Source organism: Hippocampus bargibanti, linkage group LG05 (assembly GCF_051943395.1).
Source record: "Hippocampus bargibanti isolate YZ-2025 linkage group LG05, ASM5194339v1, whole genome shotgun sequence".
Lineage (NCBI taxonomy): Eukaryota > Metazoa > Chordata > Actinopteri > Syngnathiformes > Syngnathidae > Hippocampus > Hippocampus bargibanti.
Window position 1 is genome coordinate 4,609,028 of NC_142738.1, and position 144,179 is coordinate 4,753,206.

The window sequence follows — 144,179 nt, forward strand, 5'->3', positions numbered from 1 at the left end:
AGCTACCTATTAGTTATCTATTAGCTAGCTATCTCTTTGAGTTATTCCGGGTTGAGTGAACGTTGGCGCGCGTGGCTGCCACTGCTCAAAGAGATAGCTAGCTATTAGCTAGCTAATAGATAGCTAGCGATCGATCTAGCTTGCTACCTATTAGTTATCTATTAGCTAGCTATCTCTTTGAGTTATTCCGGGTTGAGTGAACGTTGGCGCGCGTGGCTGAAAGGGACCTTGAACGTTTTGAACGGTGCTTAGAAATGAAATGTATTATTATTATTATTATTACACCAGAAACCCAGTAAGAAATCACTCGTATTTTTTTTTCATGTATTTTTTTCTTTGTAATCCATTAGTTTGATATCATGACACAAAATCAATAGAATCCATGAAACATGCGCACGTTTTCATATCATTCAAGTGTTTGTGGCTAATAAGTCAAAACCTTTGCCTTGATGTGATGATGTGTTTACTGCTTTTAACCTTGAGCTAAGGCAAGAAAATATACTTATGAAGCCTCTCCGGCTTCTTGCAAGCATCATGTTTTATTATGTATGCACGTCTATGAGGGTCTGACAGCGACTCGTCGGGCTGCGGGGCTTCTTTTTTTTTTTTTTTTTTTTGACACATCAGCCCAGTCTGTTCAACTAAACTACGCGAGCCCACCAGCGCTGTGCTCCCCCTGACCTGTTATATTGCTCGTTCAGCCAAACGCTAAGCGGTACATGCTGTTGTGCCCGTGGCGTACAGCTGCCCGTTTGCGCTGACCCGCATTTTGTTGATGTTTACTGACATGCAAAGAAAGACTTATCAGGATACCCCCCCCCCTCATCCTCATATCCCCAGGCTTTTTCCTGCAATCACCTCGAGATGTTTTGTTGCCTCTCGCTTGAACATGAAGGTGGTTGTCTTCCAGTTTGTCACTCCTCCGACTCGTTTCGACTTTGCAGTGAAAGCAGAAATGAGTGGAACAAAACAACCACGGCATCAAAGCAACTACATGAGCTTATGTAACAAAAAACATAAAAATAATAATAATAATAATAATACTATCAATATACTAATACTACTACTACTAGTACTACTACTACTACTACTACTACTACTACTACTACTACTAATAATAATAATAATAATAATAATAATAACAAAATATATATATATATATATATATATATATATAATAAAACAATACAAGTAGCTAACCAATTTCACACAACAAACTAACAAATTAAACAAACTAACCAAGTGACTGAACAACTTAAGTACCTAACCAACTAAAGCAAGCAAGAATTAAACATGACTTCCAAAAACAAAAGAACCAAAAATATTGGATTGGATTAGCCTTTATTAGTCTCGCAATGGAGAAATGTACATTTCACAGCAGCAAAGTGATGAAAGGAAGAAGAAAGGAAAGGAAGAAGTAGAAACACAAAATACAGGCGCTACTGTAAAGGCAGCCACTCTCACGGCGCCATCTTGAAGTCAAAACAACTAAAAAACTACATAACAAATAATATGACAAACACAAAAGACACAGAGAGTCATTCAATCTTAAGCACTTTCTGCACCCTCTTTGTTGTATGAAGCAGTTCTCGATAAAAGGGACATGATCAAAACATCCTTTTCACCAGTGTATCAGGGAATTCATGGTGAAATGTGCACGTCTGCTTCAAGCTAAATGTCGAACGCAAACATGAAGCTGAAGCATCCATTGACGAAAAGATACTGTCTCACATCACCTATCCACTTCAATTCCAAGCCGCGACAGTTCCACATAAGCATCAGCTCTCGGTTGCTGACGGCTGCCTACTTTGCCGCCATCTTGGACTTCTTTGTTTATAAAGATTTAATCAACCACCCATCCATTTTCTAATTATGAGAGTCACGGGCAATCTGGATCCTATTCCAGTCATATACGGGCAGTCGTTGGGGGACACCCAGAACTGCTTTCCAGCCAATCGTAGGGCACGATGTGCATTTTAATAACATCAGATTGATGAACCCCACCTAAGCAATCTACCTTACAGTCCTTCAGAGTATACAGGAATGCAAAGACTCTCCTGATTCACTCCTCTTTGCCCAAGCTAGCGAAATGCTAACACAAGCACATTAACACAGTCTCGTGTGAGACCATCCTAAGTCTCAAGGAGCCTCTCATTAAGTCCACAGCTTGTTCTCGGGGCCTATGCATCTGCGTGAGCATCAGCCTGTCAGGAACGTCAGCATTTATCTTGTCACTCACGGAAAAAAAACGGCAACAACAACACGCAGCTTAATATAAATGGACTTGGACACAAGTTTACATGCTAGTGCTTTCCCCTTGACGCGAGTCCCTTCATCAGTCTGTCTAGCGAGTCAGTCATTCGAGAATTTTGAGACTGGGGTCAGAGAGCACGGGGGTGGGGAGGGTGTTGAAGTGGTTGAATTGCTCACTTGACCTTTTATGTACATTCAGCATAGCTATATGGCACAGTTTAGCTAGTTAGCTAGATAGTTAGTTAGCAGTGACGTGCGGTGTGGTTCATGCCTGGTGAGGCACTGACGTCATCACAGTCAGATTTACAAACCTGAACTCTACAGAGTAGCTTATTCACCATTTTGATTGTTAACGTGTTTTGTTTAAAATGTCATCTCAGCATTCTTTATATAAACTGTAGCATAGAAAAAAGAATTAAAAAAAAACATTATTATAGTTTTACCTTTACTTATAAATGAAGTCCATGCGCAGCTCCTTCTGAAGGCTTCTTTGTAGAAGCCTTCCTTTTCTTTCTTCAGTTTTAAAAGTCTCTCTATTTCTTTCAATGTAGATATGTAATCCTCCATTCTAACAATAAGGCCAAGCAATATGAAAAAATGACTGGATGGTTGCACTTAACTTGCTAATTGTTTACTGTAGCTTGCTCTCACTAATTCTATCATTCTGCAGCCGAGGAGGCGCAAGAAGAATCTCTCATCACCAGCGACCCCTGTCATGAGGCAGGAGAACTGTGTGCCTCACCTATGCACACAGTTTTGATAAAAATAAAATAAAATAAACACTATAGTAGTGTTTATAATGTAAAGTGACTCTACATTATATACACCAGCTAAACTGTAGAAATTTAGTTCATATACTAAAAATTTTTGAACACTTTAATAGCAATATGCAGAGGGACAGCAATGCTGTCTCACTGCAGAGCATGCCAGCACAGTTTGCATAGTCATTGCGCAATCCATGGTGAGGCTCAGCCGGCTGCTGCCTCACCGCTCGTCTCTACTTAGTATTTGAACGGTAATTGTGAAAATTCTGTAAAAAGTATTCAGAGTAAAAAAGTAGAACCATACAGTCAGAAGAAAACCTTCTAGGGCACAGCTTGCAAACGTTCAAACAAAAATTTTAAATTGTCATATGTAAACCACAATAACAGCAGTGCTGGGTCGTCAGGGTCTGCAAGGCTGCTGACTGTCAAGGAATTTGAAAACAAAACAGTATGCAATCTTCTGAAGACAGTGTGAGGAGAAATATATTGCGGTCTCAACACGGATTCATTTACCTGCGTCAGTAAATGACTCCCACGCGACGCGTATCCCAGTTTTTACATACGTACGGGGTCATCGGCTGCAATCAAAACACAACAGCGTAGCGTTGCGAGTTGATTCCCAACTGACTATCAAAACAGGTCAGTTTGCATTTGTTTCATCACAACAGAAATGTACAAGCATAAAACAACCCTATTGGTTGGCACATTTTTTATTGTATACTTAATGTGTCACCCTGATTTTGGCTAAGTAAAAAAGGCACTCGTCCAAGTTCGAATTTGGAATTTGAGAGAAATTTTATATGACGTTAGCATACCAGATTAGAAGGACAACATGATGTAACTTAGTTTATTTCGTTTTGCTTAAATAAAATCCCTGTTCACGGTATTGTACATGCATGTTATCATATCAGAGCAGTTCAACATATAACATTATTTAGCTCATTTTTGGGGGGGGAGGTCCAATAATTTTGAATTAGTACAATTCATTCTGCGATTGTTAAAAATTAGCGGAAAAACTGCTGTCATTCGTATGCCAACAGCATTTCACATTGCTGCTGTGAACGACACAATCATTCACCGTATAAATAAAGCCCCCCCCCCTCTCACACATCCCCCCCCTCCAATCCTTAATATACAAACAGAGAAGAAGACATCTTTCCACTCAGCTAATGGTCGTCATCATTCCGCCATTACTCCCCTCGCGCCAGACGCTAGCAAAGCTCATGAATATGTATGGTAGGACTCAGCACATCGTTAGTCATAAGAAAATGATGTTGTCAGACACGGCGGCGACAACAACAATGTTGATGATGATGATGATGATGGCGGTGATGATAACGAGGGTGTCGTAATTAAGACGACAATAGCCCGAGGCCGTGTTGTCGACCCTCGCAGATGTCTATTGAATGCAGTTCGCCACTTTCAAGCACGCGGACGTCTCCCATCCAGATGCTGTTGCGCAAGATTAATAATAATAATAATAATAATAATAATAATAATAATAATAATAATAATAATAATAATAATAATAATAATAAAGTTGCTTTCTGCAACAAATAAACAAAAAAAAAACGTGGCTTTAACTGACGACTGGGGGTGGGGAATCGAGGAACAAAACAAGACGGCTGCCATTTTCTTTAGGAGAACGGGCTCGTTCGCGAACGACACATCACATATTGTGGCAGCTCCGTGTGTACCCCGAAAAATAGTGCCAAGGTAAAATTTTCATAAACCGAAACGTTTGTAAGTCAAGGGGTTCGTAAACCGAGATATCACTGTAAAGAGAGCAACCTAACTTTATTCAGAATGCATATTCTTGTGGTGCCAAGATAATGAAGTGATTACAAAGCAAAGTAACTTTTCTGTTTATTTTGAGCCCACACGTCTACTAAAGTAGCTGCTGTCCTATGTCAGTTTACTTAACAACAACACAAGGCACAAATGTCAACAATGATTTTCATTGTGACACATCTTGCCTCCTCGGCAACTTTTTAATGACTTCCTCTGAGGTTAATTATCCGTTTTGCACTTTTTTTTGCAGCGGAAGAAAACGGAGATAAGACATGTTTTTTTTTCTCCTTGCAATCTTTTGTTTGCCTGTACATTTTTTTTTGGTGGGAGAGGACATATTTACATGGAGGTGATGGTCGTCACAAAAATGGCTTTTCGGTCATCCGTCATCACTCCGTTATGCCCAACTATCACTGCTGAAATCTGCTTTGTTGTGGCACAATGATATGTTTGTGTTTTATTGGAAGATTGTTAAGCTTACTGTCTACACAACATGCTCTCATAACCAACATATGGTTATAGGGCAGAAGACGTAGAACACACAACAAATGAATGAATAACTAGTTTTCAAATTTGATGTCAAAAATAATGACTGTTATTGTGGTTACCATGACATAATTTGATTTCCTGGTTGTTTTCCATAACTTGCTGTCGCAATGCACCTGAGCCAACAAAGGTTTCTTAGCCAGCTGTTGGAGACCTCATTTGAATCAGGTGTGTTGTGTATATTTCAATATACACAAAGGCACTAACTAACTAGCTAGCTAGCTAGCCAATTAGCTCGCCAACTAGCTAGCCACCTAGCCAACTAACTCGCTAAATACATAAATAAAACATGAATAAATACATTAATAATAATAATAATAATAATAATAATAATAATAATAATAATAATAATAATAATAATAATAATATAAATTCAGTGTATTATTATTATTATTATTATTTCTGTTATTATTATTATTATTATTATTATTAAATGATTCTTGGAACACCAACAAGGGTTTCCATGTGCGTCCAGGCATGAGTATTAAATTTAATTTTTTGTCGAATACGGTCTTAATTCAACATTCCAAAAGGCGCTAATAAATACATTTTATTAAATTCTAAAATCTATAATAATAATAATAATAATAATAATAATAATAATAATAATAATAATAATAATAAAAAAGTTATTATTATTATTATTATTATCTATAATAATAATAATAATAATAATAATAAAAGTTATTATTATTATTATTATTATTATTATTATTATTATTATTATTATTATTATTATTATTATATAATAATAATAATAATTATTATTATTATTATTTTATTTTATTTTATTTTATTTTATTTTATTTTATTATTTATTTATTTATTTATTTAGTAATTATTATTATAATATATTTATTAATTATTATTATATATTATTATATAATGATATTATATAATAATAATAATAATACTTAATTATTATTATTATTATTATTATTATTATTATTATTATTATTATTATTATTCCCATCCGTGGATGATGCGACCAATCACGAGCGTTGAACTTTAACACGGATCCCAAAACGCACGCCTATTCTGGTGCTCAAAAAGTCAAAACGATCAATGTGGTGATGACACAGCATCGAATCTGCTTTCGTCTCGTTGAGTGGCATTCAATAAACGTTTGGCCTCGCTGGCGAAAGCGGAAAATCCGATGGGACTCCCAGAAATGGGTAAGAGGCTCAGCATGGCGTCAAATGACATTTGACGATTGATTTATTTCACGTTTAGAGGCCACTTTTTCCCGTTGATTCATTGTTTCTGACAGCGCTCTTGTATTGCTTTTCTTTTTCTGTGCATATGTCTTAGGTCGCTTTTTTTTAAACGGACCTAAAGTGTAAGTAACCAAGGCCAATGTAAATGCAAATGAAGCATAACACCAGAGTTAACGGCAGGACAATTGCTATGTTGTTAGCATTGTGAAAACAATCTCATTTTTAATCATATACAGCAGTGGTCTCAAAGTCAAGGCCCGGGGGCCATATCTGGCCCGCCACATCCGCCGAAAACAAATCAAATCAAATTCATAATCCAGTGTGCTTTATATAAAAAGGAAATAGTTATAGAAAAATAAAATATGTCATTCATTCCAGTTATAATGATAATAATACATTTCATTTATAAGCGCCTTTCAAAACTTTCAAGGTCACTATACAGTTTTCTGTGAGTGATCAGCGGCAGCCAGCGTTCACTTAACCCGAATCCAGAATAACTCAAATAGATACAAAGCTATCTATCTATCTATTTAGCTAGCTATCTATTAGCTATTACCTATCTATTAGCTAGCTAATAGATAAACAATATTATTAGCTAACTATGTATTAGCTAGCTAATAGATAGATAATGGATAGCTAACTAGCTAGTTAGATAACAAGCAAGCTAGCTAGCTTTCTATCTGAGTTAGTCCAGGTTGAGTGAACACTGGCGCGTGAGGCTATTATTTAGCTATCTAGCTAGCTAATAGATAGATAATAGCTAGATAGCTAGATTAGATAGATAGATAGATAGATAGATAGATAGATAGATAGATAGATAGATAGATAGATAGATAGATAGATAGATAGATAGATAGATAGATAGATAGATAGATAGATAGATAGATAGATAGATAGATAGATTTCTATCTGTGTGATTCCAGGTTGAGTGAACGCTGGCGCGTGTGGCTATCTATTAGCTATCTAATAGCTAGTTAATAGATAGCTAGCTAGATAGCTAGCTTTTCCATCTATTTGAGTTATTCCGGGTTGAGTGAACGCTGGCGCGCGTCGCTGAGTGTATCACAACAGATCGAATGATGACCCAACTACAATCTTGCACGTTGTTACTTCATGACAAGAGCTTTACTGAAAAAAGGGACATTGTCAGACTTCTTGCCATCATTCCCTGAGTCGCACTGTGGAAGGATTGGCGCGAAGGAGCCATCGCAGCAGCAGCAACAACAACAACAGCAGCAGCGTTGTCGTCATAGTTGTCGTGCGAAATGCATAAAATACGAGCCACGTCCCCTGAGCCGCATTGTTTACGACACGGAGCAAACAAAAACACATGCGGGGGATGGGGGGGATTATTTTGGGATAACAAGCACACTTTTCATTTTTATTTCAATAAGAAATGAAAGCAAACGGAATTTTTCCCAAGGCAAAAACATTTGAAGTTTGAAAAGGGATGAATTACACAGACCAAAAGGTTGTTTTAATAATGTATTATTGTGCTTTTATGTGCTTTTAGAGACAACTTTCATTTGACCGTCAGGCTACATTTACAAAAAAAAAAAAGGCTTACAGAAAATGAGGTAAAAAAAATAAATAATGCCTGAATATTTAAAACAAATAAAAATGAGTGAGTGTCGATTCAAATTAAAATGGAATGAAGGACCCTATTTTCGAGCCCTACTTACTAAATATACACAATGCTGACTGTTTTGGGGGTATTTGCCTCAATGGTCATAAGTTAACTCATTTACTGCCATTCATGAATTTATTCGGGAATCGAAAATATGACGTGGAGCGCTATTCCCGAATGTGTTCGGGTTTTGTTTTTTTCCTGCTTGGCTGGCGATAAAGCGCTGGCCATGACCTCTGGCAATGTTTTTTCCCTTTCACAAGGGGGCAGCATTTCCCCTTGCTCCATGTTAGCGCTTTGTTCCAGCTTCATCTGTATTTATAAACCAATATGTATATATTGTATTTTGTACAGTTGCCCCCATTTCAAGATTATATAACTCCAGATCCACATAATTTGGTAGTTAACTGATTTCTTTTCTGATGAAAGAAGACAGTCTCAGGTTTCTTACACAGTATTCAATGCTTATGTCATCCTAAGACTCAATCATCTGTGGGTCTTGGAATTCAAGTGACAATGACAAAAACCCTGGCACTCTAGTGGACACATTTTTGCACGTCTGGCAGTGAATACGTTAAAAAAGGTTGTGTGCTCCGTTGTGGGGGTGAACACAGCCTATTTAGGCAATTAAAGGACAACCGACGTCTCCGGACAAGTTGTGTCCAAACCGGCCTCTCCATTCCATCAGGCCATCAACGACCATCACAAAGGTAAATACAACCACTTTATTATACTGTACTTTAATTATAATACCATATCGCATTCATTATACATAAAATAAGGTATATTTGTGTAGTTTTAAGGCTTAGAAAATGAGAAAGTATAAAATTATGTTTTATGGGGACCTGGGAACGGATTATTCTCATTTTAATGGTTTCCTATGGGAAATTAATTTTTGGGATACACACTTTTTGCCTTACACGCTGTCTGGGAACCAATTGAATTCATAAGCCGAGGTATCACTGTACTTTATAATTCAACCGAAAGATGTACAAGACTTCCCACTGCTCCCACATCATATAACAAGACCAATAGCATACAACCATGTTCATATTGAAAAATGAATATAATTCTTTATTATACAGCTTTATCGGCCATCCAAACACGTCAAACACCGAACACATTATTGCCAATGCTTTCCATCCAACCCATTAAGCCCTTTTGTGCAAAAAATATGCCAGCGTTTGAGATCTGACATCATTTTTCAGCGCAAGGGGCAATAAAGTGGCTACACCCGCTTGTTACATAGGGCACTCAATTGATTTCCTGGACGATCTCATTATTGGACTACACGAGAAGGAATGGGCTTGAGCTGTAATTAAAAAGTGATTTTTTTTTTTTTCTTTCTTCTGCGGAGGGGGTCGGGGGGGTGTTATTGAGTCTCATTAAAACCTCAACGTTATCTTGTGAAAGGACAGCCAGGTAGTTGACAATGCAGTTGAAATGAAACCTCAACAATGGAAGGGCAGTAACGTTCGCTTCATCATTTCTGCTGCTAAACGATAGCGGGCTAATTGGCGGCGGCATCCCGAACGTCACTCCGTACGTCCCGATGGAAGGCTTGGCGTGCATGAAAAGGTTAAGCCATTGTTAATTCCGACCCAGCTTCATCATTCTTCTTTGAAAATAGCCAGTGAGCCACCAGTGAGAGTTTTAGCAAGCAGGATTAGCAGCGAAGGATGGTCTGTCGAGTCATGAGCAACCGAATCCATTGTCCACGGAATGAGGATGTGAAAAGTTAATATTAATTCCGCGGATATTTTACATTAGCCACAATTTGACCATTTTACTTTGCGAAATCATAAAACGGAATTATTACATACATTTGTTTTTATGTATTTTTTTGGTGACAGGTTGCTCAAAGGAAAGGCTTGATGCTGCTCAGTGTACTCATTTTAGCTATCACTTAAAGGACAACCGACATCTCCGGACAAGTTGTGTCCATAATTTGTAAAATGACTTCAAATGACTTCTACAGAGCGTATTTTAATAAGATTCCACCGCATATAGCTATATTTTACGTTTTAAGACTCGCGCTGAATATTCAGGAAGTCTTGTTTTTGAGTTGGTGACGAGTCCGTACGTGACGTCACTAAAGGAACGCCCCGGACCGAAAAAAAAGACACATGGTCGCAGTCCTTCCATCACGTCAATGTATTTTGCTGTCGTTGTTTGGTCTGAAAACGTCGTGTTGCACCCAAAAGCCACCAGAAGAGGGCATCCAAGCTCCATATAAGGAATTTATCAGCCTGTGGAAACGGAGGTGGCCACAAGAGGTCGCCATTTTGTGCCTCTTTTTCATTGAGACATCTCCCCTCAATGTTGCCTCAAAGTGGCATGGAATAAATTCTTTAATCGATTGCAAACATGTATGCTTTCCTCTTCAGAACTATTTGAATCATATTCATAACTGGATGTGTAACAAGAAAGCATATTCTCCCAATCTGAAGTCATTGTTTTGATTCTCCAGAAATGCAAGACGTCTTGGCGTGACGTTTTTTGTTACAGGTTGCTCAAAGGAAATGCTTGCTGTTGCTCAATGTACTCATTTTAGCCATCACTTAATGCTAATTCATAGAAATGCTAACAATATGCTTCAAATTTGAGGGCTGGTTATTGCCTAAGACTTGTTAGCCATTTCGAGCTAGCATCTAGGCTGCTAGGCTAGCTCGAAGCTGGTGAACAAGGCTTCGTTGTCAACTTTGAAAGTTAATATTTATTCCATGGATATTTTACATTAGCCAACATTTGACCATTTCACTTTGCAAAATCATAAAACGGAAATATTACATACAGCTTTCTTTTGAGTCCAGATTTTGATATAAAACTATCAAACACAAACTCTATGGCAGGGTTTTTCTTCTTCTTTTGAGATCAATCCAGAGCTTTGAAAATAACTAGCGGTGGTCCACCAGAGAGAAGATTTAGCGGGATTAGCGGCGCAGGAGGGCCCCGTCAAGATGCGAGTGATCTTTGGCCCAACGTCATTAAAAATGCTAATCTCTCCTGTTGAACAGTGTCACTCTCCGTAAGGCGTGTTTGCAAAATGTTAATTACGAGAGGTGGTGGATTTAAGTTCTGTGGCATTAGCATAGCTAACATGAGTACAGATACTGAGTGTAAAGTAGCTTAAAGGACAACCGACGTCTCCGGACAAGTTGTGTCCATAATTTGGAAAATGGCTTCAAATGACTTCTACTGAGCATATTTTACAACGTTTCCACCGCATATAGCTATATTTTAGGTTTTAAGACTCACACTGAATATTCCGGAAGTCTTTTTTTTGAGTTGGTGACGAGTCCTTACCCTACGTCACTGAAGGAACGCCCCTGACCGAAAACAGGACACATTGTAGCAGTCCGTCCATCACGTCAATGCATTTAGCTGTACTTGTTTGGTCTGAAAACTTCGTGTTGCACCAAAAAGAGGCAGAAGAGGGTGACAAAGCTCAGTGTAAGGAATTAATCAGCCTGTGGAAACGGGCTGATTAATTCCCTCCACGGAACTTTGTCGCCATTTTCTGCCTCTTTTTTAGTGCTACATTCCCCCACCTGTTGCCTCAAAATGGCACGGAATAAATTATTTAATCGATTGCAAAAATGCATGCTTTCCTCTTCAGAACTATTTGAATCATATTTATAACTGGATGAGTAACAAGAAAGCATATTCTCTGAATCTGAAGAGATTGTTTTGATTCTAGAGCAAGGCAAGACGTCCTGGGGTGACGCCACGAACAAGGGGGCGGGACCTTCCGGGTTCATTTTTTTGAAGATTTTGGACACTTTAAGCCATTTTTATTGTTTTTTTTTGCATTTGACTAATAATATCATACTGCGTGTTTTGGGTATTTTAGATGCTATAAAACGTTTTTCTGATGTCAGTTAGTAAACAAAAAAGTGACGCCGGTTGTCCTTTAAACGTTAACGTTTGTATGACGTGATATGTAAAAGTAAAATGGCAACAAGTGAATTTTCTTGTTTTTCTCCCATTTACGTCAAAAATGAAATTTTAAGGCATTTTTTAACTCGCTTTGTGCCTTCTTCTCACTAGCCTGTCATCTGTGCTCGCACAGAATTCACGGCAAGTGGCGGACCCGCCTTTGCCACCAACCATGAAAACAACAAGACATCCCAATCTGTTACTTCACAATGCAGTCTGTGTCCTACAGGAGGCCATGTTGTCATTTCAAGCAGCCATCCACAAGATGGATGTCCTCTAATTCTTTCCGCCCAAGTGCCGCAAAACAAATTTACGACAGCAGCCCACCACGGATGAACGATGACATGGCCCCGAGAAGGAGAGGTAATTTGCTCTTAATGTAGTGCCGTAAACATTTATCAACGGAAAAGGGATGGAGGCGATTCTGATGAGTGTAGTGCTACCTGAACACATTTAAGTCGCTTTAGTGACTTTAAATGCCTCCGGTGTAGTTTGGGTTTTATATTTATTTATTAGATTCATGTATTTTTTGGTGACAGGAAGTGATTGCTCTAAAGAAATGCCTGATGTTGCTCAATAATACTCATTTTAGCCATCACTTAATGCTATTTAACAGAAATGTTAACAATATGCTTCAAGGTTGTGGGCTAGTTATTGCCCAAGCCTTGTTAGCCAGCTTCGAACTAGCCGTTAGCTTAGCTGTCAAACTGGCAGTAACTTGGCAGGACCAAGTACAAACCAAAAAAAAAGTGTTAAAGTTGAAGCTTCGAGCTAGCCGTCTAACAGCTCGCTGCCTAACAGCTGGCTGTCTAACCGCTAGCAGCCTTGCAGCTATCTCGAAGCTGGCTAACAACGCTTAGCTGCCAAAGGGGCAGTAAATTGGCAGAACCAAGTACAAACCAATGCAAGTGGTAAATGTTCAAGCTTCGAACTAGCCTAACAGCTAGCCGGTTAACCGCGAGCAGGCTAGCAGCTAGCTGCCTAACACCTAGCTGCCTAACAACTAGCAGCCAAGCAGCTAGCAGCCTAACAGCTAGCAGTCTGACAGCTAGCAGCCTAACAGCTAGCAGCCTATCAGCTAGCTGCCTAACTGCTAGCAGCCTAGCATCTAGCAGCTATCTCAAAGCTGGCTAAAAAAGCTTAGCTGTCAAACATGCAGTAAATTGGCAGAACCAAGTACAAACCAATACAAATGTTAAAGGTTGAGGCTTCGAGCTAGCCTAACAGCTAGCTGTCTAACAGCTAGCTTGAAGCTTCAACTTTGAACACGTGAATTGGTTAAACATAAAGAAATAATGTGACATCACACAAAATTCACAGACAGTCATTCAATCTTAAGGACTTTCTCCACCATCTTTGTTGTATGCATCCTAGTTTATCTCTGTTAGCGAAAACAAAAACAACCTGTCTGTTAGCGAGCACAGCTAAAGAAGCTGGTTTCTGTTTGCTAAGTTTGTGTAGATCGACTCAGTGTCTGCTAATGCTTTACGCTACTAATTTAAAGTCTTATTACTCTTTTTTAATATCTTTTGTCTGTTGGTAGCTCCTTAAAATGTTGATTTTATGCTACATATTTAAATCTTATTATCTTTTAGAGCTTTGTAAAATGCACATCTATGTCTGCTCCAAGTTAACTTGTTTGAGCAGTAAACTCGGGGTAGCTTTTGTTTCGCGCGGAAATACCAATGTTGAGTTACTAATGTGAGCGGGCATCGTTCAGTACAGAGAATAAATATTATTTGCTTCATTTGGAGAACCCTTGCGATGTTAATTAGCATCTACAATTAGAAGCGTGGCTGTTTGCTCGCTCATCAGTGTACATTTGTTTCTAATGAATGAGTGTAATCCATCCAGTACCCGGTGAAGGCCGCAATTAGTAAAATGTCAACGCTGTTGTTCAAATCGCTCTGCACTGATATGTCGACTACATGTGGTTCTTTTCCTTCCATCCATTATCCAAAATGTTATTTTTTGATCACAAGTGCATGCTGGAGCGTAACGAAGATGAGCAGCTGGAGTACACCCTGAACTGTTTCAAAACCAGTCGCACAGCACAAATTATGCATACTCACAAACATACCAAGGGACAAAATACTACTACTACTACTACTACTACTACTAATAATAATAATAATACATTTAATTTCTAAGCGCCTTTCAAAACTCTCAAGGTCACTTTACAGTCATAGGATCAGTTTTTCTGTGGGTGAGCAGTGGCAGCCACACGCGCCACAGCGTTCACTCAACCCGGAAGTAACTCAAATAGATAGAAAGCTAGCTCACTAGCTAAGAGTTAGCTAATAATCACTCAACCTGGAAGTAACTCAAATAGATAGAAAGCTAGCTAGCTAGCTAAGAGTTAGCTAATAATCACTCAACCCGGAAGTAACTCAAATAGATAGAAAGCTAGCTAGCTAGCTAAGAGTTGGCAATGTAGATCAGTTCATCTCCTGTGTGTATTTTCAGAATGTAGGAGAAAACCATTCAGCCTGAAGAAAACCCACACTGGTAAGTGAAGAACATCTATTAACTCATTCACTGCCAGATGATGAGCAAAAATGTGTTCCTCCAGTGCCAGGGTTTTTGTCATTGTCACTTGAATTCGGAGACCCACAGAATATTGAGTTTTAGGACTACATAAACATTTAGTGCAGTGTTAGAAACCTTAGACTCTCCCTTATATCAGAAAAAAAGTGTTAATTCCTAAATTATATGGGTCTGTAGTTATATGAGCTTGAAATGAGGGTGGCTGTCCAAAATACAATGCAATAACGAGTGCTAACATTGAAAAAAGGGAAATGTTGCCCCCTCGTGGAAGAAAAAAAGCATTGCCAGAGGTCTGACCAGCGCTACGAACTTAATTGGTTCCCAGACAAAGTGTGTAAGGCAAAAAGTGTGTGTCTCAAAAATTTATTGACCGTAGGAAACCATTAAAATGAGAATAATCCGTTCCCAGGTCCCCATAAAACATAATTTTCTACTTTATTATTTTCCAAGCCTTAAAACTACACAAAATATACATTATTTTATGTATGATAGATGTGCTATGGTATTATAATTAAAGAAATAAATTGTACTGTATAATAAAGTTGTTTTATTTACCTTTGTAATGGTCGTTGATGGCTTGATGGAATGGAGTGGCCGGTTTCATCAGCATTAAACACTAGATGAGGAACGTAGCCTTCTTCTTTCACCGTAGAAGAACGAGCTAATTTGCGAACGACACATCACTCATTGAGGCAGCTCCATGTACGAAAAAAGTTCGTATGCCAAGGTAAAATGTGTATGCCAAGTTAAAATTATCATAAATGTAACGTTCGTAAACCGAAAAATTCATAAGCCAAGGGGTTCGTAAACCGAGATATCACTGCATACCAATATAAAATTGAGAGAGACATATATTCTTTATCCTTTGCAGCTAATCTTTTGCATTACTGATAAATGGGTATTAAATTACACTCCGATAAGTGGCCCGAAAAACCCGTCTGACAAAATGGTCGTCAGTCAAACGGTCGTAAATTGAAATCCATTCAAAATGGCCGACGTGACGTTTACACGACAGGATAGTATACGATGTCAATCTGTTGTTTTTGAGCAACGTTTTCTATTGAATACTATTATATACCAAACTGTTTACATTTCATTTATACATTTTATAACTTTTAATGTCATTTTTATCATTTTATATTTTGTATTATCCGTTTTTATTACTGTATAACTGTATCAATTTGAAATAAATCTGAGATTATGCTCAAACAAACAATTCACTGTCGTTGTGATTCATGCAGCATGACAGTGATAACTGTGTAAAAGAATGTTGAAATGCTGTGTTTTGGTAAGTACATGTCGTGCATTATGTTGAGTTTTGACTCTTGTGTTGTCGCTAAAGCGGTCTGAGCTATTTTTGGCTGTGAAACGGCACAGTGGTGATTCGACCGTAAGGTGTGACTCATCCAGATGCGTCACTCCACTAATTGTCACTCCGGCTTTTCCCGAGCCATCCTCAAAACCCGACAAGCTATCCTGTGACCGTTGCTTTGCTACAACAATGTTACCTCGGGGAGACATTTTTACACCAATCACCAACACAAACTTGGTTTTTGCCATTTCCCTTGTTTATATACAGTTTAGGATCAACATATGGGTGGATGGACGGAAGGACGGACAGACAGATAGATGATAGCTAGCTAGAAAGCTAGCAAGCTAGCTGGACGGATGGATGGATAGTGGATTTGGGTGGGTGGATGGGTTGGGTAGATCGGTCGGTAGGTAGGTCGGTAGGTAGGTCGGTAGGTAGATAGATAGATAGATAGATAGATAGATAGATAGATAGATAGATAGATAGATAGATAGATAGATAGATAGATAGATAGATAGATAGATAGATAGATAGATAGATAGATAGATGGGCGGACGGACGGACGCACGGACAGATTGATAGATAGATGAGATTTAGCAGCTAAGCTAGCATCCCGTCCGACGTCAAGTTCCTGCGCTAGCTTATCGCACAACCTTCCACATTGGCCTTCACTAGCTTGATAGCTTCCACTGGCGCACACTTTACATAACATTGACATTTTCTTGTGTACCTGACTGTTTTTATGGAATTGCTGGTCAACTGGTTCACTTTTTTACACCTATATGACTGTTAACCTTACCTCAAACAGTGCCAATACAACATAAATGGGTAGCTTTAACTTAAAAAGACAAGAATATTTCACCTAAGAATAGAAAGACTGATCTAGCTTTGTGCTTTGATGTTCGATACATGACTTTTTATGCGTTTAATAAGCTTTCTCATTTTCTTTCCATTTATTTAGTTTCTTTCTCAAGTTCTGCACAAGCCATAACATTTTACAGTCATTTTTATTTATTTTTTTAACCGCTACTGGGACAGAGTCAACGATGCGGCATCTTGAAATATTTCACTTTGTGTACTTTTCATTGTCAGAGGCAGTTTCGGGCTGTCGACCATACCAGATGATGCCAAGTCATGTTGACAGGCATCCGGAATACAAAGCACCCTGCTTCCCGCTGTTAACTATCGTCTTCTTCTCAACACAGCTTGTGAGGCTGCTCCTTCTTGCGTTTGCAGGAAAGACAACGAAAAAGGAAGGTAAATCCTATGGGAACTCAATCACGATGAAGAATGACAATGGTTTCCTTATTCATGTTTTTATTTCATTTCTTGGATTGGGATTTCTGGTGTTGGGATGTTGAGTCCTTCATTTTTGACAAGAAAAAAAATGGTATCGTAAAGTTGGCTTTGACATGAGTGTATCTTAGCGTGCTAGCTGCTAGCAAGACTGTTGGATTAAATTTTGTTCTTGCTGGTTCAGTTCTTCATTTGTGTAGTGTAAATATTAAATCAGCAGGAAGCAAGGTGATATACAAAAAAGAATATTTATTTATCAGGCAGCTAGAGGAAGTTATTCAGGGAAGAGCTAAGCCAAAAAAGAGAGAGAGAGACAAGAAGCCGTTGCCAGAGCGCGTCCCGAGCAGATATAGACCACAGGAGTGATGTCACTTTGGAATGGACCTATCATCTGCGAGATACAATCATGAATATTTATTATTAAACTGAAACATGATAGCTTAAGGTTTGTATACTAAGTACATAAGCTGAGTACATTATACTAACTAACATATACAAATAACTAAACTACATACATATATGGACTTTCTAACTGATAAGAATAAGTAGAAATGAACCACTCTCTACAACACAAACTAGGAGTTATCAGAACCCTCCAGCATAGGGCTAAACTAATACCAACAAGTGTCGAAGGCAGAGAAAAGGAGTCAAAACATATCAGGAGAGCACTCACAAACTGTAGGTACCCCCAGTGGTCGTTTAACAAATGTCTGAAAGAAAGAATAGAGAATGAAACCAAAAATTCTGAAGATACAAAAAGGAGAGGAGTAGCAGTACCTTACATTGCAGGAGTTTCTGAAAAACTACAGTCAGTTGTCAACACAAAATTCCTACTTATTTCAAACCGATAAACACTTTAAGGCAAAAATGAGTGCATCCAAAAGATAGGCTGCCAAATGAAAAACAAAATAATGTTGTTTATTCAATACATTGTAAGAATGAAAATTGTAAAGAGCAGTACATTGGGGAGACTAAACAAATTCTCAAAAAAGACTTTATCAACATCGCAAGGATAATACTAGTGGGCCTCAATCAGCAGTACATATGCACCTAAAAGCTAGCAACCACTCATTTGACGACAATGAGGTTAAAATCTTAGCGAAAGAACATAGATGGTTTGAAAGGGGAGTAAAAGAAGTGATTTTCATAAAACAGCTAAATCCTTCACTAAACCGATATGGTGGTGTGAGGTTCAATTTGGATCGTTCGTACAACAGCCTTCTTAGGCAAAATAGAATTAGTTATACTGATGAGGTGATACCGGAGGAAGTGGGGCAATCAGGCCAGTCATTAGTCAGGACAATAGGAACAATCAGTGAAGCCGCAGGGAGTAGTCCTCTGCTCCCCCTACCTGAGAGCAGGGACCTATCATAGCAGTGTCCGGCACCGCCATGTCTGGACAGTTGGGATATATTTATAGGGCCGATACTACCAGTAAGAGTATTATCCCTTATAGGGCTGAAACTACCAGCAAAAGATTTTAGTTCGCTGAAGAAGCATCTTGGATAAGAAGCGAAACGTCCAACACCTTCAAAGAAGTACAGATGACTGCTAAAGAAACCTTTTCATCGATGGACCACTACTGTACGACTGAGAGCTTACACAGACGAATTTTAGGATGTTTATATAACTAGTTCTTACAAAGACCGCTAGCGGTTGCCTTCACGTTTGGTCATTTTGGACCGAATAGACTTTCCGTTATTTTTCTGATTTGATGAGAAGTTGTTGTACACACATCAACATAACAATTTCCCATTTGTACCTGTAATTGCCCGTCAGCGCTAAAATAGAAATTATTTGAAAGCAAAACAAAATGGGAATAATTACCGGCTGGCTTTTTAAATAATGCAATCAGCATTTTAATGCTCAAGACAACGACATAATTTACATGCGCTGATACCGAATGGAACGTGCCACTGTTAGTCAGTTTTTCTTGATGCAAATGTTATGGAAAATAATGCAGGTTAAAAAAATGTGCCGCATTAATAGTTATTTGCTAATTGTTATGTACAAAGTAGATGAACACAATCATGTGTTGTGGTTGTGAGCAGACAAATATGAATGAGAGGAAATAAGAAGAGACATTTTCTCACATCTTGCTGATCTGACTGAGCTATGAGGTGATAAATGATTTTATTTCACCATTTTTTACTGTTTTAATTGTTACTGTGAAATCTATTCGAATGGGTTGTGGTGAACAAATATTGCACCTCATGAATTTTGCCAATTACCAAGTGACCTTATCAGTGTGTAACTTGATCAAATCAAATGATTTAGATCAGACATGGGCAAACTACGCTTTTTAATGATGGTGAACTCAGAAATGGACCGGATCAACAAACGGATTAAATTGTTGACATAATTATAGAGCAACCAGAAAAAAAATTAAATATTTGAGTTTGTTTTGTGTGAATCCTCATTAATTTTGCCAAGCAGCAAGTCACCTCACTGTAAGGTCAATTTGAACCAATTAAAAATTCAGCTCCACGAATTCTGCCTAGCAGCAAATGACTTCACAATTGTGACGAAATTAATCAGGCAAAAAAAATGCATCATCATACATTTCATTTTCAAGCGCCTTTCAAAACTCTCAAGGTCACTTTACAGTCACTGGATAAGTTTGTCTGTGGTTGAGCAGTAGCAGCCACACGTGCCAGCGTTCACTCAACCCGGAATAACTTAAATTGATAGAAAGCTAGCTAGCTAATATCAGCTAATAGATAGCCAGATAGATTGCTAGCTAGATAGCCAGCTAATAGCTAGTTAGATAGCCAGCCAATAGGAAAACAGCCAGCCAGTTAGTTAAATAGCTAATAGACAGCAAATAGATAGCTAGCCAACATGTGATAAGCAAGCAAAAATAGCAAATAATATTACAATTTTATGAGTTTATCATGAATCCATACTTTCATATTAACATACATGTAAGGTTTCAGAAATCACAAATGGGGAGATTTTTGTGCTCGCGACTGTGGTGCGTGTTAAAAAATGTGAGTGTTACAAAAGTGTCAATTAGAAGTAAGTAAAACACAAAAACGCTTTGACCAAATCGATAGACTTAACATTTATGTAGTAAACATTTGAACAGTTTAATGACATTTTTTTCAGTTTCTGCAAGTCACAAGTTATTTCCTGGCCAACGGCGCCCTCTGGTGGACGTGTAATATCACACCACACTTTCAGCTGATTGATTAAGACATAGCCCTACTGAAGGCCCAAGGAGCGACATGGACGTCCCACCACTGTTTAAACCAACAGAACATTTTTATTCCGCCATGGTCTCTTTTCCATTTCCAAAACCAATTGCTGAAAGGAAGTCTCGTCAACATTGACGTTAATTTGGGAAGTGCTTCTTGACAGGTGTGTCCGGGGCCATCCTCGACTCGATGAACAAGCGTTCACACAGCTGGGGCCGACCGAGCTCTCTCCACTTCTCCCACCAATCTGCTTCACTCTCGCACCGCCCCTCCCGAGCTCTCAGCTCCGCGCCGCCGCGGCCATCCGCTCCGGCAGACTCGCTCACAATCCCCAACCGATGGCACCTCTGGGATACGGCGGCACTTCGGACGGCAAAGCGAACAAATAATTGTAAAAAAAGAAGACAAAAAAAGTGGAGCGAGGTTGTCACCGGCCAAGACGACAAGGGGTGGAAGAGGAGCCACGAAGCCGACGCCTGTGAGGACGTTCACGGACGTTCGCGGCAGCAGCCTACCCGGCTGCAGTGCCGGTCGACCGGCGCTTTGTGGTGGGGTCGCCCGGTGCGGTGCTGCCCGAGCTCCGGCATTCCCGTGGCGGACATCGGCGTCGTGGTGACGTGGAAGGTGAGTGACGCGGTCGCTTAACGTTCGAGTCAATCGGTTTGACTTAGTTTTATTCGGTCACTTTTGTTTGCTATCATTGTTTTTTTCATTTTTAATTGTTTTTGTTGTTGTTGAGGGGGTGACTTTATTTAGTTTTGGGGTGGATCTAAATACGTATTACTATTAGCTTTTGACAGTGTTACTTATTTCCATTGACTTGGGATTTACTCAATACTGTGGATAAGTTGAGTTCATGAGTTTGCCTTTTATTTATTTATTTGCATTATTTGCTGTAATTATTACTTTGGGTGGCTTGGCGATTTCTGCATGACTTTAGGTCTAGAACAAAGATGTCAAACTCATATTTTGCTGCGTCCACATTGTAGTTATGGTTTCCTCTCAAGGGAATGTTATAAATTTGGAGAAGCCATTCAAATGTTTCATCCCTTCCACATATTACATATAGAGCACACAGCACATTAATGAATAACTAGTTTCTAAATTGGAAGTAAAAAATAATGGCTGTTATTGTGGTTTACAGAGGACAATTTGAAATGTTGTTTCGGAATTTAGCAATCATCATTGCATTTGACATGCTTGATTTGCTTTCGCGGGCCGAGTAAAATGACATGGCGGGCCAGATTTGGCCCCAGGGCCTTGACTTTGACGCGTGTGCCTTAGAAGGTCTTTCTTCTGACTGTTTGCTTTTACTTTTTACTCGGGATGTTTGCAATCACTTTTTCTGACCGTTATCGGCACAAGTATTCATTCCTTGAGCACACACTGATACCGAGTACCGATACCTCAAGTCCAGGGGGTCTTCAATCCTGTTTCTCGCGCGCCGTTTTCCTGGTTGTTTTACATAACTTGCTGTCACAATACACCCGAGCCAATGAAGGGATGTTAGCCATCTGTTGCAGACCTCGTTTAATCAGGTGTGTTGTGTATATTTCAATGTATACAATGGCACAAACTAGCTAGCTAGCTAGCTAGCTAATTAGCTAGACAACAAACTCACCAACTGGCGAGCCAACTAGCCAATTAACTAACTAAATACATAAATAAAACATAAATAAAACATAAATAAATAAATAAATAAAGACAGAAAACTTTATTTGAAATGATGATTGTCAGATGTGTCACATTTTCACAGTATGGCGCCAACTACTAATGTCGAAGATTTAATTGATGTCCGTTTTTGTTGTTGTTTTTGCCTAAAGTATTGGTAGCTTATATCGCAGACTACACAAGTATGCAATACTTAAAAATAAAACGAGAACTGACCCGGTACTGGTACTTTTGGTCTCCGTACTTATAACTGTTGATTGCTTACGTACTGCCATTTAGGAATTATGACCGTCATGGTGTTTTATTTCTCACGATTCATGAACTTCATGACTTACTTACAGCTTGAGTTATTGCTATGAAGCTTTCATTTTAAACATCGATGGCTAAAGTGATGAAAGTTTTTCGGTCAGGTATCTCGGGGGGAAAAAAAAGAACATTAAATCATCATATGAACCCTTTTATGCACCCTGAATCAATGTTTTTTTTTCTGCTGTATACGGCATCATCTTCAGAATATTGGATAAAAAGTGCCATGTCCATCAAAATTCGTAAAATCCTAGTGTGTGTGTGTGTGTGTGTGTGTGTGTATGTGAGTGTGTGTGTGTGTGTGTATGTGTGTGTGTGTGTTTCTGCCATACTCATCGTCTTTCTGGTATTTGTGTGGCGGCATCTCATGAGATATGGGTCAAAATATTAAGAGACAGAGCCCTGTAAATTAAAAGTCAGCATTTTTATTTGTTATTATTATTATTATTATTATTATTATTATTATTATTATTATTATTATTAGGAGTAGTAGTCGTAGTATTATTATTAGTATTATCATTGGTACATTTATTTTTCTCTTGTGTGTGTGCGACTTTCTGCTGCTGCCGGCGCTCTCTGTCCTTCATCTGCTCAATCCGGAGACTGTTGTGGATTTTAATCACATGAAACACCAAAAGGAGTCACACTTCCACAAGGTCAGGCTTCCTACTTCATAAAGCGACGGATGAATTACATCACATTTTAGGTTTCGGACGATGGCGTCTCCCCCCCATCCCCTCCTTAAACTCCATACATTACTCCACAGTCAAACAGTGGCTCATTACTTCCTGCTGCCGGCCCACGAGGGGTCAGCAGAGGTGGACAGAGCTTCCCGTAGCCACGTGTTGTTACCAGAAAGAGCTAGTTTTTTTCTTTCTATCTTTTTAGTTTTCTAAAGGGTAAGAAATGCCAGATGTCTGCTAGTCAGCAGTAATCTGAATATAGTGATACCTCGGTTTATGAACCCCTTGGCTTATGAACTTTTTCGGTTTACAAACGTTAAATTTATGAAAAATTTACCTTGGCATACAAACTATTTTTCAGGATGCACACGGAGCGCTACAATGAGTGATGTCTCGTTCGCGAACAAGCCCGTTCTCCTAACAAGAAAATGGCAGCCGACTTGTTTATGTCCCTTATTCCCCGCCCCCAGTCTTCGGTTAAGGCCACGTGATTGGTCAAGAATTCATAGTGTGGGGGGGGGGGGGGGTTACAGACAGAGAGAGAGTGAGGCCGTTCTCCAAAAAGAAAATGGCAGCCGACTTTTTTTTTGGCCTCTATTCCCCGCCCCCAGTCTTCTGTTAAAGCCACGTGATTGGTCAAGAATGCAGCAGTGAGGGGAGGTGGTTTAAACATTAAAGAGACAGGCAGACGACAGAGAGAGTAAGAAAATGGATAGAAAACAGTGAAATTTGGACTTGTTCCAACCTTGAAAGGCAGTGTAGACTGCAAAGTTAAAATATCCCATCAACCAGGCTCCACAAATAACAAATAACCTGCACAAGCCTGTATCTGTACACTTGATGCAAAAAGCTATCAACCCAACTAAACAGAACACAGTTGATGAGGAACTAATAATAATAATAATCCATTTCACTAAGTAAAATTGTTGCAGATAAAGCACCTACAGAGGGATAATTCCTCAAGTTGGTGAAAGAAGAAGGCTACATTCCTCATCAAGTGTTTAATGCTGATGAAAGCGGCCACTCCATTCCATCAAGCCATCAACAACCATCACAAAGGTAAATAAAATGACTTTATTAGACATTACAGTTTATTTCTTTAATTATAATACTATAGCACTTTTATTATACATAAAATGAGGTATATTTTGTGTAGTTTTAAGTCTTAGAAAATTAGAAAGTAGAAAATTATGTTTTATGGGGACCTGGGAACGGATTATTCTCATTTTAATGGTTTCCAATGGGAAATTAAGTTTTGGGATACACACTTTTCACCTTACACACTCTGTCTGGGAACCAATTAAGTTTGTAAGCCAAGGTATCACTGTATATATACAACCTACAAACTCTCTTAGATCGTGAAACCAAAATTCCATGAAGCATCGTGACGCACGGTTGGACTTTTTGTGCTCATTCAACATGAACACTGGATTTTTAATTTTAATAAGAGGGCACGGTGGGCTGCATATAGCTCCGAATGAACAGGGTTGCCTGTAAATGTGATAAAAACACTCCTTGGTGCATGTCCCGGGGTTAATTAAAATGTGCTGCGCAGTATCAAAACTTATGAACATAAATATGGAGTAAGTGAGACGACACTCGGAGGAATATTCAAATTCTTCGCTGGTCATAAAAGTTGATACATTTTAGTAAGCCCTCCCCCACCTCTCCCCCGCACTCGGATTACACTTGCGCTCCCCAGATTCTGTACTTAAAGGGCAACCGACGTCACTTTTTTGTTTTTTAACTGACATCAGAAAAAAAGTTTTATAGCATCTAAAATACCCAAAACACGCAGTATGATATTTTTATTCAATTGCAAAACACCAATAAAAAGGACTTAAAGTGTCCAAAATCTGCAAAAAAATTGAGCTGCGAATTGGGCATTTTCAGAAAGTCCCGCCCCCAGTTCGTGACGTCACGCCAAGACGTCTTGCATTGCTCGAGAATAAAAACACTGGCTTCAGATTCGGATAATATGCTTTCTTGTTACACATCCAGTTATGAATATGATTCAAATAGTTCTGAAGAGGAAAGCATACATGTTACACAAGGCACTACAATGCATCTTTTTTACGGTCAGGAGGCGGTCCTTTTCTGACGTCACGTGAGGACTCGTCGCCAACTCAAAAACAAGACTTCCTGAATGTTCAGCGCAAGTCTTAAAACGTAAAATATAGCTATCTGCGGTGGAATCTTATTAAAATACGCCAAGTAGAAGTCATTTGAAGCCATTTTACAAATTATGGACACGACTTGTCCGGTGACGTCGGTTGTCCTTTAAGTACATTTGCTATCCACACTTGGTGCAACAAGACAATATCTGGTCTCTTAATTAGCTAACGTTATTGAATTTATGTACACGTTGTGCATTTTGTTGTATGTAACTTTAATGAAATATTCTTCACTTTATTCGCTTTATTCACTTTAATGCATTCATTTTGTTTTAAGATCATTTTTTTGGGAATATTTTAATTTGAATTCCCAAACAGCAACGAACTGAGCTAACCTTGCGGCTGTATCGACTAGCTTTTCTGTTGATATGGTGACTGTATCCCATTTTTTGCCCTTTTCCAAGAATCTTGCGTGAAAGGTTAGACAAATGTGAGCAATAATGGTTGTAGTGTCTCTTGGAACCCTCCCCTCCAACACAACCTTGTTTAACTTTCCCAGTATTGGTTATTCACGATAGTGGAGGTCACAAAGATCTACTTGGCTCGTACTACTCACACAATGAAATAAACACTGTTTTTATATTTGGGAAAAAACTGATACTTGCTATGTCGCTACCTAGCTACCTGGCTACCTAATAATAATAATGATAATAGTAATGATAATAATAATGATAATATGTTTCATTTATAAGCGCCTTTCAAAACTCTCAAGGTCACTTTACAGTCACAGGAGATGTTTTTCTTTGGGTGAGCAGCGGCAGCCACATGCGCCAGCGTTCACTCAACCCGGAAGTAACTCAAATAGCTAGAAAGTGAGCTAGCTGGTAGAGAGATAGCTAATAGATAGCTGGCTAGATAGCTTTTAAGCTAATTTCACCCATTCGAATACACCCAACAGAAGAACTCATTCCACCTAGCTACCTATCGCGGTAGCTACATAGCTATATTTGTTCTCCGTACTTATAACTGATAGCTAGATACATAGCTCGATGGTACTTCTGCTCTCTGTTCTTATAACTGATAGCTACCTAGATAGCTAGATGGTACTTTTGGTCTGTGTACTTATAACTGATAGCTAGCTAGATAGCTAGATAGTACTTTTGGTCTCCGTACTTATAACTGATAGCTAGCTAGATAGTGAGCTGAGATGGTACCTTTGTTCTCCGTACTAAATACCTAACTAGATAGAGAGATAGGTAGATAGCGAGATAGCTAGATAGCTGGATAGCTACCTGGATAGCTGGATAGCTAGCAATCTAGATTTTTTTGCAAATGTCAAAGACAGGTTAGGGTCTTTAACGTGAACATTTAGTAAAAAACACAAAGAGCACTGTACTCAACAAAGCTAACATTTGTTTGAAAGCATTGTGCACAATTGAGGAAATGTTCTACGGGCTTAGCCTACATATTATTTGTACATGAAAATAAAATGCTAGCAATCTTCGAAGCGAAACGTTGAGGCTCATTAGAAGCTTCAATGCAGCTAGCATAACGTGTTTGAAAATATCCAACAATATTTATGATTTATTACGTGTGTTTGTGCAAAGCAGAAGGTTGTTTGGGGTCTTCAAAAGCAGTTCAGTCGACGCAGTGAACGTTTTGAAGACGTTTTGTCATTAAGAAAAGGATTATCGTTTATCTGTAAACATCAAAGGCAATGTACAGTAGTCAACAGAGCTTAATGTCATTTTTAAAACATCAGACATTCCGTAATCTTTAATGCTACTTTTTGAAAACGAGGCCAATCTCGTTTGCTGTTAAGCTAATGCACATTTTTTCTGTAAACGCACATGACTCAAGGGTTTTGATTCAATCTGTGTTAGACTTGGTGTGCCTGGTTTTTGTCATTCAGGTTCGCTAACTCGCTAACATCGTCCACGAGAGCCTTCCAAAGCACATTTATTAGCATTGAAACAAACATTTATTTTTCAGTCCACTAACTGACGAAGAAACATTTCAGACGCCGCTTCCGTTTAAGCATCTTTCCTCGCAAGCCTGCTTTCTACCTGTCGTACGTTTTGAAGCCGCCGCCGCGTCGCCTCCATCAATAAACGGCACAGATGAGGAGATAACATCCCATGTCCCATCTCTCTAAACTGTAAACTCCTCCGCTTTCCTCAGGTGGGCATCTGCATGCTGTCGCCACCACATCAATGGCGCTCATGAATTATGGAGCCGTGTCCCGCTTCTGTCGCTCGTACGTCTAATTAGCTTGGCGTGACACTTCTCGTCATCGTGTGCCAAGTAGAAGCTTGAGGAAGGGGCTGTGTTATTTGTTATTATTATTATTATTATTATTATTATTTTTCATATGCTTCTCTGTGACTATAAAGTGTCCTTGAGCGCTTTGAAAGGCACTTGAAAATAAAATGTATTATTATTATTATTTAAAGGACAACCGACGCCTCCATAAAAGTTATGTTCATAATTTGAAAAATCACTTCAAATGACTTCTACTGAGCATATTTTACAAAGATTCCATGGCATATCGCTATATTTTGCGTTTTAAGACTCGCGCTGAATATTCAGGAAGTCTTGTCTACGAGTTGATGACGATTCCTGACGTGATGTCACGTCTGGAACGGCCCTGACCGAGAAAGCGACATACAATGCATTTTGGGTACTTTGTTTGGTCTGAAAACTTCGTGTTGATCTGTGTTTATGGCGAAATTAGAAGGAAAACATATAAATAACGCGATGGTGAATCGTGTGTTGCACCAAGACTACTAGTTGATACTAGTTGACACAAATTCCTAGCAGACAAATCAGCCCATTTCCAATGGAGTTTGGGCGCCATCTTGTGCATTTTCTGGGACGCTACATTGGAGCCCTGACGGCTCGAATTGATATATGAGGACTTCTTTAATCGATTGCAAACATTCATTTATTGGTCGACTCCCGTTCAGGATGGTTTGTTTGTGGCGACGGTGATGATATCATCACATGGTGACAAAGATTGACTCAAGCTAACTTAGCATTTGTATTTATAATCACATACAATTGAGCGCTTGTTTCAATCTTTAACTCATTCACTGCTCGAAAATGTGTCCACTCCAGTGCCAGGGTTTTTGTCATTGTCATTCAATTTGGATCGTTCCTACAACCGACTTCTTAGGAAACATAGGCTTAGTGATGCTGATAAGGTGATACCAGATCAAATGGGGAAATCAGGCCAGTCGTAGACCGCATACTCAGGCAGGACAATAAGTAATCAGTCAGGACAATACAAGTAATCAGTGTAGCCGCAGGGAGTAGTCCTCTACTCCCCCCAACCTGAGGGCAGCGACCAATCATTGCAGAGTCCGGCACCGCCACGTTTGGACAGTAGGGATATATATAGGGCCAAAACTACCAGCAAAAAGATTTTAGTTCGCTGACGAAGCCTCTTGGATAAGAAGCGACACGTCCAACACCTTCAAAGAAGTACAGATGACGGCTAAAGAAACCTCCTCATCAATTTCAAAAATGTATTTATGGTGTCGGACATAAATTCGTGAATGGCAGTGAATCAGTTAAGAACATTGTTTACACGTGTTTTGAACATTCCAAGACAGTTTCGTTCCCCGCTGATGCTAATACATTTTTTATTTGAAATAGGATTCTATGACTATCTTCACAGTTTGTTTTATGAAGAAAGTGAGTACATATCTTCCCGCTACGAGTGTTGACAAACTCCCGAGTGCGAACAATATTGGCCGAGTTTTGCCGCCATTGTCTGCTCAGGCTTATGAAATACCCGCCATGTAGCTCGGGTGATCCCTGAAAGGAAGCGAAGGTCTGTCTGGTCACTTGATAGGCACTGAGTAGCCTGAGATTTATGACCCCCGGCAGAGTAAAGTTGTCTCTGCTGAAGGCTCGTGAAGCATAAATCAGCCACAAATGGGTCAGGTTGGGTCAGCAACTCGCCGCAGATCTGCTTTCCCCCCTTAGCTATTTTTTTCTGACAAAAGAAGAGAATAAGGTTTCTCACGCTGGATTGAATTGTTATGTACACTGATACATTGGCTTAGGAACTTAATTGGTTCCCAGACAGAGTGTGTAAGGTGAAAAGTGTGTATCCCAAAAATTAATTTCCCATCGGAAACCATTAAAATGAAAATAATGCGTTCCCAGGTCCCCATAAAACATAATTTTCTACTATCTAATTTTGTAAGCCTTAAAACTACGCAAACTATACCTTATTTTATGTATAATAAATATCCTACGGTATTATAATTAAAGAAATAAACTGTACTGTATAATAGGAAACCATTAAAATGAGAATAATCAGTTCCCAGCTCCCCATAAAACATAATTTTCTACTTTCTAATTTTTTAAGCCTTAGAACTACACAAAATATACCTTATTTTATGTATAATAAATGTGCTATGGTATTATAATTAAAGTACTACGCTGTACTGTACAATAAAATCGTTTTATTTACCTTTGTGATGGTCGTTGATGGCTTGATGGAATGGAGTGGCCGGTTTCATCAGCATTAAACACTTGACGAGGAATGTAGCCTTCTTCTTTCACCATCTTGAGGAATGATCCCTTGTAGGCGCTTTCTCTGCGATAATTTTACCTAGTTCCTCATCAATTGTGTTCTGTTTAGCTGGGTTCATAGGTTTTTGCATCAAATGTACAGATGGCTTGTGCGGGTTATTTGTGGAGCCTGATTGATGGGAATTTTAACCTTGCAGTCTGCACTCTGCCTTTTATCAAAGTAGAAACAAGTCCAAATTTCACTGTTTTTTCTCCATTTTCTCTTTCTTCTGCCTGCCTCTTTAATGTTTAGACCACCTCCCCTCACTGCTGCGTTCTTGACCAATCGTGTGGCTTTAACCAAAGACTGGGGGCGGGGAATAGAGGACAAAAAAAAAGTCGACTCCCATTTTCTATTTGGAGAACGGCCTCACTCTCTCTCTGTCTGTAACCCCCCGCCCCCCTCACTGCTGCGTTCTTGACCAATCAGGTGCCTTTAGCCGAATACTGAATACAAAATGAGTCGGCTGCCATTTTCTTGTTAGGAGAACACGCTCGTTCCCGTGTGTATCGCGAAAAATAGTTCGTATGCCAAGGTAAAATGTTAATAAATTTAACGTTCGTAACAAAAAAGTTGTAAGCCAAGGGGTTCGTAAACCGAGGTATCACTGTAGTTCTAAAACTCAATATTCTGTGGGTTCTGCAATTTGAGTGAAAATGACAAACCCTGGCACTGGAGTGGACACATATTTGCACATCGTCCAGCAGTGAATGAGTTAAGGTCTGTCCCAGTGGATTCTGGGCTTGTGATGGCATCCACCAATGAATCGCACATATAAACAAAGGAACATCGCTAACTTTATGACCGTTTTTTGTCCGTCATATAACAGTTGCTGGCCACGGAAAAGTCGCTAATATCGCGAAAATATCGCTAAATAAACCGCAATATAAACTGCAGAATAACCCGCAAAATAAACCGCTAAGTTCACTGTGAAATGGCAAAACGGTTTACATTAGCTTTATGGTCACTCTGAAGGCCAGTCAGATTGCTAGCTATATCGGTCGTAGCCCCTGTTGCGGTATTTTATCAAGGACGGTTGGGGGATTTATTTTTTCTCTCCCAAAGCTAAAAGTGTTTTTATGGATACTAAAATCCAAAAACTGATGGAGGATCTGCACAGATTTTTAACCACCTGCATATGATCTTGCTAGTTAGCGCCATTTTGTAAGTCAAGCATATGGCGTGCCTCAGTCATTTCCTTCTTATGCTACCAGACTCATGTTTTCATCGCTATTGTCAACAAAATGGCCGGCCAGGACACACTTTTGGCTTAAAAATCATTTTGTTTTGTCCTTTAAATCGGTGTGTTCTGTCTCACTCTGGCTCACTCGCTTCCTTTGTCCGTTCGCGTTTGTGGTGTCTGGCAAGACGTGTTCCTCGGTCTTCCTTTTCACATCTTTGTTCCCTATTATCGAACCGGTGGATGGCTGTTGTGTTCAAGTAACTTTTGAGAAATGCACAATTTCTTTAGCTTGACTGGTCACCAATCGATATCAGGGCACATAATAATAATAATACCTTTCATAAATGAAAATTATTATTATTATTATTATTATTTTTCTAAGCGCATTTCAAAACTCTCAAGGTCACTTTACAGTCACAGGATAAGTTTTTCGGTGGGTGAGCAGCGGCAGCAACCCGCGCCAGCGTTCACTCAACCCGGAAGTAATTCAAATAGATAGAAAGCAGGCTAGCTCGCTAATAGATTTGTCATTCTCACTCGAATTCCAGGACCCACAGAATAGGTAGCTATTTGCTAACTATTTGCTATTTATTTTCTATTAGGTATCTATTAACTATCTATTGTCTGTCTATCTATTGTCTGCAAATTTCCCCATTATGGGACGAATAAAGGTTTTCTGATTCTGATTCTGTCTGTCTGGATGGCTATCTAGCTATCTATTAACTGTCTGACCCACTGGATAGCTATATAGCTGGCTAGCTATTAGCTATATGGCTATCTAGCTAGCTAGCTAGCTCTGTATTAGCTAGCTGGCTCGCCCACACCCACAGAACTGATCTTGTGACTGTAAAGTGACCTTGAGAGTTTTGAAAGGCGCTTAGAAATGACATTTATTATTATTATTATTATTATTATTATTATTATTATTATTATTATTATTATTATTATTATTATTATTATTATAGATAGCTAGCTAGATAGCCAGATAGTTATATAGCTAATTGATAGCTAGCTAGATAGCTAGCTCGTCAGTTAGATAGCTAATAGATGGCGATGAATAACGACATTTATGCTAGCCGGTGGTTGTCACACTTACAATTTTCATAAACAAAAGCTGCATTTTTTTAAGGGAATGTGTGTATGTTTGGGCAGAGGAAGTAGGGGAAATGTTCTACAGGAGTGCAGGAACCAACATTTGGACCCCAAATCTCTGAACTATGAGGCAGACATGCTAACTAGCACATCAGTTAGCGCAGAGTAAATATCTGCAGTCCAACGCTAATGAACATCCCGCAGATTTTGAAGGTCGTATCGTATTGCCTTCAGTCGAGGGCGTACGAGAAGTGAGCGGGAGCGGGAGGCATGCGGTGTTAATGTTCTTCTCTTTGTGATGCTAATTTCCAGCCGGTACACGCGCGGTGAGCTGGGAACAAGTTCCCCCAGCACTTAATCCAATTTGAACATTTACAAGTACGTATATTGTGTAGCGGTAACTACACACACCAACAGCAGGTTGTTTTTTTTTTTCACTCGTTGATAAAAACAGGTTTGTTTGGGGCTTGATGTGTGAAACTATGCCAGCTCTTTTTGATTGCAAATTTTTTTGCTTTTTTTTACGATGTTTTCAAATGTTAATGGTGGAGATCTTGTTTTGTTTAGATGTTTGAAAATAATGTTAAAAAAACATAAAACAAAAATATCTATGGAAATGGTAACAAATGTTTTTTGAAAGAATTTAGCATCATGGAAGCTAATACTTTTTTTTGTAAACATTTAAGGCTTGATTTTTCTCTTTTTAATATCAACACCGTGCATATTTTGGTTCAAAACGTTTTATAGCATCTAGAATACCCAAAACACGCGGGCTGGTATTTTTAGTCAAATGCAAAACACCAATAAAAATGACTTAAAGTGTCCAAAATCTTGCCACAAATCAGCTCGTAACTGGGGATTTTCAGAAAGTCCCGCCCCTAGTCGGGACTTTCGCCTTGCCTTGCTCAAGAAACAAAACGGCTCACGGAGGTCAGATTCGGAGTAGATGCTTTTTTGTTACTCATCCACTTATGAATATGATTCAAACAGTTCTGAAGAGCAAAGCATAAATGTTTGCATTCGATTAAAGGAGTTCTCCCATATCAATTCGAGCCGTCAATGACAGCAATGTTATGTTCCAGAAAATGCAAAAGATGGCGCCCAAGCTCCATTGGAAATGGGCTGATTTGTCTGCTGGGAATTTGTGTCAACTAGTATCAAATAGCAGTCTCGGTGCAACACACAACGAGTCACCATCGTGTTATTCATGTTTTCCTTTTAATTTCGCAATCATCACGGATCAACACACAAGTTTTCAGACCAAACAAAGTACCGCAAAATGTATTGTGTCACTTTCTCGGTCAGAGGCGTTCCCTACGTGACGTCACGTCAGGCACGTCATCAGCTCGAAAACAAGACGTCCTGAATATTCAGTGCGAGTCTTAAAACGTAAAATGTAGCTATATGCCGTGGAATCTTTGTAAAATACGCTCAGTAGTAGTCATTTGAAGTGATTTTACAAATTATGCACGCAACTTGTCCGGATTATGGACGCAACTTGTCCTTTAAAAGATCAAGACATGACCAATGTCAGAAAGAAATGCCACAAATGTTTCCTCCCGGTTGACTTTTGTTCATTTCACACGTGATATATTTTTTTCTTTTGTTTGTTTTCTGTTGTACTATAGATGTATTATTATTTTCTTTTTCTTGGCGAGGCGCAATCTCCCCGCTCACCCCACCTCCCAACAAATCATAAAAGATTCCCTGAAATGTGTAGAATGCTCCTCTTTACCTTTTTAGCGATTTGTCTCCAAGGAGCCCACTGAGATCGCTCGTGAAAGTCTGCCCCCCCCCCCCCCCATCCCGCTTCTCTTTTTTTTCCTGAGCTCTTTGAATTCAACATCTGTTCTCTAGCTTCAAGTCATAGCTGCCGTGCAGTCTGATAATTCCTCCCCTGACAACCTTGAATGAAGGATGATGTCTCACGCCGTGCGCTACGCTCGTTAGCTCGCCACTTAAAGACAACGGCGGGAGATCACGGCATTTTTACGACTTCTTGGAGTTGCTTCCGCTCGCATGAATTCTGGGACATGACAGAAATGTGTACGGTCTTATATATTCCACCTTGGCTGAAGAATGGGTCTATCATGGATGACGACGGTTGGACATCATGTTGTCTGTCACCGTGACTTATTATCCTATTGCATCGTATTGTACCGTATTTTCTGAACGATAAGGCACACTTTAAGTATTTCATATTCTCAAAATTTTATAATCCCATGCTAGACAGTATGATAGATTGGTAGGTGGATAGTAGATAGTAGGTAGATGATAGTAGGTAGATGATAGATAGATAGATGGCTCTGTAGGTCATGGTTGTAATACGGGAGGTCATAAGTCGAGCTGGTTGTAAGTTGGATGTTACCTGTGTGTGTGTATATATATATATATATATATATATATATATATATATATATATATATATATATATATATATATATATATATATATATATATATATAGACACACACATATCTATATATCGGTTTCCGAACGTTACATTTATGAACATTTTCCCTTGGCATACGAACTTTTTTTAGTACACCTCCTCAATGAGTGATGTGTCGTTGACGAACGAGCCTGTTCTTCTGACAGCAAAATGGCAGCCGCCTGTTTTTGTCCTCTATTCCCCATCCCCTGTCTTCGGTTAAAGCCACGTGATTGGTCAAGAACGCAGCAGTGAGGAGGGGGGGTGGTTTAAACATTCAAGAGACAGGCAGACGAAAGTGAGAGTTTCCACTTTGATAGTTCAAAGGCAGAGTGTAGACTCCAAGGGTAAAATATCCCAGCAATCAGGCTCCACAAATAACCCGCACAAGCCATCTGTACACTTGATGCAAAACGCTATCAACCCAGCTAAACGGAACACAATTGATGAGGAACTTGATACAATTATCACAGAGAAAGCACCTTCAAGGGATCATTCCTCAAGATGGTGAAAGAACAAGGCTACATTCCTCATCAAGTGTTTAATGCTGATGAAACCGTCCACTCCATTCCATCAAGTCATCAACGACCATCACAAAGGTAAATAAAACGATTTTATTGTACAGTACAGCGTAGTACTTTAATTATAATACCATAGCACATTTATTATACATAAAATAAGGTATATTTTGTGTAGTTCTAAGGCTTAAAAAATTAGAAAGTAGAAAATTATGTTTTATGGGGAGCTGGGAACTGATTATTCTCATTTTAATGGTTTCCTATGGGAAATTAATTTTTGCGATACACACTTTTTGCCTTACACACTTTGTCTGGGAACCAATTAAGTTTGTATGCCAAGGTTTCACTGTATATCGGAACGGATTATTCGGATTTAAATGGTTTCTTATGGGAAATAAATGATTGGAAGACACACCTTTCACCTTACACACACTTTCTGCGAACCAATTAAGTTCGCAAGCTGAGGTATCACTGTATTCATATTACATTTCATTGTATCGTAACTGTATGGAATCCTTTCACAATGCGTCAAGTGAATTGTTTTCTATTGCACCGTATTGTGTTATCATCATCATCATCATCATATACAGGTTGTAGCAGCGCCTTGTATCACATTACACTGTAATTGGGTTGAATTATTATGCATTGTAAAAAAAAAAAAAAGGGAATCACATCCTATCGCATCACGTTGTATCATAATTTATCATAATTGATGTCAGTGTGAGAAGCAGCTGGAGAGCTCCACATTTTACGGTGCAGTGAAGTATTTCTGCGTCCATTAATTCCGAGAAGAGACACAAATGCGTACGCTGCTGCATATTCGACTTCAAATTCGAAATAAGGATGTTAACGGAGCCAAAAGTGGATTTTGGTAAATGTGCCTGCTCAGCAGTGTGATGGAATTTGTGCTTTTGAAGAGTCGTCAACGTGACCCGAATCTGATCATGACATCACTCCATTCCGTTTTTGCTCAGTGAAGCTGCGAGATGCACGATTTACAGCCGCTAATTGAGCGTGAATCGAACGCTAACCAGGCATATCGTCATTGAAGTCAATCATGATGGATTTAATCGGAATTCTATATTATTGCACCGCTAGTAGAGTCCTTTATCAAACCGTATCGTAATCCAACTTTAGTGAATCGATTTTCTAAAGTAATGATCAATCAAGGTCATAATTAAAGGACAACCCACATCACTTTTTTGTTTCCTGACATCAGAAAAACGTTTTATAGCATCTAAAATACCCAAAACACCAGTATGATATTTTTATTCAAATGCAAAACACCAATAAAAATGCCTTAAAGTGTCCAAAATCTGCAAAAAAATTGAGCTGCGAATTGGGCATTTTCAGAAAGTCCGCCCCCAGTTCGTGATGTCACGCCAAGATGTCTTGCATTGCTGGAGAATCAAAACAATGCTTCAGATGCGGAGAATATGCTTTCTTGTTACACATCCAGTTATGAATGTGATTCAAATAGTTCTGAAGAGGAAAGCATACATGTTTGCAATTGATTAAAGAATTTATTTGTTCCATTTTGAGGCAACATTTGGGGGAAATGTCTCACCCAAAAAGAGGCAGAAAATGGCCACCGAGCTCCTGTGAGGAATTAATCAGCCCGTTTCCACAGGCTGATAAATTCCTTACATGGAGCTTGAACGCCCTCTTCTGGCTTTTTCAGGTGCAACACGAGGTTTTCAGACCAAACAAGCATTGACGTGATGGAAGGACTGCTACAATGTGTCCTTTTTTTAGCCGGCTGCCATTTTCAGCTTCGTTCACTTCAGAGATACAGCTCCAAGAACCGTCTCGTTCGCAAACGACACATCACTCATTGTGGCGCTCCGTGTGTTTCCCGAAAACTAGTTCGTATGTCAAGATTTATATTCTCGCGAATTTAACGTTCATAAGGCGAGAAGTTCCTTAGCTAAAGCGTTCGTAAGACGAGGTATCACTGTATATTTTATCGGAATTACAGTAAAGTCTCGTTATATCGATATCGGATATATCGATAGTCCCGGTTATATCGATACTATTTCTATGCACGCACGGAGAAAATTACATGCAAACAGGGTCGGATATATCGATAGTCCCGGTTATATCGATATTTTTTCGGACTCCCTTGAATATCGATATAACGAGACTTTACTGTAATTGGATTGTGTTGTATCGCATCACATCGCAAGCGAAGTCATTTTGACACCATCGCCATTTTGTAGATTCATTAAAATCATCTCCAATGTAGCGATAAGAAGCTTTATCTGTCACACGGCCGTGAACAACATGAGGAATATCTCGGAAAAACATCAAGAAGCTGCCCCGCTCGCCTCGACCTTAATGTTGTCGCACCACATGGACGTCGCCAACAAAAACGTGCGCCGATTGCCGATCGTATTATCGCAGGTGAAATTCCCTGCTGCTCCGTGTTGCGCGTTGGCGGGCTCGCCGACGACGGTGAGATTAGGTGGGAAATTGACACTGACAGATCTCATGCTTTACGGCTTCCCGGGAGGCAGCTGCGGGGCCCCCTCCCGACGAGGTGGCAGGTAACGCATCCCATTCGCGCCGCGCCACTTTTTTATTTCTTTTTTTTACATATGCCTGGAGCACATTGGCAGGATGAGAGCCAGCCTGCTTCCCTGCCCAGCTGCCTTCCTCCTTCGCCAACGCGAGATCAGACCAGGTGTGCTCGGAGACGATTCATCGGACTAATGTGTTTACGGCGCCGGTAATGAATAGAGTGCGAGTCATTAATTTTAGGCTCTTCCAGCTAAATAACAAAGCAAATATGGGCAAAACTGTTTCATTTCCCTTTGGAACTGGAAGCAACACCTCACCGCTACTTGCCCACCACCCCTTGTACCACCCCTCCAGCAGACTCCCAACTGCATCTGTGCTAATGAGATAAAACCAGCGCGCTTTGATAAGAAGTCCTACTTTGTTGTTTTTGATCTGCCTTGGTGGATGGAATGAATGTGCAACCAAGCAATTACATACATTTCTTCACTCCCCCCCCCACCACCAAACCCCCCCTGAAACCCTCATGGGAGTTTCTAGAATACCGTTTGTTAGCATTTTTTTTTTCATGTCACAGAAATGTTATCGTTAGCTTGTGGTTTTGTGATTGGAGCCCGGGTTTCAAAGCAAACACGGTGAAGCGGCATTTATCCGCGATGCCGCACGCAAATGGGTTTCGTAACCAACAAAAGTCAAGTTCAAATGTGTGAATATATTTCTTATTCTTTTTTTTGTTAGATTTTTCTATCTATAAATAAATAAATAAGCAGTTACTTTCTGTCAAAGGTTTAAATAAGCTCATAATATAAAGAAATAGTTATTTTCTGTCTCAGGTTAAAATAAGATCATCATTAAAATGAATAAATACATGAATAAATACATGAATAATCCATGAATGAATACATGGATAAATACATGAATACATGAATAAATAAATAAATAAATAAATAAATAATATGTTACTTTCTGTCTCATGTTTAAATAATATCATAATAAAATTAACACATAAATAAAAAAACACAAGTGAATAAATAAATAAATAAATAAATAAATAAATAATAATTTACTTTCTGTCTCCGGTTTAAATAAGATCCTAATAAAAATAGATTGATAGATAGATAAATAAACACAAATGAATAAATAAATAAATACATAAATAAATATATAAATAATATGTTACTTTGTCTCATGTTTAAATAATATCATAATAAAATTAACACATAAATAAAAAAACACAAGTGAATAAATAAATAAATAAATAAATAAATAATAATTTACTTTCTGTCTCCGGTTTAAATAAGATCCTAATAAAAATAGATTGATAGATAGATAAATAAACACAAATGAATAAATAAATAAATACATAAATAAATAAATAAATAAATAATCAGTTACTTTCTGTCTCAGGTTTAAATAAGATCATAATAAAAATAAATACATAAATAAATATATACTAAGTTACTTTATGACTTATTATTATTATTATTATTGGTATTATTATATGTATTATTATTATTATTATTATTATTATTATAAGATCATAAATAAATACATAAATAAATAGGTTACTTTCTATCTCAGGTATAAATAAGATCATAATAGAAATAAATACATTAATTAAAAAATAAATAAATGAACAAACAAACAAATGAAAAATAAATAAATAAATAAATAAATTTCAATGATCACAAAATAAAAAGTAAAACAATTGTGAAAATTCCAACTCATCCAAAAATACCAATTTAAAAAGTATCCATACAAATGTACACATCGAATGATCCATCTAACCCTCGACAAACCGAGTGATTACATAGAGTCAACAACAACAAACATCACAATCATCAACAAAGAAGAAACTCTGCCCGAGATGAGACACCCAAGGGACAAAACATGAGGTGCGCCTTTTTGCGAAATATCATTTTACCTCCATAATGACGATGATGCTCTGGTTGGAGAGGCTTTCAATTTTTCTGAAAGACCTCTTCTCCCACGTTGTCAATCAAGCAAGACACAATCCAGGGCAAAGCACTCCAGCTTTTTGTACAGCCACAAAAGGGCTTTCTGAACAGCCGATAATTGATTTTGCACTGAGATGTGGTCTACGTGGCCAGGATGGATGAGTCAATTATACTCAGGCACCTCGGAGGATCTCTTTCTACACTCAATCGAGGACATGGCATCCATGTCGAGGGGATAAAAAAAAAAAAAAAAAGAAACACTTTGATGCTTGTAAAATTGACCCTTTTATAACATTTCACAAAAGTTTGAGAAAGCTACAAGGGATTGGCTTAGTTGCCAGGCAACGCCCACAGCGCCCTTCAGTGTCCGACAGAAAGAAAACGTTTTGTTTATTGCTCATAGCATTTTGATGATAATAATAATGGATTCTTAGGTTAACTAATGAAATGGGTTACTATTATTATCTATCCAGCTGTCTATATAGCTTGCTAGCTATTTGCTATCTAGCTAGCTATTTGCTATCTAGCTAGCTACCAAGCTAGCTATCTATTTGCTATCTGTCTAGCTGGCTATACATTAGCTATCTAGTTAGCTATTAGCTATCTATTCGGCTAGCTAACTAGCTGGCTAGCTATTAGCTATATATTAGCTAGCTTTCTATCTATTTGAATTACTTCCGGGTTGAGTGAACACTGGCACGTGTGGCTGCCGCTGCTTACCCACAGAAAAATGTATCCTGCGACTGTAAAGTGACCTTGAGAGTTTTGAAAGGCGCATCGAAATTAAATGTATTATTATTATTATTATAAAACGTGAAGATGTCAATCACCGGTGGCGGCGGCAGGGTAATAGACATGATACTTTTCACATATAATGTCCCCCCTCCCCTTCGTGTTTGTGGTTGTGGTTCATCAAGAAGACAAGCTGTTAAATATTCATGAGACGTGTTGTGTTTCTTAAAATAAGGCTCATTAGCGCTCCCGGCCTCTTTTTAAGTTTCCGCCTTTCTCGTGTCACTCTCCAAAGAGCAACTGTATACAGCTTGTTATGCGTCTTAGCGCTCCAAGTGGGTTAAGTTCAGCGCGGTGCGTTCGGATGGGCACCGAGGTGGAAATGCCCAGCGTTGATAGCTAGCCAGCTGGCTAGCTATCCTTATCTAGCTGGCTACCAAGCTATCTAGCTGGCTTTCTGGCTGGTTAGCTATTAGCTAGTTAGCTAGCTTCCTATCGGTTTGAGTTACTTCCGGGTTGAGTGAACGATGGCGCGTGTGGCTGCCGCTGCTCACCCACAGAAAAACGTATCCTGTGACTGTAAAGTGACCTTCAGAATCACTTTATAGGTGCTTAGAAATGAAAAGTATTTTTCTTCTTATTATTATTATTTTTATTATTACAGTAAAGTCTCGTTATATCGATACTCAAGGGAGTCCGAAAAAATATCGATATAACCGGGACTATCGATATATCCAACCCTGTTTGCATGTAATTTTCTCCGTGCGTGCATAGAAATAGTATCGATATAACCGGGACTATCGATATATCCGATATCGATATAACGAGACTTTACTGTATTATTATTATTAGCTGGCTAGCTATATGGTGCTCGCGAGCTATCTAGCTGGTGAGCTGGACATCCATCTGGCTGGCTAGCAAGCTATCTATCTGTATGGCTTTCTAGCTAGCTAGCTGTAGCTATATATTAGCTAGCTAGCTGGCGTTCCATCTATTTGAGTAACCTCCAGGGTGAGTGAACGCTGGCGCGTGTGACTGTAAAGTGACCTTGAGTGTTTTGAAAGGCCCTTATAAATCAAATTTATTATTATTATTATTATTATTGAGTATGAAGACATGGAAATGATGATGTCATGAGTTCATGATTTTTTTTCTTTGATTACTTGGCACACATGGATTGCCAGCTGAGTAAAATTGACCAATCCTCACAAAAAGCACTGATGGGGGTGGGGGGGGGGGTCACTGTGATTGTCGTATTGAAACCTGAAAAGGAAAAAAAATGGACTAAAAGCATTTCTGAATGTGAGAGGGCTTGATTGCGGTGCCTTTACATGCTTAGTGTGATGCTGCACCAAAAGAAATATATAATAAATAAAAATCACAGTAGACATAATGTCATGTCAGGATAAAGCCACAAACTCATGTAACTCATATAATTCCAGACCTAAATAACTTAGGAATTAACTCTTTTCAGATGAAAGAAGAGAGTCTAAGGTTTCTAATGCTGTATTGAACGTTTATGTCATCGTAAAACACAATATTCTGTGGCTCCTGGAACTCGAGTGACAATGACAAAAACCCTCGCACTGGAGTGGACACATTTTGCTGCATCGTCTGGCAGTGAATGAGTTAAAAAAAAATATATATATATATATATATATATATATATATATATATATATATATATATATATATAGTTGGTCGTTATTTTTATTTATCTGGCTATTCAGCTAGCTATCTCTCTGGCTATCTAGCTAGCTATCCAGTTAGCTATTTAGCTGGCTCTTTTTTTAGCACTTTATTTGCTATTTATTAGCTAGCTCGTTAGCTATTGAGCTTGCTGTCTATTAGCTATCTAGTTGGCTCATTAGCTGTCTAGCTTGTTATCTATGAGCTATATAGCTGGCTAGCTAGCTATTAGATAGCTTTTAGCTAGCTAGCGTTCTAGCTAGTTCTTGAATTATTCCGGGGTAAGTGTACGCTGGCGCGTGTGGCTACCGCTGCTCAACCACAGCAAAACTTATCCTGTGACTGTAAAGTGACCTTGAGAGTTTTGAAAGGCGCTTATAAATCAAATGTATTATTATTATTATTATTATTATTTCTGGGAAACAATTACATTTGTAAGCTGAGGTATCACTGTACTTCAAAACTATCAACGAATGACAAACTATCATTAAATTTTCCTACCGCCCCTTTGAATTTAAGTTTTTGTCAGCACATTTTGACATTTCGTTTTAATACCGCCGCAATCTTCCCCCCCCCCACGTGCTCGGCTTCCTATCTCCGCTGCGGTTCACCGTATATTTTCCTTACGACGCAGACTTCATCACCCGTCAGCGTCGACGGCTCCTTGTAAATATCCCGCACGTAATTAGGCCGACGGGATGCACACACACACACACACACACACACACACACACACACACACACACACACACACACACACACACACACACACACGCACGCACACACAACTAATTCAGTGATGCCGGAAGAAGCAAAAAATAAATAAAAAATAACAAACTAAAAAAACAATGCTGCGTTCAATCACCCGACTTGGCGTGCCTGACAGGAACCCCAAGGTGCTAAAAAAGGTTGTTACAGAAAAGACGCATACCATCAACGCCATTTTATTTCTAGTATGCAGTCATCATACCGACTTCTAATCCATCGGGCGAGTGAAAACTGTCACAATCACAATGATCCGTGGCAGCCATTTTAGCTTTTATTATGACTGCAGTGGACCCCCCCCCCCCCCCCCCAGTACCTTTACATCTGACAACCGACACAACTTTTTTGTTTCCTAACTGACATCAGAAAAACGTTTGAGAGCATCTAAAATACCCTCTAAAATACCCTGGTATTTTTAGTCAAATGCAAAACACCAATAAAAATGACTTAAACCAGGGGTGTCAAAGTCATTTTTTGCCGCGGGCCACATTGTAGTTATGGTTTCCTCTCGAGGGCCGTTATGAATTTGGGGAACCCATTAGAATGTTTAAATCCCTTCAAATATTAAATATAGAGCACACAGCAAATGAATGAATAACTCGTTTTCAAATCTGAAGTCAAGAATAATGACTTTTATTGTGGTTGACATCCAAAAATATGACATTTTGGCTCAGATTTTAGCAATCATCATGGAATTTAACAAGTTTGATTTGCTTTTGCGGGCCGAAAAAAATGATGTGGCGGGCCGGATTTGGCCCGCGGGCTTTGACTTTGACACATGTGACTTAAACTGTCCCAAAACTACTTCAAAATGACCCCGGAAATACCGAGTTTCAGAAGGTCCCGCCCCCTTGTTCGTGATGTCACGCCATGACCTCTTGCCTTGCTCTCGAATCGAAACAATGGCTTCAGATTCAGAGAAGATGCTTTGTTGTTACTCATCCAGTTATAAATAAGATTCAAATACTTCTGAAGAGGAAAGCATACATGTTTGCGATTGATTAAAGAAGTCTTTCCGTGTCATTTTGAGGCGTCTGGACTCCAATGTAGCGTCCAGAAAATGCACAAGATGGCGCCCAAACTCCGTTGGAAATGGGCTGATTTGTCTGCTGGGAATTTGTGTCAACTAGTATCAAGTAGTAGTCTTGGTGCAACACACAACGATTCACCATCGCGTTAGTTATGTTTTTTCCTTGTGATTTCGCCATCAACACGGATCAACACAAATGATGGACTTGTTCGGTGGCGTCGGTTGTCCTTTAATTGTCATCATATAGCCACTCCCCAAGTTTTTCTAAATAAAACCCTATGAGTAAACTCTTAGTGAATCGCAGTCAACCGTGTTTCCTCGCGGTCAGTAGACGCTATCGACCCCCACCCACGGGGGTCCACCTGTGGGTTGATGGAAACAAGAGTGAGCGCTTGTCCGGAGCCGGGCCAGCGTGTAATGGAATTGTAAGCTCATTTCACAGAGTGCAACAAAGCACGGCCCCCGCTTTGGGAACGCGGAAAATCGACTCACTTTCTTTGGCAAAGTTGGTTGGCCCTTTGTTCAATGACAACTTTTCAACATGCTTTTTTGCTGTCGCACACAAAAAAAAAAAAAAACAGGGACAATAAATGACACATAATAGAAGGAGGAGGTGATTTAAGGATTCGGATTAAAGTGAAGTTTCAAGTGACCTTGATGCCAATTTGAATTCTTAACCTCAGTTTACAAATCCTTCAAGGACAACCGACGACTCTGGACAAGTTGTGTCCATAATTTGTAAAATTGCTTTAAATGACTTCTACTGAGTGTATTTTACAAAGATTCCACCGCATATAGCTATATTTTACGTTTTAAGACGCGCACTGAATATTCAGGAAGTCTTGTTTTCGAGTTGATGACGATGCCTGACGTGACGTCACGGAGGGAACACCCCCGACCGAGAAAGCGACACACAATGCATTTTGGGTACTTTGTTTGGTCTGAAAACTTTGTGTTGATCCGTTTTGATGGCGAAATTAGAAGGAAAACACATAAATAACGCGATGGTGAATTGTTGTGTGTTGCACCAAGACTACTATTTGATACTAGTTGACACAAATTCCCAGCAGACAAATCAGCCCATTTCCAACAGAGCTTGGGCGCCATCTTGTGTATTTTCTGGGACGCTACATTGGAGTCCTGATGGCTCAAATTCAGATGTGTCCACTCCAGTGCCAGGGTTTTTGTCATTTTCACTCGAATCCCGAATAGATCGCGAAATGCTCATTTTGGAGGGGGGGGGGGGGGGTGAAATAACAGCATGCTGAACATGGACACACATGGCTTACGAACTTCATTGGTTCCCAGACAGAGTATGTGAGGTGAAAAGTGTGTATACCAAACATAAATTTCCCATAGGAAACCATTAAAATGAGAATAATCCGTTCCCAGTTACCCATAAAACATGATTTTCTGATAAATAAGCCGTAAAACTACACAAAATATATTTTATTTTATGCAACTATTTAATTCAGCGTAAAAACCCTTCGACTCTCTTCTTTGATCAGAAAAAAGTTAATTCCAAAGTTTTATGATTCTGGAGTTATCTGAACTTGAAATGGGGGCGGCATCTGTCCAAAATACAATACATATTGATTATTATTTATATATTTAAAAATCACAATTGTTACTAACCTGTCTTTAAAATGAACTCATTCACTTCCATTCTCAAATTTATTCAGGAATTCAGCATGACGTTGAGCGCCATTCCTGAATTTTGTCCAGTTTTGTTTTTTCTTGCGGGGGTTCCGTTAAAGCGCTGGTCAGACCTCTGCAATGTTTTCCCTCCCACCAGCTGGCAGAATAAACATTTTGTCTATCTTAGCGCTTTGTTCCAGCTTCAGCTGTTGTTAAAGCGCTATTTAAACCAATATGTATTGTATTTTGTACAGTCACCCCCATTTCAAGCTCAGATAACTCCAGACCCACATAACGTGGGAATTAACCTTTTTTTCTGATGAAAAAAGAGAGTCTAAGGTTTATTAGGCTGAATTGAATGTTTATGTAGTCCTAAATTTCAATATTCTATTACTCCTTCAATTTGAGTGACAATGACAAAAACCCTGGCACTGGAGTGGACACATTTTTGCACATCGTCTGGCAGTGAATGAGTTAATGTTTCACGTCAGGGCTATTTCAATTTTCAAGACATGGATAATGGGTTCAAAATTAGGGTTAAAGGGCCCCCTGCTGCTCTGGGCCCAAAAGTGTGTTTGTAAAAACATCTTGTTAAAATGACAAATTCACACGAAGGCACAACACAGGCTCCGCTCCAACTCTTTGCATTGATGAATTAATTGATTCAGAGGAACCTTTTGTCCATATGGTGTATTTAGTCGCTGGAGCAGTCAAGCAGTAAATTGCCTTTTATCGGCCTCACCTTTTTTTTACTTGTGGACAAGGAGGGGGGGGGGGGTGTCATTGATGAAACTTCTCTGTTACACGCTCTTAACTTGTAATTAGGGTCCATACACAATACAGTGTGTGGGGGGTTCTTGAAGTCTTCGGGAGTGCAGTGTCTCAAAGTCACTGATAGCGAATAGAAAGAAGAGAGGCTATCATATTTAAAAGTTTCATATGCTTAGCTGGTTGAGCATGTGTGACTACACTACACAATAGTTTCTTGTGCAGTTTTGATAAGATATGTTGGGATTTCGAGTGGAGGTGGATATCTGGGTATCTAGCAAGCTAGCTACCGAGCTGGCTATCTAGCTCACTATCTACAGTATTAGTATTTGCTAGGTATTTGCTATCTATCTAGCTATCTATTCACTATCTAACTGACTGGCTATCTAGCTAGGTATCTGTTGGCTATCTATTAGCTAGCTATCTAGCTTTCTATCTGTTTGAGTTACTTCCGGGTTGAGTGAACGCTGGCGCGTGTAGCTGCCGCTGCTCACCCACAGAAAAACTTTTCCTGTGACTGTAAATTGACCGTGAGAGCTTTGAAAGGTGCTTAGAAATGAAATGGATTGTTATTATTATAATTTGTTGTTATTTGCTATCTATTAGCTATCTGGCTAGCTATTTGCTATCTATCTAGCTATCTATTCACTGTATAACAGACTGGCTATCTATCTAGGTACAGTAAAGTCTCGTTATATCGATATCGGATATATCGATAGTCCTGGTTATATCGATACTATTTCTATGCAAGCACAGAGAAAATTACATGCAAACAGGGTCGGATATATCGATAGTCCCGGTTATATCGATATTTTTTCGGACTCCCTTGAATATCGATATAACGAGACTTTACTGTATATGTTGGCTATCTATTAACTAGCTATCTAGCTTTCTATCTATTTATATTATATGATATATTATTATTATTATTATTATTATTATTATTATTATTATTATTATTATTACTATTATTATTGAATCAGAATTTTAATTTTTAGCTGAAAAAAAAACTGTCCCAGTACTGGTCCTTGGGGTACACCAGGTGTGTTTATTTTGAGTATTATGTAATTCCACTTTTAGCCACTAGTTAGCGGCACATTATTGTGTTTAAAATCTCCAAAACCAGAAGTGTTTTTTTTTTTTACGCCAACGTCAAGCAACAGTGGGGATAAAATTTTATAATATTCATCTTTGTAGATGATCGTTGATGTAATTGTTGAGATGATAAACTCCTGTTTCTTAGTTTGAAATAAACGACAATTTGTAAGCCTGTAAACCCAAGATACTCTGTTAATAAACTCGGGCAATATTTTTGTCTCATTCTCATAACACGGCTAAGTGTTTTGAAAGATGTGGAAAAAAAAATATGAAGGCTATAAAAACATGCCAGGGGAGTTTTAAAATAGGATAACCGCAGATAAATTACTCAGATAGAATTGAGCATCTTCAAAGCTAAAGAAGTCCAAGATGGCGTCCGAGTAGGCAACCGTCAGCAACTGCTCTCACGAGCATATGTAAAACTGCCGCGGCTTGGAATTGAAGCGGATTTACGAGGTACAGGAGATGTGAGACAATCTTCGTCAATGGATGCTACAGCTTCGTGTTTGCTTTCAACATTTAGCTTCTAGCAGATGAGCACATTTCACCATGATGTTCCTGATCCACTGGTGAAAGGGACGCTTTGATCCTCTTTCATCTAGAACTGCTCCATACAACAAAGAAGGTGTAGAAAGTGCTTAAAATTCATGCTTCGTGTTTGCTTTCAACATTTAGCTTCTAGCAGATGAGCACATTTCACCATGATGTTCCTGATCCACTGGTGAAAAGGACGCTTTGATTGTCTCCTCTTTCATCGAGAAATGCGTCATGTAACAAAGAGGGTGCAGAAAATGCTTCAAACTGAATTACTGTCTTTCGTGTTGTGTGACATTATTTGTTATTTTGTTGTTGTTTTGACTTCAAAATGGCTCCGCGACAGTGTCTGCCTCTACAGCAGCTCCTGGATTTTGTTTTTCTACTTCTTCCTTTCCTTTCCTCTTACTTTCATCACTTTGCTGCTGTGAAATGTAAATTTCTCCACTGCGAGACTATTAATGGCTCATCCAATCCAATCGCCGCGCTAGCATTAGTGTCAGCTAAATTTCTGATTTGTGTTGTTTCACATTATTTGTTATTTTGTTATTTTGATTTTTTGTTCTTGTTTTGATTTCAAAATGGCGCAGCGACAGTAGCTGCCTCTACGGCAGCTCCTGGATTTTGTTTTTCTACTTCTTCCTTTCCTTTCCTCTTACTTTCATCTTTTTTCTGCTGTGAAATGTAAATTTATCCACTGCGAAACAATTAATGGCTAATCCAATCCAATCGCCGCGCTAGCATTAGCGTCAGCTAAATTTTTGGTGTTAAGTCAGGTTCAGTATTTTTAACGACAATTTGAGTTTGAAGTTTCGATTGAATTGGAAGTACGGTGAGGATTTCAAATGACGGTTAGGTATTTTTCTTTCCATGGAGCGCACGAAGGAAACAAGAGCTAGTTAATCGACAAGGAATGACGCGCATTAGCTTGCTGATCACCGCTAATAAGCTGACTGCGTATATCATGATGAGAGTCAATCAACAGACAGAAGGTGCGCCTGTTGATTTTTGACACACCGCGTATAATAATCCCAATTAGTCAGATGGTCTACTTTGTTATTCACGTCCTCCATCTTTAATGAGAAGTCACCCCGGGAGGCAGTTGGCACATTAGCGCTAATAAAGCGTCGTATATCTGTGTTTGTGTTGCACCATTGGGTTGGGTCAACGGTATCTGACTCTATAGCGACGCATCACCGGATGATGTGGTGCGAACAAAAAAGAAAAAAAAAGCCATGGCATCGTTTTAACTCATTCACTGCCCGACATTGTGACAAATGTGTCGTCTCCAGTGCCAGGGTTTTTGTCATTGTCACTCAAATTCCAGGACCCACAGAAGATTTAGAGTTTTAGGACTACAGTGATACCTCAGCTCATGTACACTTTATCTTACGAACCTTTTGCCTTACGAACATTATATCTACGAGAATATTATCGTGGCATACAAACTGGTTTTCGGCTAACGAACCAAACCACACGGAGCGCCACGGTGGCTGGCAGACTAGTTTTCATCACCCCTTTCCTTGAGTGCATACGTGGTTTTTTTTATCTAGGATACTTTTGCTATTCTGGGACCGAAAAAGACCCCACCACAGGCTCGTGTTCAGCCGAAGAGGATACAAAACAAAATTTTGGTTGAGCAGAAGAAGGAGATCATTGAGAAACATGAATGAGGTGTGCGTTTATATGATTTAGCGTCCCAGTACCAGTATGCTAAGTCGACAATTGCTACGTGTGGCTAAGGGGTTACTTCCGGGTTGAGTGAGGGCCTAGCTAGCTATCTGTTAGCTATCTATTAGCTATCTAGCTTTATCTATTTGAGTTACTCCCGGGTTGAGTGAAGGCCTAGCTAGCTATCATTTAGCTATCTATTATGTAGCTAGCTTTCTATCTATTTGAGTTACTTCAGGGTTGAGTGAGGGCCTAGTTAGCTACAGTATCTGTTAGCTATCTATTAGCTAGCTAGCATTCTATCTATTTGAGTTACATCCGGGTTGAGTGAAGGACTAGTTAGCGATCTGTTAGCTATCTATTAGCTAGCTTTATCTATTTGAGTTACTTCTGGGTTAAGTGAATGCTGGCTCGTGTGGCCCCTTCTTCTTCTTAAATGGTACCAAAAAAAATTAATATGGGACACCATTCCTTGAAATGAAAACAAAAATTGGCGAACATACTTGACGATGAGTGTGAGGACAGAAATACAAAACGCCTAAATTTGCCGTACCCCCTTTTCCACCACACGCAAAGAAATTGTCTACGGACAACAGCACTCAGCACGTTATAAATTATTCACCAGCACACACACACAAAAAAACACCGTACACACACACAGATCAAAAGGTGTGTTTTGGTGCGCGATTTGTCACCTTCCCATCACAGTGGGAACGCAATTTGCACATCCTCGCCGACAATATCTCAAAAATAAACAACGGCTGCCGGCGTCGCTTATTTTCTGCCGTTTTTATTTGAAAGAGCAGCGTGTGGGCGTGCAACAGCCTGACTGAGTGTAAAATAGAAAAAGTGAGTGGATGGGCGGCGGTGCGGGGGGGCGTGAGAAGGGTGGTGCGCATGCTGGTGATCCTTTGTCAAGCGCTCAGTGCCATTTAATGGCCTGTAAAAGGCCCCTTTGCAGCAGAAAGAACAGGCAATTAGCATAGTGAGTGGATTACAAGATTGCTCTGACTCCTGGATTAATGTGTGCACTTCATCCTCTCTTTGCTTTTCCTATTTACTGCGCCGCAGGAACTCGTTTTTCACTCCCTGGGATTCCTTTTTTTTTGTGGGAGGGGATCCTGCTGGTATCCTCGTCAAAAGTAGAAAATATATAATAAAACAAACAAGTCGACACTTTATTCGTTTCTCCAAGTCAATGTGATGGACTTTCATGCACCACTATCATGTCTGCGGCGCAACAAGTGAACCGTGTTGTGTACAAAACAATCGAAATGTGGTGAAAGTCAAAAACTAAGAAAAATAGAGAACCGTGAATCAAAACAAGGGCGCGGAACATCCTACTGGACCCTCCGCACCCTGCCCACCACCTTTCCCAGCCAATTTCTGCAGATGTTTAAACAGATTCTTCCCCCGTCGCCCATAACTCTCGAAACAGTCACCCAAATATTACTGCATAGTGCCTCTTTGCATTTTTTTTACGATGATACTAGTGCAGCATGATCTACCGGAGACAAATTCCTTGTGTGTTAATAATAATAATCCATTTGATGTCTAAGCGCCTTTCAAAACTCTCAAGGTCACTTTACAGTCACAGGATCAGTTTTTCTGCGGGTGAGCAGCGGCAGCCACACGCACCAGAATTCACTCAACCCGAAAGTAAATCAAACAGGTAGAAAGCTAGCTTAGAGTTAGCTAATAGATAGGTAGATAGCTAGCCAGCGACATAGCAAATAGAGAGCTAGCTAGCTCGATAGATAGCCAGCCATCTAGATAGCAAAGAGAGAGCCGGCCAGCTAGCTCAACAGCTAGCCAGCTAGATAGCTAGCTCGATCGCTAATAGCTACATAGCTCGATAGCTAGCCAGCTAGATAGCAAAAAGAGAGCGAGCCAGATAGCTCGCCAGCTTGATAGCAAATCGAGGGCCAGCCAGCCAGCTCAATAGCTAATGGAAAGATTGAGCCAGCCAACTAGATAGATACTTGGCCAATCAAGATGATTCTGATTCTGAACAAGGAACAAGGAAAATCCTACTGGACCCTCCACACCCTGTCCACCACCTTTTCCAGCGACTCGCCTCTGGCAACCAAATCCAGCAGACATTTAAAGAGCTAAAAGTCCCATCAGGCTCCACAAATAACCCGCACAAGCCATCTGTACACTTGATGCAAAAAGCTATCAACCCATCTAAACAGAACACAATTAATGAGAAACAAGGTAAAATTATCGCAGAGGAAGCACCTACAAGGGATCATTCCTCAAGGTGGAGCAAGAAGAAGGCTATGTTCCTCATCAAGTGTTTAATGCTGGTGAAATCGGCCACTCCATTCCATCAAGCCATCAACGACCATTACAAAGGTAAATAAAATGACTTTATTATACAGTACAGTTTATTTCTTTAATTATAATACCATAGCACATTTATTATACATAAAATAAGGTATATTTTGTGTAGTTTTAAGGCTTAGAAAATTAGAAAGTAGAAAATTATGATTTATGGGGACCTGGGAACGAATTATTCTCATTTTAATGGTTTCCTATGGGGAATTAATTTTTGGGATACACACTTTTCGCCTTAGACACTCTGTCTGGGAACAAATGAAGTTCATAAGCCAAAGTATCCCTGTTCTTTATCAGAATCAGAATCATCTTTATTGCCAAGTATGTAGAACACACAAGGAATTTGTTTCGGGTCGAACACGCTGCACTAGTATCATCATCATCATTATAGGTACCAAAAACGAAAAACGAGGTCATATAAGAGCGTCGTCACCTTCGTTCTACCACCATCCATCACAGGCGAGGTTCAAGTCGCAGTATGGCTTTTTTTGAAGCCCTCCCCCCCCAAAAAAAAAAAAAAAAAAATTAACAACAAACGAAAGGCGGACGATCGATAGATTGTGTCTGGAGAAATGATGAAGCGCCACTTCACAAGAGGGGAAAATCAATGGCGCTTGCTCTCTCGTGTGCCTCCATCTTTCTTTTTGCGCGACTTCAGCTTGAGCTTTACTGCACGTGTGTGTGTGTGTGTGCGCGTGTGCGTGTGCGTGTGTGTGCGTGTGTGTGTGTGTGTGTGTGTGTGTGTGTGTGTTGCTAAGCCATTTAATGTTCCTTTTGTTTCTTCCCTTTTAGGCCGGAAAAGACCCTCTGCCACTTTGATGTGTGAGCTTAGCCATGGCCCTGCAGTGGAAGTAAGTAAGTCTGGTGCTTTCACCATTTTTTTTATTGCCCCCCCTCCACCTCTATTCTTCCCTTGCGGATCGGTCAACAGCTCGCCCAGATTTTCATGTTGGTTACACGGACTCCCTCTGAAGTTTAGGTAAATGTTGTTGTCATATGAAAACCCCATCATAGAACAATTTCAGTGGGGCTTATTACGGGCCTTGGTGCACCCCACACTAGATTGCGATGGACATGGAGTGAATTGAATTTGGAGGATTTTGGAATTGGAGTGAATGAACTCAGTTTTCGAACGTCAAATTTGGGTTTCAACCAAAAAAATGTGAGGTTGTTACGCCTTGGTTTACAACCGAGCAAACTGAGCGCACCTGAATGCACCACTCGACTCCCCTCCGCTTCCTTATACGTTGCTTCGTTGTCACGTCTCATTGTGACACGCATTATCTATCCTTGTGTAGCGTTCCATGAGCAGGCCATGTTTGTATTGATCAATCATGATAAAAAAAAATAAAACAACAAAAAAAGCAGACAGATTACATTTATTATAATGGGAAATGTTTCGGTTTTCGACCAAATCGTTTTTCAAATGCTTTCTGGAACGGATTATGGTCAAAAACACAGGTTTGACTGGATATGGAACAAAGCGCTAACATTGCAAAAAAAAAATTGTAAATGCTTTCCCCTGGTGGAAGAAAAAAAAATTGCCAGAGGTCCAAACAGCGCTTTATAGGCACCCCTAGCAAGAAAACCCAAAACCCGAATAAATTCGGGAACGGCGCTCTACGTCTATTTTTCAATTCCCAAGAAAATTCGGGAATGGCAGTGAATGAGTTAAATAATGAATTAATCAAATAATCTATTTATGTATTTAATTATTTATTTCTTTGGTTGCTTATTGTTTTTTTCTTTCTTTCTTTTCTCTCTTTTTCTTTACTTATTTTTTTATTTATTTACTTATTTATTTACATATTTCTTTCTGTATTTATTTATGTACATATTTTTTATTATTTTTTATTTATAGGTTTCTTATTTACTGATTTATTTATTTACTTATTTATTTACTTACTTATGTACTTATTTACTTATTTACTGATTTATTTATTGATTTACTTATTTATTTATTGACTTATTGATACACTTATTTATTTACGTATTTACTTACCTATTTACTTGCATATTTACTTATTTATTTACTGATTTATTGATACACTTATTTATTTACTTATTTACTTACCTATTTACTTGCATATTTACTTATTTATTTACTTATTTACTTACTTTTTCAATCTATTTATTTATTTATTTGTTTGTTTGTGTATTTATTTATTTATAACTGGATCATATCCCGCATCATATGCGTTTTAATTAGCAGATAGCAATTTATTTGGAGTATAAGATAAGAAATCCTTTAATAGTCCCACAATGAGGAAATTTGCAGGATAAATTTGAGTATAAGCTTCTGTAATTGGGGCGTATCTTATCCCAATCCGGAACATATCACCTCTTGTTTGCAAGCCGTCACATCTTAATTGGAAATGCGTCATGCTGAAATTGGAGTTTGCGTGTGTATATTTATCGGACATTTTATTTGGACTGTGCCATTTCGCAACCCGTGTATCCACTTGGTCTCGTCAACGGAGTGAGGCATCTCCGAATTTGCGTGAGTCAAATCACAACACGCGTCAGTAAAGTGGACTTTCATGGAGCCAACGGATCTCACATGGTCATTAAAATAGTATTGTATTCTAATTGGAGTGCCGTTGGATTGGCCCGACGTCTTCATTCGTGTGTCGTTTTATCGTAATGGGAGTGTGCTGCATTTTATTTAGAGTGGAGCACATCGTAAAGCGCAATGTGTTGTAAACTTGCATTGTATTGAAATGAGTGCGTGGCCTCTCTTGGAGTTTATGTCAGAGATGTTCGATTGGACACTGTGGACGAAGGCTCGAACACAGAAAGATCGTCTTTTACTGCCGGCAGGAGACGCAGCTATTCATGACGGATGCCTGAAAAGAGTGATTATATCTGGAGAAGGATGCTGAGCCTTGAACTGCCAGGCAGGAGACATGAAGGTAGCTGGTGTGAGAGAAGAGGATGCACAAAACCGGGATAGATGGAGGACATTGATTCACTGTGGGGAAAAGCCGAAAGGAAAAGAAGATATATGTATTGTATTGCATTTTGTACAGCCGCCCCCATTTCAAGCTCAGATAACTCCAGACCTATAGAATTTAGGAATTAATTATTTTTCTGATGAAAGAAGAGAGTGTAAGGTTTCTAACACTGTGTCTATATAGTCCGAAAACTCAATATTCTATAGGTCCTGCAATTTGAGTGAAAATGACAAAAACCCTGGCACTGGATTGGACACCTATTTGCACATGCTCTGGAAGTGAATGAGATTTTTTTTGACAGTAACTGGTTTGAATTCTATCCTAAATCACAGACACTATGTGAGTTTACCGTATAAATAGTCTTCATTTAAATTAGCTTTAGCCATCATTGATCCTCCATTAGGACGGCGGCCATGTTGCGGTTGTTCCCACAAGAAAAAGAAAAAAAGAAGACATCTCCTGATTCCACCATCCGAACCGAAGTAACTACGTAGTCTTCTCAGGGAGGGATGAAAGATAAATTGGCCTCAACGGACATGCCTTAGAAACAAAACCAAGGTGTCCAAACTTCATGATGTTCAACCGCGGAAGGAGGTGAATTCTGGGCCAGCACTTTGGCCTCAGAGTTCCATGAGGATAAAGAGCTTTGACCTAATTACTAGCTGACTTTGTTAAGTAAAAGTGCACAGAGCCCAAGCCCTCATTACCCCCCGAGAGTATTTCCTCTACGACGTGATTACAGCTTTAATGAGCTGCTGGGAGACCTTTTGTATCCTATACACTATATGCGCTAAAGCAGCTGCTCATTTTTTTTAAAATAAGTACCATCTTAAAAAAAAAAAACAATAATAAAAGTAGCACTATCCTGACCAACATTACTCAACAGTTTTGTTAGTTCCCTGCACTTGGGTCTTCAACCGTTGCAAACTGGAATTGAAGCGGATTTACGTTGGGACAGGAAATGTAAGACAGTCTCTTTTCCTCAATGGATGTTACAGCTACATGTTCGATTTTCAACATTTAGCTTGCAGCAGACGTGCACATTTCACCATGATGTCCCTGATTCATTGGTGAAAAAGACGCTTTGATTGTTTCCTCTTTCATCTAGAATTGCTTCATATGATAGAGAGGGTGCTTAATAATAATGTAAATGATAATGCTACTAATGCTAATAATTCTAACACTGCTAATAATGCTAATAATGCTAATAACGCTACTACTACTACTGCCTGTCTCTTTGTTTAGACCACCTCCCCTCACTGCTGCGTTCTTGACCAATCACGTGGCTTTAACCGAAGACTGGGGGCGGGGAATAGAGGCCAAAAAAAATGTCGGCAGCCATTTTCTTTTTTGGAGAATGGCTTCACTCTCTCTCTGTCTGTAACCCCCCCCCCCCCCCCCTCACTGCTGCGTTCTTGACCAATCACGTGGCTTTAACCGAAGACTGAGGGCAGGGAATAGAGGACCAAAACAAGCCGGCTGCCATTTTGTTTTAGGAGAACGGGCTCGTTCGACACATCACTCATTGTAGCACTCCGTGTGTATCCCGAAAAATAGTTCATATGCCAAGGTAAATTGTTCATAAATTTAACGTTCGTAAACCGAAGGTAAGCCAAGGGGTTCGTAAACCGAGGTATCACAGTAGTTTATTTTTCTACTTCTTCCTTTCCTTTCATCTCCCTTTCATCACTTTGCTGCTGTGAAAGGTCAATTTCTCCACTGTGAGACTAATAAACGCTAATCCAATCCAAATCTGGGCATCTATGATGTCAGCATGTTCGAGTTCCATCCCATATGTACATTATGAGCATATCTGTTGAATATAAAGAAGACATTTTGGTTTGAATGCCAGTCAATCACCTTAAACTGGCCATCGCATAATCAAACAAAAACCTCCAATGCTGCAGTATGATAAAAGCTTGATTTTCAAACTCCAAGTCATCCTTTTACTTGCCATCCTGCCTGCTTCTGTGCCGCTTGCTCGGAGGCTAATCACGCTGCAGCGAGATGATCAATGGTGCCTTCCACGGCCCAAACGCTCTGCCGGACTTAAACAAGCCGCCTGTCACCGCACAAAGATTTTCTGCCGCTGATGCTTGAGGATTTACTTTGACTTGAGGGCCTCGCTGCAGACGTCGGTTCCAACCAACGCAATCTCCAACCAAGAGAGAAAATGCGGGGAAACGTCTTCTCTTTTTGCTCGCTTTGGATGAGAAAGAATCCAACTGGTTCATTTTAGTGATGATACTGACAGGTCAAACCCTTTGACATCCTTATAACAGCATCTTGTTTTTTCTCCAAATCCTCAGAATGATTAACTCATTCACTGCCAGACGTGCAAAAATGTGTCCACTACTGTACCAGGGGTTTTGTTATCGTCACTACGAATTTTAAGTTTAAGGACGACATAAACATTCCATATAGCATTAGAAAACTTAGACTCTCTTCTTTCCTCAGAAAAAAAGAGTTAATTCCTAAGTTATATGGGTCTGGAGTTATAAGAGATTGAAATGAGGGCGGATGTCCAAAATACATTGCAATACATACATATTGATTTACAGTAAAGTCTCGTTATATCGATATTCTCGGGATTCGGAAAAAATATCGATATAACAGGACTATCGATATATCCGATCCTGCGGCATGTAAATTTTCTCCTTGCGTTCATAGAAATAGTATCGTAATAAGCAGTACTATCGATATAACCGATATCGATATAACGAGACTTTACTGTATATAGCGCTTTCACAACGGCTGAAGCTGGAACAAAGCGCTAACATGGGGAAAAAAATGGAAATACTGCCCCCTTGTGGAAGGGGAAAAAACATTGCCAGAGGTCTGGCCTGCGCTTTATAGACGCCCCCAGCAACAAATTCGGAACCAAAATTAGAACAAATTCGTGAATGGCGCTCTACGTAATATTTTCAAATTCCCAAATACATTCAGCAATGGCAGTGAATGAGCTAATTAATTAATACGTTAATGTGTAAGCTCTCAGTCGTAAAGAAATTGTCCATTGATGAAAAGGTTTCTTCAGCCGTCCGTCATCTGTACTTTTTTGAAGGTGTCGGATGTTTCGCCTCTTATCCAAGAAGCTTTGTCAGCAAACGTGGCGGTGCCGGACTCTGCTATGATTGGTCACTGCTGACTGTGCTATCTGTCTAGCCGGCTATATATTAGCTATCTAGCTAGCTATTAGCTATCCATCTGGCTGGCTATCTAGCTAGCTAGCTATTTGCTATATAGCAGCAAGCTTTCTATCTATTTCAGTTACTTATTACAGTAAAATTAAGATGAATTGGAATTATACGGCCAGTCCTGTCTTTTCTCAACAGTCCTTTTTTTACTTCATGTTACTTCTGAGTTGAGTGAACGCTGGTGCGTGTGGCTGCCGCTGATCACCAGCAGAAAAAAATATCCTGTGACTGTAAAGTGTCCTTGAGAGTTTTGAAAGGCGCTTATAAATGAAATTTATTATTATTATTATTATTATTATTATTATTATTATTATTATTATTATTATTAAAATGTCATGTGAAAATAACACGTGAAATCATTTCATCACCGGTCAAACTATACCAAGCAACAACAAAAAAAGAGATTTAAAACTCCTTAATACAAATATCAGAATGAGGAAGCGCAAGGGCCCTTTTGGTTAGCCACGATAACATATTTACTTTGACTATTTTTTAATAAATGTCGTGATGGGTTTTGGACAATACGCATCTGGGGGGGGGTAAAGAAGGACACGATATGAATTCAACAGACGCATCGGTTGTTGTTCTTCCGTTACATCGGCATATATTAAATCAATTTCACAGAGGAGTCACCAAAGGAGCACCTTGGGAAAATGTATCAGGTAGCAAGAGCGAGCTGAAGGACTCGCGCAGGCTTTAATGATGACTTCACAACAACAACAACAAAAAAAAAACGGCATGTCTTTTTTTTTTGTTGCTTTATCTCGGAGATGGAATCCTCTGCTGGGAAACGTGAAAGGAGAAACGTGCAGGTAAGAGGAAATGTAAACGAGTGAGGGAGAACGCGTAGGGAGGGAGTGATGACAGCTAGCTTGTCAAGATTCGAGCATGAATATTGCACCGCACTTCACACTCTGAAGAATACAGATGCTCCCCACCTTACGAACGAGTTACGTTCACAGCGGTCGTTCGTAAGGTGAATTTGTTCGTAAGTTGCTTCGGTGCTATATTTTGGATGGAATGTATGTTGAAGTCAAACATTGAACGGGAAAGTATAAAACCCAGACGCTCTAGCAGTTGTAAAATAAAGTGTACTGTAGTACGACGACATATCCTTGCGTCTTCTGTAAGCCATAACTTTTTGTTATGCATCGCGTCCTCCTGGAGCGTCAACTGGGAAGAGGAATTTCCTCACCGCCCACATACTCTACGCAGCCAATCGTAAGCGAGCTCAGTCTGAAAAAGCCGCGCAATACAAAATCTAACTTACAGCATCTCTGTCCGACATACTGTACCCGCAAAAATGTTCAGATGTACAGACGCTCCCCTACTTACAAACATTCGAGTTACAAACAACGGTACATATGAGCATTTTTGTAGTAACATGTAGTATTCCCCCCAGTTGTACATGTACGTATCTTTAGAGAGCATATATTTTATGAAATGTTTTTTTTTTTCAGTACAAACTAATACAGGTTAATTATACAAGCTTTAAAGGACAACCCACACCATTTTTAGGTTTCCAAACTGACATCAGAAAAAGTTTTATAGCATCTAAAATACCCAAAACACGTAGGGTGATATTTTTAGTCAAATGCAAAACACGAAACACGAAAAAATGACTTAAAGGGGCCCAAAACTGCCACAAAATGAGCTTGGAACTGGGGATATTCAGAAAGTCCGCCCCCTTGTTCGTGACGTCATGCCAGGATACTCCTTCACAAACTGCCTTACTCCAGAATCAAAACAATGGCTTCAGAGATGCCCCAATAGCTCTGGTAACACCTCATCAGCATGACGAAGCCTATGTGGTAATGACCTAAGAAGTCTGTTATAAGCACGAACCAAATTATATACATATATATATATATATATATATATATATATATATATATATGGCTCGAATTACCAGCACAACTTTAGTTCACTGACGAAGCTCTTCGGGTGAGGAGCAGAATGTCCGACACCTTGAAAGAAGTACAGATGACAGCTGAAGAAACCTTTTCATCGATGGACCACCCCCGTACGACTAAGAGCCTACACAGACGTATTGCATAGTCAAAATTATCCGCTTCCCCTCTTCCAAATGATGACATTTCTCAACACGGCCATTTTGTTTCTCTGTTCTCCCATTCGTACTATAACCACACTCCACCTTGCAAGTGCCTCATGTGGCCGCTACCCCTGGGTGTAAGTGTTGTCTGCATCCTTCCCTGGAGGTCTCCTGTCTCCAGAACCAGCAAGGAACCCCTGGAGGGAGATCGTCACGCTGACCTGATTTCTTTTTTTTTTTCTCTCTTCCATCTCACTCTCACCTGACACAGTTTTGGGGGCCATTTTGTGGCGAGAAACGGCTCTGAAATGACACCGCGGTTACAATCCACTGACTTGAGCGTTGCCATTTTTCACAATTTGGTCAAATTAATTTGGCGCATAATTGGCTTCTTGATGATGTGTGACGCTGTCATGAATACTCATCAAAGTAAGGGCCCAGTCATAATCCCCGAACAGGAAATGACATCCATCCATTTTTTGAGCACTTAGAACCAAGACTGAAGACTCCATATTAGCTGACAGTGGGCTATAAGCTCACTACACATTTGATTGGTCAAAGCAACTGTCAAGCAACTGATCGATAGTCAATCATATACAGTGAGACCTCAACTTACAAACTTAATTGGTTCCCAGACAGAGTGTGTAAGGCGAAAAGTGTGTATCTAAAAAAAAAATCCCATAGGAAACCATTAAAATGGGAATAATCCGTTCCCGGGTTTCCATAAAATATACTTTTCAACTAAATAAGCCTTAAAACTACACACAACATACCTTATTCTATGTATAATAAATGTGCTATTGTATTGTAATGAAAGAAATACACTGCATTGTATCATAAAGTCACTTTATTTACATTTGTCATGGTCATTTATGGCTTGATGGAATGGCGTTGGAGCTCGAAATCAAAGGGAATTGCTGTTTGGAAAGAGAGGCGCATTACATGAGGACTGTAATTAAAGAAATAAACTGTGCTGTAAAATAAAGTTTTATTTACCTTTTTGATGGTCGTTGATGGCTTATGGAAGGAGAGTCACCTTCCATAAGGACTGTTGGTAACTTAACCTCTGGTGCTGTTCGGTCGTGTGCTTCCGCCGAAGATCAGTCCGCCAGCCGTGGTGGGTGTGTATTATGAAAATAGTGCTTATTATAAGGTTTAATTTTCATAAATTTGACGTTTGTAAGACGAAAAGTTTGTAATATAAGGTGTTTGTAAGTTGAGGTCTCACTGTATTTGCCTAGCACTGAAATGAAATTCTGGTTTAGGCCAAAGACTCCGGTGGAGGTTGGAGAAGTCTTTGTTTGGTGTATGACTAAACTGTAAAAAAAAACCCCGCGATACTACATAATTATTTGCCAGATAATGAATTGATGTTTAGTGGTGACGTTGAGCACATAAATCAGGTCTGCCTGCCATATCGATGGCATCACTAATTGAGGGCAATAATGAGCGATGCTTTAGACCATGCTAGCTAGCCGCCAACAATGGCAACATCTGCGCCTTGTTGCACATGTTTCTTCTCCCCCGCTCCGAAATACCGCTATCATTATCCTTCTGGCGGTGGTGGTTTTTATAACGTTCTCTATAGCAGTGGCGAGCCATGTACTTTATACCGATGCCTTAGTAGTGCTACGTCTAAATCAATCCAACCCTTAATAACTATTTTATGACGATACAGTGATACCTTGGCTTATAAACTTAATTGGTTCCCAGACAGAGTGTAAGGTGAAAAGTGTGTATTCCAAAAAATAATTTGCCATAGGGAACCATTAAAATGAGAATAATCTGTTGGGCTGATAGCTTTTTGCATCAAGTGTACAGACTCACCCCCTGCACCCTCACTGCTGCGTTCTTGACCAATCTCGTGGCTTTACGAAGACTGGGGGCGGGGAATAGAGGACAAAAAAAAGCTGGCTTCCATTTTTTGGGAGAAAGGCCTCACTCTCTCTTTGTCTGTAACCCCCCCCCCCCCTTACTGCTGCGTTCTTGACCAATCACGTGGCTTCAACCGAAGACTGGGGGCGGGGAATATAGGACAAAAACAGTCGGCTGCCATTGTCTTGTTAGTCATTGTGGCAGCTCTGTGTGTATCCCGAAAAATAGTTTGTATGCCAAGGTAAAATTTTCATAAATGTTCGTAAAAAGTTCGGAAGCCAAGGGGTTCGTAACCCGAGGTATCACTGTACAACCTTTACAACTGCGACTCATATAAAAAGTGTGGTGTGATTTACTACAAATCCTCTTAGGGTAGCGTTCGCCGGGAAATAAGGCCTGCAAGAAGGCCTGCATGAACGCCCTGTTGTCGACAACATAAAATCTAATTGGTGAAAGCAACACTTTTATCGACACTTATTTGATGCTACAGGGCCTGCAGAACTGATTTTGAAGGCATCCAGGTAGATTTCTGACCTTGGTAACAAATAATAGCTGCAATGTGATTGGTTAAATGCTTAAATACGAAAACATACTTCTGGACGCAGCACAACAGGTGAAAAGGAAGCTGCAATTATTTCATAAGAATTCATGGACAAAATATAATTCACCTTAGTCTGTGATTCAGATATTTTTAGACCAGCAGAGAAGGCCTTGCAGGCCCTGACAGTCCCTCACTGCTCTATAGTTGAGGTAGAATATATTAATCTCGATTGATGATTAAGGATTCACATTGAGTGTGATAATCTACAATGTGATATTTTTCCACCACCTCCAATATGTTGATGTGATGTGTTTATCTCCAACACTTGAACAATATATTTTCCCAAGGTAGTTTTGTTTCCCCCGCTTAGGCGGGCCAGGAAACGACTGACCACACAGAGTAAGAAAAATGAGAGTGCCGCTGCTGCTGTGGTGTCCTGATTTCTCACAATTAGCCGCACGCTAGCAAACATCCTTGACGCCACTGACCTCTCGTCACACAGTGGCCGTCGCGACTGGAAGCCTCTCCTGCCTTATTATGACTCAGAGTGTTATGGTAATGGGAAGGCGGGTGTGTGTGGCGGCGATAGCGCCGCGGGAAAGGATAGCCTTTTATCCGCCGCTGTGTGCTCTTATTCACCGGCGGCTGATGCTAATAATGGTGCGGGGGAAGGGCGACCTTTTCGACGATGGCGATAATTCAGGTGGATGGAGAACAGTGCAAATATATAAAATGGGAATTTGTGCCATGACGCACTGGTGCTTTCTAACTACGTAGCTGACTTTGTAATCTACACAATTTGTGGTAGCTTTGACCAGTTAGCGCACCTTTAATTAGCGATTAAGTAGCTAGCGAGTACCAGTTTGCACCACCAAAGCATATTTTTAACTAATACACCTGTACCTCCACTATCAGTCTTAGCTTTAGCCAGCTAGCACAACGGGATTTTTTTGGTGAACAGAGTTAGCACTGTTTTAATCCCAAAAACAGCCCAACTTTATTTTACATACACGGTTGTCAGTTTATATATACAGCACACATTTGATTAAAATTGATAAATTAACACACATTAACTAATTCACTGCCATTCACGAATTTATTCGAGAATTGAAAATATGACGTAGAGCGCCATTCCCGAATGTTTTTGGGTTTTGATTTTTTATGCTTGGGTGCTGATAAAGTGCTGGAAATGTTTTTTTTTTTTTTTCCACAAGGGGGCAGCATTTCCCTTTTTTCCATGTTAAAGCTTTGTTCCAGCTTCAGCTATTGTTAAAGCGCTATATAAATCAATATGCATGTATTGCATTGTATTTTGGACAGCTGCCTTCATTTCAAGTTCAAATAACTCCAGACCCATATAATTTAGGAATTAACTCATTTTTTTCAATGAAAGAAGAGAGTCTAAAGTCTTTTACACTGCATTGAATGGTTATGTAGTCCTAAAACTCACTATTCTCAGGGTCCAGGAATTGGAGTGACAATGACAAAAACCCTGGCACTAGAGTGTACACCTTTCTGCACATGGTCTGGCAGTGAATGAGTTAAATAACATATAACACTAGCATTACCCAGATGAAATGCCCCACTATTTTACATACATTGTTAGCATTAGCCAGTTAACATGACCGCAGTATTTACCATCAGCGTCATTATTATGATCTAGCGAATATGACCTTTTCTTTGCAGACACCTTTAGTGTTAGCCAAGTAGCACACCTGGATTCGATTTTTTCCAGAAAATGTCTTTTTTTGTCTTTGGTGTTGGATACACTTTAGCCAGAGTATATGTACTATGTCGCCGTGTGTTAGAAGCTGGGTGTGCCAGTTTTGTATATATTCCCCATATGGACCCGTTTTATGAAATATTCCTCAGTATGACATTAGCATTTCTTTGGTTCTCAGGAGCATCTGACAACCTGCCGGTTTGAGTCCACCTGGCACTCCAAAAACACACCTAAGACTATATAGTAAGAAATCAACTCTTACGTATGAATTTGGTAATGATCCCGATACAATGACCCAGAAAAAAATGCTATCTGAGGAAGATAAAACATTCATAGATTCCTCCAAATGATGAATTCACACCCTGTCACGGACTGAAAGTGTAAAAAAAAAACGAACATTGTGTTGGCTGGCTGGCTGCTGCCCAGTCTTTATCTGCCAGAGGAAATATTGACCAGCAATACTTGCACTTTGCTGGCGTTATTACTTTTTACACTCCGTGTATGTGTGTGTGTATATATCCTCTGAACAAATAACACATTTGTTTGAGTAAAAAGAACACAAGTGTTTTGGTGAGCCGTAAAAACCCTGAGGAGTCTGTGAATTAATGTTTTGTGGCTAGTGTGTGTTACTACGTAAATAAATCTACTTGCTCACATTTTAAGGCGGACTAGGGGTCTAACTGACCTAAACCTCAACCCAAACCAACTATCATTTGAACTACCAAAACCAATGATGAAAAGGTTTCTTCAGAGGTCATCTGTACTTCTCGGAAGATGTCGGACGGTTCGCTCCTCATCCAAAAAGCTTCATCAGCGAACTAAAATTGTGCTGGTAGCTCTGGCTAGTTCGCTGATGAAGCTTTTCGAATGAGGAGTGAAATGTCCGACATCTTCAAAGTAGTCCAGATGACGGCTGAAGAAACCTTTTCATCTATGGACCACACCTGACGACTAAGAGTTTACACAGACATACAAAAACCCAACCCTAAGATTAAATACAAGCCCTACACAAACAAACCCTAACCATAAACATCATCTATAGGCTATAGTTTTAATCGTGACAGTAATTCCATCGCTTGTTTGTGTGTGTGAGACCGCTGTAACGCTGAGCGGGTGAACCCGAGCTTTATTGCAATCCCTCCTCATGAACGTCAGACACTGTACGAATGTGATTGCACTTTTTAAAGCAAGCATTGTAATTGCCGCACGCCCACTTTTTCAGCTTTTAAATGGCTGTCAAGGCCCCGGTAGAGTGGCACACTCCACTCAAGGGGGCTCTTGACACTCGGTGAAAAGCACGGGACTTGAAAGACTCAAGCTGATTAAAGATTCACTCAAACACATTCCGCTGGAAACGCTTTTTCAGATGAGCATCTGGACTGGAAATGCACCAAAGGACTTTGAAGGATTGGGTGAAGCAGCATGTGGCTCATCTTATTTTTATGTTTCAAGTCACTCTAAGAATTTTCTGTTCCAATCTGGTGGATTCAGTCTTTGGTCCATACCGGACAGTGACTTTTGCTCCTTGGTCCATTGCAGGGGGTTTTAGTCAATATTTCTCTGAGTGTGGTCTTGGTTCCTGATTGTCTACAAGTGGCTTACTGCTATGGTCCTTTTTACAGGAGGTTTTGGTCACGTGCATGTTGTCTTGACCCAATGAGGTAGTTCGGCTGCCTTGGTCCATTTTTTTGGTGATTTTATGATGTGAGTCATTTTCTGGTATCTTTGGTCCTGGTTCTATGGTGAGTGGTAGGTTTTTGTTAAGTGCATGTGGTCTTGATCCGTTCCGATAGTTCTGCTGCCTTGGTCCTTGGTCCATTTTTTTGTGATTTTATGAAAGGAGTCATTTTATGGTATATTTGGTCCTGGTTCTATGGTGAGTGGTAGGTTTTTGTTAAGTGCATGTGGTCTTGATCCGTTCAGATAGTGCTGCTGCATTGGTCCTTGGTCCATTTTTGGGTGATTTTATGATGTGAGTCATTTTCTGGTATCTTTGATCCTGGTCCTATGGTGAGTGGTAGGTTTTTGTTAAGTGCATGTGGTCTTGACCCGTTCAGCTAGTGCTGCTGCATTGGTCCTTGGTCCATTTTTGGGTGATTTTATGATATGAGTCATTTTCTGGTATCTTTGGTCCTGGTTCTATGGTGAGTGGTAGGTTTTTGTTAAGTGCATGTGGTCTTGATCCGTTCAGATAGTGCTGCTGCATTGGTCCTTGGTCCATTTTTGGGTGATTTTATGATATGAGTCATTTTCTGATATCTTTGGTCCTGGGTCTATGGTGAGTGGTTGGTTTTGGTCAAGTGCATGTGGTCTTGACCCGTTCAGATAGTGCTGCTGCATTGGTCCTTGGTCCATTTTTGGGTGATTTTATGATATGAGTCATTTTCTGGTATCTTTGGTCCTGGTTCTATGGTAATGGGCCCTGCGTTGTTCATTATTTGGTTGTTCTGTTCCGATGATGAGGCATTTTGGTCTTTGGTCTTTCAAATGGTTTTGTAGTGTCAGTCAGTTTCTCGTGGTTTTGTTGTATAATGCGTGATTTCGGACCGCATCCGTTGAAGGTGGTTTATTGATTTTGATCCTTGGCCTACTCCAGATGATCTAATAAATCCTTAGTTTAAAATTCTTTCATTTCTTTTTTAAAATCTCTTTTTCAAATGATTTGGCCGATCAGTGTGATTTTAAACAGCCGTGGCCTTTGGGCACACAAATAAAAAGCCTGCCCACCCGTGGTTTACATTTTACTTCCTCTCCTGTGGGCCTATAAAAACAGTGAAGGAGCCACAAAATGACACTCTCTCCGGCGGTAAAATGGGGCCTTGACCTCATCTCCTGAGCTCGCCAAAGAAAAGAACCTCCTCCAGCTCACCGATTGCCAATTTGCGACTCTTGGAAAGTGCGAAAAAAAAAAACACACATACACACACACACCCCACGTCCCCACATAGTCACGGTAAGACGGCAAACAAACACAAACGTCACGTTAGGCCCTTGTCATCACGCCAGCGCTTTCTTCCCTCTAATAAGCAAGCAAAGCTCCTCTGGAGCAGCTGCTCGTGTTTTTACAAGGCCGTCAATGCACGCCACTCCTCGTTCATCAGCAGCTGTTAGCCACGCATCCTCGCACCTAATTGCTCCCGCTCGCACGTGGCGGGCCATAGCGCAACGGAGTCTTACGGATGCTGGGTGCAAATGGGGGGAGGGGGCGCTAATTGACTGGAGATCTTTTCCTTAAGTCTCTACTTCATTGATAACTGCCCTTTGATTGCGGAGATCAATGGAAATGCAATCTTCGGTATGAAACCGAAATGAAAAGAAATACAGACACTCCCCAACTTACAAACATTCGAGTCACGACGTTATGGTACATATGAACATTTTTGCGGGTCAAGTATGTCGAAAAATATTCGGACAAAGATGTAAGTTAGATTTTGTATTGCGCGCCTATTTCCAGTGAGCTCGCTTACATAGAGTATGTGGGCGGGGAAGCAAACTCTCTTTCCAGTTGACCTTCCAGGAGGACGGGATGCATAACAAAAAATAATGGCTCCTGGCGCATAATTGAGTAATTACGTGCCAGCAGCTTCAGTAATGGCTTACTGAAGACCTAAGGATGTATGTCGTGGTCATACAGTAGGTGTGAATTCATTTTACGACTCTAAGAGCGTCTTGTGTTTTATAATTCCCTGTTCAGTGTTAAACGTAACCATACATTCCATACAAAAAATAGCACTGAAGCAACTTATGAACAAATTCGCCTTACGAACAACGTTCGTAAGGTGGGGAGCGTCTGTATTCTTCAGAGTGTGAAGTGCGGTGCAATATTCATGCTCGAATTTTGACAAGCAAGCTGTCACCGTTCCTCCCTACACGCTCTCCCTCACTCGTTTACATTTCCTCTTGCCTGCGCGTTTCTCCTTTCTGAACGGTCGTTCGTAAGAAACATCAGTTCGTAAGTTGCTTCAGTGCTATATGTTGCATGTTTAAGGCTTATATAAGTATATTTAAGGCTTGTATAAATAACCTGTGTTGGTTCGTACATAAAAATAAACATTTAGTAAAATATATGCTCTCTAAAGATATGTATTGGAGAGGATACTACATATGTTACTACAAAAATGTTCGTATATCCCGTTGTTCATAACTCGAATGTTTGTATGTAGGGGAGCGTCTGTACATACAAACATTTTTCTGGATACAGTATGTCGAAAAATGTTCGGACAGAGATGCTGTAATTTTGTATTGCACGCCTTTTTCAGGCCGAGCTCGCTTACGATTGGCTGCGTAGAGTATGTGGGCGGGGAGGAAACCCCTCTTCCCAGTTGACGCTCCAGGAGGACTCGATGCATAACAAAAACTTATGGCTGACCGAAGATCCATGGATATATATTGTTGTACTACAGTCGCTGTGAATTCATTTTTCCGACTGTAAGAGCGTCTTGTGTTTTATACTTCGCCGTTCAGTGTTTGACTTAAACATACATTCCATATACAATATAGCACTGAAGCAACTTACGAACAAATTCATCTTACGAACGACCGCTCGGAAGGTATCTCGTTCGTAAGGTGGGGAGCGTCTGTTATTTTTCTGTAAAAGATGAGCTACCAAGTAGTCCCAGACAGTCACACCGGCACCACCGTGCTTCACTATTAGCATTATGTTATTTTGATCAAATGCTTAGCTATTTTTTGGGGTCGTTTTTGACTTGTCTGTTCAGAGAATGTTTGTCCAAGATGTGTTTTAGCAAAGACCAGCCTTGTACTTTCTATATTTTTTTTTTTCATGGAAACAGTGGACTTTTTTTTTCCCTCCAATTCAATTTTAGCTGGTTGACCACTCCTGGGAATATTTGGTGAGCACCAGGAGGGCCACACTTGTTTGGTGCACCGCAGGGCTCACTCATTCGCTGCACACCGGGGGATCGCTTTTGCTTTTGGTTCACACTTGGGTTCCTCCAAAAAAAAGGAACACTGCAGCACACTCACCCAAGCAAACTTTGTTATCAGTGTAAGTCAGTCAGTAAACAGAAGATTTGTTTATGTGGATCCCCCCCCATCCCCCAGAAGGATGTCCTCTATGCCTTTTTTTTAAATGTAATCTCTAGTAGACAACCTGATGTGAATCGGAACACTGTGGGAATTGAAGTCAGCCAACCGTGAACGCACCATCATCATCATCATCATCATCATCATCATCATCATCATCATCATCATCATCATCATCATCATCCCTGTGTGTGTGTGTGTTTGTATGACTACTCTTGTGAGGACCACTAACATTCTATAGTCTATACCATACATACTGAGGACATTTTTGACAAGTGAGGACCTTTTGGATGGTCCTCACAAGTTTTTCTTTCTAAAGGCTTCTAGAGGGTCTATATATGCATATGTTAAAGTTTCAGAGAGGTCATCACAAATTCACCCAAAATGATGTTTGGTGTGTACAGTATTTTCATTTCACTTGGATACACACACGCTTTACTCACTGTGTGTCTTTATGTGTGTGTGTGCATATTTCATGAGTGGAATAAGTTCATACCACAAAAATCAAACGATATTTTTACCAAATTCACTACAAGGGTGAGGACTTTGAATGTAGCCATTTCAAGTCCACTTTTTATTGCTTTGTTTTTAAAGAAGTTGAAGTGGGAAATGGGGTGACATTTAGTCTTCAAATGTAACACTAGTTCTTCTCGAAACTTATCAGCAACGGTGGTCCTCACTCCTTATCTGGAGTTATCCGGACCTCACAAAACCATTGAAACAGGAATGTATGTGTGTGTGCATGTGTGTGTGTATGTGTGTGTGTGTGTGTGTTTGTGTGCACGTATGCGTGTGTGTGAAAAAGAATCAAAAGAATTGCTTCAGATTCTGAGAAGATGCTTTCTTGTTACTCATCCAGTTATGAATAGGATTCAAATAGTTCTGAAGAGGAAAGCATAAATGTTTGCAATCGAATAAAGAAGTACAGTAAAGTCTCGTTATATCGATATTCAAGGGAGTCCGAAAAAATATCGATATAACCGGGACTATCGATATATCCGACCCTGTTTGCATGTAATTTTCTCCGCGCGTGCATAGAAATAGTATCGATATAACCGGGACTATCGATATATCCGATATCGATATAACGAGACTTTACTGTACTTCCGTATGAATTGAGCCGTCAGGATTCCAATGTAACGTACCGGAAAATGCACAAGATGGCGCCCAAGCTCTGTTGGAAATGGGCTGATTTGTGTCAACTAGTATCAAATAGTAGTCTTGGTGCAACACACAACGATTCACCATCGCGTTATTTATGTGTTTTCCTTCTAATTTTGCCATCAACACGGATCAACACGAAGTTTTCAAACCAAACAAACTACCCAAAATGCATTGTGTCGCTTTCTCGGTCGGGGGCGATCCAGACATGATGTCACGATAGGTATCATCACCAACTCAAAAACAAGACTTCCTGAATATTCAGCTCGAGTCTTAAAACGTAAAATATAGCGAGATGCGGTGGAATCTTTGTAAAATACACTCAGCAGAAGTCATTTGAAGTGATTTTACAAATTACGGACACAACTTGTCCGGAGGCGTTGGTTGGCCTTTAAGGATTCACGAGTGTGATAATTGATTTTTACTTGCCGTCCTAATTGTCCGTTTCATTTGATATATTGAACCACAATCACTTTAGTTCGCTGAAGAAGCATCTTGGATAAGAAGCGAAACGTCTGACACCTTCAAAGAAGTACAGATGACGGCTGAAGAAACCTTTTCATCGATCAACCACAACAACAACCAAAAAAAATGCAAAGTAGCAGGCTCGATTCTTTTTACAAAACCTCCTTCTCTATGTGCGGCGTCGCTAACAAGTCACTAAATGGAGGACGTTAAATCCCTTTGTAGTTCTTGCCAAGTCTGAAAAGATAATTGTGTCTTCGCTAGGAGGAGGTAGGGGAGGGGCATTTATCTGCCTGACCCCCTGAGCAGGTATGAGGGTCCCTTCAGAGGTGTTGTAATTACTTGCGCTGATAGAGGTGACGAGAGGACGCCGCCTGCTTCCCAGGAAAACCGCCACCCGCTTTACTCCCCCGCCGCTTGCCATATGCAGCGTTTAATGTCAGTGTAATCTGTAAAGGTTAGCGCTGTACATCTCCACAAGTAGCTGAATCGCTGCTCTGGAAACATACTGTGACATTAAGAAGTCAGCCGCCCTTTAGTCTGTTTTAATACGACCACACTTTGTGTGATTCGCTTCGATCGGAATCACAACTCACGCTCGGGTGCGCGCCGGAAATCATCTTTTCGCAGGTTTTGTTCGGGTATCACCTTCGATTCGGATTGAGTCATGAAGTTTGTGTTTCCTGGTAATGAATTGTTTTTAAAACACAGTTCTGCCTTGTGCCGAAACACTGATGCAGTCTCACATCTAGACCGATCACATGTGGCTTCAAGAGTAAAATGATTCTCTTCTGAGACAGTTTTGTGCATGCAATACTGATTTATTTTCGACTCCCCCCCCCACATCCATATCCTTTCAATTTTGCTGCTGTTGATTGCAAATTTCCCCATTGTGGGACGAGTAAAGGTTTTCTTAATCTGATTCATATTCTGATTCTTATTCCGATTCTTATTCTGATTCTTATACTGATTCATATCCTGATTCTTATTCTGAATCAGATTCGAAATCAGACCCGGATTCATAATCCTATTCTTATTCCGATTCTTATTTTGATTCTTATTCCAATTCGTATTCAGATTCTTTTCCTAATTAATATCCTGATTCTTATTCTGATTCAGACTCTGAATCAGATTTGGATTCTGATTCATAATCCGATTTTGATTCTTATTCCGATTCTTATTCTAATTTGTATTCTGATTACTATTATGATTCTTATCCTGATTCATATCCTGATTCTTATTTTGATTCAGAATCGGAATCAATCTAGGATTCTGATTCTGATTCCGATTCCAATTCAGGTTCCGCTTCTTATTCTGATTCTTATGCTGATTCTTATTCTGATTCAGTATCGGAATCAGATTTGAATTCTGAATCAGATTCAGTTTCCTATTCTCATTCCGATTCTCATTCCAATTTTTATTCTGATTCCTCTCCTGATTAATGTCCTGATTCTTATTCTGATACTGAATCGGAATCAGACTCGCATTCTGAATCTTATTCTGATTCTGATTCGCATTCCGATTTTGATTCTGATTCTTATTCTGATTCTTAATTTTATTATTCTGATTCTTATCCTGATTCATATCCTGATTCTTATTCAGATGTTGAATCAGAATAAGAAACACATTCTGAATCTGATTCAGATTCCAAATCAGGTTCTGATTCGTATACTGATTCTTGTCCTGATTCATATCCTGATTCCCCACTGTGAGACTAATAAAGGCAAATCCAATCCAATCCAACTCTTATTCTGAATCGGAATCAGATTTAGATTCTGATTCTTAATCCGATTCTTATTCTGATTCCCAATCTCACTCCGATTCTGATTCTTAATCCGATTCTTATGCTGATTCATATCCTGATTCTTATTCTGATATTGAATCTGAATAAGACTCGTATTCTGAATCTGATTCAAATTCCGACTCCAATTCAGGTTCCGATTCATATTCTGATTCTTAAAAAGGACAACAAATCGACTCCCACTCAGGAGCCATTGCCTGTCCTTCACTTCCAAAAGCCATCACGTCGTCTTGTGAATTCTGGTAGCAACCAAATTGTTTAACCATTTTTTAAAAGGTTAAACAATGGTTAATGGTCACACCCTCGGACCCCGATGGGCCCAAACATAAACTGGAACATTTTTTTTACGTAGTTCACTTTGTTATCCGCATCCCTAACTAGTCCGAATTGCACCGCCGTTCAAACCGTTTGATTATTTATCATTAGTTTTCCCCATGCAGCTGATTTCACTCCATTATTTCCCATGAGAGTGTTGAATAATCGGACATGGGTGGTTGACGTCACCCTGTGATGATGATATACTCGCATGGATAGCAATCAAGTCGAAATACATGAATCCGCTGACCCATTTTGGTGTAAATGAGGTCACATAGTACAGCTTGCATATAGAAATAAGGAATGTCCTATTTGCAGTGTGAATGGTCACTGTATGAATGCGAGCGTGTCAATGCAAATTGGAGATAGCGGAGTTGCACAGGCAGGCAAAATGGCTCCGGTGACACAGGTGACATCAAAGCACACTGGACTCTGAGCACAAGCTGCCGTGACGTTCCCGGAGGGAGTGGGGACGAGATGTGGGGGGTTCGAGTGGGTCAACTTTGCCGCTGGAGTTCCATCATGTCAGGAAAATTCGTGCAGGCTCCGTCGCTTCATTTTTACAGTTTAACATTCATGAAATGGACGCTTGTAAATTAGCATACGGTATTCATGGAAAGTAGGGCTTGGCGTTTAGTGGCATTGAGGCCTTTCAGAACCGTTTTTGATGGTCGGGGTCAGTTTGCACAGAAAGGCTTAGTTCGTGTTATTTTTTTATAATATGCTGTTAGATTTTGTTTTTATTGAAAAAAGTGGGTTGTTTTATTATTATTATTATTACACACTTTTTTATTTTAATGTGCCGTTAGATATTTTTTAATATATATATTTTTTTGTTGTTGTTTATAATGTGCCATTCGATTTTTGTTTTTGGTTATTTAGTTATCATAACAGACTTTCTTTTATTAAAATGTGACATTAGTGTGCCCTGTGGCTTCATTTTTACAGTTTAACATTCGTGAAATGGACGCTTGTAAATTTGCATACAGTATTTGTGGAAAAGTAGTGCTTGCCGTTTTGTGGCATTGAGGCCTTTCAGAACCGTTTTTGACGGTCGGGGTCAGTAACGTGTGGTTAATTTTTTTTTTACTGTAAAATAATGTTGTTTTTTTTTTTAGTTATCATTATAGACTTTTTATTATAATGTGCCATTAGATTTTGTTGTTGTTGTTTTGTTATCTTAACAGACCGTTTTTTATTATAATGTGCCATTAGATAATTATTTTTTTAGTTATCATAACAGACTTTTTTATTATAATGTGGCATCCATTTGTTTGGTTGTTTCATTGGTTGGCTCTTTTTAAGTTATAATTTCCCATTATATTTTTTTGGGGGGTTGTTTAGTTATCATAACAGACTTTTTTTAATTATAATTTCCCATTAGATTTTTTTTTTGTTTGTTTTTGGTTGTTTAGTTACCATAACGGGCTCTTTTTATTATAATGTGTCATTAGAGTATTTATTTATTTATTTATTTATTTATTTATTTATGTATTTATTTATTTTTTTATTTATTTATTTATTTATTTATTTTTGTGCTGTTCAGGTATCATCACAGACTTTTTTTTATTATAATGGGCCAGAACATTTTTTAATTGTTGTTTTTGGTTGTTTAGTGATCATAACATAACATACTTTTTTATTATAATGTGCCACTACTTTTTTTTTTTTAGTTTTTTTTGTGGTTGTTTAGTTATCATAACAGATCACAAAAAATAAGGACTAGCATCCAACGACTGAAGTTACACTTTCCTGAAAAGAAAAGATTTAAGATATGATACACAGGATTATTTTTCTACCAGTACATCGTAAACAAGGATGCACATCCATGCCTAGATGTTCTGAAAAAGAAAAAAAAATGGTAGTATCATTCAGTTGTATAAAATTTGATTGCATTTTTCTTTTGCTGGTTGGTTCCTGCTGGCATTTACAGGCCATGCTTGGATAAGCAGTGTAAGCATTTGAGTGGTATCCAACTATTGGAGTTGCCCTTTTCTAAATAAAAAAAAGCTATAAGCTAACAGGTTAAACTCAAATAAGCACAATGAAAACAAACGGTGACATAAATTGTCTTACTGTTGCATAGAATCCCCAAAACACCGTCAACACAGTCATCGTCATTATCGTCCAACGTACAAGCCTTCCATCTTCCTCTCAAAGTCGCCGCATTCAGTCAGTGTGCATTAGCGGCGTGTTTTCAAGGGTAAAATGGCACATTATGGCACATTAAGCCACATTACGGCACACCAACCGAGCGCCATGGCTCTACTCCGTCATTACAAAATTGTCCTCTGACGCTTTTGTGTCATTTCCCCGCCGCAGTTTCGGAGTCGCCAAGTAGCAAATTGCCTGGCGCCGGTCCATAATTACATGCAGAACGCGCTTGGCTCACCCGTGAGTCGAGCGCCGCGTCGCTTCCGATCAGGTGCGCCGCGTGGCGGATTTTTAGCACAATGCTGCTAATCACCGCCGCTTCCTCTGTGAGGCAGCCGTGCCGATTATGTGACGCCAAGTGTCAAGATATTATTTGGTATGAAATGACAATAGTTCGAAAATCGCATTTAAGAATGCTAAATAGCAAGGAAGCTTGGCATTGTCTCTGTTAAAGGACAACCGACGTCTCCGGACAAGTTGTAAAATGGCTTCCAACCACTTCTACTCAGCGTATTTTAATAAGATTCCACCACATATAGCTATATTTTACGTTTGAAAACTCGCACTGAATATTCTGGAAGTCTTGTTTTTGAGTTGGTGACGAGTTCGTACGTGACGTCACTGAAGGAACGCCCCTGACCGAAAAAAGGACACATTGTAGCAGTCCTTCCATCACGTCAATGCATTTTGCTGTACTTGTTTGGTCTGAAAACGTCATGTTGCACCAAAAAGAGCCAGAAGAGGGCGACCAAGCTCCATATAAGGAATTTATCAGCCTGTGGAAACGGGCTGATTAATTCCTCACAGGAGCTCGGTCGCTATTTTCTGCCTCTTTTTTGGTGATCCATTTCCCCCCAATGTTGCCTCAAAATGGCACTGAATAAATTCTTTAATCGATTTCAAACATGTATGCTTTCCTCTTCAGAACTATTTGAATCGTATTCATAACTGGATGAGTAACAAGAAAGCATATTCTCCGAATCTGAAGCCATTGTTTTGATTCTCGAGCAATGCAAGACGTCTTGGCGTGATGTCACGAACAAGGGGGCGGGACCTTCTGAAACTGATACTTTCTGAGGTCGTTTTGAAGTAATTTTGGGACACTTTAAGATATTTTTATTGGTGTTTTTCATGTGACTAAAAATATCATACTGCGTGTTTTGGGTATTTTAGATGCTCTAAAACGTTTTTCTGCTGTCAGTTAAGAAACAAAAAAAATTGTGTCAGTAGGGTGCCATCTTGTGCCATCACGAGAATATGTGGGTAGGCACGCACAGATGAGTTTTTCCAACGAAGAAGTTAGTTAGCTTCTCCTAAAAAAGATGTGGATGTACCTGAGATCTCACTGTCTGACAATCCTCACTCGGGGAACAATCACTTCTCGGTCTAGCAGCACCAGAGCGAGAGATTAACCAAATCCTGGAATTTAAAACGGTTGGTGGGAAAGGAGAAAGACGGGGGGAGTCATGTGCGGGATATCAACGCTGAAAGGCAAAATTAGAATTGATTTGTGGGGAAGTGAAGGATGTGGCGAGGTTGAAGGGATGTTGCGATCTGGCGCAAATTCCCTCAAATCCCTAATCCGCTTGTCTTTGAGGAAATCTCTGTGGCAGAAGCGGCTTCTCATTACTCTCACAGACAAGCGATCCGTTGCAGATTGGATGCGAGACGAGGCTCCCGAGGGTGGCGTGAAGATGCCGAGCCTCGCTGGGCCTAATGGGATTCTTGTAAACAGGCCGCTCACTGGAGGACGTGCGGGTATTAACTGGTTCACAGGTGGTTGATCCACTTGAACCCCATGGAAATAATGCACATCTGCCATGCGGTTCCCATGTTGTTTAAAAATGTGATGAGCGGTGAAAGGCCTCCGGCTCAAAATGAAACTAACTAACTAACTAACTAACTAACTAACTAACTAACTAACTGATTAACTGACTAATCAACCAACATAATACATAAATGCATGAATGCATAAATACATAAATAAATAAATAAGTACATAAATAAATAAATACATGAATAAATAAATATATACATACATAAATAAATCAATACATGAATAAATTAATACACGAATACATCAATAAATACATGAATAAATAAATAAATTAATTAAATAAATAAATGAATAAATACATGAATAAATAAATACATAAATAAATTAATTAATACATAAATACGTGAATACATAAATAAATACATCAATACATGAATACACGAATGCATACATAAATACATACATCAATACATAATTAAATACATAACTAAATGGTTTGATTAAATAATAATAATAACTGCCAGATATATAAAGGACTTTTTAAAAATAATAAATAAACAAAAAAATAAAGAAATGAAATTGAAAATAAAAATCAAACACTAAATAAATAAATAAATAAATAAATGTGTCTATATATTTTAATTAAATAAATAAATAAATAAACAAGTTGATTACATAATTAACTCATTCACTGCAAGCTATATAAAGGGAAATTTAAAAAAAAAAAATAATAAATAAACAAACAAATAAAAACGTGAAATTTAAAAAAATCAAATAATAAATAAATACATAAATAAATACATGGTAAATAAATGTATTAATTAAATCAATAAATTAACCAGTCGATTCAATAATTAACTCATTCAGTGCCAGATCTATAAAATATTTTTAAAATCATATAATAAATAAACAAACCAATAAATAGATGATATTTAAAAACAATCTAACAATAAATAAATACATAAATAAATGCATGAGTAAATAAATGTATTAATTAAATAAATAAATGAACAATTTGATTATATAATTACCATTTCCAACGGAGCTTGGGCGCCATCTTGTGCATTTTCTGGGTTGCTACATTGCCTCAAAATGACACGGAAGGACTTCTTTAATGGATTGCAAACATTTATGCTTTCCTCTTGAGAACTATTTGAATTATATTCATAACTGGATGAGTCACAAGAAAGCATCTTCTCCGAATCTGAAGCCATTGTTTTGATTCTCGAGCAAGGCAAAGACGTCCTGGCGTGACGTCACGAACAAGGGGGCGGGACCTTCTGAAATTCGCCAATCCCGAGGTCATTTTGAAGTAATTTTGGGACACTTTAACTCATTTTTATTGGTGTTTTTGCATTTGACTAAAAATATCAGCCTGTGTGTTTTGGGTATTTTAGATGCTATAAAACGTTTTTCTCATGTCAGTTAGGAAACAAAAAAATGGTGCATCGAAAACGATGCATCGAGTTAGTGTTTTGTTGGCATGATGTCGCAAGCCGCTTTCGTTTGGCCTTGGCAGAGGTCCGCTCTGCTTCAAGGGTTCGGATCACTTTGTCCGCCGAACTAGATTAACAGTTTGAGCGTTCGGAGGCGATGCCAAGCCGTTCGCAACGTGCCGGGAGGTCAAGTGGCTCGCAGCCGTTTTCCGAGCGTTTGGCACCAGCCAACTCCCAACACCGTGACAAAAAAAAGTGTAAGTTTGCACTTAATGAAAATTCAGCATACCAGAGGTGGTTGCGCCGATGTTCCGGCGGAAAGTCGTCGTCGATTATCTCGGCTTTGATCCCGGCTCGCAACCACGAGCCCGTTCTCGGCGGCGCGGGTGCTCTTTCATCCTCGACGACACCGCCGAGCGCGACAAGCTGTGATCACACGGCGAGATGCACGGAACAACATTAGCATTTGCGCTAAAGGCAGCCTGCTGTCAATGATCAAACCCCGTCAACTCACAAGCGAGGAAATAGTGAGGTCATGTCAAAATAGCACAATGGGGACACAAGGGCACGTCCAGCTATGGATGATCTTTAAAAAAAGACTTCAAGGACAACCGACCAGTTGTGTCCATAATTAGTAATATCACTTCAAATGACTTCTACTGAGCGCATTTTACAATATATATATATATATATATATATAGCTATATTTTACCTTTTAAGACTCACGCTGAATATTCAGGAAGTCTTGTTTTCGAGTTGGTGACGATTCCTGATGTGACGTCACGGAAGGAACGTCCCTGACCGAGAAAGCACACACAATGCATTTTGGGTACTTTGTTTGGTCTGAAAACTTCGTGTTGATGGTGAAATTAGAAGTAAAACACATAAATAATGTGATGGTGAATCGTTGTGTATTGCACCAAGACTACTATTTGATACTAGTTGACACAAATTCCCAGCAGACAAATCAGCCCATTTCCAACGGAGCTTGGGCGCCATCTTGTGCATTTTTTTGGGCGCTACATCGGAGTCCAGATGCCTCAAAATGAGACGGAAGGACTTCTTTAATCGATTGCAAATATTTATGATTTCCTCTTCAGAAGTATTTGAATCATATTCATAACTGGATGAGTAACAAGAAAGCATCTTCTCTGTATCTGAAGCCATAGTTTTGATTCTCAAGCAAGGCAAGACGTCCTGGCGTGATGTCATGAACAAGGGGGCGTCTGAAACTTGCCATTTCCAAGGTCATTTTGAAGTCATTTTGGGACACTTTCACTCATTTTTATTGGTGTTTTGAATGTGACTAAAAATATCAGCCTGCGTGTTATGGGTATTTTCGATGCTATAAAACATTTTTCTGATGTCAGTTAGAAAACAAATGATGTCGGTTGTCCTTTAAGCTTCATACGTAATGTGTATTCTTTTATTTTGTTGTGGTTCTATTTTATTTTTTATTTTTAGGATCAGTTCACACGTTTCACTCAAAATTTATTTATTTATTTATTTATTTATATTTATCAATTTATTTGTATTTAGCGATTTATTTATATATCTATATATTAATGTATTTGTTCGTTTCTTTACTAACTTATTTTTATTTTTATTTTCTGTATTTATCTACTTTTATCTATTTATAAATTAATTAATTAACTTATTTATATTTTATTTTTATTTACTTATTCATATATTTTTTGTATTTATCTATTTATTTACTTATTTATATGTATTTATTTTAGTTACATATTTATTTCTATCTATTTATTTATTTGTTGAGTATTTATATGTATTTATTTTTATGTATATTGAATTATTTATATTTATTCATTTGTTTGTATTTATCTGTTTATCTATGTACTTATTTGTTTGTGTATTTTCTTATTTATATTTATTTATTTATTTATTTAATATGTAATTATTTCTAGCTATTTGTTTATTTGTATGTATTTGTTTGTATTTATTTATTTATTTATTTATTTATTTATTTATTTGTCTAATTACCTATTTATATTTCTTTTTTTATATTTACATATTTTTATTTATTTCTTTGTTTGTTTATTTATTTGTCTAATTACCTATTTATATTTCTTTTTTTTACATTTACATATTTTTATTTATTTCTTTGTTTGTTTGTTTGTTTATTTCCGGGCACCACACACCCACAGCGGATTTCAAGTCATCCAAATCAACATTTGTATCCATAGGGGGTAAAACTAAAAATACACACACAAAGAAAGCACACAAACAAACATAAAAAAAACAACAACTGGATTTTATACCCTGAGCAAAAGCAACCAAATTTATATCCTCCACAACCGGCTCCTTGTTTGTGTCTTCATAAAAATAAAAAAGAATCAATAAAAAATAGTATATGTGGCCTTTTTCAGATAATGGAGTCGGTCGTGTGTGCGCGAGAGTCAATTGCCTACTGTGCGGCTGTGTATTTTCTTGTCAACGTCCGTTTACAAGCCATTTTACAAGAGAGGGGTTGGCGGGGGTCTTCTCTCGATCTTCCTCCGAATGCATCAGAGGGAAGTAAATACAATCGGTAAATGAGAGGTGAAAAAAAAAAAGAAACATTGATCTCCATAGGAGGCCATTTTTGTTGTTGTTCAATATAGATTCTGCATTTTGAGTCACCGCTCGTTGTGATTCTACTATTAGTCATTCGCAGGTGGGGGTATTATGGTGATGGCGTATAAGGGTAGTGTCTCAGCATTGACTTACAAAAGATGTAAGAAACAGACCGTCGAAGGAGCGTCTTGTCAGATGAACAGCTTAATGGAAGGCATATAAATTATTAGCGTCATGGCCATCGGCTCATTTCAGAGCGAAACCTGCGTGAAATGAATGCAGGGACATTTCATTTCGCTTTATCAAACATCCAGCTGGCAGCTCTGTCCATCAAGAGCCGAGGTTATTACGTTGTTGTTGTTGTTGTTGTTGACGCGTACTTTCTGCCACGCCTCCAAGGTCAGGATGATCGCGTCAACCCCAATAGCTTGTCGGACATGAAATGTGATATTCATAAGAAATCATAAGTTTTAGGAAATGCTTTTCTGAGACTTGTTTGTTGGTTGACTGGTGATTAAAAACGTCTCTTGTTACTATTTATAATTGTATTTTATTTATTGTATTCTATTTTGTGATTGTCTTATTCATTATAGTACCTATATGCTTGTCTGTGACGGTAAAATATCCTTGAGAGCTTTGAAAGGCGCTTAAAATGAAATGTATTACAGTAAAGTCTCGTTATATCGATATCGGATATATCGATAGTCCCGGTTATATCGATACTATTTTTATGCACGCACTGAGAAAATTACATGCAAACAGGGTCGGATATATCGATAGTCCCGGTTATATCGATACTATTTTTATGCACGCACGGAGAAAATTACATGCAAACAGGGTCGGATATATCGATAGTCCCGGTTATATCGATATTTTTTCGGACTCCCTTGAATATCGATATAACGAGACTTTACTGTATTATTATTATTATTATTATTATTATTGTTATTATAATAAAGTTACCTTGAGAGTTTTGAAAGGTGCTTTGAAATGAAATGTCTTGCATTGCGATGTGCAATGTGCTAGCTAATTGCTATCTATTAGCTAGCGAGCTAGCTTTCTATCTATTTGAGTTACTTTCGGGTTGAGTGAATGCTGGCGTGTGTGGCTGCCACTGCTCACCCACAGAAAAACTAAGCCTGTGACTATAAAGTGACCTTGAGAGTTTTGAAAGGCGCTTCTAAATGAAACGTATTATTATTATTATTATTATTGTTGTTTTTTTTCACTGTCACTCAAATTCCAGGACCCACAGATCGTGGACTTTTAGGACTACATGTTATATATTATTATTATTATTATTATTATTATTATTATTATTATTATTATTAAAACGCTTAGCTGATGAAATCCTGTAATGTAGGATGTGAAATTTGCTCCGTGGGCTAAATTTTAGTCAACTTCTCCTGCGCTACAGATCCAAGAGATCAAGTATTCACCACCGAATTCTTCGCATAATAATAATAATAATAATAATAATAATAATAATAATAATTAATAATAATAATACATTACATTTTAAGCGCCTTTCAAAGCTCTCAACGTCACTTTACAGTCACAGGATCAGTTTTTCTGGGGGTGAGCAGTGGCAGCCACACGCGCCAGCGTTCACTCAACCCGGAAGTAACTCAAATTGATAGAAAGCTAGCTAGCTAGCTAATAGATAGTTAATAGAGCTAGCTATCTGGCTAGCTCTATATATATATATATATAGGGCCAGAGCTACCAGCAAAATTGTACTTCGCTGACAAAGTCTCTTGGATGAGAAGCGAAACGTCGGACACCTTCAAAGAAGTACAGATGACGACTAAAGACACCTTTTCATTAACAGCATAGGAAACCTTACACTATCTTCTTTCATCATAAAAATAACAGTTCATTCCTAAAATATATGGGTCTGTAGTTAGCTGAGATTGAAATGGGGGCAGCTGTACAAAATTCAATATAATACATACACATCGATTTATATAGCGCTTTAACAACAGCTGAAGCTGTAACAAATCGCTAACATGGATAAAAGGCAATTGCTGCCCCCTCGTGGCAGGGAAAAAAACATTGCCAGAGGTCTGACCAGCACTTTATCGACACCCCCACAAGAAAAAACAAAACCCAAATAACTTCGGGAATGGCAGCGAATGAGTTAAATGGCAGCGATTTTCTACTCAGGTGCTGATTTTCTACGGCGATCAAAATGCATGCGTTATATACCCAACTCGGTCCACCTGCTAACAGTTGCCATCGGAGCGCAATTAGTCATTGCAATTACATGGCGAAATGAAGCCGCGCTATGATTAATGGCCGCCGGGCTTGTTTGTCACATGATCTGGGGAGTGACTATCGACGACCAATCGTGAATCTCGCGGTGAAAAAAAAAAAAAAAAAAAACAAGAGTCAGCGCATTTATCAGCGGAGACTCCATTACCGTTTGCGGGATGGCGAATAGATTCTATCCCAAATGGAGCCGTCTGCCCTCCAGTCCGGCAGATAAAAAGATCTTGTGAAGAAGGGTTTAGATGGCTAGCGCAAATTGTTATGATTAGTCAAAAGGGCTCCTTTCACTCTGCCCATCATCTTTTTTTCCCCCTTTGGCCATTGGATGTCAGAGCGGCACCAACACGTTAGAATTAGAAGGTTGAACAAATGACAGCTATGTGATAAGGTCAAATACTTTTAGCCGATAGGATTTTAGGGCATACATCTGCTTGTGTAGGTCCGTAGCCTAAGATAATAATACATTTCATTTATAAGCGCCTTTCAATACTCTCAAGCACACTTTACAGTCCCATATAGAGTAAAGTCTCGTTATATCGATATTCAAGGGAGTCCGAAAAAATATCGATATAACCGGGACTATCGATATATCCGACCCTGTTTGCATGTAATTTTCTCTGTGCGTGCATAGAAATAGTATCGATATAACCGGGACTATCGATATATCCGATATCGATATAACGAGACTTTACTGTATAGATATTTTTTTAGTTGTCAATGGATGACAAACTTCCAGGTTGCCTCTTCCATTTCAATCAATTTCTTCTCCTCCTTCAGCCTGCACATCTGTGTTTTATTGAGTAAATTCAAATATTTAAGTTCATCTTAAGGGTTTATACATTATTATTATTATTATTATTATTATTATTATTATTATTATTGTCATTGTTATTATTATGATGATGATGATTATTATTATTATTATTAATCAGGAGGGTGGAGAAAATAAACATAAATAAATCAACAAATACATATGAACAGAGACATAAATAAACAAATAAATAAACAAACACATACATACAGTATGAACAGATAAATAAATAAATAAATAAATAAATAAATATGAACAGGTAAATAAAAAGACAAACAAATAAATACATATGAATAGATAAATAAGTAAATAAATAAATAAATAAATATGAACAAACAAATAAATAAATACATACATACATACCTACATACATGCATACATACATGCATGCATGCATGCATGCATACATACATACATACATACATACATACTTACATGCATACATGCATACTTACATGCATACATGCATACTTACATACATACATACATACATACATACATACATACATACATACATACATACATACGTACATACATGCATGCATGCATGCGTACATGCATGCATGCATGTGTACATGCATACTTACATGCATACTTACATGCATACTTACATACATACATGCATACTTACATACATACATGCATACCTACATACATACATACCTACCTACCTACCTACCTACCTACCTACCTACCTACCTACATACATGCATGCATGCTCTAACAAAGAACCCAGCCCAAAAAAAAAATCCTGAAAAAATGTCCCATAGCGTTTGAAAAACCCATAAATACACAAATACATAAATAATCTCACAAAGAACCCCCCCAAAAAATTAATCCTGAAAAATGTCCCATGGCGTTTGAAAAACCAATTTTGAACTAATGACAGAGATCTGATTAGCTCGCGTAGCTGATGTAGCAGGATTCCAGTCCACACGCGTCGCCACTTTGCAATCTTTGTCCTTTCGCAGCCCCGTTAGCGCTAAGCATTGACATAAAGAAGACACGGGCCATTTTGATCTGCACCGGAATCCATAATGATAATAGGGACAGATCAATATGGAGGCGCAGTGCAACGTCGCTGTCACCGTTGGATATTGACATACCGGGCGCTCATTTCCTGCGAGGGCATGCCGTTAATGACTAAAAATGTCATTGTCGCCTGTCAGCTGTCGTTGGAAATGGGAGGAGACGGAGCACAAAGTCCCTGCGAGATTTGGAATTTCTTTGTCAAGATTCAAGAATCAATCATCGTCAAACTCTTGACACCTTAATCCGCACATTTTCGATGGAATATGCTAAACGGCGTCTCGGTTTTGGCATCTGTTTCCAATTGGGGTCCTTTGGGACAAATTCGCTCGAAGGGATTTTGTCAAAATGTGAATACAGTGGCTTACAAACTTAATTAGTTCCCAGACAGAGTATGTAAGGCGAAATGTGTGTATCTCAAAAAATAATTTCTCATAGGAAACCATTAAAATGAGAATAATCCGTTCCCAGGTCCCCATAAAACTTTTTTTTTTTTACTAAATAAGCCTTAAAACTACACAAAATATACATTATTTTCAGTACAATAAATGTGCTATTGTATTGTAATTAAATAAATAATCTGTACTATATAATAAAGTAGTTTTATTTACCTTTGTGATAGTCAATGTAGTTGCCTCTTGATGATATCCGAGTGACGTTGCCGTGCTTTCTCGGCGATAATACCCTCACTCACACTGTCCCCTGCTAGCTACTTTTCGTTAATCCAAATCAACAGTTTTTCAACTGATACTATTGCCTGAGACCGTTGCTTAGAAAACACGCAAACGCCGTTAGCCACACGTGGCAATGGTCGATTTAGAATACTGCTACTGGGACGCTAAGTCACACAAACGCACACCTTGTTCGTGTTTTTCGATGATCTTCTTCTGCTCGACCGTAATTTTGTTTTGTGTCCTCTTCGGCTTAACAGTAGCCTGTGGTGGGGTCTTTTTCTGTCCCATAATAGCAAAAGTACTCCACTCGCTAGCAAACCATGTATGCCACTCAGATAAAGGGGGTGTGGTTTGGTGTTCTTCCGCCGACAACTAGTCCGCCAGCCATTGTGGCGCTCCGCGTGTTTCCCGAAAACTAGTTCGTATGCCAAGATGATATTCTTTAATGTTCGGAAGGCGATAAGTTTGTTCGCTAAAGCGTTCGTAAACCGAGGTATCACTGTACTGTACTAAAAATGTAAACCTTTTGTTTTTCAACGAAAGAAAACAATTTTCCTACATTTTTTTTCTCCCCTTTCAATTCTGATATGACGGACAGCGGCGGTGAGTTATTTCACACTTTTGCTCATCGCTTCAGATGTCCCCGCCGCCCTCTGAACCGAGACCGCAAAGGTGCATCTCCACCCGATATATTAGCATAAACTCATTTGTTTTTCCATTAATTATGCATTCGTGTCAAGCCACTAATGATGACAAGGTCAGGGAGGACCAAGCGAGAAAAAAAAAAAAGTCGAAATATTCCTCCCCTCCGTCCTCACACCTCGGGAGGAAGTTTGCTGCTCTACCTTTCAGCCAGTGGGACCGTTAGCGCATAATCCACTGGTGACATTTTGGCCTGAAATTGCTCGTTAAGAATCTGTTAATTGATTGTGGACTTAATGGCGTCTCCCGGCGATAGAATACACGACTTGGATTTGCCTTTGGCCAGATAAGGCGAGATTTGTTTGTGGAATAATGAATGTGTGTCTATTTTAAAGATAACAGGGTAGCTTGCGCCGCAATTTGACACCCCTGTGTTGCTATTATGAAATATAATAATAATAATAATAATAATAATAATAATTTAAAACAGATTCTTTTCTTACAGACAGTGTATTGTAGGTGTTCAAATACCTGACATGTTTCGGCGTATATAATAATAATAATAATCCATAGGTTTGATTCGCATATTATTATTATTATTATTATTATTATTATTATTATTATTATTATTATTATTATGTTATATTATATTATATTATTATTATTATTATTATTATTATTATTATTATTATAGTAATAATAATAATCATAATCATAATAATACATTTAATTTTTATAATAATCGTAATGTTAATAAGAATATAATACTACATTTATTGTATCATAATAATAATAATCATAACATTAATATTAATATTAATAATCGCCTTTTAACTGATTCACAACCAGACGATGTGCAATGTGCTAGCTAATAGCTATCTATTAGCTAGCAAGCTAGCTTTCTATCTATTTGAGTTACTTTCGGGTTGAGTGAATGCTGGCGCGTGTGGCTGCCACTGCTCACCCACAGAAAAACTAAGCCTGTGACTATAAAGTGACCTTGAGAGTTTTGAAAGGCGCTTTAGGAGTTTTAGGACTACATGTTATATATTATTATTATTATTATTACTATTACATAAACATGCAATGCAGCATAAGAAACCTTAGTCTCTTTTTTCATCATTAAAAAAAGGTAATTCCTAAGTTATATGGGTCTGGAGTTATCTCAGCTTGAACTGGAGGCGGCTGTACGAAATACAATACATACATATTTATTTTTTTATATAGCGCTGGAACAAAGCGCTACCATGGAAAAAGAGCAATGCTGACCCTTTGTGGTAAGTCAAAATACATTTTGAGAGGTCTGGCCAGTGTTTTATCAGCACCCCAGCAAAAAAAAAAAATATCAAAACCCGAACAAATTCAGGAATGGCGCTCTACGTCATATTTTTAATTCCCAAATAAATTGGAATTATTTCATAAGAATTAATGGACAAAATATAATTCACATTAGTCTGTGATTCTGATATTTTTAGGCCAGCAGAGAAGGCCTTGCAGGCCCTGATGGCCCACCGTGTTTTTTTTTTTTTTTTTTTTTTCAAGAACTGCTTTGTCTTATTCCTCGTAACAAAAAAAAAAAAAAAAAGATTCCTGTTGTTGACAAGGATGTTGTGTATTATGGATGAGCGGTGAGCCTCACCGTCATCGTCCTCCAGCCACGCCGCCACACTCTCATTAGCGGTCGCCATCTGTCCGAGCGGACCTCATACCGCTACGTCAACACTCTTCGCCCTTGTCACACCTTTTGGCCACCGAATCCTCCTCAAGTCGAAAACGACACCATCATCATTCGAGGCGGATCACCCTCGCGTCTGTTCTTCGGATTATTAACTAATATGAGGGATAGGCGGCAATATCAGAAAGGACGATGTGACGTAATGTTCGGTCGGACACTGTGAACAAAGGCTCGAACACAGAAAGATTGTCTTTTACTGCCGGCAGGGAGCCAGGCCATTCATGACCGACGCCCTACTTGTGCAGCCCTCTGCCAAGCTATTTATTGAGAGTACAGTGAGACCTCAACTTACGAACTTAATTGGTTCCCAGACAGAGTGTGTAAGGCGAAAAGTGTGTATCTCAAAAAAACAATTCCCATAGGAACCCATCAAAATGGGAATAATCCGTTCCCGGGTTTCCATAAAATATACTTTTCAACTAAATAAGCCTTAAAACTTCACACAACATACCTTATTCTATGTATAATAAATGTGCTATTGTATTGTAATGAAAGAAATACACTGCATTGAATCATAAAGTCACTTTTTTTAAATTAGTGATGGTCATTGATGGCTTGATGGAATGGCGTTGGAGGTCGAAGGTCAAAGGGAATTGCTGTTTGGAAAGAGACGCGCATTACATGACGACTGTAATTAAAGAAATAAACTGTGCTGTAAAATAAAGTTTTATTTACCTTTTTGATGGTCGTTGATGGCTTATGGAAGGAGAGTCACCTTCCATATGGACTGTTGGTAACTTAACCTCTGGTGCTGTCCGGTCGTGTGCTTCCGCCGAAGATCACTCCGCCAGCCGTGGTGGGTGTGTATTATGAAAATAGTGCTTATTATAAGGTTTAATTTTCAGAAATTTGACGTTTGTAAGACGAAAAGTTTGTAAGATAAGGTGTTTGTAAGTTGAGGTTTCACTGTACAGTGATACCTCGGCTTACGAACGCTTTAGCTAACAACTTTTCACCTTACGAACAGACGTATTGCATGGTTGATGTGAACGGTAGCGTATCGTATGGTACTCACACACATTTGCGGCCCAATTATCCTGCGTTCACGTCAAGATTGACATTTCCGTCCCTTTTCACGCCGGAGAACGTGGAGGAAGTCAGTTCCAGGCTCAGTCCGACTTCTCCTTGTCTTGTGTCGCTCGTAATTCCCCGAAGAAATTGGAGCTGACAATCTTCTGCCGGCCAGACATGAAATCCTGTTGATCCGTTAGGACATATATCAGCCTTTGAGCTTTCGTTCCACGAGTACGGAGACACGGAGACCAACGCCAATGACAGAAAAAAAAAGACAGCGACTCGAGGTTGACATCTGGTGCGAAGCTAGTCCACCGCTGACGCTTAGTTCGATTAAAAGTTTGACTGACAAAAGTCGTTCGACTGAATCGGATCCTATTGTCTCATTGAATTACATTGCGACAATTTACGGCTATTATCATACGATTCACTTGGCCTCTTATATATTTTTTTTTTTAATGCATTGGGCGCACCGCATTATAAGACCCAATCTACAATGCATCCACTAGATGGAGCTGGATTCCAGGACCCACAAAATATTGAGTTTTAGGACTACTGAGATTTAGAATCCCAACATTGTCACATACTGTGTACGTCTTTTCTTCTTTTTTTTTTTTTTTTACGAAAATCTATTAACCATCGCTAAGATGGCTAGCTATTGGCTGTCTAGCTTGCTGGCTGGAAGCTGTCTAGCTGGCTAGCTGTTGGCTATTTGGCTATCCATTAGCTATTTATTCGCTATCCAATAGCTAGCCTGCTAGCTAGATTTCTATCTATTTGAGTTACTTCCGGGTTGAGTGAACGCTGGCGTGTGTGGCTGCCGCTGCTCACCCACAGAAATACTTATCCTGTGACTGTAAAGTGACCTTGATAGTTTTGAAAGGCGCTTATAAATGAATTATTATTATTATTATTATTATTATTATTATATAGCTATTAGATAACCAAAATGAGCCTTGCACTTGTTGATATCATTATTGTTAATTTCTCTGTTATTGTGTTTAAAAATAATGTCAATATTAACTCATTGACTGCCAGACGATGTTTAAAAATGTGTCCACTTCAGTGCCATTTTTTTGTCACTGTCACTTGAATTCCAGGACCCACAGACTATTGAGTCTGAGCACTATATAAACATTCAATGCAGCGTAAAAAACCTTAGACTCTCTTCTTTCATCAGAAATAAATAGTTAATTCCTAAAGTATATGGGTCTGGAGTTATATGACACACTCTGCCTTTGAACAAAGTTCAAATCAAAGTTGAAACAAGTCCAAATTTCACTGTTTTCTATCCATTTTGTCACGCACTCTCTGCCGTCTGCATGTCTCTTTAATGTTTAAACCACCTCCCCTCACTGCTGCGTTCTTGACCAATCATGTGGCTTTAACCGAAGACTGGGGGCGTGGAATAGAGGACAAAACAGTCTGCGACTATTTTCTTGTTAGGAGAACGGGCTTGTTCGCGAACGACACAACACTCATTGAGGCACCTCAGTGTGTATCCCGAAAAATAGTTCGTATGGCAAGGTAAAATTTTCATCAATGTATACGTTCGTAAACCGAAAAGTTCGTAAGCCAAGGGGTTCGTAAAGCGGGGTATCACTGTACTATTTTCTGGGACTGTAGTAGATGTGTATACAAAGGAGGCTTGAAATCTATAAGAAAAAGAACAAAAAAAGCTAGTGGCCGTCAATCTTGTAAGATTCCACTAAAAGCTGTTGTGCATTATTCATGACAGCAGAGTGGAAGAGAGGCGCACACTTTTTCCAAATCCTCCGGCAATCACCTGGGACAGCACGTCAAAAAAAAAAAATAGACACACAATGAACAACACACTAAAGTCCATACAGGAGCACGATGGGGGTGTGGAGGCTGTGTGGATTCCATCTATGTATTTTTATCCAAGCATGTATAATTTAGAAGTGTGAATGGTGAATTTTCTCCCTTATTTCGGTTTATTTTCAAACTGCTGGAAACCACAGAAAGGCAACGCGGTGACGAGGCAACTAAAGTACAGATGAAACCGAGTGTCAGAGATGTGACAGTCAAACACTGGACGTAGACTCGGAATCAGAAAGATCGTCTTTTACTGCCGGCAGGAAATGCAGTCGTTCATGACAGACTTCTGAATTCTGCAGCCCTCTGCCAAGCTATTTATTTAGAGTACATGCGTATTAAAGTGATACATTCGTAAAACACAGTTTTCTTGATTAGAAGACCACACCTCTGGACGTTCCGAGCACCAACAGCTGTAAGCAATAAAACATTGTCTTTTCCATGAACTGATACATTTGTAACTGGCTAATGAGCTCTTCCTGTGCATGATGTTCAAGTCCTAAATAACTTCGGTGATAAAGGAATATCCTAAAAAGTTCTAAATTCTGTGCAAGGTCAGATCTCCTCCATGAAGATGACAGTTTAACTTGCTGTGTCTATTGACCTGATTGACCCCAGGTTGTCTGTGCTTCAATTGTGTATTCAGTCACACATGTTGACTAAGCATATAACAGCATGAAACTTTGAAAAATAACTTCTTATTCTGTCTAATCTCTATCACCGAGTGTCCAAAAATTCCAATTTGATTCCTGTTGAGAGGCGTTTACATGTAAAAGAAGCGAGGATCGTATTTCTGTGATCAGATGGTGAACCATATTAACTCCTTCACTGCCAGACCATGTGCCAAAATGTGGCCACTCCAGAGAGAGGGTTAGTTAATTCCTATATTATATGGGTCTAGAGTTATCAAAGCTGAAATGGGGGCAGCTGTACACAATACAATATAAGACATACATATTGATTTATATAGCGCTTTAACAACAGCTGAAGCTGTAAGAAAGCGCTAACATGGACAAAATGCAAATTCTGCCCCCTCATGGAAGGGAAAAACATTGACAGAGGTCAGACAAGCGCTTCATTGGTACCCCCCGCAGTTGTCAGTTATGTCATTCCTAAAAAGATTTGTCTTAAAATCTTGTGCGATTGGTTCGGTCCATCGTCCTCGATCGGTTCGGAACTTTTGGCAAGAAAACGCACATTAGCTTCTCACGCTAGCCACCTTGTCACATGTAATCTGTCGTGTGCTAGCATGCTTTTTAAAGCCTGACTTTTGAGTCGGCGTCGCTGACATTTACACATTTCAACAATGTGGCCTTCGGGGTGACGTTCCAAACTCAAAGGTCTCACGTTGGGACTCCCGCAAGCTGGGTCGCAAGCTGTGAAAGCTATTTTGCCCAATGTTTGTCATTTATTTGTTAGGCTGAAAATAAGCAGAGCGTCGAAAGGTGAGCATATCAAAAGGTCACGTGGTACAAAGTGTTTGTCGTGTTTTGTCAGCTTCCCGCTGTTGCTCGTACTGCAGTCATCACGTCCTCTTCTGTCACCTTGTTTTGATTCTAACTGTAGGTCAGAAATGGGCCATGATGACATAAATACAGTGATACCTTGGCTTACGAACTTAATTGGTTCCCAGACAGAGTGTGCAAGATGAAAAGTGTGTATCCCAAAAAAATATTTCCCATAGGAAACCATTAAAATGAGAACAATCCGTTCCCAGGAATTACGTCCAGGTTGAGTGAACGCTGGCATGCAAAATACAATATAATACATACATATTGATTTATATAGCACTTTAACAACAGCTGAAGTTGTAACAAAGCGCTAACATGGACAAAAGGCAAATTCTGCCCCCTCGTGTAAGGGAAAAACATTGCCATAGGTCTGACCAGCGCTTTATTGGCACTCACCGCAAAAAAAAACAAAACCCAAACCAATTCAGGAATTACGCTGCACATCACACGTTTCAATTCCCGAATAAATGTAGCCGCTATTTCTATATTTAACCAATACACAAGATGCATTGTATTATTGTTTCAATGCATGCTAGCTTGAACAACACAGTAGCATACACGCTTGCTAGCATTAGCACTTTATTTAACAACAGCTAAAGCTGTAACAAAGCGGTAACATGGACAAAAGGCCAATTATGCTCCCTCGTGGAAGGGAAAAACATTGCCAGAGGTCTGACCAGCGCTTTATCGGCACCCCTCGCAAGAAAAACCTGCTCCGTAGCACACTTCATTGAGATTATAAAACAACACCTGTGCACTTAATACAAATTTAAGGAGGGTTATTGTGATCAGACTGGAAGGTCCCGTTTTATTTTGTAAATATTTATGAAACATAATAAGGCAATGAGAGCTGTGGTTGCCTGTTGATAGCAAACAAACAAGCTTTTTTTTTTTGTTTATTATTCATCAGCGGTCGCCACGGCGATACGACTCCACCTTTAGGCTCATTTCCACAAGCATTTCCGAGGGGACTGTAAAAATGAATATTCACGACCTCTCGTTTCTATTTCGACCATTTGCAAGTCGGTAACAAGGACAAAGGGTAGCTAAAAAGACAACAAAACAAAACAATGATTGCAAAATAGCTTCTCAGTGCTTTTAATGAGACACGTTTTTAATAAACAGGTATGTCCGACAAGCTCGCGATTTATATACACGGACGCTCCAATTGTGTCTCGACACGCGCCGACGGGCGGAAATTGAAATAAAAACAGCTCATCTATGTTTGATGCGAGGGAGAAGAGCTTAGCGTAATCGCCCCGGATACTTTTGGCATCCTGTTTTTTAACACTTTTTTTTCCCCAACCGACGCCTCCGGACTACTTGTGTCCATAATTTGTCAAATGAATTGAAATGACTTCTACTGAGTGTATTTTACAAAGATTCCACCACATATAGCTATATTTTACGTTTTAAGACTCACACTGAATATTCAGGAAGTCTTGTTTTTGAGTTGGTGACGAGTCCTCACGTCACGGAAGGAACGCCCCTGACCGAGAAAGCAACACACAATGCATTTTGGGTACTTTGTTTGGTCTGAAAACTTCATGTTGATCCGTGTTGATGGCGAAATTAGAATGAAAAACACATAAATAACGCGATGGTGAATCGTTGTGTGTTACACCAAGACTACTATTTGATACTAGTTGACACAAATTGCCAGCAGACAAATCAACCCATTTCCAACGGAGCTTGGGCGCCATCTTGTGCATTTTCTGGGACACTACATTGGAATCCTGACGGCTCAAATTGATACGGAAGGACTTCTTTAATCGATTGCAAACGTTGATGCTTTCCTCTTCAGAAGTATTTGAATCATATTCATAACTGGACGAGTAACTCATTGCCAAGCCATTAACTCTTTGAACTCTTTCAACAGTAGCCAAAATGGAACTGTATAGTGCCACTTAGCAGTTTTTTTTGACGACGATACTAGTGCAGCGTGTTCTACCGGAAACAAATTCCTTGTGTGTTCTACATACTTGGCAATAAAGATGATTCTGATTCTGATTCTGATTGTGGCAGCTACGTATGTATCCCGAAAAATAGTTTGTATGCCAAGGTAAAATTTTCATGAATTTAACGTTCGTAAACCGAAAAGTTCGTAAGCCAAGGGGTTCGTAAACCGAGGTATCACTGTATACGGTAATAGCAGTGAATGAGTTCAAATATTTCCGTTATTAATTACATATGATAATTTTACATCCTGGTAGTAACTATCAAAAGGATCATGGAAGTTGACACGTTTGAGCTGATATAATGGGCCCCATAAAATGTTGTGGTGGACCAGTTGCGGCCCCCGTGCCTGGAGTTAGACACTAGTGACGTAAAACGTCACATAAAAATGAAACAATGAGTCATAGAATAAATTGACAGGCAAAGCTATGGCGAGAGCAAATGTTGAAGCGCGCTAGCTTAATATGTTACATTAGCCCTTAACAAAATAACACCAAGTGACTTTTCAGAGTCACACATTGGACGTGACAGGCGCATCCTTCCAATGAATGTCCCAACACGGTCCTCCATTGTTGCCGCCCCGTGCGATCCGACGGGATTTGCCAGCTAATGACGGCCTCCGTTCCGCCAATTTTTCCCGCTCTGAATCATTGTTGGGCATCGGGCCATCATTGTGGCGTCGTGGTAAAGAGTCAAGACACTAAGCTTCTTTTCCCCCCTAACATTCGGGAGCTCTCGTGAAGTAAAAAAAAAAAAAAAAGACGAGCAAATCTGCGTTGTAACAGCTCTAAGCGGCTCACATAGCGGCTGCGTGACACTCGGAGCGGAATGTTCCGGGAGAACGCACTGATGTCATCCGGCGTCCTTTCACACAGCATCTCCTGGAAACATTTTCTCACCTTGCTTCAGTTTCGGCATGGTCGGTCAGAGGCATCTCCTGAAAGGAGGAAGCGAACAATGGCACTTTTGCCATGTTATTGTCTCACTGACTGATGTCCAAATGCGAATGAATGAATGAATGAATGAATGAATGAATGAATGAATGAAATACGAACGAATGAACGTGTGAGCGAATGAGCAAATGAGCGAATACTTTTGAGATATTTTTATGATAAATATCGCTACATGTAAAAAAGCAAAGTCGACCACCGAGATACACTAGTACGCTAATACTGTCACGGTTTGCGAAGTGGTGATGGCGGGTGCGGATCCCAAAAAGCGAGCAGGAGGTTGTTTGACAAATTGTATTAAAATAAAGTCAGCAGGAACAAAATGTAAAACATCAAAATCATCTGAACAGAAAAAATACAAAGTATCAAAAGAAAACCAAAAGTAAAAGTCCGCCAAGGTTAAACAAACACATACACAATGCATGCAGCAAACAAGCAGCAAAAAATGAACCGACAACGGATGGTCGTGCCGGGTGTCCTTTTAAGTGACAGTGATTATAACGACCAGCACCTGCGAGGCTGTCGGCAGGGCTGGCGTCGCTACCCGTTGGTCGCCAATCTGATCCGGACGACCAGCACCTGTGCGGGTGCAGGCGGGGCCGACAGTGCCCCCCGTTGCTCGCCAACCAGATCATGACAAATACACTCATCCACTAATAATACTTCCTGTTTCCCTGCTTGTACTACGATAGTCTATTCATACCTGTCAACTGGCCGTGTTTTGCCGTGTTCTGTACTATTTTTGGACATTTTTAGATCTGTACAGCATACAAGAAAGTTTGATCAGGAAACACAGGTATTGTAAATATACTTTTGAGATATTTTCGATTCTGTTTGTGTTATTAATTATTAGCTTTAATCTTAATTATAATAAATATCGCTACTTGTAAAAAGTGAAGTCGGCCACTGAGATACACTAATACACTAATAAACTTCCTGTTTCCCTGCTTGCACTACTATAATCTCTTCATACCTTTCAACCGGCCTTATTTTGCCATATTCTGGACTATTTTTGCACATTTTTAGATGTGCGCGGCATACAAGAACGTTGGTGCAGCAAACGCAAAAATTGTTCGATATACTTTTGAGATAGTTTCAATTCCGTTTTTGTCATTAAATATTAGCTTTAACCCTAAAGGACAACCGACACCATTTTTTTGTTTCCTAACTGACATCAGAAAAACGGGGAACCTGGGAATGGATTATTCTCATTTTAATGGTTTCCTGTGGGAAATTATTTTTTGGGATACACACTTTTCGCCTTACATACTCTGTCCGGGAACCAATTAAGTTCGTAAGCCAAGGTATCACTGTACTTGATTATTGCTAGAAAGGTGTTGTAACTTTTAAACTCACCAATGTCTTAATAATTCCACATACGGGCCAGACGTGATTGATTTTATAACAGAGGCTGCGGGCCGGACGAAAATTAACCGCAGGGGGCATTTGGGCCCCGGGCCGGACTTTGGACATGTCTAAAACCCAACTGTCAATTCAATCCCAAATCCTGTGCTCACATAAAGCTTGCCCAGACATTTGTTGCGGTTCCAAGTGTGGCATTTAAAGCCTCATTGGTAGCCCTGTGCTGTTCATGATGAAGCAGCTCTTGTCACTGCGATATATAGCGTTAGCCTTTGGCTATCATCTACTGGGCATTAAACTGTGAAAAGGACATTTAGTTTTTCAATACATTCTTCAAGTCTGCCCTTTAGTCTAATTTATTTATTCGGAGCGGCAGAGCGTCAACAGTGGAGTGGCGTTGGGTGATTAAAAAAAAAAAAAGAATGATACAAGGCCGATTGGAAAGAGGGTTCATCCGGCAGAGTTGTTGTTCCTGGTTTTCGGTGTGAATGTCACTGAGCATTAACAACCTCCTGTTAATTAAAGTGTAATCGAGTCACCGTTGGGCCGGAGCTTACGATAAATTTGTGCCGCGCCTCCAAACACAAGGTGATAAAAACGAGTCGATGCGACGTGCTCGCCGAGGGAATTCATTTCAGTCTGGAAATGGTACCTTTCGTGAAGATTAGTTATACTGACATGTGACCACCCCACAATGTTATGTGACAATTTTACAGCCTTATGGTTACTATAAACAACTAAATAGATGTCCCTCACATCGACTTTACAATACAATACAATACAGTACATTACCATACATATTGATTTACAGTGTATAGCGCTTTAACAATTGCTGAAGCTGTAACAAACCACTTAACTCATTCACTGCCATTCACAAATTTATTCGAGAATTGAAAATATGACAGAGCGCAATTCACGAATTTGTTTTTTATTACATGTTTGGGTGCCGATAGGGTGCTGGCCATGCCCTCTGGTGATTTTTTTTTTTTTTTTCAAGGGGTAGCATTTCCCTTTTTTCAATTTTAGCGCTTTGTTCCCGCTTCAGCTGTTGTTAAAGCGCTATACACTGTAAATCAATATGTATGGTAATGTACTGTATTGTATTGTATTGTAAAGTCGATGTGAGGGACATCTATTTAGTTGTTTATAGTAAGCGTAAGGCTGTAAAATTGGACGTAAAATTGGCTATATAAACCAATATGGATGTATTGCATTGTATTTTGGACAGCCGCCCTCATTTCAAGCTCATATAACTCCAGACCCATATGATTTAGGATTTAACTATTTTTTTCTGATGAAGGAAGTGAGTCTAAGATTTCTAACGCTATATTGAATGTTTATGTAGTGTACTAAAACTCACTATTCTTTATTCAAGTGACAATGACAAAAACATCGTCTGGCAATGAATGACTGAAGGTTTCAAAATCAGGTTAGTGTTTGAAATTCAGAACCTCTGCCAGACATCTGCACCGCCACCTTTGGACATTAGGGATATAAAAAAAAAAAATCCTCGTCTCACCCCTCATGGGTGGTGTCTGTCCCCCATTTTAGCTCGGGTTCTCTACCAGAGGCCAGGAAGCTTGAGGGTTCTGCGCAATATCCGTGCTGTTACCGTGCTGTTCTTTCCAAACAGCAATTCCCTTTGACTTTTGACCATCACAAATGTAAATAAAGTGACTTTATGATACAATGCAGTGTATTTCTTTCATTACAATACAATAGCACATTTATTATACATAGAATAAGGTATGTTGCGTGTAGTTTTAAGGCTTATTTAGTTGAAAAGTATATTTTATGGAAACCCGGGAACGGATTATTCCCATTTTAATGGTTTCCTATGCGATGTTTTTTTTTTAGATACACACTTTTCGCCTTACACACTCTGTCTGGGAACCAATTAAGTTCGTAAGTTGAGGTCTCACTGTATATATCATTTTCTAGGACACTACATTTGAGTCCAGATGGCTCGAATTGCTGTGGAAGGACTTCTTTAATCGATTGCAAACATTTATGTTCTCCTCTTTCAGGACTATTTGAATCATATTCATAACCGGATGAGTAACAAGAAAGCATCTTCTCCGAATCTGAACTCTCTGAAGCCATTGTTTTGATTCTGGAGCGAGGCATTTTGGGAAGGAGTATCCTGGCATGATGTCACGAACAAGGGGGCGGGACTTTCTAAATCTCGCCATTTCCGAGTGCATTTTGTGGCAGTTTTGGGACACTTTAAGTCATTTTTATTGGTGTTTTGCATTTGACGAAAAATAGCAGACTGCGTGTTTTGGGTATTTTAGATGCGATAAAACGTTCAGATGTCAGTTAGGAAACAAAAAAAAAATGGTGTCGGTTGTCTTTTAAAGGACTGCTCCGCAATAAACGCCTTGTTGCGGGTATAGCGATGTAACCGACCCCCTTCCCACCCACATTTCTCCCCCCACCCTGCCTCAGACTTAATAATGGCCTAGTCCTCAGTTCATTTAAGTACATGAATGGCCACGCCACCATTATGTGGTTCAAGTAGTTTGAAGATACAAGCAAGCTCAATATAATAACATGTTTGTTTGATTTTCCCGAACGAGGGAGGTTGGGGTGGGGGTTCACGGAGAAGTCTGCCCCGACAGGCCTATTGGATGTCCACTAAGTGTCTCGTAGCCAGTAACCGTCAGACGCGCCTCATCAAAGATTCATGTGCAGATGTCCGGGATATTGTGCCGCCAGTCCAGCCGCGAAAAGGCAGTGTAGTGGAGTGTCTACTGTTTGCTTCACCGCTCATCTTCTTCTTCTTGATGGAGGTAGCGTATAATGTAATCTTGCTTTTGTTCATTTTAGGGTTGTGGGTTCAAGGCCCGTAATTGGTTAATGCCCACTTGGGTTTTAGTTTTGTAATGAAGGTGGTTTAATTGTGCTCAATGTGGTGAGTGGCTTTTATTTATAATTTAGTCGTGTTGAATTGAGCAAAGGGGCAACGCAGTGGGTACTATTGTAGTTACGGTTTCCTCTCGAGGGCTGTTATGAATTTGGGGAAACCATGTTTCATCTATTCTACATAATACAGTAAAGTCTCGTTATATCGATATCAGATATATCAATAGTCCCGGTTATATCGATACTATTTCTATGCACGCATGGAGAAAATTACATGCAAACAGGGTCGGATATATCGATAGTCCCGGTTATATCGATATTTTTTCGGACTCCCTTGAATATCGATATAACGAGACTTTACTGTACATACAAAGCGCACAACGAATTAACTCTAAATGAGTAACAAGAAAGCATCTTCTCCGAATCTGAAGCCATTGTTTTAACTCTAGAGCATGGCAAGACGTCCTGGTGTGACGTCACGAACAAAGGGGGCGGGACCTTCTGAAACTCGGCATCTCCGAGGTCATTTTGAAGTAGTTTTGGGACACTTTAACTCATTTTTATTGGTGTTTTGCATTTGAATAAAAATATCAGCCAGCGTGTTTTGGGTATTTTAAATGCTATAAAATGTTTTTCTGATGTCCGTTAGGAAACAAAAAAAATGGTGTCGGTTGTCCTTTAAGTCAAAAATAATGACTGTTTTTGTGGTTTACATACAATAATTTTGAAAATTTGGTTCGGATGTTCGCAAAGATCATGGCACTTTACATGCTTGTTTTGCTTTCGTGGGCCGAATAGAATGATGTGGCGGGCCAGATTCGGCCCTCGGGCCTTGACTTTGAAACCTGGAGTCGACAGTATGTGTCATGCCATTGGCTAGTGGCCAGTCTGTTGTTTGTCTCTATTTACCCTGTGGTTAGCATAAAAACAATCCATTGCGAACCAGGTTTTTGTTGTACTAAACTGCCAAGGAAAAGACATACCTGTATGTCTCACATTCCCACTGATGTCTTGTTCCATGGTTATCATAACATCACATCCCAATTATTCATATTTGGTGGCAGAGAAGAAATAAAACACAAAAAAACGTGAAAACATAACAAAGCTAATTCACTTTTACGACTCTATTGTTGTCGTTTCTTTCCGACCAGGAAAGAAACATCAATAACATGTTCTCATCATCATTCTAATTTCCGTTTTTTGGCTATCGCCACACGGAGAGGAGCTAGCTAGCGTTCCTTCTCCGCCTTTGCGTGTCAGTGTGTCGTCTCATTGTGTCTTTCCGCTTTCATTTCCTGGTTAAAAAGCTAACCGGGCGCCATCCGTCTCCCAGGGTGTCGTCAGGAGATAAAGCTTTGTCATGTTGCCTTCCGCCTGGAGACATTTTTTTTTCTCCTTTTGACCAGGACGTGACCTTGACTCTTTAAAGTGCTTTTAAGTGCTTTCTTATTTTATTTATTTTTTTCCGCAATGGACCGGAGAAAAGACTTTTTTACTGCATTCTCTCATTCTGTCCTTTACGAGGCCAACAGAGCAACGCTGAATGGACTTTTTTTTAGTTCTGCAAGGCTAGTCCAAGACTTGACCTTGACCATACATCATCAGAACGCGACATGATGTACAGGAAGCCCTCCGGATCCACAAAGCCAGCGTCCATGGTGTCGTAGTAGACCTGATTCAAGAAAGAGCATCTTTGTAGCTATCTATCTGACTAGCGATCTAGCTGGCTACCTAGCCAGCTAGATATTTGCTATCTATTAGTTAGCTAACTATTGGCTATCTGGCTTGTTATCTATTAGCTTGCTAGCTAGGTATCCACCAAGCTATCTATTAGTTCTCCTAGTTATCAGAATCAGAATCAGAATCATCTTTATTGCCAAGTATGTAGAACACACAAGGAATTTGTTTCCGGTAAAACACGCTGCACTAGTATCTATTAGCTATCTAGCTAGCTTTCTATCTATTTGAGATATTCCGGGTTAATAAATAATAATAATAATAATACATTTTATTTCAAGCGCCTTTCAAAGCTCCCAAGGACACTTTACATTCACAGACAAGCATAGATAAAATAATAAATAAAATACAATTATAAATAGAAACAAGAGATAAAGCTACACAGAAAATGCAATTTTAAGGTGTAGGTGGGTTTTGAGATGGGATTTGAAGGTGGGAAGAGAATCGATGTTACGAATGTTGGGAGGAAGTGAGTTCCAGAGTTTGGGGGCAGAGCAGCTGAAAGCTATGTCCCCCATCGTGCTGAGATGGGTAGGGGGCACACAGAGGTGGAGGAAGGAAGCGGATCTGAGGGAACGAGAGGGAATAGAAATTTGAAGAGGGTCCGATAGGTATGGGAGGCAAGGTTATGGATAGCTTTAAATGTATAAAGAAGAATTTTAAAGTTGATTCAATATTTGACCGGGAGCCAGTGGAGCTCTTGGAGGACGGGGGTGATGTGGTGAAAGGATGAGGTTCTGGTCATGATCCGGGCTGAAGAATTCTTTACGAGTTTTTGGAGAAGTTTCTGAGGGACACCAAAGAGAAGTGAATTGCAATAGTCAATCCGGGAGGTGACAAGACTATGAACGAGGATAGCAGTGGTGTGAGGAGTGAGAGACGGGCGAAGACGATTGCTATTGCGTCGGTGGAAGTACGCACACCGGGTTAAGTTATTTATACGGGAGTGGAAAGATAGTGTGCTGTCAAGGATGACACCTAAGCTTTTGACCTGACGGGAGGGAGAAACGGTCGAATTGTCAATAGTGAGAGAGAAACTGTTAGCTTTGCGTAAGGTGGATTTGGTTTCAACAAGGAGAATTTCAGTTTTATCGCTGTTAACTTTGAGGACGTTATGGGTAAACCGGGATTTAATTTCAGAGAGGTAGAGAGGTCATTAGCCAGGTTACAAATCTATCGGTTCAGGGAAAGGACAACCAATGTAAATGTCTGTTTTGTTGTTTTATAGTTGTTGGTGCTTGGGATGTCCAGGGGCGTGGTATTCAAATCAAGCAGACTACGTTTTACTAATGAATCACTTAAATTTGCATATACTCACAATAAATAGATTGACAGAGGGCTGCAGAAGTTGGGCGTCGGTCATGAATGTCTAGGTCCCCTGCCGGCAGTAAGAGACAATCTTCCTGTGTTCGCGGCTTTGTCCACAGTGTCCGACCGAATATCTGTGACATCCTGTCAGCATCAAATTGGCCAGTGCGAGATCTGAACTTCAAGCATATGAGACGGACTTAAACAGGACTAGACTCAGACGAGTCCCACAGTCCCCGGATCAGACTAGAAAATTGCCTTGGAATTACAGAAGAATTAGATTAAATGAACACTAGCGGCTAATTAGCGTAGCTTGATGTTCGGCAAGTGTGCTGAGACTTTGTTCTTTTGTGCGTCGTCCTGTAAGAAGCTCGACTCTTTTGACCAAATTTCAGTGATTAACCAAACAGCCGTTAGGTAATGAAAGGCGCTGATTATTCCTGCCCTGCCTGCGCCGCGTTTCTCTTATCAATAAAAAAAAAAAAAAACGCTGGCGTCTCTCATCAAGGAGGAGAAATCCATGGAAAGCTGACGTGCTGACACAAAGCGGCTGCCGAAACCCGGCAAATCTACCCGCTTAATTGATTATTGGCGCCAGAAGCGGGTATCTGCGAGTTGCAGGAGGGCCCCGAGGGAAATAATGAAAAACAGATAAGATGAAATGCGGGAGAACTGCTGTCGTCGTCGATGCCGCCGCCCGTTTGTATTAACGCCTGCCCTGTTTCCTCTGGGCGTGCCAACAAAGCTTTCAAAATTGCCCGAATCGAAACGTAAACATGATGGAATCGGGAACAAAAGTGTCGGGGAGACTTTTTTGGATTTCCAAAGTGATTCCGTCACGTGGCTCCAGTTCAAAGTGTTCCCGCAGGACAACTTCTCGCGTATTTTCTTTGACTTTCAAGCGTTTCACGCGGACGTTTGATTACCCACATTCGCCCTATTCAATTCCAGCACTCCTGTGCCTCATTGTGGATTTGAAATACTGATTATTGTTCTTTATTTTTCGCGAATCAGACAACAAAGGAAGGAAATAACTACTGCAAATCAGAATTTAAATCACTGCAAATCAGATCTGAGAAACATATTCAGGAAATAACGAACCAAATTAGGGCAAAAAACTACAAATGAACCAACCAAAAAAAAAAAAGTCCCAAAATAAATTGGAGAATGTAAGATTTTCAAATACAGGTAACATCCGAGTTACGACCGGGTTCCGTTCCGCCAAAACGGTCGTAAGTCAAACGGTCATAAATCGAAAATTTTCAAATCAACCATGCCACTAAAACTCAAGCCTTCGCGTCATACTCAGTGGAGAGTGTGTAGAAACGTTAATGGCTATGAATGCCTAACTCTGAAGTGACGGTGTGGCCTTTGTGCTCCACTCGACACATGGTTATACACACACACATATACACACACAAAGTTAATGCATTCTTGGGAATTTATAGCTATTCCCCCGTTCCAGGAATATAAGGATGTGCAGTCTTGTCCGTCAGCTCAGTTTCTTGGTAGGAGGAAAAGGAGATGGTTGCCATGGCAACCTCTGGGCATCATCGGCCGGCACACTACGGCAGTTACGCACAATCTGCAGGAGAGCCCAATTGTCGTGTTGTTTCCTACGTGGGGTGTACCGAGGGACATAGCGAGAAAGGGGAAGTTATGATTGGAATTATTAAATGGTGTCCTTAAATCACATTTTTATGAGTTTCATAAATATGTTTTTTTTTCATGTTTGAAATTGGATTTCCATGGGGCAGATCCTTCGTGCACCGAGGCCCCAACCATGAAGCAAAAACGTGTATGTGTGTGTTCTTTCCAGGTTGAATGAGTGAACGCTGACGCAGAAAAACTTCCTTGAGAGTTTTGAAAGGTGCTTATAGATGAAATGTTTTATTATTATTATTATTATTATTATTATTATTATTATTATTATTATGGAGGCTGTTGAGTGACTGGAAATTATTTATTATTTCTTAAAAATTGCTTTGTTTATTTATCCATGCCGGTGTCTGTGGTGACAGATGTGGCTATCGGTCCAAATTGATCCACATTTTTTTGAGGCAACAAGCTAGCCAAGAAACCAACTAATGACCCAAATGACCAACCAAGCAAACAACCAAGTCACCAACTAATTAACTAACTAACTAATTAACTAACTAAATAACCAAACAACCGGCTAACCAGACTGGTTAACTGGCTAACTGGCTGCTAGCTACGCTAGTAGCTAGCCTAACTTGCTAACTAGCTAGAAACATAATTATTTAGCTAGCTAACTAGCTAGCCAACTAACTGGCTAACTATCTAGCTGGGTAACTATCTAGAGATCTAACTAGTAACATTGGTTAACTAACCAACTAACTAGATAACTAGCCAATTCGCTATCCAAATAGGTAACTAATTACATAACTAGCTAACTAATTGGATAACTAGTTAACTGACTCGCTAACTAACCAACCACGTCTGTGTAAGCACTGGGGCCTATCAAAGCAGAGTTCTGGCACAGCCGCCTCTGGACATTAGGGATATATATCGGGCCAGAGCATCCGGCACAATTTTAGTTTGCTGACGAAGCTTTTCAGATGAGGAGCGAAACGTCCGACAGCTTCAAAGAAGTACAGATGACGGCTGAAGAAACCGTTTCATAGACAGAGTAAATGATTGAGTCTATGAAAAATAACATGGGCGCTTATGATCCAAATAAACCAACTACTGGTAACCAATCAAATAAATTAACATGAAAATAATTACGTTGAAAAAGAATACATGCATTCTAATGAACCTCGTGTTGATAAAAATGATCCGTTCATGCAACAAATATTTGAAATTCCAAATGTTGTGGCTTTTTCGGTGCAGGTGAGCTGACCATGAGGCTGCTGTGGAAGTCCCTGGACAAGATGAGGTGTCTGAGGAAACGCTCGGCCATCCCTTTCCTCGGCTTCCTCGTCACATTCCTCCTCTTTCTCAACCTTTACATTGAAGACGGATATGTGATGGTTTGTAATTCTCGTATATTCTCTATGGACGTGAGTATGTTTGTCTGGCTGTTTGATAGCGTCTAATGCGCCACCTTGTCTTCCAGGAAGAAGATAAGAGGCAGCTTCGGGAGACATCAGCTCACCCCCCGAGCGCCGAGCGCTACGTGCACACCTTCCGAGACCTCAGTAACTTTTCTAGATCCATCAATGTCACATATCGCTATTTGGCTGGGACGCCACTCAACCGCAAGAGTAGGTCTAAATGGCTGTCACAGCAGGATTTCAAGCAAAGTGACATGAAATGTTTTTTTCTACAAAAAGTTGTTGGTCTTACTGTTCATCTGTGTAAGCTCTCAGTCGTACAGGAGTGGTCCATCGATGAAAAGGTTTCTTCAGCCGTCATCTGTACTTCTTTGAAGGTGTCGGACGTTTCGTTTCTTATCCAAGAGGCTTCGTCAGCGAACTAAAATCTTTTGCTGGTAGTTTCGGCCCTATAAGGGATAATACTAGTGGGCCTCAATCGGCAATACATATGCACCTAAAAGGTAGCAACCACTCATTTGACGACAATGACGTTAAAATCTTAGCAAAACAAAATAGATGGTTTGAAAGGGGACGAAAAGAAGCTATTTTCACAAAACAGCAAAACCCTCCACTAAATCGCCATGGTGGGGTGAGGTTCAATTTGGATCGTTCGTACAACAGACTTCTTAGGCAACATAGGCTTAGTTATGCTGATGAGTTGATACCAGAGCAATCGGGCCAGTCCTAGACCCCATACTCAGGCAGGACAATAGAAGTAATCAGTGTAGCCGCGGGGAGTAGTCCTCTGCTCCCCCCAACCTGAGAGCAGGGACCAATCATTGCGGATTCTGGCACCGCCACATCTGGACACAAGGGATATACAGTAAAGTCTCGTTATATCGATATTCAAGGGAGTCCGAAAAAATATCGATATAACCGACCCTGTTTGCATGTAATTTTCTCCGTGCGTGCATAGAAATAGTATCGATATAACCGGGACTATCGATATATCCGATATCGATATAACGAGACTTTACTGTATATAAGGCTGAAACTACCAGCAAAAGATTTTAGTTTGCTGACAAAGCCTCTTGGATAAGAAGCGAAACGTCCGACACCTCCAAAGAAGTACAGATGACGGCTGAAGAAACCTTTTCATCAATGGTCTCACTGTTCAATTTAGCTCTTTGGAAATCTTCACAATACATCAAAACATGATTGACGTGTCGTGTCGTCTAATGTAGGCCTAGATTTACCTTCCTGTCACGGCTAAATGACCCGATTTACCTGATGTAGACTGACATAAAAATGAGAAGTATGCTGTGGTCTGACGAGTCCACCGTGTAAGAAATTAGCATAGCTTGTTCTTTGTCATCATCAGAGTATCTGACCATTGGGTTGTCGTCAGTGAAGAGGAAACGCGGGAACTACCTCCTGGAGACCATCAAGTCCATCTTTGACCAGTCTAGCTACGAGGAGCTGAAGGAGATCGTGGTGGTGGTCCACCTGGCTGACTTTGACTCCCTGTGGTGCGAAAATCTGCTACAGGAAATCAACCGCAAATTCTCGCACCACATCATCGCAGGGCGACTGCTGGTGATCCAAGCTCCCGAGGAGTACTACCCGTCCCTAGACGGCCTGAAAAGGAACTACAACGACCCCGAGGACCGGGTGCGCTTCCGTTCCAAGCAGAACGTGGACTACGCCTTCCTGCTCAACTTCTGCACCAACCTCTCCGACTTCTACATGATGCTAGAGGACGACGTGCGCTGCGCTCGCAACTTCCTGACGGCGCTGAAGAAGGTCATCGCCTCCCGCGATGGATCCTACTGGGTCATGCTGGAGTTCTCCAAGCTTGGCTACATCGGGAAACTGTACCACGCGCGGGATCTGCCGCGCCTGGCGCACTTCCTGCTCATGTTCTACCAAGAGATGCCGTGCGATTGGCTCCTCATCCACTTTCGCGGCCTGCTGGCCCAGAAGGACGTGATCCGCTTCAAGCCGTCGCTCTTCCAACACATGGGATACTACTCGTCCTACAGGGGCGCCGAGAACAAACTGAAGGACGACGACTTCGAGGAGGATGCGGTGGACATTCCCGATAACCCTCCGGCGCGGCTCTACACTAACATTGATGTCTTTGAGAGCTACGATGCCACCAAGGCCTACAGCGCCGTGGACGAGTACTTCTGGGGTAAGCCTCCATCAACCGGTGATTTCTTCGTGGTGGTCTTCAACAAGTCAGCTAAGATCAACAGGATCAAGATCGCCACGGGCTCAGACGACAGACAGAACGATATCCTGCACCGGGGGGCTCTAGAAGTTGGCGAAAAACTGGTGGGCACCAAGAAGGGAAAACAATGTTCCTCTTATATCACCTTGGGGGAGTTTAAGAACGGCAACATTGAGGTCCGGGACGTGGACCACAAAATCAGCTTTGATGTAGAGTGTTTGCGTATCGTAGTGACAGCTACTCAAAAGGAGTGGCTTATTATCAGAAGTATAGGTTTATGGACGATACCTCCGCCCAGCCAATGAGGAGCTCGTGCAGACTTCTAGTAAACAAGCAACAATTTCTATTATAAGTGTACATATTTCCACTCCGACGTTAGCGTTTTGTACGTATTTATTGATCTGTATTGCCAAGTGTATTCTTTTTTTGATATGGATCCTGCTCCTGGTCCGTGTGTTTGTAGTTACGGTAACGTAGAGCAGAAAGGCGACCGCCAAGCCATCGTGGTGTGGTTTCAAAATTGTGATTGATATCATTTTCCTGAGGCCCACATAAACCGTCGTCCTCAATCAGTGTTATGAAGCGGTACAGTGGTTCCTTTGACTTATAAAACCAGTTAGCAAATGCTAACGTTCGCGGTCCTAGTCTTTACTTTGTGCCCTCTTGGGTAAAAAAACTAAAATTATAATTATTATTTTTTTTTGTTACTTCCGAGACCTCTGTTTGAAAGCATTTGGTCAAAAATGGCGGCTTCAAATCAACATGGCTGACTTCCTACCTACTGGTGTTGCAGTGATAATAATAATAATAATACAGTAAAGTCTCGTTATATCGATATTCAAGGGAGTCCGAAAAAATATCGATATAACCAGGACTAGCGATATATCCGACCCTGTTTGCATGTAATTTTCTCCGTGCGTGCATAGAAATAGTATCGATATAACCGGGACTATCGATATATCCGATATCGATATAACGAGACTTTACTGTACATTACATTTTAAGCACCTTTCAAAGCTCTTAAGGACACTTTACAGTCACAGACAACCAGAGGTATTATAATAAATAAAATATAATCACGAATACAATGCAATAAATAAAATACAAATATAGATAGAAACAAGAGCGAAAGCTACACAGAAAATGCAATTTTAAATAGGTGGGTTTTGTGAGAACATCTGTACTTATGAAATGTTCAAGTTGACTCTAGTTACAAAATAAATTTCAAGATATGAAAAGTAAAATTACAGGATGAGCCCACTTACTTATAGTTCCCAGTTTCCTGAACGCAACATACCTTTAGCTGATATGCCATTAGCTATTACCGAACATCCCATTGGCCATATGCCACAATGCGTGACGATAGTTTTACGTAAATATGAATCATCCCAAAAAAAGTGTTCAGCAGTCGGGCCATCGCTCACTTTGCCGATGTTTGCCTTCATTTTTTTTTTGGATGGTTAACTCATTCACTGCCAGACGTGCAAAAACGTGTCCTCTCCAGTGCCAGGTTTTTTGTCATTGACACTCAAATTCTAGGAGCCACAGAATATTAAGATTTAGTACTACATAAACATTCAAATCAGCGTAAGAAACCTTAGACTCTCTTCTTTCATCAGAAAAAAAAGTTATTTTCTAAATTATATGAGTCGGCAGTTATATGAGCTTGAAATGAGGGCATCTGTCCAAAATACAATGCAATATTGGTTTATATAGCGCTTTAACAACACCTGAAGCTGGAACAATGCACTAACACGGAAAGAAGGGAAATACTGCCCCCTTGTGGAAAATAAAAAAAAACATTGCCAGAGGTCTGGCCAGCGCTTTATCAGCACCCCCGGGATGAAAAACCAAAAACACAAACAAATTCCGAAATGGCGCTCTGTCATATTTTCAATTCCCGAATACATTCGTGAATGGCAGTGAATGAGTTAAATGTCCATCATTTTTATTTTTTATTCTTGAGTTTTTTGGACATTATGCACAACTTTCATTTATCGTCCAATAATCTAATTGTAACATGTATTTGTGCCATATTTTGATACATTTATATGCTTTAGGGCACGTTTATGTCTGAATTTTGGGGTGCTTGGAACGAATTGGGGCATTTACATGGAAAACGCGTCTTGACTTACAACATTTTCAGGTTTGGAATTTTTTTTCATGACCGATTGATTTCAAAATGGAACTGTATAGTGCCACTTAGCAGTTTTTTTGACGACGATACTAGTGCAGCGTGTTCTACCGGAAACAAATTCCTTGTGTGTTCTACATACTTGGCAATAAAGATGATTCTGATTCTGATTCTGATTCTGATAAGTAGATGTACACACTGGTAAAAATTTGTGACTTTCTGAGAATTTTGAGGCCCCCAAAATTTTATTTTCTTCTAGTACACTGTACTAAGTACAGTGATACCATGGCTTATTAACTTCGTTCCCAGACAGAGTTTGTAAGGTGAAAAGTGTGTATCCCAAAAATTAATTTCCCATAGGAAACCATTAAAATGACAATAATCCGTTCCCAGGTCTCCATAAAACATAATTTTCTACTTTCAAATTTTCTAAGCCTTAAAACTACACAAAATATACCCTATTTTATGTATAATAAATGTGCTATGGTATTATAATTAAAGAAATAAACTGTACTGTGTTGTTTTATTTATCTTTGTGATGGTCATTGATGGCTTGATGGAATGGAGTGGCCGGTTCCCACTTGAGGAACGTGGCCTTCTTCTTTCACCATCTTAAGGAATGATCCATTGGAGGTGCTTTTTCTGTGATAATTTTACCTAGTTCCTCATCAATTGTATTCTGTTGAGCTGGGTTGATAGCTTTTTGCATCAAGTGTATGGATGGCTTGTGCGGGTTATTTGTGGAGCCTGATTGATGCGTTATTTTAACCTTGCAGTCGACACTTTGCTTTTGAACTACCAAAGTTGAAACAAGTCCACATTTCACTGTTTTCTTTCCATTTTCTCACCATTTCACTTTTATTGTTTTTTTTCCACTTTTGTTTTTTTTGTTTCAAGCTCTGTCGTCCCCCTTCTGTGTTTGTGTTTTCTCGCTCTAAATCTGTCGTCTGCCTGTCTCTTTAATGTTTAACCCCCACCCCCTCACTGCTGCGTTCTTGACCATTCACGTGGCGTTAACCGAAGACGCCATTTTGTTTTTGGGAGAACGGCCTCACTCTCTCTCTCTCTCTCTCTGTCTGAACCCTCCCCCCCTCGCTGCTGCATTCTTGACCTATCACGTGGCTTTAACCGAAGACTGGGGGCGGGGAATAGAGGACAAAACAGTCCCCCACCATTTTCTTGTTAGGCGAACTGGCTCGTTCGCGAACGACACATCACTCATTGTGGCAGCTCCGTGTGTATCCCGAAAAATAGTTTGTATGCCAAGGTAAAATTTTCATAAATGTAACGTTCGTCAACGGAAAATTTCGTAAATCAAGGGGGTCCGTAAACCGAGGTATCACTGTATTACAAAGCACCTCCATAGTACATTTTATAACAAAAAACCAAGGTTGTAATCGTTATTAGGGAAATGTAGTTTAACAGGCTGTCTTTGAGAACAATTACTTAAGGTAATTGTGTCTTTCGCAGCCTTTCATGACGGATAATAAGGCGACCAAGTGTGGTAGTGGAATTCCCCAGCAGGCCTTGTCCCCGTTTGGACCTTAATGAGCTCCCTGATCACTAAGCCACCCGGAGGAGCGCCATCTTGAGGTTCTTTGGCACTTTGGATATTCACTTTGAAGACATTTTTTTTGTTGTTGTTCCCTTGTGTCACCGCGTCAGCTTCATGTTGTTGTCAAAGCAGCTGACAGGAGAACAGTGTTTGTTTTCGGGTTTTTTTTTTTTTTTTAGATTGGAGATGAGATTGCTCCGTGAAGAATGAGCCAGCAGCGCTGCCATTTTTTTTTTTTTTATGTCTTTTTTTCCACACACCCCCCCAACATATTATCTCAGCAGCACAATTTTCCCGCAGTAAATGTGCCCTCTTATGACAAAACAGAGCCTCAAAAAAAAAGCCAATTCAAAGCAAAATAGCAGACTTACCGGTGTCTTTTTCAAGTAAGGCTTCTCGTGACAGACATGAATACCAAATTTGGTGTCGCTGAGTGAAACTAGTTTAAGAACTTGAATTCTTGAAAAGAAATCCGGGCTGAATAACGGAGCCAAGAGCGAGTCATCAATTTTCAATTGCCAAGTGTCATCCATCTTTCACAGTGGCCTCCTACGTATTGCCCGCGGGGGCCCAGTTGCCCTCAAGGAGCACATTGGTAGCCCATGGGCCTCTTCCAAAAAAAAAAACTGAGATTGTTATTTTTCCAGGAATGTTGCCGAAGCTATAAAAATATGAACACTAGGAGACATTTAAAAATGTGGATTGTGACAAAATCTTCATCTGGTATACGTTCTTCGTTTCAAGTGAAAACATTTTGATTTTGATTTTGAAGGATCCCTGGAAACCCTAGAATGGACATTTCAAAATAAAACTTCTTATTTTGTCCATTTGGCTATGACTTTTTAGAACTTTCCTCAGCATACTTTGTATGTATGTATGTATGTATGTATGTATGTATGTATGTATGTATGTATGTGTGTGTGTGTGCGTGCGTGTGCGTGTGGGTGTGTGTGTGCGTGTGTGTGTGTGTGTGCGTGTGTGTGTGTGTCTTCATGCGTGCGTGTGCGTGCGTGTGTTTGTGTGTTTGCGTGTTTGCGTGCGTGTTTGCACATAATGCGATGGTGAATCGTTGTGTGTTGCACCAAGACTACTACTTGATACTAGTTGACACAAATTCCCAGCAGACAAATCAGCCCATTTCCAACGGAGTTTGGGCGCCATCTTGTGCATTTTCGGGGAGCTACAGACGCCTCAAAATGATACAGGAATGACTTCTTTAATCGATTGCAAACATTTATGCTTTCCTCTTCAGAACTATTTGAATCATATTCATAACTGTATGAGTTATAAGAAAGCATCTTCTCTGAATCTGAAGCCATTGTTTTGATTCTAGAGCAAGGCGACGACGTCGGGCATGACGTCACGAACAAGGGGGCGGGACCTTCTGAAACTCTGCATCTGTGGGGTCATTTTGAAGTAGCTTTGGGACACTTTAACTCATTTTTATTGGTGTTTTGCATTTGATTAAAAAAATCAGCCTGCGTGTTTTTGGTATTTTAGATGCTATAAAACGTTTTTCTGATGTCAGTTCGGAAACAAAAAAATGGTGTCGCTTGTCCTTTAAAAATCAGTTTGTGGTATTTGCAGTGGTTAAAGCATCCTGAGAGGAGCGTTTAGCCGCCAGCTAAGAACATACATTATTCATTGCAATATTCATAATATGCTTTTTTTCCTCCCCTCTCGTGCTCAAGAGCATCCGTAATGAACACTGCAGGGGACACACTCTGACTCTTTGTTTTGATTTACATGAGGGGACACACACACACGTAGACAGTACATTTTACTTGTAGAGGGCGTGTATCCTAAAAGTATTCGCATTAGATTGGATTTGCCTTTATTCGTCTCACAGGGGAGAAATTTACATTTCACAGCAGCAAAGTGATGAAATTAAGAGGTAAGGGAAGGAAGAAGTAGAAAAACAAAATACAGGAGCTGCTGTAAAGGCAGCTACTTTCCATCGCGCCATCTTGAAATCAAAACAACAAAAAACAAAATAACAAATAATGTGACACGATACAAAAGACAGACATTGAATCTTAAGCACTTTCTGCACCATCTTTGTTGTATGAAACAGTTCTAGTAAGAGGAGAGAGATAATTAAAGCGTCCTTTTCACCAGTGGATCAGGGATATCGTGGTGAAATGGGCACGTCTGCTACAAGCTAAATGTTGAAAGCAAACACGAAGAAGTAGCACCCATTGACGAAAACAGATTGTCTCACATCTCCTGTCCTACGTAAATCCGCTTCAATTCCAAGCGGCGGCAATTCCACATACGTATCGGCGCTCCTTTCTTCTTTTCTCACACATTTATTCGGGAATTGAAAATATGATGGAGAGCGTCATTCCCGAATTTGTTCAGGTTTTGCTTCTTTATGCTTGTGTGCCGATAAAGCGCTGGCCATGGCCTCTGGCAATGTTTTGTCTTTTGCACAAGGGGGCAGCATTTCTGTTTTTCCATGTTAGCGCTTTGTTCCAGCTACACCTTTTTTTAAAGCGCTATATTTTATTCTATTTGAGTTACTTCCGGGTTGAGTGAATGCTGGCGCGTGTGGCTGTCGCTGCTCACCCACAGAAAAACTGATCCGGTGCCTGTAAAGTGACCTTGAGAGTTTTGAAAGGCGCTCATAAATGAAATGTATTATTATTATTATTATTATTATTATTATTATTATTATTATTATTATTATTATATAAACCAATATGTATGCATTGCATTGTATTTTGGACAGCCACCCTCATTTCAAACTCATATAACTCCAGACTCATATAATTTAGGAATTAACTATTTTTCTGATGAAAGAAGAGAATCTAAGGTTTCTTATGCTGCATTGAATGTTTATGTCGTCCTAAAACTCAATATTCTGTGGGTCGTGGAATTTGAGTGACAATGACAAAAACCCTGGCACTGGAGTAGAGATAGCTCTATAATAATAATACATTTTATTTCAAGCGCCTTTCAAACCTCTCAATGACACTTTACAGTCACAGACAAGCATAGCTACAAGCATAGATATAGATAATAGCGAGTTAGCTAGATAGTTAGTTAGCCCATACACTGAATGTCACTATTAAATACAGATAGAAAGCTAACTAGCTAGCTAATGGATAGCTAATAGATAGCCAACAGATTGATAGCTAGATGGCTAGCCAACAGATAGATAGCTAGATGGCTAGCCAACAGATAGATAGCTAGATGGCTAGCAGCCTAGATAGCTCTATAGCTAATAGCGAGCCTGTTAGTTAGCTAATACATTGAATGTCACTATTAAATACATAGATAATATATAATATAATATAATATAATATAATATAATATAATATAATATAATATAATATATATGCCACTATAAAGTCATTCATACAGTTGTGGTGCGGTAGGAGGGGGAGGTAATGTTTTTGTCTCCTCTGCATTCTTGTCACGTTACATGATCTGTTTCCTGATCTCGGGAGACTCGCCGTTGCATCCAAACATTTTCCATTTGCTGCTCATGTTTTGCGTGCGCTAGCATTTGTCGCGACAGCTGCCGGCTTGCAGACAGTCCACCTGCTTTGGAGACGCAGATGAGGAACCTGGGAGACCACCTCCGTCAGACTTTGATCATTGTCAATGTAACCAGCTGGACGTTCCCCTACTATCCACACACCTCCCTTAGAACACATACACTGGCGATATTGAAACCCAAATGTTCATAAAGTTTGCATAACTGTCCATGTTTTTAATGTTCTTGTTATGTTTATTATTTTGCTTTGGGTTGACTATATATTACGTGAAGTGCTTTGTTACAGCTGCAGTTATTGTGAAAGCTATGGCGCCCCCTATGCGGCCTATTGCTCGAGAATCAAAACAATGGCTTCCGATTCGGAGAAGATGCTTTCTTGTTACTCATCCATTTATGAATACAATTCAAATAGTTCCGAAGAGGAAAGCATAAATGTTTGCAATTGATTAAAGAAGTCCTTCCAGATCAATTCGAGCAATCAGGACTCCAATGTAGCGTTCCAGAAAATGCACAAGATGGCGCCCAAGCTCCATTGGAAATGGTCTAATTTTTGATTCAACTAGTATCAAATAGTCGTCTTGGTGCAACACATGATTCACCATCGTGTTATTTATGTTTTTTCCTTCTAATTTCGCCATCAACACGTAGTTTTCAGACCAAACAAAGTACCCATAATGCATTGTGTGTCGCTTTCTCGGTCAGGGGCGTTCCTTCCGTGACGTCACGTCAGGCATCGTCATCAACTCAAAAACAAGACTTCCTGAATATTTAGCGCGAGTCTTAAAACGTAAAATATAGCTACGTGGGCTGGAATCTTGGTAAAATGTGCTCAGTAAAAGTCATTTGAAGTGATTTTTCACAAATTATGGACACAACTTGTGTGGAGGCGTCGGTTGTCCTTCAAACGTAAGAACATTGTGTCCCAATATTGGGGAGAAGGCAGGTAAACTGCAAGCGCACCTGTCTGAATCCATGCCCGATTTAGAAGATGATGTTTGTATCTTCAGAAAAATGAAGTCTTTCCGATGTGTATGGAGAGTCATATCCTTACCAGAAGGAAGGATTATTATGGGAATTAAGTGGGATTTTTGTCACACGAGAAGCGGAATTAGGACCCAGCAAGTTTTCTTGATAAAAGGGAAATGACACGTAAAGATGTTTTTTGTTTGTTTTGTTTTGTTTTTGTTTTTTCTTTCTTTTGTTCACCCAATAGCTTGCGCTTAGCTGTTAGCTCGCGCTGATCTGTTAGCTCGCGCCGATCTGTTATCTTGCACTGATCTTTAGATCGCACTGATCTGATAGCTTGTGCTTAGCTGTTAGCTTGCACTGATCTGTTAACTTGGATTGATCTGTTAGCTTGCGATTAGCTGTTAGCTGTCACTGATCTGTTAGCTGTCACTGATCAGTTAGCTAGCGCTGATATGTTAGCTCGCACTGATCTGATAGCTTGTGCTTAGCTGTTAGCTTGCACTGATCTGTTAACTTGGATTGATCTGTTAGCTTGCGCTTAGCCGTTAGCTCACGCTGATCTGTTAGCTTGCGCTGTGAGATCTGCGCCACCAGGTGCCACATGGAACGCCTCCCCCCTCCTCCACTTTGACTAACTTTGAAAAGCTTCACACGCGCTTATTTCTCATCTTTCATCCCACATTTGGAACACGTTTCTTTTTCACAGTCTGCCAATACACAACAGATGGTTGCTGTGACAATTCCATGAGGGAAAGAAACACAGCAATCTTCCAAAATAACACGTAAAACTGATTGGGTGACGGCTGTCACGTGACATGTTTGTGTTTTGGCTTCAAAACCACATTTATTTATTTATTTATTTATTTACTTATTACAAACATGTTAGGCACACTGTGAATCACTTTTAACTCATTCACCGCCATTCACAAATGTATTCAGGATTTGAAAATATGACATACAGCGCCATTCCCGAATTTGTTCGGCTTTTGTTTTTTCATGCTTGGGTGCTGAAAAAGCGCTGGTCAGACCTCTAGCAATGTTTCTTCTTTTCTACACACACTTTATTTCACTTCAGCTGTTGTTAAAGCGCTATATATACAAATATTTCATTATATTTTGACCAGCCGCCCTCATTTCAAGCTCATATAACTACAGACTCATATAACTTGTAACTAATGTTTATGTAGTCCTAAAATTCAATATTATGTGGGTCCTGGAATTCATGTGACAATGACAAAAACCCTGGCACTGCAGTGGACACATTTTTGTACGTGGACTAGAAAGGGGTATTTATTTAAAGCAGGCATTTATTGTTATCGATTTCTTTTGTTTTTTGTCTTTTTTCTTTTTATACCCGTTAGCCCGCGCTTATCTGTTAGCTAGCACTGATTTGTTAGCTTGCGCTGATGTTAGCTTGCGCTGATCTGTTAGCTCGCGCTGATCTGTTAGCTCGGACTGATCTGTTAGCTCGGACTGATCTTTTAGCTTCTGCTTAGCTATTAGCTCACGCAGATGTGTTAGCTCGTGCTGATCTGTTAAGTCGCGCTTAGCTATTAGGTTGCACTGATCTGTTAGCTTGCACTGATCTGTTAGCTCGTGCTGATCTGTTAGCTTTCGCTGATCTGTTAACTCGTGCTGATCTGTTAACTCGCGCTGATCTGTTAGCTCGCGCTGATCTGTTAGCTCGCGCTGATATGTTAGCTCGCGCTGATCTGTTAGCTCAAACTGATCTCTTAGCTCAAACGGATCTGTTAACTTGCGCTTAGCTCTTAGTTCGCACTGAGCTGTTAGCTCACGTTTAGCTGTTAGCTGACACTGATCTGTTAGCTTGCGCTGATCTGTTAGCTCGGACTGATCTGTTAGCTCGGACTGATCTGTTAGCTCGGACTGATCTGTTAGCTTCTGCTTAGCTATTAACTCGCGCTGATGTGTAAGCTCGTGCTGATCTGTTAACTCGCGCTTAGCTATTAGGTTGCACTGATCTGTTAGCTCGTGCTGATCTGTTAGCTTTCGCTGATCTGTTAGCTCGCACTGATCTGTTAGCTTGCACTGATCTGTTAGCTCGTGCTGATCTGTTAGCTTTCGCTGATCTGTTAGCTCGCACTGATATGTTAGCTCGCGCTGATCTCTTAGCTCAAACTGATCTGTTAACTTGCGCTTAGCTCTTAGTTCGCACTGAGCTGTTAGCTCACATTTAGCTGTTAGCTGACACTGATCTGTTAGCTTTCGCTGATCTGTTAGCTTGCGCTTAGCTGTTAGCTCACGCTGATTTGTTAGCTTTCACTGATCTGTTAGCTTGCGCTTAGCTTATTTGCCCAAAATGGACTAGAAAAAATGTATTTATTTCAAGGAGGCATTTATTTTTACGAAGCCCACTCCCACAGCATTTTTAGAACTTATTGGCCCATTATCCATCCTTATGTTTGTCAAATGTCTTTTCTATGCGCACCAATACCCAAAAAAATGTACCAATCCCGATATCCAACCGGGTTTGTCAACGCACGTGTAAAAATGTGCGACATGACTAAAAAGAAGCATTTGTTGGAGGCTCGCTATTGGCTTCTTCTTTCTCAGTGGGCTTTGACTAAATTCGCCTCAGCAGGGGGGGCACATGTCATCCCCACAAGCGGCGAGCATCAAAAGGCAAAGGAAGGAAGGAAGCCTTGTGGGTTTTGGCCTCCTGCATGCTGGCACAACCATGGCAACCGTGTGACAATTGATTGTCCCGCAATCTCCTGTGGGGCCGAGCTAGCTGCTGCTCTTATTATTATTTTTATATTCCCGTTCTGTTCTTTTTTTAACCACATACAGTAGCTAGCCGAGAGACACGTTGTGAATGCGTCCTCGTTTGGTTACGTTTGACTTTAAAGGACAACTGACGTCTCCGGATAAGTTGTGTCCATAATTTGTAAAATGGCTTCAAATGACTTCTACTGAGCGTATTTTAATAAGATTCCACCGCATATAGCTATATTTAACGTTTTAAGACTCGTGCTGAATATTCAGGAAGTCGTGTTTTTGAGTTGGTGACGAGTCCATATGTGACGTCACTGAAGGAATGCCCCTGACCGAAAAAAAGACACATTGTAGCAGTCCTTTCATCACGTCAATGTATTTTGCTGTACTTGTTTGTCTGAAAACCTCATGTTGCACCAAAAAGCCACCAGAAGAGGGCGTCCAAGCTCCATATAAGGAATTTATCAGCCTGTGGAAACAGGCTGATTAATTCCTCACAGGAGCTTGGACGCCATTTTCTGCCTCTGTTTGAGTGATACATTTCCCCCCAATGTTGCCTTAAAATGGCACGGAATAAATTTTTTAATCGATTGCACACATGTATGCTTTCCTCTTCAGAACTATTTGAATCATATTCATAACTGGATGTGTAACAAGAAAGCATATTCTCCGAATCTGAAGCCATTGTTTTGATTCTCCAGTAATGCAAGACGTCTTGCTGTGACGTCACGAACTGGGGGGCGGGACTATCTGAAAATGCCGAATTCGCAGCTCAATTTTTTGCAGATTTTGGACACTAAGTCATTTTTATTGGTGTTTTGCATTTGACTAAAAATATCATACTGCGTGTTTTGGGTATTTTAGATGCTATAGAACGTTTTTCTGATGTCAATTAGGAAACAAAAAAGTGATGTCGGTTGTCCTTTAAAGGACGGGAAAGGGACACGCTTTGGTTTGGTCGGAACAAAAGACAACTCTCAAGGGCATTCAAACTCATTTGAAGTTCTACCAGTGTTAAAAGAAGATATATATTTTTTTGCGTATTGTCTTTGCTTAACACATCATAACCGTGTTTGTGTGCCGATAAAGCACTGGACAGACCTCTGGTAATGTTTCCGCAAGAGGGAAGTTTTCCCATTTGTTCATGTTAGCGCCTTGTTTACAGCTTCCGCTGTTTTTAAAGTGCTATATAAACCAATATGTATGTATTGCATTGTACGTATTTTGGACAGCCGCCCCTCCTCCTCTTTCACCTAGAACTGCTTCATGTTACAAAGACGGTACAGCAAGTGCTGAAGAATGAATGACTCTCTGTGTTTTTGTGTTGCCATATTATTATTATTTTTTTTTTAATTTATTTATTTTTGTTCTTTTGACTTTGTTTTATGTAGACATTAGTAAGAAATATTGTGCTAAGTCTATTCTCTTTGTCTTTTCTGTAATACCCTACAATAGCTATCTGGCTGGCTGGCTAGCTATTAGCTATCTATTGACTTGCTAGCTAGCTTTCTATCTATTTGTCTTACGATTCTGTTAGAGTGACTTCCGGTTTGAATGAACGCTGGCGCGTGTGGCTGCCGCTGCTCACCCACAGAAAAACGCATCGTGTGACTGACTGTAAAGTGACCTTGAGAGTTTTGAAAGGCGCTTATAAATGAAATGTATTATTATTATTATTATTATTATTATTATTATTATTATTATTATTATTATTATTATTATTATTATTATTATAAAAGATTATTTTCGTCACACAGGAATTTAAATTTATGGGACAGAATGCATGACGGTGACTTTCAAAATGTAATGTCACGGTTCCAAGTGGTTTTGAAATGAATGTTTGTCAGGGTTAGAGAATGGGAATAATGCTTTAATTTTGAGGTTTCACGGTTAGGGTTACATAGTTAACTCATTCACTGCCAGACGATGCAAAAATGTGTCCACTCTAGTGCCAGGGTTTTTGTCATTGTCACTTGAATTCCAAGACCAACAGAATATAGCATTTTAGGACTATATAAACATTCAATACCATGTTAAAAACATTCAACTTTCTTCTTTTATCAGAAAGAGTTGATTCCTAAATGATAATGGTCTGGAGTTATCTGAGCTTGAAATGAGGGTGGCTGTGCTAAATACAATGCAATACATACATATTGGTTTGTATAGCGCTTTAACAACAGCTGAAGCTGGAACAAAGCACTAACATGGAAAAAAGTGGAAATGCTGCCTCTTTAAGGAAAAGAAAAAAACATTGCCAGAGGCCATGGCCAATGCTTTATCGGCAACCAAGCATGAAAAAAAAAAAAAAAACTCAAACAAATTCAGAAATGGCGCTCTACGTCATATTTTCAATTCCCGAATAAATTTGTGAAAGGCAGTGAATGAGTTAATGTGGTTTACAATTGAGCAATTCCTTAGCCTGTCTACATCTGCTGCACCCCCGTTTTTGTTCAAATAGCTATCGCTGCAGGGATTCAAATGGCACAACAGCAAATGTGTTTTCATTCAGACAATGAGACAAAGATATGTGGATGTTTTATATTATAAGTTCTAATTCTTGTTGTTTTTTTATATTTTGACACTGTCGCCATACAGCTTGCACATTTTTCAGTGAGTCAAGTCAAAGCAAAATAAATAAATACATAAATAAATACATACATAAATACATGAACAAATAAATACATAAATAAATACATAAATAAATACATACATACATACATACATACATACATACATACATACATGCTTAGAATATCTTGTTTTCTATCCTTTCACTCCCACCCCAACCCCATCCCTCTTCAATTGCTGCTGTGGACTGCAAATTTCCCCATTGCGGGACGAATAAAGGTATTCTGATTCTGATTCTGATACATACATACATACATACATACATACATACATACATACATACATACATACATACATACATAAATGAATACATAAATAAATAAAATTGTCCCAATGCGTTTATATCTTGGAAATGTTGTAGAATCTTATTTATTTATTTATTTATTTAACTATTTATTTATTTAACTATTTAATTATTTAATTATTTATTTATTGGTTTGTTTTGCTTTTTTTTTCGGGCGGGGGCGGTCCTAAAATTCAAAACGCAAACAGATAATACAATTGCATAGACGTGTGAAAAAAAAAAAAGCCTAGCATTGATATTGCGCTAGTTATTACAAACCTTGGAAAAACATTTTAACAAACACGGAGCAGCAACACCTCCAGACTGACAAGTCCACTTATCCATCCATCCTTATGATTACCATAATACATTGCAATGGTCTTTGTTTCATCAGCAATCTCCATGTATGACATGTTTGTTGGTATTGTACCACTCCCTGGTGGCCAAAGCGTGCATACCATAAGGAGTTGACTGTGAGAATAGGAGTATAAATTACAAGTCAGAAAACCAAGTCACTTCTTTGAGAATGCAAGTAAGAGATGCACACATTGAATTTTATCACATCAAATGAGGCGCGTGTGTGTTGATGTACATATGCGTGTGTGTACTGGCAGCCGTGCGGCCTCACACTCTAAAGCAGGGGTGTCAAAGTCATTTTTTTGCCGCGGGCCACATTGTAGTTATGGTTTGGCCTCGAGGGCCGTTATGAATTTGGGGAACCCATTAGAATGTTTAAATCCCTTCAAATATTACATATAGAGCACACAGCAAATTAATGAATAACTCGTTTTCAAATCTGAAGTCAAGAATAATGACTTTTATTGTGGTTGACATCCAAAAATATGAAATTTTGGCTCAGATTTTAGCAATCATCATGGAATTTAACAAGTTTGATTTGCTTTCGCGGGCCGAAAAAAAATGATGTGGCGGGCCGGATTTGGCCCGCGGGCCTTGACTTTGACACCTGTGCTCTAAAGGCTCTAATTAGAGATTAATGCCAGCGTGTGCTGTGTGCATTTCTGGGCTCCCAGCAGCGTTTTGCTCAAAAGCATCCCGGCCGAACACGCGCATGTTCCTCATTTGATAAACAACAGCAAGCACATGAAAAAAAGCCAATGGCACTGGCAGAAAGTGACTGACAGCCTTTAAGACAGTCATGGAGACGTTTTTAAAAGGTCAACTGCAAACTCCGAATTGGGCCCTGTAAAAGATTCTGACCTGGATGAAGGCCTTAGTATTAGTGGTGGGAAAAGGAAATATAGTGAAAGCCATCTTTCGTATGGATTTACAGTACTTTCACCGGGGATGAGACGACGCCGAATCCATGATGCCTGGCAACAAGCTATCCAACAGCGCCAAGGTGCCGATAAAGATTAAACGCCATCTCTAAACGAAATACAAGACGCTTCAAAACAAGCCGAAAGGCTATTTTTTCGCCTGTGTGTATATACAGAGAAACGGGCTACTTTTATTTGAAAAACCACAAAGGTAAACAAGAAAGCGCTCAATGCTATTTACCTACGAGTTTCACACTGACTGAATATAAATAAATTGCGAAATGTTATTCTAATTAAATGTACTGTTCAGAGTGTCATTTTATAACATTTTTGGTTAGTAATGTGCCCTGGCTCAAAAAAGGTTGAAAAACACTGGCTTAGTCCACACACGCACTTTGACGTTGACTCAAACAAGCTGTCATATTCAAAACGAATTGATGTACAGATGGCACAGTGTCAGTATGCAAAAAAAAAAAAATCAATGTGACGTTTATTCCTTTATTACGTTTCTTACAATATAATTCTGCGCTCGTTGTGTGTATTCGGAGATTTGTTTTGAAACGTAGTCGTAGCAGTGCACATCAGTTTGTCGACAAAAACACGGACCTCACCGACGCTGTTTCGTGCAATAGATCAGACGTGCCCAATATGTCGATCTCGCGGAAGGGTGTACAGGAAAACAAAATAAAACATATTTCTGTCTGTGTGCGCTTTATTCATACAATATGGTTTTATGTTGGTGTATACAAAACTTTTAGTATCCCATCAGTCTCAGTTTTTTTCAAAAAGGAATCAAAAAATTAAACTAAATAAAAAATTCAGGTATGCTTCACCCTCCGCGTGCCACGTGACCTTCACCCCGGAAGTCGTTTGCGGTTCGCTGTTTATAATCGCAATTTGTTATCAGAGTTGTCGCAGTTTATCTTTTATTGTTGTTATTATTCTCATTCGTGATTTGTTTACCGTACAAATCACCTACGCCACTGGCAAAGAATGGGAATCTGGAGTGCCAGGAAAAGCATTTTAAAGCTGTACAGGTGAGCTAAAATCTTGAACATACAACACCTCCGTCACAAGTATCTACTAAAAGGTAAGGCAGTCATTTGCTGTGCACAAACTCACAAACTTTTGTGTCGACTTTGTGTTTTGTGTTTCGTTCACCTTAGTGGCCGTTGTGGCTATCGCTCATCGGGGCATTCGTGTGTAAGTGGTTGCGTTTAATGGAAAAGTTGATTTTTAGCACTGGTGGGCCATCAGGGCCTGCAAAGCCTTCTCTACTGGCCTAATGGGATATGAATCACAGACTGATTAATTATATTTTGTAAATAATTTCAAATAATCTTTTAGCTTCCATTCATTGCTTTTCCACTGTTGTGCTGCTTCCAGATGTGTTTTTGTATTTAAGCAATTAACCAATCACATTTCAGCAATCATTTGTTACCAAGGTTAGAAATCTACTTGGACGCCTTCACAATCAGTTCTGCAGGCCTTGTCGCATGACATGAATGTCCCCGTGTCTTATTTCTCCTTTTGCTTGTCAGTGCCCACTGGGAAGATGTGATGTCACCATAGCAACAACTAGGGGGGTCTGACTGGGGCGGGAGTGTCATCGATGCTGTCGATACGCAGTGTGTTTTCAATGCAATCACCCGCAGCTACAAGCTCACCGAGGAGGCCACGATGTTCTCTCATTGCAGTGTGTTTTCAGGCGATGAGCATGGAATCAAGCGGGTAGGGTTAAGTCATCTGATCATCAAGTGGTTTTATGGCTTTTGACACTGCTTGAATATGATTGGTTAGTACTTGTTGCATCATGTGGGTTCATATTTAAAACATCTCCAAATAATATCGGTAAAAATTAAAAATTTCAACATATGATAATATATAATTCTAAATATGACTTTTTTTAGTGGGAGATCTGATTTTATTCTCAGAATAAATCAATGTAACATTTATTAAAATAATAATTAAATTACAATAATAATTAATTAAAAAATAAATAATTTAATTAAATTACAAAAAAAAGTGTATTCCAAATTAAAGGTCCAAAACATTGTGTGTGTGTGTGTGTGTGTGTGGATATATATATATATGGATATCTGTATATGCGTATGTGTGTATGCGTATATGTCTATGTGTATACGTGTATGCGTATATGTCTGTGTATACGTGTATGATGCGTATATGTCTATGTGTATACGTGTATATGTATATGTCTATGTGTATACGTGTATGCGTATATGTCTATGCGTATACGTGTATGCGTATATGTCTGTGTATACGTGTATGATGCGTATATGTCTATGTGTATACGTGTATGCGTATATGTCTGTGTATACGTGTATATGTGTATATATGTATGTATACAGTATATGTGTACAGTATATATATATATATATATATATATATATATATATATATACAGTAAAGTCTCGTTATATCGAAATACGTGTATATGTGTATATATCGATAGTCCCGTATATATCGATATTTTTTCGGACTAATATGATATACGAGACTTTATGTATATATATATATATATATATATATATATATATATATATATATATATATATATACGGGCTCGTCATAACTCATATTCAACATTCCTGATATTCAGCGTATTCTTATAGATTCATAAAAATATAGCTATATGCGGTGGAATCTTTGTGAAATACGCTCAGTAGAAGTCATTTGAAGTGATTTTACAAATTATGGACACAACTTGTCCGGGGGCGTCAATTGTCCTTTAATAAACCGGAAAAGAACTGTCGATTACAATTTGAGGTTTGAAACTCAATATGTCCACGTTCATTCCACACTATTGAAAGAAAGCAGACAACCTGAAAGACTTCCATTCAGCTCTCAGGTTTGCTCAACTCGTCTGCAATATGGGATTCTATCTTGTGGCTTTTCATTTGCGGTGAAGGTACACACACACACACACACACACACACACACACACACACACACACACACACACACACACACACACACACACACACACACACACACATAGGCGTCTTTGAAAAGATAACTTTCTGGAGTTGGGTGAAAGAAAAAAAAAGACAAAAAGTGACATTCAGGTGTGTCTTTTTTTTTTTTTTTTACTTTCCTGAACACATCTCCAAAACGTCTTTCGAATGAAAGCTAAGAACTTATGGTGCCTGCAGCTCTCCAAGAAAAGTATCCCAAAAAAGTCCTTGTCTTTCCAGTTTACTCCATGCCAAGAAAGACGCACACGAGGCAAGTTGTGCACAAAACACTGAATGGGAAGCCACTTGGCATCCAGTGAATAACTGTTACCCAGGAATAACCTTGGGCGATGAGTCACATGCTGCTTCACTCTGCCTTGAGTCATTTAGTTGGTCCAAAGACGTTTTTTTTTTATTTTTTTTGTCTGGTAAAAGGCACAAGTGAATGACTTACACAACATTGCCCTCTGCTGGCTGAAATGGGTATTCACCTGACATCCGAATATAAATCTTCTTTTATTCATCCTCATTCGGATCGCAGGGGGGTGCGGGAGCCTATCCCAGCCGTCTTCAGGCACTTGGCGGGGGACACCCTGAATCGTTTGCCAGCCAATTGCAGGGCAATATAATAATAATAATTAATAATCATACTACTACTACTAATAATAATAATAATAATAATCATCATCATCATCACAATAATACATTTGATTTATAAGCGCCTTTCAAAACTCTCGAGGTCACTTTACATTCACAGGATACGTTTTTCTATGGGTGAGCAGCGGCATCCACACGCGCCAGCGTTCACTCAACCCCGAAGTTAATAGATACAAAGCTAGCTAGCCAGCTAGTAGATAGCTAATAGATAGCCAACAGATAGAGCTAGATAGATAGCCACCTAGATAGTGCTATAATATTAATAAATTTTATTTCAAGCGCCTTTCAAAGCTCTCAAGGACACTTTACAGTCACAGACAAGCATAGATACAATATATAATAGCTAGTTAGCTAAGTCACTGAATGTCACTATTAAATACAGATAGAAAGCTAGCTAGTGGATAGGTAATAATAATGAACAATATGGGAAAAAAATGAATGTTGGCTGAATTAAAAAAAATATAGTTAAAAAAAAATAAAAAGATGCCCCAAAGTATGAATATTTTCCTCCAAACATTTTTTTAGGATTAGCGTGTTATCCAGACTAGTTGTCTGAACTGGTCGCAGCAAAACCCCATTTGGCATAACATTGGATTGGATTGGATTTGCCTTTATTAGAAAAGCAAAACACAGGAGGCTGGAAAGGCAGCCACTCTCGCGGCAAACCATAACATGATTATTGTTTTTAACTCATTCACTGCCATTCACTAATTTATTCCGAAATTGAAATTATGACGTAGAACGTTCTTCTAACAGCAATATAGCAGCCGACTGTTTTTGTCCTCTATTCCCCGCCCCAGTCTTCGGTTACAGCCACGTGATTGGTCAAGAACGCAGCAGTGAGGGAAGGTGGTTTAAACATTAAAGAGACAGGCAGATTACAGAGTGTTTCAACTTTGATAGTTCAAAGGCAGAGTGTTGACTGCAAGGTTAAAATATCCCATCAGTCAGGCTCCACAAATAACCCGCACAAGCCATCTGTACAGTTGATGCAAAAAGCTATCAACCCAGCTAAACAGAAAACAATTGATGTGGAACTCGATAAAATGATCACAGAGAAAGCACCTACAAGGGATCATTCCTCAAGATGGTGAAAGAATAAGGCTACGTTCCTCATCAAGTGTTTAATGCTGATGATACTGGCCACTCCATTCCAACAAGCCATCAACGACCATCACAAAGGTCAATAAAACAACTTTATTGTACCGTACAGTTTATTTCTTTCATTATAATACCATAGCACATTTTTTATATATGAAATAAGATTTAGTTTGTGTAGTTTTAAGGCTTACATAATTAGAAAGTAGAAAATTATATTTTATGGGGACCTGGGAACGGATTATTCTCATTTTAATGGTTTCCTATGGGAAATTAATTTTTGAGATACACACTTTTCACTTCACACAGTCTGTCTGGGAACCAATTAAGTTCGTAAGCCAAGGTATCACTGTATAGTCCTATGTTCTCCCAAAAAATTCAAAGGGTCCTAAAATTGAACCCTGTGGCACTCCGTGAGACAGTTGAGACCAAGCAAGGAAAAAACACACCTCCATTCACAGGACAAACATTTCACCTCAATCACTCTGTGAACCCAAATCAAATAGAACTTCAACTGTTTATTTTTTACCTTGGGGGGGGGGGGGGGGGGGCTCCATCATGGTGGACCATTGAAGTAAATGAGATCCTTTTGTATTGTGATTCTTTAATGATATACACAAACAAAACAAAAGTGTCATTAAAGAAATATAACTTCTCATTCATTGTGATGCTCCACTCTTTTTATTTCGACGACAGGAACGGCAGAATAGGAAAAAGTCGTATGTAGCATATAAATGAGTGATGGTGGAGGAGCAGGGTGAAGTCAAGAGGAACGAGGCTGGCGACCGGTCAGTAAATTTTACTCCGCTTCAAAATGTACGGCCTCCGAGACTTGGCTGCGTGAGTGGCGCTTCTCTTGAGGATGTATGGCGACTTACGCTTGAGGTGCCCACCGCCGCCATTTCCCTCTGCGTACTCCATGGAGTCGTAGCGTAGCTGTTGGGAGAAAGGTTCAGCATAAGGTAAGTCATTGTTTTCCAACATATGAAAAGAAATAACAAGGGTCCTGAAATTGTCCCCTGTGGGATCCCACGAGACAATAAATGTGCTTAAATATGTTGAGTGAAATTAAGTAAGACTGCCATTGTTTTTTTTTTAACTCATTCACTGCCATTCATGAATTTATTCTGGAATTGAAAATATGACATAGGGCGCCATTCCCGAATTAGTTTTGTTTTTTCATGCTTGGGTGCTGATATAGCACTGGCCAGACATCTGACATTTTTTTTCCCTTCCACAAGGGGGCGGATTTCTTTTTTTTTTCCTCCATGTTTGCACTTTAGCTGTTGTTAAAGCGCTATATAAACCAATATGTATGCATTGCATTGTATTTTGGACATCTGCCCTCATTTCAAGCTCACATAACTCCAGACCCATATTATTTAGGAATTAACTGTTTTTCTAATGAAAGAAGAGCGTCTAAGGTTTCTTACGCTGAATTCAATGTTTATGTAGTGCTTAAACTCAATATTCTGTGGGTCCTGAAATTCGAGTGACAATGACAAAAACCCTGGCACTGGACTGGAGACACTTTTGCACATTGTCTGGCAGTGAATGAGTTAATGAAGAATTCTACTATGAAGTCAAATACTTTTTACATCACCTTCAAAGCGGGATGTCATTCTGTCAAAACCGTTTACAGATTTAAGGTGTGAGCCTATAGGGCAAATATTATATACAGACACTCCCCTACTTACAAACATTTGAGTTACAAACAACGGTACATATGAACATTTTTGTAGTAAAATGTATTATTCTCTCTAGTTGTACATGTACATATCTTTATCGAGCATATATTTTATTAAATGTTTATTTTTCAGTACAAACCAATACAGGTTACTTATACAAGCCTTAAACATACTTTTATATAAGCCTTAAAGGACAACCGACGTCACTTTTTTGTTTCCTAACTGACATCAGAAAAACGTTTTATAGCATCTAAAATACCCAAAACACGCAGTATGATATTTTTATACAAATGCAAAACACCAATAAAAATGACTTAAAGTGTCCAAAATCTGCAAAAAAATTGAGCTGCGAATTGGGCATTTTCAGAAAGTCCCGCCCCCAGTTCGTGACGTCACGCCAAGACGTCTTGCATTGCTGGAGAATCCAAACAATGGCTTCCGATTCGGAAAAAATGCTTTCTTGTTACACATCCAGTTATGAATATGATTCAAATAGTTCTGAAGAAGAAAGCATACGTTTGCAATCGATTAAAGAATTTATTCCGTGTCATTTTAAGGCATCAGGGGTGGGAAACCAAGGGAGGCAGAAAATGGTGACAAAGCCGTGTAGGGAATTAGTCAGCCCGTTTCCACAAGCTGATAAATTCCTTCCATGGAGCTTGGTCGCCCTCTTCTGGCGACTTTTTGGTGCAACACGCGGTTTTCAGACCAAACAAGTACAGCAAAATACATTGACGTGATGGAAGGACTGCTACAATGTGTCTTTTTTTCGGTCAGGGGTGTTCCTTCAGTGACGTCACGTATGGATTTGTCACCAACTGAAAAACCAGACTTCTGGAACATTCAGCGCGAGTCTTAAAACATAAAATATAGCTATATGCGGTGGAATCTTTGTAAAATAGGCTCAGTAGAAGTCATTTGAAGCCATTTTACAAATTATGGACACAAACAACTTCGACGTCGGTTGTCCTTTAAACATAAATTCCATCCACAGTTATAACTTACGAACATATTCACCTTACGAACGACCGTTCGGAATGTATCTCGTTCCTAAGTTGGGGAGCGTCTGCATCTGAATTTTATATTAGGTTTTCATGTACAGTGAATGCGGGCGTGTTTGTTCACTCACCCTGCTATTATGCAGCAGCATTCTGCAAATGTGCCGCACACTGTAGAGTTCCTCCAGACTCTTGCTTCTCCACTCCCTCATCCTCATCTGCTGTTCGCCGTCCTCTTCCATCTCCTCCTCGTCATCCCCCACCTCCTCTTCAGCTTCTTCGCCGCTCCTCCTCCACCACGCCGCCTCTTCCGGCCCTTCCTCCGCGAGCCTCAGGCTGTCAGCCAGCCGGCACAGGTTGTCCAGGCTTAAGCGCCAGTAGGGGGCGCTCTGCTTGCTCGCCTGTTTCAGCTGTCTCAGAAGGATCAGCAAGTAAGGGTTGAGCTCGTCATTCTATTTATTATGAGGTTAGATTAGATTACTTTATTTTATATTAGTCTCACACAGGCGAAATTTACAATTTTATTTTATTATTACAAATTTGCTATTATTATTATTATTAGATTAGAATCGATTAGCCTTTATTCGTCTCACACAGGAGAAATTTACAATTGTATTTTATTTATGATTACAAATATATTATTAGTATTATTTTTATTATTACTGTTATTATTAGATTAGCCTTTATTAGTCTCACACAGGCGAAATTTACAATTTTATTTTATTATTACAAATTTGCTATTATTATTATTATTAGAATCGATTAGCCTTTATTCGTCTCACACAGGAGAAATTTACAATTGTATTTTATTTATGATTACAAATGTATTATTATTATTATTATTACTGTTATTATTAGATTAGCCTTTATTAGTCTCACACAGGCGAAATTTACAATTTTATTTTATTATTACAAATTTGCTATTATTATTATTAGATTAGAATCGATCAGCCTTTATTCGTCTCACACAGGAGAAATTTACAATTGTATTTTATTTATGATTACAAATGTATTATTATTATTATTATTACTGTTATTATTAGATTAGCCTTTATTAGTCTCACACAGGCGAAATTTACAATTTTATTTTATTATTACAAATTTGCTATTATTATTATTAGATTAGAATCGATCAGCCTTTATTCGTCTCACACAGGAGACATGTAGAATTGTATTTTAGTTATGATTACAAATGTATTATTATTACTGTTATTATTAGATTAGCCTTTATTAATTTAAAATTGTATTTATTTTATTATTACATATTATTATTAGTATTAGAATGATTACCCTTTATTAGTCTCACACTGGTGACATTTTCAATTTTATTTATTTTATTTTTTATGTAATAAAAATAAAATTATTATTATGACTATTATTATTACTATTAAAATACATTTTATTACCCTTTATTAGTCTCAACTGGAGAAATTTGCAGTTGTATTTATTTTTATTTATAAGTACAAATGTATTATTACTATCATTATTTCTATTAAATTAGATTAGCCTTTATTAGTCTCACACTGGAGAAATGTCTAATTTTATTTATTATTATTATTATTATTACTATTATTATTACGATTATTGACCATTTCATGCAAAATGTATTACAGGACTACAAGAACAAATTTGAAAAACTGTTTGCTACAAGTCTCCTTCCACGCAAGCCAGCTGCAAACCCTTTTCAGAAATAGCGGTGTTTAAAAAATGGATGAAGGTGATACAAAATATATATTTTTTATATTTCTTTGACTTTTAGGGTGAGCATAAGAAAAGTATTGGCCACATTACATAATTACATAATCAATTTTCCTGTAGTGTATTCAATAATTTTTCTCACCTCGTAAAGAAAAAAAGTTTGAAAGGCACTTCTAATTAAAATTTATTATTATTATTATTATTTGTGTGATGCTATCTTGAAACGGCAGGTCTGAGTTGTTTTATTATAGCTGTGTGAATATGGCCAAATTGATCCTTTAATGGCTGTTTCTCACCCTGCTCACAATGTGCCGTTCCTATATATATATATATATATATATATATATATATATATATATATATATATATATATATATATATATATATATATATATATATATATATATATATATATATATATATATATATATATATATACATACACACACACACATACATATACACACACACACATACATATACACACACACACATACATATACACACACACACATACATATAAGTGCTTTCTGGACATGGATTTTCACGACTATTTTTGTGGGTCTACAATACTTCAACCAAATTGTATTTGGCTCGGTGAAACTGGCATTAGGGGTTGAATTGTCCATAAAGTCTGTGGCGCCTTACGGAATCGTCATTCAATAAATTTTGCCGCCACAATCAGTTTATTATGACTAAAAAAAAATTACAATTTATTTATCGACCCCACCTGATTTGTGTATACGAAACTAATCAAATATTTCTAAGGTGCATTTGTCCAGGATGGACAAACTAAAGTTAAAATGGACATTTTAGTGCAGTAACAAAATTCTGAGGCAGTGACCCAGCATGACCAGCATATGTCACTGTTTCTCCACTTGTACTTTTTGTACAAGTGGAGTACGTACTTTTGTACGATTCAATATTTCGCAAAGAGGAAGTGCTGCTGAGGCTTTGACGGGTCAAACGTTTACCCGTATTTTATACGTTTTTTTATCATATCAAATAATGTACAGCGTACTACAACTTTTATACGGGAAAAACACATGAACCGGTCTTACTAAGACCAAATTCAGTTGTTCTCAACTGCCGGTAGCTAACGACAATGCTGCCGCCGATTGCTACTATTGACACGGCAAACTAGCAAAAGTAATCCTCAATCGCATATTTTTTTAATTGCTGCATACGATCGGAATGATGAAAGAATCACGTGCGAATGCGGTAAAGTGTCTGAATTTTCGCCTGTTAGGATTTTTTTTTATCATTTCAAATAATATACGGCGTAGTACAACTTTTATATGGGAATTGCAATCATTTATAAGGGCAGCGATTAGCCAAAGTTGACAGGACCTACCTTGGTAGCGAGCAAGCTGCTGAGCAGTTGTTCTCCAAGCTCCTGCTCCATGTCTGAAGAAAAACAGTCTGTTATTAGTGTTATCATATTTAGTAATGATACCCAAAAACAATCAGGTTTAAAACTATATTTCAGATAGACATTTTTGAATCACTATTACAATTATCATAATTTTCGTCATTCATTATCGCAAAATAATCAGAAATATTCTATTCGGTGATGGTAATGTTCTAATCATATATAATGTATCATTTTTTTTCTTGGATATGATGATAATCCTGTGGCTTTAAAGTGACCTTGAGAGTTTTGAAATGTGCTTACAAATTAAATGAATTATTATTATTGTTGTTGTTGTTGTTACGATGATTCAAGTCGAGTGACAAACACAAATTATCGGGCTACAAATAGCATTTTTAAAAACATTAGCGGGTTATTGGTTGAACAATGTTGATGTTGAACAAGAAAGATGACGATGACTCTTTTTAAATACATATTCCAAAACAACTTCCAAGGTAACAACAATGTACAATAATACTTCATAGCTTTTATCCACGTTAGACATTAATTATTAACTTGTAAATAAATAGATACATTTTACATTTAATATATCCATATTTATTTATGTATTTTTATTTCTTTTCCTTAATGTTAATTAATTTTTATTTTGGGGGCGTGGCAGCTTTTCAATAGCTCTGTACCTACAGCTCTGTTTTGGCCAATGGAAAGTGAATATAAAATGATACACACACAAATGTATAGATAGATAGATAGATAGATAGATATAATAATAATACATTTCATTTATAAGCGCCTTTCAAAACTCTCAAGGTCACTTTACAGTCACACAAGAACTTTTCCTGCGCGTGAGATGTAGATAAATAGATATTAGTTCAGTCGTTATTGATTTTAATTTTGCCATTTTGGTGCAACAAGTGTATGACGGCACATTCACTGGCCACTTCATTAGTTACACTATGATAATAATAATTATAATAATAATACATTTTATTTGTAAGCGCCTTTCAAAACTCTCAAGTACACTTTACAGTCACGGGTTAAAACCATTTTTTTATTCCTAATGACATTCACCCCTTCCCCTCTTTGAGGGGCTTCTTACCTGCACAGAGCCCACTGCAGGTGAAACACAGCAGCAGTAGCAGACAAGCCAAATGAGCCTGCATCTCGACACCTTCGACAAACAAATAAAACTAAACAAAAAGCAATGAGTGAAAATTGTAATGAAAAAAAGGGTAAGGGGGTGTGGGGAAGTCCCAAATATGGCCCCGCTTGGAGGGAGTCTTTTAGTCCATACATGTAAAACTTTTCAAGATTTGAGATATCCGCTGCTTCTTCTTTTGCTGCTGCTGATGAGGAACCCTCAGTTATATACAAGACCACCCCCACTACCCTCACCTCCCTTTTTGAGACCCCCTCCACTCACCACCGTCATGTCTTCATATTCATCACACGTCATTGTGCCGTCATGGATTTGTTGACGAGTGTCATTTTATTATTTGACATCAAATGCGGTGTGCGGGGTGATGATGGGGTGGAGTCGCTGGTTGGTTGGGTGCAGGGTGAGGAGGGGTCTGTCTTGAGACCAAAGCTAATTTTACTCCTCGACCAAGCTGTGCTGATGATTCATTCACACCTGAATATACATTATTCCGTTTTTTATCGCACTTATACCCCAAGAGAGTCGTGGGCATGCTGGCTAACTTCCGGCAAGAGGCGACACACACACCTAGACCGGCCGTCAGCCAATCACAGGGAACAATCAATAACTCATATTTAGCACTCCCGTGAATAATTTTCTAACTGTCCAATGGAAAACAATACAAGTTTATAGTCTTAAAATGACTCACACCATTTTTCGAGTTCCTTCAGAGAACCTGCGGCAGTTCCACAGGAAGTTCTTGGGACGGTTTCAAACCCCTGAGTGAACATTTTGCACACTGTTGAATTTAAGTCACGAGTACAGTGATGCCTTGGATTACGAACACTTTCGCTAACGAACTTTTCGCTTTACGAATGTTACATTCGCGAGAATATAATCTTGGCATACGAACTATTCTTCGGGAAACACGGAGCACCACAATGGCTGGCGGACTAGTTTGCGGCGGAAGAACACCAAACCATATGGCCAAACAACGCCACTTCCATTACATCAAGCCATCAACGACCATCACAAAGGTAAATAAAACGACTTTATTATACAGTACAGTTTATTTCCTTAATTACAATACCATAGCACATTCATTATACATAAAATAAGGTATATTATGTGTAGTTTTAAGGCTTATTTGGTAGAAAATTATCTTTTATGGCGACCTGGGAACTGATTATTCTCATTTTTATGGTTTCCTGTGGGAAATTAATGTTTGGAATACACACTTTTCGCCTTACACACACTTTCTGGGAACCAATTAAGTTTGTAAGCCAAGGTATCACTGTATATATACAAGTGGATATGAATTGATGCTTCAAAAACCAACAAAGGCCCATTTTCTTCAATAGCCTGTTCCAAAGTCGACAGTGAACACTATGCCCGCTCTCCCACAAATATTACACATAAATGACGTTGTTCTCTGACTGTTTCGACGTTCCCCGTTTCCCTTTCAAAATAAAACAAAACATGATTGAATCTTGGCCCAATGTGGTGATTGATCACACAAGACAGTTCTCCAATCTGTTTTTTAATATCCCTCATCGGGCACTGTCACCATTGTCACATGAAAACGACACTTTAGGGAATACAAATTTTCACAATTTGCTTAATTTTGAATAACGAAAAATTATTCACGAAATCTGTACAACCAACCAGGACAAAAGAATGACATTGTTAAATGTTGTTTTTTTGTCGCATTTTGGGTCACCTTTGGGAAAATATATAAAGTTTTATGATCACCGACTTATATTTCAATATATTTCTGTTAAACTTGACGTAAACAGCCCAAAATGCTTAAAAACGTTCTCGTTTCTTCAACAGGTGTACCGACAAGTGGATGCAGTACCGTTGTTAGCCACGCCGGTTTATGGGGTCAGTGTTACGTCAGTTTATCAACCCACTGTTCGCTTCTCCTCTTTCCTCCTCCTCCTTTTCGTCCTCCTCCTCCTTTTGAGTTTCTGCCGGGACAGCAAAGAACTTTTTGTGTGTGAGTTTAACGCAACAAAGTGCGCGCCGTTCTGTTTGTGAGGAGTTTAGACCGACAGCAATGGCTCCATTCGGGAAGAACTTTTTGAAAGCTCGTCTGAAAAACAGGTAATTTAAAACCACCATGTGAGCCCCTTCAGGGGGGCGGGGGGGCTTCACGTTACATTGTCTATGTGGGGTGGGAGCAAGGGGGGCTTATGGGTGGGAATTTCTGTGCAAGTGGAAAACAGGTCAGGCATGTAAAGTGGTTTAAAGTTAAAATTGGCAAAGCTGTTATTTTAAAGTGATACCAAGTGGGTCATCGCAAGGGCGTTTGGCCACTATATGAAAGAAAACAAAGCAAAAGTACATCTTTACATGTAATCTAACTTCTTTATGACTTGTACTGTACCTCCTTGTGTTAATTTTAATAATCTAATCAATGTAATATATAATTTGCTATTGTTTTATCCCCCATAAAAAATAATAATAATAATAATAATACATTACATTTTAAGCGCCTTTCAAAGCTCTCAAGACACTTTACAGTCACAGACTGTACTATAATCAATAAAATACAATCACAAAGAGAATACAAGAGATAAAATACAATTATAAATAGAAACAAGAGAGAGAGCTACACAGAAAATGAAATTTTAAATAGGTGGGTTTTGAGATGGGACTTGAAGGTGGGAAGAGAATTGATGTCAGTGCCAGTGGAGTTCTTGGAGGACGGGGGTGATGTGGTGAAAGGATGAGGTTCTGGTGATGATCTGGGGCTAAAGAATTCTGGACGAGTTGAAGTTTGTGGAGAAGTTTCTGAGGGACACCAAAGAGAAGTGAATTGCAATAGTCAATCCGGGAGGTGACAAGACTATGAACGAGGATAGCAGTGGTGTGAGGAGTGAGAGACGGGCAAAGACGATTGATATTGCAAACACACATAATGGTTACAGCATCGGTGTCATGGTTTCCCATTGGATATTTACACCCTAATGGTGGCGCAACACATGTAGACTGTTAAGATGACATCTATTCTGCATCCTCTGTGAAGAACAAGTCATAATATAGGCCTGTGACTGCCCTCATACGAATCTGACTATCCGTAGCCTGGCATTGACCAAAAAAGGAGCAGCACAATGCCCAGTGACTTGAATCAAAAAATGTGACGGAAAACATTAAAAAAAATGTTTGGTCCTTTTTGGGGCCAAGTCAATTCACATTTATAAGCAAAAAGGGCTTAGGGGGGAAAACATAGAAAAAAATGTATTTTAATAATTTCATTGCGAATGACCCTTGCGGCTAATGTTCGGTAGAATGAATTGGTGCATGCAGTTCATATTTAATGAATGCTATTGTCGCAATCGGTTTCCCCAGTGATATTTACATTCATGGTACTGTTTAAGCAGGTGTTTAGTCGTGCGCCTCTGCTTTGTAATGACTTGCGAAATACGTACGTGCCCTATTTTGATTCCTTTTTTGCATCTAGATAGCCATCATTCTCATCACTTGAATCCGCAGCAGCAATTTGGTCAAGTGGCTTATTCTCGCTTTTTCATGTGTATCTACATATACATATATATATATATATATATATTATTTATTTTTCGTGGTGCTTCTTTGATGAAAAAAAAACTGTGAAATCACCATGCCGCCCCCAAAAAATGCAGCCAAAAGCTTGTTTTGAGTGGTCTGGAGTGAGCCAACGCCATTCTTGACGAGATGACGGCGGCGGCTAAAGCCTCAGCTGGCTTTGAGTAGGATTTAATTGAAAGGTACTCTCTTTGCTGCCAAATATTGGAATAAAAAAAAATGTGGATTGTAGCCAAAATAAATTAATAAAATCACGTCGGTGGAACTGGTCGACCTCAAATTCAAATGGATGCTTAGACTACTTTATAGCTAATAGCGATACTTTTTAGCATTTTTATTTTTTAATAAAATAAAACCATTCTTAACTCATTTACTGACATTCACGAATTTATTCAGTAATTGAAAATATGACATAAAGCGCCATTCCCGAATTAGTTCGGGTTTTGTTTTTTTCTTGCTTGGGTGCCGATAAAGACCTTGCCAGACCTCTGGCAATGTTTCTCACATTGGAGAAATTTACATTTCACGAGTAGCAAAGCGATAGAAGGAAGAGGGAGGAAAAGAAGTAGAAAAACAAAATACAGGAGCTGCTGTAAAGGCAGCCACTCTCGCGCCGCCATCTTGACTTCAAAATGGCATGAAAATATGGATTGCTTTAACTCATTCACTGCCATTCCCGAATTTATTCGGGAATTGAAAATATGACGTGGAGCGCCATTCCCGAATTACTTCGTCTTTGTTTTTTTCATGCTTGGATGCCGATAAAACGCTGGCCAGACCTCTGGCAATGTTTTTCCCTTCCACAAGGGGGCAGCATTTCCGTTTTTTTCCCCATGTTCGCGCTTTGTTACAGCTTCAGCTGTTGTTAAAGCGCTATATAAACCAATATAACATTATATTTTTGACAGCCGCCCTCATTTCAAGGTTATATAACTCCAGACCCATATAATTTAGGAATTAATTATCTTTTTTCTGATGGAAGAAGAGAGTCTAAGGTTTTTTTACCCTGCATTGAATATTTATGTAGTCCTAAAACTCAAGATTCTGTGGGTCCTGGAATTTGAATGACAATGACAAAAACCCTGGCACTGAAGTGGACACATTTTTGTCTGGCAGTGAATGAGTTAATGCCATGTTTGACCCCGAAAAATGGTGGCCGATGCTGCTGTCCATTTAGTCCTCAACGTGCCTCAGGAACGTACAGTATGCAAAAGGTAGTGTCGAGATTGTTGTTATGAGATAAGCAAAAGGAAGTGGCGTGTTGTGTCTGCATTCACAGATCACAAGTGCGTCTCATCCCGCAGATAAAGATGATGTTATTTCCTTCATTCCCCACCCAGATAAGGCCACACAGACAGGAAACGCCCGCCCGTCCGTGTTTTTCTTTTCCGCTATGCTGAGTGAATGTTTACCCGCCTTTTCCCTCAAAACATCAAAGTCCCTTCAACTACTTTACCGCCCGCCGCTCGTCAAATTTCCCAGCTTTGGAGACTGCATATACGGGGCGGAACGGTGGACATGGTGGATTCAAGTACTCACCTCTCATTTAGTATCATTATAAGGCCCAACTAAAAGCGGAACATTTTCTCAAAAGCCAACAGTGTGCCTTGGATCAATATTTTGCTTCTTGGACGCATAATTTTAAACGCTCTGTAAAGCGCTTTGTTAAAGACGTATAAATGTATAAATGTCTTTTAGCTAACTACTAGCTGGTTAGCTAGCTTTCTAACTATAATGCTGGCGCGTTTGGCTGCCACTGCTCACCCACAGTAAAATTATCCTGTGACTGTAAAGCAGGGGTGTCAAAGTCATTTTTGCTGCGGGCCACATTGTAGTTATGGTTTCCTCTCGAGGGCCGTTATGAATTTGGGGAACCCATTAGAATGTTTAAATCCCTTCAAATATTACATATAGAGCACACAGCAAATTAATGAATAACTCGTTTTCAAATCTGAAGTCAAGAATAATGACTTTTATTGTGGTTAACATCCAAAAATATGAAATTTTGGCTCAGATTTTAGCAATCATCATGGAATTTAACGAGTTTGATTTGCTTTCGCGGGCCGAAAAAAATTATGTGGTGGGCCGGATTTGGCCCGCGGGCCTTGACTTTGACACCTGTGCTGTAAAGTGACATTGAGAGTTTTGAAAGGCGCTTATAAATGAAACGTATTGTTATTATTATTATTATTAGTAGTAGTAGTAGTAGTAGTAGTAGTAGTAGTAGTAGTATTTATTATTATTATTATTATTATTATTATTATTATTATTATTATTATTATTATTATTATTATGGTGACGGGGGAAAAAGCTGTTTAAATGCATGCTGGATTTGGGGAGTAGCTGGAAAAGGTGGTAGGCAGGGTGTGGAGGGTCCAGTAGTATCTATCAAAACAATTTTTATAAAACCCTTTGACGCTTGGCAAAAAAAAATGTGTTTTTCATGATATTCTAATTATTTTTGTTGATATATATATTTTTTTTTTACTTGTTTTTTGCAATCTGGGAACGGATAATTCTCATTTTAATGGTTTCCTATGGGAAATTATTTTTTGGGATACACACTTTTCGCCTTACACACTGTCTGGGAACCAATTAAATTTGTAAGCCAAGGTATCACTGTGCTCCGAAGATCCTTCGAATGCGGAAAATACAGTAATACATCTTTTATGCATCATTATGAGATGCTGTTGATGCTGTGTGATTGTATAAAAGCACACATCATTTCCGATCATAGCTCACCTTTGCTGGGTTCTGTGTGAATGGTATTATGGTGGAATAGGGGAAATACTGACACTGCATACTAATTCCACATGTTTTTTTTTTGCCAAATATAATTTTTAACATCGCACCACTGAGTTCAGTGTTCATCAAAACTGCTTTATAATTCCTGAAATGGCTTTCAGTTCATAGCAAAGCATTAGCCAGAGTTGCTCACTTAAATTTTTTGACCTCACGCGTTTTTATTCTGAAAAGCTTCACCAGATTGCAGTTGTTGGTCATATTCACACAGTGAGTAGATTTTAGTGGAAAATCAAGAGGCAAAAGGGCCATTCTTGTACTTCCTGTCTGGCACAGGAAGTAGTGATTGTGGCAGTAGACAAACGCAGGTGCTTCCCTCGCACATGTACAAGCATGAGTGTGCTTTCCTCTTATTTCTTATGGTATAGTTTGGTGACACTGAACATTTTTTTTTTGTCGACCCTCAACAAACATTCTTTTTTTTTTCCCCATATGATTATTATATTTATTTTCTTTTAATTATATACAGTGAGACCTCAACTTACGAACTTAATTGGTTCCCAGACAGAGTGTGTAAGGCGAAAAGTGTGTATCTCAAAAAAAAAATCCCATAGGAATCCATTAAAATGGGAATAATCCGTTCCCGGGCTTCCATAAAATATACTTTTCAACTAAATACGCCTTAAAACTACACCCAACATACCTTATTCTATGTATAATAAATGTGCTATTGTCTTGTAATGAAAGAAATACACTGCATTGTATCATAAAGTCACTTTATTTACATTTGTGATGGTCATTGATGGCTTGATGGAATGGCGTTGGAGGTCGAAGGTCAAAGGGAATTGCTGTTTGGAAAGAGAGGCGCATTAAATGAGGACTGTAATTAAAGAAATAAACTGTGCTGTAAAATAAAGTTTTATTTACCTTTTTGATGGTCGTTGATGGCTTATGGAAGGAGAGTCACCTTTCATAAGGACTTTTGGTAACTTAACCTCTGATGCTGTTCGGTCGCGTGCTTCCGCCGAAGATCAGTCCGCCAGCCGTGGTGGGTGTGTATTATGAAAATAGTGCTTATTATAAGGTTTAATTTTCAGAAATTTGATGTTTGTAAGAAAAAAAAATTGTAAGTTGAGGTGTTTGTAAGTTGAGGTCTCACTGTATATTATATGATTATTGTCAAAACTATCAAAATCATCTTTGTTAGCCGAGTATGTAGAACACATAAGGAATTTGTCTCCAGTAGAACACGCTGCACTAGTATCATCATACAAAAATTGCAAAGACACACTATGCTATACCGTTACTGTTTAGAGAGTTTATGGTGACGGGGGAAAAGCTGTTTAAATGCATGTTGGATTTGGGGAGTAGCTGGAAAAGGTGGTGGGCAGGGTGCAAAGGGTCCAGTAGTATCTATCAAAACAATTTGTGGAAAACCATTTGACTTTTGGCAAAAAAAAGTATTTTTCAAGATATTCTAATTATTTTTGGGATATAATTTTATTTTGTTTGAATAATTGTTTTTTTTTTTTGCAATAATATAAAAACAAATCTGGAAAAATCTACAAAGCTTTTTTTTTCTGAAATATATCCATACAGGTATTGCTATTATTATTAGCTATCTATTCGCTTGCTAGCTAGCTTTCTATCTATTGGAGTTAGTTCCCGGGTTGAGTGAACGCTGGCGCGTGTGGCTGCCGCTGCTCACCCACAGAAAAACGGATTCTGTGACTGTAAAGTGACCTTGGAAAGTTGCTTAGAAATGAAATGGATTGTTATTATTATTATTATTATACTGTATACTACTACTACTGTATACTGTAGTATAGTATTTTTTCATTATACATATATAGAATACAGTAAAGTCTCGTTATATCGATATTCAAGGGAGTCCAAAAAAATATCGATATAACCGGGACTATCGATATATCCGACCCTGTTTGCATGTAATTTTCTCCGTGCGTGCATAGAAATAGTATCGATATAACCGGGACTATCGATATATCCGATATCGATATAACGAGACTTTACTGTAGTTTTTTTTCTCCACAGAAAGACCTTTCCCTCAAAAATATTAAATGCTGTTAAAAACTATTACAAAAAAAATCCTTTCACACGTGAATGAGAACGCAAAGTGTTACGTGTGTTTTGAGTGGAAGCAGTGAACAAGTTGTCAGGAATGTGGCAGGCGCGCAACAATGGAAGTTAATGGTTACGCGGACCCTCTGAGCAAATAGTTGAGTGACGTATTCCACAAACAAATCATCCAAATTCGGCAAGCTAGCGCGACTTTGACCTCCAACAGTCTTTCACTCTTTTGGGGCCTTCGCGGGAAAGAAAAGAAAACAACATAAATTACACTTGGAGATAAAAGTCGTAATCTTACCCAAATAAAGAGAAGATGCGGTGCTTGTTGGAGTTGATGTACGAGATTATGTTCTGTTGATGCTGTTAAAAGGAGGCGTGTCTGCATAACAAACAAAAAAAAGACAAAAAAATTGTCATTTTGGGTGATACATTTTCATGACCATGTCACATATTTTTAAGGACGATATATTTTTCCACAAGAGCATGTTTGAGGGAAATGAATTACCGTATTTTCTGCACTATAAAGCGCACCGAAAAGATTTTTTTTTTTTTTTCAAAAGCTGACCATGCTAGGTCAGCATAATACGGTGCGCCTTATGTATGGAAAATGTTTTAAAATATGTGCATTCATTGAAGATGCCCCTAATAATGCGGTGCACTTTATGTATGGAAACATTTTTAAATACAGTAAAGTCTCGTTATATCGATATTCAAGGGAGTCCGAAAAAATATCGATATAACCGGGACTATCGATATATCCGACCCTGTTTACATGTAATTTTCTCCGTGCGTGCATAGAAATAGTATCGATATAACCGGGACTATCGATACATCCGATATCGATATAACGAGACTTTACTGTATGTCATTTGTTTGAAGGTGCCCCTGATAGTCCAGAAAATACTGTCTATGTCCTTTTGTAAAAATAATAATAATAAAATTTTAAAAATATGTTTTTTAAATAATTTCCAATGTTTTCAACATTTTTTGGGAACAAGCTGGTTCTTTCCGAGAAAAAAAAGTGAATTATTATTATAGAAATTGAGATATTTTTAAGAAAAAATCTGGATATACTTTCCAGGAAAACAGTGTTGCTATTTTAAGAATTTCTGTTTACTTTCACAATAAATGTATTAATTTTTCAAACAAAAGGGAATAATTGTGAATATTTTCAAGATAAATAAAATGTATTTTCAGAAGAAAAAAAATTGCAGACATGCTTTTGGGAAAGAAAAAAAATCTCTGAAATTTAAA

At 39.2% G+C, this 144,179-nt stretch overlaps 3 protein-coding genes across 6 annotated transcripts in view; 2 read left to right on the forward strand and 1 right to left on the reverse strand.

The window, feature by feature from the left end:
* The first annotated feature begins 20,684 nt into the window (after positions 1 to 20,684).
* LOC148897577 (alpha-1,3-mannosyl-glycoprotein 4-beta-N-acetylglucosaminyltransferase C-like) lies at positions 20,685 to 110,390 on the forward strand. Of its 3 annotated transcripts, none has more exons than XM_088996149.1 (5): positions 20,685 to 21,113; positions 52,605 to 52,667; positions 105,439 to 105,578; positions 105,665 to 105,812; positions 106,966 to 110,390. In XM_088996149.1, the coding sequence occupies exons 2-5, from the start codon at positions 52,631 to 52,633 to the stop codon at positions 108,120 to 108,122; spliced, it is 1,482 nt and encodes a 493-aa protein (XP_088852275.1). In that variant the 5' UTR covers positions 20,685 to 21,113; positions 52,605 to 52,630; the 3' UTR covers positions 108,123 to 110,390. The 3 variants fall into 3 exon arrangements, with proteins under 3 accessions (XP_088852275.1, XP_088852276.1, XP_088852277.1); XM_088996150.1 differs by having other exon boundaries at positions 20,686 to 21,113; positions 52,605 to 52,663; XM_088996151.1 differs by lacking the exons at positions 20,685 to 21,113; positions 52,605 to 52,667 and adding an exon at positions 99,394 to 99,467.
* Positions 110,391 to 126,407: 16,017 nt separating this feature from the next.
* On the reverse strand, positions 126,408 to 134,804 carry nts (neurotensin). The gene is made up of 4 exons (XM_088997035.1): positions 134,487 to 134,804; positions 133,370 to 133,422; positions 130,449 to 130,727; positions 126,408 to 128,567 (listed from the first exon to the last, which is right to left on the reverse strand). The coding sequence occupies exons 1-4, from the start codon at positions 134,548 to 134,550 to the stop codon at positions 128,421 to 128,423; spliced, it is 543 nt and encodes a 180-aa protein (XP_088853161.1). The 5' UTR covers positions 134,551 to 134,804; the 3' UTR covers positions 126,408 to 128,420.
* Positions 131,942 to 144,179, forward strand: part of rassf9 (Ras association domain family member 9) — a 16,042-nt gene continuing 3,804 nt past the window's right edge. The window contains exons 1-2 of one of the 2 annotated variants that reach the window (XM_088997034.1): positions 131,942 to 132,034; positions 136,359 to 136,409. In XM_088997034.1, the coding sequence (XP_088853160.1) occupies positions 136,405 to 136,409 (5 nt within the window). In that variant the 5' untranslated portion in view covers positions 131,942 to 132,034; positions 136,359 to 136,404. Of the gene's footprint in view, positions 132,035 to 136,358; positions 136,410 to 136,503; positions 136,632 to 144,179 lie in introns of those variants that run through there. The other variant, XM_088997033.1, reaches the window with a different exon arrangement.

Excerpts from the sequence above, each read along its gene's own strand:
- LOC148897577 (XM_088996149.1), top strand. The coding sequence starts at position 52,631 with ATGTGTGAGCTTAGCCATGGCCCTGCAGTGGAAGTAA. Across the intron at positions 105,579-105,664 it reads TTGAAGACGGATATGTGATG|GAAGAAGATAAGAGGCAGCT; the intron begins GTTTGTAATTCT and ends CTTGTCTTCCAG. Across the intron at positions 105,813-106,965 it reads GACGCCACTCAACCGCAAGA|AGTATCTGACCATTGGGTTG; the intron begins GTAGGTCTAAAT and ends TGTCATCATCAG.
- nts (XM_088997035.1), bottom strand. The coding sequence starts at position 134,550 with ATGCAGGCTCATTTGGCTTGTCTGCTACTGCTGCTGTGTTTCACCTGC. Across the intron at positions 133,423-134,486 it reads CTGCAGTGGGCTCTGTGCAG|ACATGGAGCAGGAGCTTGGA; the intron begins GTAAGAAGCCCC and ends GTTTTTCTTCAG. Across the intron at positions 130,728-133,369 it reads GCAGCTTGCTCGCTACCAAG|CTGAAACAGGCGAGCAAGCA; the intron begins GTAGGTCCTGTC and ends CTTCTGAGACAG.